Consider the following 144179-nt stretch of genomic DNA (forward strand, 5'->3'; position numbering starts at 1 on the left):
AAGTAACATGCTCAAAGTCACACACTTAGTAAGTGGCAGAATGGGGATACAAATTCTAGCTCCAGAACTTTACACTACCCTGTATAACCACTCAGAATCTAATTCACTACACTAGATATGGAGTTGATGCATCAAAGGAACATTTACTTTGTATATTTTAATGTGTTAGTGTAAGCAATATGAATGATTTTTTCAGCATGAGCTGCATATACAATCATATTGTCTTATTTTTCCAATTAATTGCATGAGATAGACCAACTCTTATTAGTGGTGCTATCTTCTTGAGGCCTTCCCTCCCCACTGTCCCCAATGGTACAAGAACCTAAAGGATCTACTCAGTCCCATAGGGTTGGTTCATCTTCCAAACACCAGGTTGACAGTTGGGTTATCTGCTCAGTGCCCTCCTGCTTGCTGTTCCATTCCATGGAAGAGCTACATGCTGTTCTTGACAACTAATCCCCCAGCATGCAACAGAGCTCGTCTTCTGCTGTAATTATGTCTTACTGATTCATTCATTCAGCAACTGTCTTTAGTGACCATATAGTATGTGCCAGGCCCTGTGCTGTGCTACCAGCAGGACTACAAAGACAATTAAGAGAGACAAACTGTCTTTTTATAGAGTTTACATTCTAGTGAGAAGGGTTGACAGTAAACAGGAAAGCCAATAACTAAATAAAATAACTACAGATCATTATTAGTGCTTGAAGGAAAGACGCAGGAAATAAAGAGAGTGGATCTATTAAGGATAATCAGGGAGGACCTCTATAAGGAGGGGCTGTTTAAACTGAGACCCACAATTATGAAAATGTTCTCAAATTAGATTATGGTGATGGTTGCACACCTCTGGGAATATACTAAAAAACCGTTGAATTGTACACTTTAGTCAGGTGAACCTTGTGGTATATGGCATATATCAATAAAACTTTTTTGAAAAAAACAGGTGCTGACCACCAGCAGGGAGATGACCAGAAGTAGATGGCTCTATATTTTCTGCTTTTGTACCTTTTAAGGATTCTGTTGTATAAATTGAGTAAATTCTCCGTTTTCCCATTGATTTGAGATTTGGCTTTCTTGAGTTGGTTATCGTTTGTCCCTCTGCACTATAGCTTTCCACTTCTACTGGTGTTTTTACTCCCTGTTGTTCCCCATTCCTGTGAGTTTACACCCTGAAAAAAATTAGTTTTGCTAAAGTTCAGGAGAAAGCAAAATTAGTTGTGTTTATTCAATCTGTAATCTTAGCTAAGAACTCCTACCATATTTTCTTCATACTTACTGCTTATATATATGAATGTTATTGTTCTGTATACCCACCACTGTACTTAATTTTCTTATCACTTCTAATAGGTTTTCAATTTTCTTGGGTTTTCTGAGTCTATAATTATATCAAGTATATGTCATAATCATGCCTACATCTTGCCAATATTTATATTTTATTTCTCTTGGAAATTGCATTGGCTAGTACTTTTAGAAAAAGTGAAGTCATAATGGTGATAGTGGGCATCTTTGATTTCTTCTTCTTGAAGGTTAACAGGAATGCTTCAAAGCCATAAAGCATGATGGTTTGGTTTGAAATATATCTTTACAAAAAACAAAACAACAACAAACTGAGACCTGAATGATGGGAGAAGCCAGCTGTACAAAGAGGTAGGAGAAGAGCATTTCATTCAGTGATGAGTCAAGAAAAGGAAGAGAAATCAGTGTGGTGGAGCTTGGTGAGCATGGGACAGAGCAGATGGGATGGAGTTGCAGAGGTGGGTATGCCCAACCATGTAGTGATTTCTAGAACTCAGGAGCAGGGTAAACAGAGCTGACAGTTCCTTGTCATATCTGGTTAACAGCTTGGCTTTCGTGATGTATTTGAATCTGCACTGGTCATCTCTGCTTCTAGCTCTCAGTTCTGCCACCTACATTGCCAATTGCTCCTGACTCTGATGGAATGGATTAGCTCACAATGTAGGGTGGGGTGGGGGTTGGGGAAGAGAGCACTGCTGTTTCTCTGAGGCCTGACTGTAGTTCCCATTTTATTATTGGCTTGGACCACCTGCCCTCTGGTCTTCTGCTACAGGGTCACTTTGTCCTTCACTGAGTGACTACTCTTCCTACCCTGCCCAACCCCCCACCTCTAGACCCCCGGTGAGCTCACAACCTCACCCTCGGCTATCCTCTGCATCATCCTTGGAATGTACAGGAATATCTGGATCTCAATGTTCAATACATAATATCATTTTTCAGTGCCTCTCTCTGCCTAGTTATGTCACACTGCAATATCTACCTCACTGTTATTATTCTATTTTGTTGTAAACCTTTCCTAAGGCACTTGATATTTTTCTAAGTTATTCTTTAGGAAGTAAGATACAAGCACCGAGCTTGGAGATTTTTCCGGAATTTAATGATCGTTTTTGACATCACTACCCTTGATTTTCAACCTGAGATGTGGGGGTGGATGTGAGAAACCAGGCAAACCATTTGACCTTTACCTCCTCTCTTTCTCTGTATCCTACAAGGACTTTTTACTCATCCAGGAAGATATTTCCCATTTTTTCTACCATCTGCCTCTCTACGCTATGCTCAGACCTCCTTGCTTTTGATGGGTGGAGTGAAACTTTGGGGACTTAGAGGACTCTTTCCTTTCTCAACAAATGCTGGCTGTGTTATCAACAATAATCTAAGTGGAAACACAAAACTGAAGTGATGACTTTAAGTTCTAGACTGAGTTCAGCCCTTCCTACAGAGGATTCATGCCCTTGATTCAATGGGTGAGTAGCTGTAGGGAGTAGGGCAAAGTGATTTACATGGAATGAAACATTTATCAGTTTAATGTCTTGAAAGTATTATTCCTGTTATACTGTGGGGAGGTTTTGAGGCTGCGCCAGGCTAACTGGTTGAATGCTGGGCGTGATCAGCACAGTCATTCGCACAGCACAAGTGCAGTGGGCTCTTGGTGCTTACCTAACTCACATTCTAGTCTAGTAGAACCCACAGGTGTAGAAGTGTCTGTCCTTTCTCAGCTGGCTCTTGTAACTCAAGAGGAAATTGAGGATCCCCCCCCCCAATCTCCCACTCCAAGAATAGATATTAGTTTTATCTAATCATGCTAATTCCATTCTGGTTGTGGTGTCTTTTCAATAATCCAACCTTAAGCCATCCATGCATTTCCCCAGGTGACTTTCATTAGTAAAGGGTGTCCACGTGACCTAAAAGCCTAATCACACGCAACTGAAGTTCTTTTATTTCATTACTGGGAAAGAGTCTCTCTCCCGTTTTGGATGTGCCAAGGAAGCCTGCCACCCTAGTTGCTTCTGAGAGCCTTGTGACTAAAGCAAAACAGCCTTGGGATGAAGCAGATCCTGTAAATGCAGAAAAGGGAGAGAGAATGAGTCTGGGTGAACCAAACACCTCTGAAGTCTCCTCTACCTTTGAACTTATTTTTATGTGAGATGGTTGTTTCCCAATTATTTAAGCCAATTTGAGACAGGATTTCTGTTTTTGTTTTTTTTTTGTTTTTTTTCAGTCCAAACCCTTTATCTGGCATAAATGGGTTGGAGAGAGTAGTAGATTAGGGTGAGGTAATTGACATCCCTCCTGGAGACACAGAGACAATGAATTAGAAAGCCAGAGGTAACAGAGGAGAGTCTGGGGAAGGGGGTAAAGTGGGAGTGAGTACAAAAAGCCCCTTGTATCTCAAGTACTTTAGCAACAGTTGACCAGTACTGTTACACAGTTGCGATGGGGTGGGGAAAGTGTAGGCGTATGTAGTGTTTGGGTTAGAGGAGGAGAAGGAACGAGAGTAACCAAAATTTACTGAGGACACAGGTTCTTGGCACTGATTTTCATTTTGGATACATTACCACATTTCTGCCTGTCAACAAAGAGAGAGATGGTTCGAGATAGAAACCTGAGACTCAGATATTAAGTAACATTCCCATGATTACACAGCTAGTATAATGATTGATTTCAGTTCAAGTTGATTTCAGTTCAAGCTCATCTATCATCTGTAGTGCTTTCTAAGTCCCTCACCATCTACAGTGTGGTTTAATAATTTAAGAAAGCAAGAAAGTGCAGAATACATTTTCAAAAGGGGTCCATCAAAAGTGCTAACGTGAAGAAGAGAAATATTTCCCAGCTCTAAGGAGCATTTGCTAATTCAGAATAACTCATTTCTTGAGGTTTTAGATTATTTGTGTTGTTTCAATGTTATAAGAACAGACCTCTCTGAGCTTTTAAATACCTATCACGAGACTGACCAACGATTCAGTCATCTGAAAGATATCAGCATGAAGATCCATAAATCCTAATGCTTGGAAATTTGGGGAAGTCCTCTTACCTCTGTTATGCTGCCCAACGCCACAAAGCCAGGCAGAAGAGGCCCCATAGAGCTCTGGTGCTTGACGTGTTTCTCCAAATTTTGCTGGAATTATTGAGAAGATAGATGAAGCAGGAAAATTTAGGGGATATTAATTGTGTAATGTTATAATCTTTCCTCCTTTCCAATATCCTTCGCTCCTTCAAATTTTTGCTTTAAAAAATTTGAGTGAGAAGAGACTGATCCTATAAGGTTCTGGGGAAGGAGGTCAGGATAGTTTGGTTTGCACTTTCTATACATTTTTTTTTTTCTTCCCAGAATCATTTTCTTTTCTCCTAGGAAGCTTTTTCTTTTTACCAAAATGATATCCAATGAGCTTACTTTTTTCTCCTTTCCTAGTTTAGCCCAAGAGACCAGAGCCACATGCTTCACAGGAATCCAACATTAGGATTTGGAGGAATTCTGACATCTTTTCCTAAGGAAAATGTTGAATTCCCTAAAATATGTGATTACACAGAAGTTATCTTTTTTATTCATATCTTAAATATTCAGTTTCTTTTCTCTAGTAGCATATGTTAAAGACTAATGGTTCTGGGGGGAAGACTTCATATGAAACTACTTTTCTTATTCATTAGGACTGCCTTGATAATTCAAGAGGAAACACTTTAGGTAAGTGTTATTATTAGGGACATTGGAAAAATGGAATTTATTTTTCATTAAATGGTTTTTTTTTTTGACCTTTGTGTTTCAGAAGGTAATTATTAGGTGAGTTATATGAAGTTTCCATTTGTGTAAGTCAAAAATTGTCAAATAGGGGCAATTTTGTGTGGTTCAACCTAATCCTATTACCTTGGCATCCCAAGAAGTCACAGATTTTGTGTGAAGTTGTTCTCTCATAAATATTTCCTCTTCTCTCTCTCATAAATTTTCTGACTGAAAAAAAAAACCTGAAAATGAATTTCTTTTTTTTTTAAGTTTCTGGGAACAATCATCCACATTGAATATTTCCTTTCAAATGAATCAGCTCCTGTGTTTTTACTCTTATATTCTATTTTGAAGAGCATCTTAATATGTTCTTTTCTTCCAGAGAATTCGTGGTGCAGTTGCATGATGAACTCATGGAACAAAAGTAAAATATCTGTCTTTAATGTTATTTATAGGGAACATTAGTAAAATTCAACTTTGAGTGCACTGCAAAATAGCCCTCATTAAAACAGAGTAGATATCTTATTGCCTGCTTATGGCAATACCTATTACTTTATTTAAAAGTATGTTCATAAACTCATTAAAAGTAAATCATATGGCCTGTAAGAGGGAAAAAGGGTATGATTTAAAAATAACTATAAACCAGATTTTAATTCTGATGTAAGTATACTTGTTTTATATTATACTTACTGAGAGTAGGTACTTAATAAAAATTTTTAGCCCTCTGGGAAAAAAGAACAATTCATTTAATTTCACACTGGTTTTTATTGAGGGCTAGCAAATGTAAAGCACTTGAAATCAATGAATTTTACTTTTAATTTGGGTTCTTTTTAAGTACTCAAGGTTTAAAACGTTACATTTTCAACAACAAAAGCAGGCCTCACAATCCTGCAGGTATTGTTTTGGTGAGAATGGGTAGAGTGTTTCCTAGGTCACTGAAAAAGAGGCAGTAATGAGGAACACCTGCCCCCAAAGGTGACAGACCCTTGGAGAATCGCCCAGGGCTGCCCTCTACATGTTGGTCTGTTAGAACTCTGTGTTTCCATCCCTACCTCCCTCAGGTCCTGAGGGACCCAACAGTTGTGATGCTTCTGTGTGAGGATTCGCTTCCATCTTGCTCTCTGCTGACTCTTTCCTTTCTCTTACTTCACATGGAGGTGCAGTGCATTGCTAAACTGGGCATGCTCACTGACTGGGGCAGCACAAGTCAACAGGCGCATAGAAAATTTGGACAAAATTTTGAGAATCATTGTCATTATTGCTAGTCACATTCAGGTGGCAAGGATCTTCTTTTTCTTTTTTTTCCTTTTTATTCCTCCTCTTTTTTTTCCTCCTCCTTTCTTTCACTTCCTCCTCTCCCCTTCCACCCCAATTCCATTTTCCTCTTCAATTTCCTCAAAATTACTTGGTAAGCTGATTTGGCACATGGAGTATATTTTCCAATAAAGTGATATTGTAAATGATGGTTAGATTCCATGCTACTTCATAAGATTTAATTATTAGTGTTGTTAAAATATTATATTGAGATTATAAAACAGCATTGTTGCAATATGGGTAATTAAACTCAACAGAAAACATTTAATTAAAAGTAGACATTTAGTTGGCAAGGGTAATTTTTAATCATATTTTATATTTCATTTCATTTGCTCTCATTTTAATTTTAGGATTCACTGTAACTTCTAATTTGATTCTGAGATTTTAATTTATTAAATCATTTAATTCACTTTTTTCATTTAACTTGATTTAGAGAAAATGCCCCTAAGAAAATCTAATCAATAGTCTTTCATTGAAGAAACAAAGAAGTTAAGAAGAGTAATTTCTTAAGTAAATGATTCTCATCATTAATTAAATGAGGCAGAATTTAAAAAAATTGTGTTGGGCTGGTAATTGTCTCCTTCTTTACCTGTGTTAACTGTCATAGTTGGTAGTAGCATCTTTTCAAGTCTCCTGGGCTGGAGATTTCAGAGACATTATATGGTGACCTGATATTGCCTTTAATTCCTAAAACACAGGTGAGCAGAAATTCTGTAACTTTTTCTGCAACTGAACTTAATTTCTTTTTTTTTGTAATGAGAAAGATTGGCCCTGAGCTAACAACTGTTGCCAATCTTCCTCCATTTTGTATATGGGATGCCGCCACAGCATGGCTTGATGAGTGGTGTGTATGTACATGCCCGGGATCTGAACCTACGAACCCTGGGCTGCCACAGTGGAGCACGTGAACTTAACCACTATGCCACCAGGCTGACCCTGTGAACTTAACTTCTATTATTATTATTATTATTTTTATTTTTATTTTTTTTGTTTTGAGGAAGATTAGCCCTGAGCTAACATCTGTTGCCAATCCTCCTCTTTTTGCTGAGGAAGATTGGCCCTGGACTAACATCCATGCCCGTCTTCCTCTACTTTATATGGGATGCCGCCACAGCATGTCTTGATAAGCAGTGCGTAGGTCCGCATCTGGGATCTGGACCTGCGAACCCTGGGCCGCCAAAGCACAGTGTGAGGACTTAACCACTACACCATGGGGCTGGCCCCATAATTTCTATTTTGAGCAACTGTTTCTCTGGAGTGCCAGAAAATTGTTCTGATTAGGGTTTCCCTCACCTTTTCTGCTGAGTTGAACCTAAGTTCTAGAAGGCTTCCATAGTGCCACAGTGTAGGTGTTGATGTGGTGCATCTACCTGACCCACTTTGACATCTGGCAATCCTGGTATCTGTGGCCATACAATCCTCCGTCTGGTCCTTTGACACTGGAACAAGCAAGTTACCCAATAAAATTCCAAGTTCTTTTTTGAAAGGCCCTTCCCAGGCTACCACTTCTCTCTGCTACTTCTCTGCATTTGGGAGCATATGGGAGCCATTCAGTTCTCCTGCCCGGGCTAAGTCATGATGAACTCTTACGGTTGACCAAGATCTTATTAGTTCTGCAACGCCATACTGCTATTGCTCATCTGAGGATTTCCTGCATTCTTCTGCTTAGGAAAGGAGCACTTGTTCTTCTACTCCCAGCTCCCACAAAATTTCCTAGGAGTTCTGGGGACAGTCACAGTGCAGGGCTCGTTTCTCAGGGACCAATCAATGCCTTGGTTCTGATGAATAATATTCTAACTTTCTCTTCTCCCAGGCCTAGGGAAATCTTGGTGTGTTTACAATGTGGTATGGGAAGGCAGTATGTTTTTTCTCTTCCAGATTTCTTCCAACTCTATTTATTTTTCTTCACTAAGGCTTGAGTTTCCCCAAGGCCCTGGCTTTTGAAACTTAGAAGGAAAGAATGATCTAGAAGGAAAGAATGATCTAGCTGACTGAAAGAGTGGGGTGGGGATAAGAAAGGGCCTAGAGATAACAGAAGATGGGGATGGAGACCAGTATTAGTTATTTAGAAAATATCCCACCATGTATCATTAATTCTTTCCCCTCATTAACCATATCTAATCAGACATATGTCATATGGATATGAACACTGTGATATCTCTTGAATTCATTCTGTCCTCTCCAGGGAAGTTTCAGTGGCTTCACACTTCCTGCAGAATAAACTCCAAGCTTCTCAGAATAGCATTCAAATTTCTCCAAAATTGGATCCCAGTTACACTTGTTTCAGCTTTTCCCACGTTCCACCCACCTGATACTCTACTATTTCATTTCTTGAAAATGTCACTCACGTCGCCACCTGCTCATGTTAATCTCTTTACCTATGATCTTTTTACTGCATTTTGAAAGACTATTATATTTATTATGCAAGGCACAGGTTAAATGCTACCTCATCCAAGAAGGCTTCTTGGGTTTCCTGAGACAAAAACTACTGGCTTTTTTTTTTACTACCTCCACCCACTGGTTTTCTTTTTTTTAAGTTTCTAAGCATTTAAAAAAATCCTGCCTTGATTAAAATGATTTGTTTAAATGTTCAATATCTTACTAGATGTTAGATGCCTTGAAGGAAATAATTGTCTTAGTATGAAATTTAACAAGGATTTCAGATTTTTTTCTGTTGATTTTATATTGTCTGCTCTTTCAGCTGCTCTAACGAAGGCCAAAACAGTAGTAGCTTCTGTTCTGTAACCTGGCCACCCTCAATATGCTTTCTATCTAATGGTCTCAGATTAGATGACCACAAGACCCTGGAGCAACAGAAGCAAATGTGAGTGTTCTGGGTAAACCAGGGCATGTGATTGCCCTGAGTTGGCTGCTCTTTTTAAAGGGCTGAAAAATAGGGACAGGTGAAGGGAAGAAGGCAAGCTCTTGGAAGTTGTAATCATCACTTTCATCACATCCCAAAAGACAGAATGTGGTCACAAGGGCACACTTAACTGTAAGGGAAGCTAGGAACGTATGGCTGGGTGCCATGTTCCCAGTTAAACTCAGGAGTTATTAGTAAGAGGAAGGAAGGAAGACTGGGTACTGAAGGACAGCAAGTAGCATCTGCTACACAGACTGAATTTGAACATTTCCTTCTAAGTCAGTAGATAACGAAAATTTCGACAAACTTTTAGAAAGGAATGTATTGTTTTTCACTCTTCCATTTAATGAGTAGACCATCTCTTTTTCAAGACAAGTTACACAATAAAAATTTTGGAGAAAAATGTTTTGAGAAAGAAGCCCAGAAAAAGTAATATGTTTGTCTTTTGTAGTTTTTAGAGTAGTTTTTATTATGGAATTATCTGAAAGATGATATTTAATAGGCTGTCCCAGTAAATATAGTTTAGAGAAAATTGGTGAAGAAAACTTACGATTAAATTGAGGGTTTTACATAAAGGTATTACCAACTTGCTCTTCCCACTCTTCTGGTGGATGTGAGGTTTCGTACTGGCATAACATCCAGTAGGACTGTGTCTTCATGCACCGCTTGTCAGGCCGTGCTGTGGCGGCATCCCATAGAAAGTGGAGGAAGATGGGCATGGATGTTAGCCCAGGGGCAGCCTTCCTCAGCAAAAAAAGGAGGATTGGCATGGATGTTAGCTCAGGGATGATCTTCCTCACAAAAAAAAAAAAAAAAGGACTGTGTCTTCAGCTTCATTCACTAATTAGCTGCGCCATCCAGTGGGTTACCCCAGTTTAGAGGAATTTAGCCGTAGGCACCCATGGCGTGCCCACAGCAGGAAGGGGTATGCGAGCGCATCTCCAAGTGGTTTCTCTGAAGATTTCAGAGGAGGTGAAAGACTCCCTTGTAGATGTATCTTTTTAATCAATGGTGACCTCAATATGTCATCCCACATTTTTGAAAGGAATCTGAAATACAACAGCTATTCCTTAAATTTGAATGTATACTTTTTCCTCTCTCTGCAACCCCCAATTTTGCTATCAGTCATGGTTGCTGATATCCCTGCTGTCTTCAGCCTGGCTGCCAACTCTGTCAGTTACTGAAATATTGTTTATGCAGGAGCAATTTATTTTTTAGAGAGATGAAAAGCAGATTGCAAAAGCACACTATTGCCAACTTGTTGGAATATGCTCCAGTTTGAAACACTTCAATCTAATTTTTGAATTATTATTTATTATTTTATGTTGATTGGTAAAGTGCTTCTTGAATAATTGATTCATAAAATCATTCTATGCTTGAAATAATTGCCAATGTTCCTTTATTTGTAAGATATCTAATTACATATTTCTGAAAATATTGGACATATGAAGGATGAATTAGGACAATGCTTCAGTGTGACATGTTTTTGTCATGTAACACATATGTGCTATGAGTAATTTACATGGAGAAGCATATTTTAATGTATTTTTTATCTTATTTATAATTTATCTCTAAACAACTTCTTATTTTTTTGTTATTTTTAAAAAACTTACGAGAATGCAGGTAAGACAAAATGGTTTTTGTTTTATTCAGTGGTCTCTTTCTTCCGTCTTAGAAAAGACAAACAACAACGAACATTTCTACTTAGAACACGTGGGGCTTTGTAGGTAAGAAAATGATATTGAAAACTGGAATTTCTGGCTTTCATTTATTTTTCTTCCTTTTTTCATTGCATAATATGCTGTTTTCTTTCTAGTCTCTCTCCCTTTCATCCTCTTCCTCTCCCTCAGCATTTTTCTCTTTATATTTTCCAATTTTTTTTTACCCCCCCCGCCTTTTTTTTTAACTTCATGTAGAACTTAGGGAAGTTCTAAATTACTTCCCTCTTTGGTATTGATTATCCCAGACAAGGATCACTTTACTCTATAACTACTTTTCTATACTTAGGAAATCTGAAGTATTTATGATTTTTAACTCAGGTAGCCTACTGGAAAGAGTCAGCCACTTTCCAGCTCTTTCTCATTGTCTGTTGCTCTCTTTTCTCTATTATACATTTTACAATCACAATAATATCCAAGATCATTATAAACTTCCTTAAGAGAGAATAAAAACAATAGCCAGGACCTATTTCAAAACAGCAGTTATTATTTCTGCTTTCAGGCATAGAGGCCATTGTTCAGCGTGGCCTCCATTAACTTGTTGAATAAGTCTATTGAAAAGTTATGTTTTTTATTTCTTGACTGAGAATGAAACTAAACCACATCCTATTTGAGAATAAACATCCGTTTTTTTGTAGCGATTATACCAAACGGCAAAATGTAAGCTCTTCTTTTTTCTCTCTGGACAAAATGAAAAAGAAACACTTTTTAAAAAAGCAAAATTGTTTTAAGAAATAATAGTAAAAAGAATAAAATAACTGCCTAAATAAAAGGCATAACACAAACATTTCAGAAGCCAGTTTTCAATTTTGGTTTTGTCACAGGTTTTCTCGGGATTGTATAGAGATCATCAGAGTGGTTATGAAGAACCAGGTTATGTAATTCTTACTGGTTGTTTAATATAATTACAGTATTTTATTTTATGAATACTGAGAAATTTGTATACTAAATAAAACTAGTATCTTATAATGTTCACTATTTGGCTTTTTATTTTATTTGACATGTAAAACTCTTCCTGTATAGCAAGCAAGACCTCTAGCAATGGTATGCATATCACCTTATCATATAGCCTGTGGTATAATTTAGTGTCTGGATATATTCCAGAATCAAGTAAATGATTCAATAGTTATTACAGAAAAATTTATTCTTATTTTTCTAACCATATATAAATTGAATTATTTTATTTCAAATGCTCATTTTGGGCAATTATAAAATCAGTAATATGTACTACTGCTAGATAGAGCTAAATAAACTTACCATTTCATATTTTCACATCAAACAGTACACATGCTCTCTAATTATGCATTGTGTCTGCCCTGGAATAAAGTTTGGGGTGGGTGATAATGAGACTGTTGCAAAAAATGAATATCAGAGTGTTGGGCATGCCTTTTTTGAGGTTGACTTGTTTATTTAGACTTGAAAATTGATTCTGTGCTTATATATACCAGTTACTGGCTAGCTAGTATTTTTAGGTGTGTGGATGTCCCAGAAAGTGGGAGTCCCATGGTGTAGTAAATATTTTGGGTCAAATATCTGAGTGAATCCTCCTAAGCAAAGGGGAGAAGAAATAGAGGGAAACACTGCAAATGAAAGGAGATAAGGTTTTTAGGATTAACTATATGTTAACAATGGACATTTGTTAAGGTCCTCAGAATTTATTGCCTGTATAATTGTAATAACTTCCTAAACTAGTTTCTTTGCCCACAGTCTGGCCATCGCCAATCCATTCTTCACGTAATTTTGGTCCTCAGATGCAAATTGATCATAACGTGCTCTAATTTAGAATCCCTCATTGATCCATTTTCACCTATACGATAGTCCATGCTCATTGGTGTGGTGTTCAAGGACCTCCATGTCTGGTACTGGTCAAAAGCATCATCAGTTTCACCCTCTCTTGTCCAGTCTACTGGGGAACTCATAACTGCCAGGAGGCACCAGGCTTTCCCTTGCCTCTGAGCTTTTAATGTGTCCTCTTCCACCTCAAACGCTGCCCCTGACTTTCACCTTGCTCTTGTGCTTCTGAGCCCAGCTCAGTATCAACATTTCTAGGAACACTTCCCTAATCCTAAACCTCAAAACTTCTGAGCTAGGGGCTCCTCCACCCTTCTAAATACTCTGTGCATAATGTTACTGTATCATTCATTTACCTGCCTGTCTCACCATTAGTCTGAGTGACTAAATATATATCATGGTTATCAGCCAACATGGCTTTGAGACTCCAGTGAAGCTGTTTTTTTCCACCGGATATATTAGGAGCTTTCTATTCCTCCTAGTCTCTGAGACATTCTGGCAGATAGGGGCTAACTTTCCCCTTACTGCTCCTCTCTGGTATTGAGGTGGGTTACCAACCTTTTTTGGATTCACTCTTTCAGTAACTGCAAAAGGAAAATATAGAGATTATTTTCCTATGGATATAAATTATTCTTTGCTCTGTAGAAGGCAAGTGACAACCACAGTCTTGTTGAAAACATTCTCTTTATGACAAAGGAATGAATGAATGCATTAGAGATTCACAAAATATTGCATTGACTCAAATACCCATATCCTATCAGAAACCTATTTCTTTCTTTTATTTATTTATTTTTAAATTTTCTGTTTATTGCAGTAACATTGGTTTATAACATTGTAAAAATTTCAGGTGTACATCATTGTACTTCTATTTCTGCATAGATTACATCATGTTCACCACCAAAATACTAATTACAACCCATCACCACACACATGTACCGAATTATCCCTTTCACCTTCTTCCCTCCCCCATTCCCCTCTGGTAACCACCAATCCAATGTCCGTCCCTATGTGTTTGTTTATTGTTGTTATTATCTACTACTTAATGAAGGAAATCATACGGTATTTGACCTTCTCCCTCTGACTTATTTCACTTTGCATTATACCCTCAATGTCCATCCATGATGTCACAAATGGCTGGATTTCATCGTTTCTTATGGCTGAGTAGTATTCCATTGTGTATATATACCACAGCTTCTTTATGCATTCGTCCCTTGATGGGCACTTATGTTGCTTCCAAGTCTTGGCTATTGTGAATAACGCTGCAATGAACACATGGGTGCATGTACCTTTACAAATTGGTGTTTTCAAGTTCTTTGGATAAATACCCAGCAGTGGGATGGCTGGATCATATGGTAGTTGTATGCTTGATTTTTTGAGGAATCTCCATACTGTTTTCCATAGTGGCTGCACCAGTTTGCACTCCCACCAGCAGTGTATGAGAGTTCCCTTCTCTCCACATCCTCTCCAACACATGTGGTTTCCTGTCTTGTTAATTATAGCCATTCTGACGGGCATCAGGTGATATCTCATTGTAGTTTTGATTTGCATTTCCCTGATAGTTAGTGATTTTGAACATCTTTTCATGTGTCTGTTGGCCGTCTGTATATCTTCTTTGGAGAAATGTCTGTTCAGGTCCTTTGCCCATTTTTTAATTGGGTTGGTAGTTTTTTTGTTGGTAAGATGCATGAGTTCTTTATATATTTTGGAGATTAAGCCCTTATCAGAAGTATGGTTTGCCAATATCTTCTCCCAATTGTTAGGTTGTCTTTTCGTTTTGTTGATGGTTTCCTTTGCTGTGCAGAAGCTTTTTAGTTTGATGTAGTCCCATTTGTTTATTTTTTCTATTGTTTCTCTTGCCCGGTCAGACGTGGTGTTTGAGAAGATGTTGCTAAGACTGATGTTGAAGAGCATACTGCCTATGTTTTCTTCTAGAAGTTTCACAGTTTCAGGTCTTACATTCAAGTCTTTAATCCATTTGGAGTTAATTTTTGTGTATGGTGTAAGATAAGGGTCTACTTTCATTTTTTTGCATATGGCTATCCAGTTTTCCCAACACCATTTGTTGAAGAGACTTTCTTTTCCCCATTGTATATTCTTGGCTCCTTTGTCAAAGATTAGCTGTCCATAGATGTGTGGGTTTATTTCTGGGCTTTTGATTGATTCTATTCCATTGATCTGTGTGTCTGTTTTTGTGCCAGTACCATGCTGTTTTGGTGACTATAGCTTTGTAGTATATTTTGAAATCAGGGAGTGTGATACCTCCAGCTTTGTTCTTTTTTCTCAGGATTCCTTTAGCTATTCGGGGTCTTTTGTTGTTCCATATGAATTTTAGGATTCTTTGTTCTATTTCTGTGAAAAATGTTGTTGGAACTTTGATAGGGATTGCATTGAATCTATAGATGGCTTTAGGAAGTATGGACATCTTAACTATGTTAATTCTTCCAATCCAAGAGCACGGAATATCTTTCCATTTCTTTGTGTCTTCTTCAATTTCTTTCAGAAATGTTTTATAGTTTTTGGTGTACAGATCTTTCACCTCTTTCATTAAGTTTATTCCTAGGTATTTTATTCTTTTTGTTGCAATTGTAAATGGAATGGTATTCTTAATTTCTCTTTCTGCTACTTCGTTGTTAGTGTACAGAAATGCAACTGATTTTTGTATGTTGATTTTGTATCCTGCAACTTTCCCATATTCGTTTATTACTTCTAAAAGTTTTCTGGTGGATTCTTTAGGGTTTTCTATATATACAATCATGTCATCTGCAAATAGTGACAGTTTCACTTCTTCCTTTCCAATTTGGATCCCTTTTATTTCTATCTCTTGCCTGATTGCTCTGGCTAGGACTTCCAGTACTATGTTAAATAGGAGTGGTGACAGTGGGCATCCTTGTCTGGTTCCTGTTCTTAGAGGGATGGCTTTCAGTTTTTCACCATTGAGGATGATATTAGCTGTGGGTTTCTCATATATGGTCTTTATTATGTTGAGGTACTTTCCTTCTATCCCCATTTTATTCAGAGTTTTTATCATAAATGGATGCTGTATCTTGTCAAATGCTTTCTCTGCATCTATTGAGATGATCATGTGATTTTTATTCTTCATTTTATTAATGTGGTGTATTACGTTGATTGATTTGCAAATGTTAAACCATCCCTGCATCCCTGGAATAAATCCCACTTGATCATGGTGTATAATCTTTTTAACGTATTGTTGTATGCGATTTGCTAGTATTTTATTGAGGATTTTTGCATCAATGTTCATCAGTGATATTGGCCTGTAATTTTCTTTTTTGTGTTGTCCTTGTCTGGTTTTGGTATCAGGGTAATGTCAGCTTCGTAGAATGAGTTAGGAGCTTCCCCCTCCTCAATTTTTGGAAGAGTTTGAGAAGGATAGGTATTAAGTCTTCTTTGAATGTTTGGTAGAATTCACCAGGGAAGCCGTCTGGTCCTGGACTTTTATTTTTGGGGAGGTTTGTGATTACTGTTTCGATCTCCTTACTGGTGATTGGTCTATTCAAATTCTCTACTTCTTCTTGATCCAGTTTTGGAAGGTTGTATGATTCTAAGAATTTATCCATTTCTTCCAGATTGTCCAATTGGTTGGCATATAGCCTTTCATAGTATTCTCTTATAATCTTTTGTATTTCTGAGGTGTCTGTTGTAACCTCTCCTCTTTCATTTCTGATTTTACTTATTTGTGCCTTCTCTCTTTTTTTCTTGGTGAGTCTAGCTAAAGGTTTGTCAATTTTCTTGATCTTTTCAAAGAACCAGCTCTTGGTTTTATTAATTTTTTCTATTGTTTTTTTGGTCTCTATTTCATTAATTTCTGCTCTGATTTTTATTATTTCCCTTCTTCTACTGATTTTGGGCTTTGTTTGTTCTTCTTTTTCCAGTTCCTTCAGGTGCATTGTTAGATTGTTTATTTGAGATTTTTCTTTTTTGTTGAGATAGGCCTGTATCGCTATAAACCTCCCTCTTAGAACTGCTTTTGTTGTATCCCATAAATTCTGGCATGTCGTATTTTCATTTTCATTTGTCTCCAGGTGTTTTTTGATCTCTTCTTTGATTTCTTCGTTAACCCAGTCGTTGTTCAGTAGCATTTTGTTTAATCTCCACGTATTTGTGGCTTTTCTGATTTTCTTCCTATAGTTGAATTCTAGTTTCATACTGTTGTGGTCAGAAAAGATGCTTGGTATTATTTCAATCTTCTTAAATTTACGGAGACTTGTTTTGTGGCCTAATATGTGATCAATCCTGGAGAATGTTCCATGTGCCTTTGAAAAGAACGTGTATTCTTCGGTTTTTGGATGGAATGCTCTGTATATATCTACTAGGTCCATCTGTTGTAGTGTGTCGTTTAAGGCCAATGTTTCCTTATTGATTTTCTGTTTGGATGATCTATCCGTTGGTGTAAGTGGAGTGTTAAAGTCACCTACTATTATTGTGTTACTGTCTATTTCTATGTCTGTTAATAATTGCTTTATATATTTAGGTGCACCTACATTGGGTGCGTAGATATTTACAAGTGTTATATCCTCTTGTTGGATTGTTCCCTTGATCATTATGTAATGCCCTTCTTTGTCTCTTTTTACAGTTTTTGTTTTAAAGTCTATTTTGTCTGATATGAGTACTGCTACCCCAGCTTTCTTTTCATTGCCATTTGCGTGGAGTATCTTTTTCCATCCCTTCACTTTCAGTTTGTGAGTGTCTTTAGGTCTGAAGTGTGTCTCTTGTATGCAGCATATATATGGGTCTTGTTTTTTAATCCAGTCAGCCACCCTATGCCTTTTAATTGGAGCATTTAGTCCATTGACATTTAAAGTAGCTATTGATAAGTATGTACTTACTGCCATTTTTTAACTTTTTTTTTTTTCCTCAGTGTTTTAGTAGTCCTTCTCTGTTCCTTTCTTCTTCTATACAGAATTGATGGTCACTTTAGTTTGACCTCTGTCTGAAAGCTGTACTCTTTAACTCCCCTCCTCCCTCATGTTTTTGATATCATATCTAACCTCTTTGTTGTGCATTTGTATCCATTACGTTCTCATCATGGAAATAGATAATTTTTCCTATTTGTGGTCTTGTCTTTTCCCCTTAAATCAGTCCCTTTAACATTTCTTGTAGCACTGGTTTCTTGGTGACAAACTCCTTTAATTTTTGCTTATCTGGGAAAATTTTGATCTCTCCTTCCATTTTGAATGATAACCTTGCTGGGTAGAGTATTCTTGGCTGTAAGTTTTTTCCTTTTAGCACTTTAAATATATCGTGCCATTCTCTTCTAGCCTGTAAGGTTTCTGCTGAGAAGTCAGCTGATAGCCTTATGGGGTTTCCTTTGTAAGTAACTTGACATTCTCTTGCGGCTTTTAGGATTCTCTCTTTATCTTTAATTCTGGACATTTTGATTATGATGTGTCTTGGTGTGGGCCTCTTTGGGTTTATCTTGTTTGGGGCTCTCTGTGCTTCCTGTACCTGGATGTCTGTTTCCTTCCTTAGGTTAGGGAAGTTTTCATCTATTATTTCTTGAAATAGATTCTCTGCCCCCTTGTCTCGCTCTTCTCCTTCCGGGACACGTATAACACGGATGTTAGTGCGCTTGATGTTGTCCCAGAGGTCCCTTAGACTGTCCTCACTCTTTTTAATTCTTTTCTCTTTTACCTGTTCACCTCGGGTAATTTCTTCTAGTCTTTCGTCCAGCTCACAGATCCGTTCTTCTGTATCCTCTACTCTGCTTTTGAGTCCCTCTAATGAATTTTTCATTTCCAGTATTGTATTCTTCATTTCTGATTGGTTCTTTTTTATATCTTCCATTTCTTTGTTGACATTCTCACTGAGTTCATCTATTCTTCTCCCCAGATCAGTGAGCATCCTTAACACTCTTAGTTTGAACTCTCTGTCGGGTAGGTTGCTCATTTCTGTTTCACTTAGTTCCTTTTCTGGGGTTTTGTCCTGTTCCCTTACTTGGAATGTATTCTTTTGCCTCTTCATTTTGCCTCTTTCCCTGTGCTTGTGTCTATGTATTAGGTAGGTCAGCTACGTCTCCTGCTCTTGGATAGGTGACCTTATGTAAGTGATGGCTTAGGAGGCTTCCAGTGTGCTTCCCTCAGTTGTCAATGTTCCAGGGGTGACCCCTATGTGGGCTACGTGTATCCTTCTGCTGTGGCCTGTTTGCTCTCCCTGTAGGCGCCCAGGGAGGCTGAGTTATGCTCCTGGCCAGCTGTTGTAATGCTCAGCTGCTTGTAGTTGTTGTGGGCCCTTCAGTCTCTTTATCAGGTGTGGGGATCCCCAGCACAGTTGGCTGTAAGTTCTAATACCACATTTGTGTTGCAGTATTTCTTTTAAGTGAGTAGGCCCCCAGTGTGGCAGGTTGTTAGGCTCAGGGCCTTACAATTGCTGTAAGCCTCTAGCCTATTAGGTCTCTTGTCAGCTCTCTGAGGATTGCAGCTGGGTGGGGCTGGCCTCAGGCACAGGAGCACCCAATTGTTTCAGGTTTTGGAAGGCGGAGCAAACCTCCTATGTGGGTCTTTGAGAAGTACAAGTCTTCTGCGGCTGAGAAGCCCTGCTGCCCACAGGTCCACACACACAGTCAACACAGTCCTGCCCCGTGTGAGCACCCTAACCTCCCCAAGCGGACCCAGTCTCTCCAAGGCGGGAGCCCCACACACTCTGCCACCGCCCCACACTCTCCACCCGCTCCTTGTGCACACCCTGCCCTGCTCAAGTCGGCTCAGTTGCCAGGCTGCAGAGAATCCAGTCACCAATCTATGCAGGCCCACAAGTTGCCTGAGGGCTTGTTGTTGGGTGGGGCCAGTCTCTAGGGTGGGCTGCCTGCCCTGGCTGAGCTGGATTAAATCGGTACTCTAGCGGGTGGGGCAGACCCTGGGCCAGCAGGCCTCAGGGAGAACTCCAATGGTGTCTGTGTCAGCACGCCCACACCAGGCCACAACAATGGCCGCTGCCAATGTCCCAGTCCCTGGAGAGGTCTCACCCCTCACCGAGATGCACTCAGGGCCTATTAGGTGAGTCTCTTGTCACCAAAGCACTGTGCACCTTTCTTTCTGGTGATTTTAGGGTGCTTCCTGAAACGGGTGAGTTTGTGCGTGGGCCCTTTAAGAGCCAGTTTTAGTTTCTTTGTGAACCGGGTTTTCTGGGGGTGCTCCCCAGTGTTTTAGTAGCAGGCACAGTCAGATATTATGCCGCTGGTCTCGATTGTGCTGGGTCCACAAAATGCCCACAGCGGGGGCGCTCCCGGCTCAGGGCCCCGCGCCTCCAGGGAGGCTGCGTACCTGTGAGCTGCTCCCGGCGGCCGTGAAGCTGGCGGCTTGTGAAGGCGGCGTTTTTCCTCTCCGGAAGGGAGTCTCTGCCTCTTCCACCTCAGTTAGGATTGTCCGTTGTTGCAGGAGTTCCTCTCATCCAGTTTTCAGTTCTGTCTCAGGGGTAATTTTTCCACGAGTAGTTGTAAATTGGCTGTGTCCACGGGAGGAGGTGAGTTCCGAGTCTGCTTACGCCGCCATCTTGACTCTATTTATTTCTGACTTGAGTATACAAAGGTTATATTGTTAGTTCTAGTGATATCCTTAATGTTAATTCATTCCTTTATTTAACTTTATTCATTTATTTCACAATTATTAGCTGCTGCTTACTATGTGCCAAGAACTGTGCTAGGTTAGGTACTGGTAGTAACTAAAACGTGATTCCTGTTCTCAGAGAGCTAGTAGTTGTAGAAGAGAGAAGCTTCTTTTATCTCCCTTCAGAGGACTGGAATGTAATTCAAACAGATCTGATAAAAATAGTTCTGAGAAGTGTCTTATGCTTTTTTCTACAGAAGACCTATTTTGGAGGTATTTATTGAATAAATGAAATGGAAACTTAAAATTTCCAATTTGAAAACGACATTAAGGATAGCCAACCACCAATAAACAATATAGCATATTCACTTTCATTGCACGATGGCAAAGCTGTGTTCTATTGATCAATGGAACTAACACCCTGAAATAGAGGATCTTCTACAGAAAAGAAAGAAATTTAAACTCCTTTCTCACTTGATTATTTGTTAATAGCTTCATACTTCACACAGTGCCAGAGGATATTACTGAGGTGACATTCAATAGATCTAAGGCAGCAATAGAAATAATTAATAATCTATTCATAGAAATCATGATAAAATACTAGGAAAACACAATCCGATTATAGTAGTAATAGAACATAAAATAGCACAGTACGAAAACAGTGACAAATGAATAAAGAATGATATGTCTTTGTATTTCCAATTTTTATTTTACGAGTCAATTTCTTTAAAATGGTTAATTGCATTTAGTTTTAGAAAATATAAAATTTTATGTTCTTGGTTAAAAACATTAAGTTTTCATTTACCAAGTTCCAGAGTAGGGATGCTTTGTGACTAATTCTGCTCACCATACCAAGTTTCCAAACATTGAATGAGTTAGGAGTTAGGAAGTAACCTTAAAAAATTTGGCCCTCACCCACATCAGCTTGTGGTATTTTCTTTCCACTTGATCTATAAAGGGAAGATATGTGTATGAATTTATTCAGATCACTGTGTGTGTGATCCTGATTGATGTTTGGGAATCTTAGATCCAGCTTAATTCTCTTGTCGTTTGGGAAGATTTTTAGGTTTAACTGTTTTCGATTCCCCACTTCTTGTAAGCTACTAACCCCTTTTATTAAACTACAGGAAGGATGGGGGGAGGAGGAGGTGGTGGGAACAAGAGAGGGCATGGGGTGTGAAGAGGTTTGAACTGGGGTTATGGACATGATTCTGGGCTTCAAGTGTTTTCTCAGTCCCTGTTTAACAAGCACTCAAGGAGGATATTGTGCTGCTTTGGCAAAAAGTGCAGATTGATGTCTTCTTGTGAATGCTGTGCTTTGTAACAAGCCCTGATGGTCAGTTCAAGGTATTTGGGTCTCTGAAGAGACTGTTTGATTTGAAGCCAGCCTAGGCATGGGAGTCAATGGGAGTCGCCACCTCTTCTGTATAGGCTGGGAAGAAACTTGGTTCCCAGGGTTCTGGAGTCTGAGTTGGTTTAAGGGGGTTGCCTGTAAGATTTCCAGGAAGAGTTCAAATGGTCTCTGTCAAAGGAATTGGGCCCTGTGGATCTGTTAATAGAAAACTGCACAGTTTAGTGATTTGGGTAGATGGATACATAAAGGAAAGTGAAAGAATCACGGGCACTTCTAAGAACAAGATTATTACACAGTCCCTTTGTTTCTGCAGTCGTGTCAGCTGACATCAAGTTTCTTATTATGTCTAATGCTAAGAAGCCTCCAGAGAGACTATGTGGAACAATCTGTACTGCAAGTAGTTTCTCTTCTTTGAAAGGGAACATTTCACAGAGAAATGTGTGGAAGGGTATATACCAAACTATTATCACTAATTACCTTGTGCGTGAGGTAGTAGTGGGATAAAGTAATAGTAGTGGGGATGGTGACAGGGAGATCTTAAACTCTTTTGTTTATGCATTTCTTATTGTTTGAATACCAAAAAAATTACTTAAAAATCATTAAATAAAATATAGTAGCAGATTTTTATTTTCTTCCAAGAAGATTAATTATTGTGTTTATTTAGGGGATTATATAACTTAAACACTTTTAACCAAAAAAACCCCCCAAAAAAACCCAAAATAGTGAAATACTGAAATGTATGGACATAAAATCACAATTAAAAAAAATTAATACTAACGATCATCTCTCTCAGTGAATGGAACTGAGCTATCTTCAGAGGGCTTATTTTCTAGTGAGTTCTCAGTGCTTTATAGTCTTATCTTTTTGGTAGTTACTGCATTTCTGAGCAGAGGAAAAGGGACAGATATACTTGTTTCCATTTCAGGAGGAGAAAAACTTCAAGATGGAAAGTTGCCTACTGAGAATAGTTGAATAAGTTATGAAACATTTATATAATGCATTAAAAGAGACCGATATATTTTGACTTGACAAGATGTCTGCAATATGTTGTTAAATGAAAAAATAAGAAAATAAAACCAAAACAATTGAAAATGTCACATAAAACACACACAAACACACATAGAAACATTGTTGTGATAAAAGGGATTATATCTGTGTGATTGGCCTATGAATTATTTTCACTTGTTTTAATTTCTTACTGTGAAATTTAAACATAAAAGTATAATACATATACATTATACATGTACGTACCATATGCATATATGCACAATTTTATGTATATACATAAAATTACAAAAAGACTGTTTACCCACCCAGGCTACTGGTGTGTCCCTCTCCAAATGCATCTGCTCTCATCCTGACTCCTCTTTTCCAGGTAACGGCTATCTGTCTTTTGCCTGACTCATTCTCTTGCTTTAAAAGACGATTTACTTTGTGTATTTTATCTAAACAATATATTGCTTGGTTTGGAAAAACTGAGTAGCATGCACAAACCTTTAGATGAAGACTCCCAAGAGAAGCTAAAACGAACAGTCTCTGATTCATTGGCTTCAGGCATCTTTATAGTTTCCAAGAGTCCTTTCTTAGAAAAGTCAGTCTACAAGGTTCTGATTGAGTCCTGGGAAAATGGGGCTCGCACACTAATCAAAGTATCTAGCAGGCCTCATACTGAATACCCAACAGAAATGTAGTCAAATGGAGTAGACTGCTTTCTCTTTTCTTATTTTAAGTTCACCAGGGCCTACTTTGCAAGTCTCAGGTTTATCCAAAGAGAACAGTTCTGTGAGATAAAATGAGTGAAATGCCTGCTGCTAGGTGCAGGGCATTTAAAGGAGAGCAGGAGCTTCATCAGCATTTAATGAAGACAAACAAGGCATACAGATAATCTGTGCTAGCCTCATCCAGGCATTCTGTCGTCAGGTAAATAGAGCTATATGATTAGAACTCTTGCATATCTGTCTCTTGAGTGACACTACTCCAGCCTGGACTGGTTGCCGTATATCCCTCTGCACAGCTGCCACCCTGGGATCTCTCTTCCCTGTCTTGAGAATTCGTTTTGCCTTTTTGCTTCTCTCCTGGGTTGGATCCCCTGTTTCCTGATACTGTTAATATCCTTTTGTTGATCTGCTTGTTTACTCTTTCTTGTTTTGTTAGCACACATTCCATAGTAGATTTTTGAGAACGAGTGGGAGGGACAGACATTTTTAAAAGACAGTTCAAGTCTGAAAATGTCTTTATCTTATCTCCGTACTGATTGATAATTTAGCTGGATATAGAATGCTATTTTGGAAATCACTATCCTTCTGAATTTTGAGGCATTTCATCCTGGTCTTCTTCTTTTCAGGGTTGCTATTGAGAAGTCCAAAGCCATGTGATTCCTCATACTGTCTATGTGATGCAACCTTCCCCATCTCCCTCACTCTGCCAGAAACATGGAGAATCACCAGTGTTCTGAAAAAAACCAAGTTATGCCTTGTTACAAGTGGTTTTTGATCCACTGTGCTGGGCACTCAGTGGGCCATTTCAATCTGGAAGTTCAGGTTGAATGATTTTATTGGTAATTTCTTCCCATCCTCATTCTCTGTTTTTGGAAAATGTATTTTATGGATGCTGCATCTGAGGAACTATTCCTCCTAATTCTCTTATTTTTCCATAGCTATTTTCCATCTTTTGTTCTTTTGTTCTAATTTCTGGAAAAGTTTCCTCTTCTTGACCTATTAATGCTTCTGTTGGGTATTTCATTTCTGCCGTCATGTCTTTAATTTTCATGAGCTCTTTTTTGTACTCTAGAAGCTCTTTTTTTTTTTTTTTTAAATAAATGGCCAGTTTGTATTACAGTGTCTTCTTTCATCTCTTTGAGAATGCTAATGAAAATCATTATTTAAAATTTTCTTCTCCTGTTGTAGTGTTTGTTTTCTTGGTCATTCTTTATATAAGTTTGTTTGGACTCGACCCTCTAGGTTAGACCTTTTTCTGGTCATCCTTGACAATCTGCTGATGATGAAGATACTGCTCCCCCCTCCCCCTATGTGTTGGGCTTGTTGATATTATGCTTTATTGTAGGGTGATTTGGGTTGGCTGTTTGTGGGGGCAACTTCTAATAACAATACCTCTAGGTGTCTCTTATTGGGCTGGACAGATTCTCTAGGGAAAAGCCTTCTAGTCTCCTACTTGGAAGATAAAAATCTGGTTGTTGGAATTCTGGAAGTAAAGTTGTATGTTTTTCTTTTAGAATTGGGAATGACTATAGACAAACAGTTTAAAATTCAATATAGGTACCCATGCTCTCAACTGTGCAGGTATCCCTCCAGAAAGAGAGCCTCAAAGATTAAATCCACAAGTTCCTGCTGAGATGAAGGAAGGAAAGTTGCCCAACAACATAGATTAGAGGATCTAATTACTGATCTACTGCTTCTCAGTTTTCCTACTGTCCTTCAAATTATAGTCCCCCATCCCCAATTCTTCCTCAGTTCCAGAGGTATCAAATGCTGCCAAATCCTGAGTTTGTAAGGATTCTGTGGTATAAATAAGGTTATTTCACAATTTTCTCCTCTATTGACAGGGAATTTAGCTTTCTTCTATCTACTAAATCATTACTACACACCCATCTCCTTTGCAGCATGCAGGGTTTTATTGCTGTCCTCTCTTCTTCACTCTCTCCTTATGGGTTTATGTCTTAAAAAAATCACTCTTACTCTGGTTTCAGTGGAGTTTTGCGAGAAAACAAATTTCAGTGAATGAATTTGGCCATCTTAAACTAGAATGTCCTACTTTTTAAAGTGTTTTGTTCTCTGTGTTTTATAATTAACATATATTACTTTAATAATCCTAAAAATACTAAGGTCATGTTCATTTTGACCAAAAAAAAAAAAAAGACAAAATAAGTGTTGTGATAATAAGCAAAAAGGAACTGAATACTTTTGTATGTCTTTCCAATATCTGCATAAGTAGTTGAGAAAATAAGAAATTTCTCTAAATTCCTTGAGGACTAGTTAAGTTAGTCCCTTAGAAGATTCACATAGTTTTGAGTGACGTGGATGGTAAAAGTTATAGGAACTGACATAAGATATATTTGTTTAGAATATGCATATAATTAAGTATTTATGTATATATTTTCATACACATATTTAAGAGAATATGTGGTATCATGAAAATTTATTTTGGGTAAAGAATGGATATGTTGAACAAGTTTATAGGGAACTAAATGAAACCCAGGAGCAGAGACTTCATTTGCAGCTTTTGCATCCTGCAGGCCTCCAGAGTGCACACTCCATATCTGTGGGTTAGGGTCACTCTCTCCAGCACATGGTTTGGACAGCTGCCTCCCGCCATGTCCAGAACTTTCTCCACTTGCTCATAGAATCCCATATCTCATTGCTTCAGAATCTTTTCTGCTTGGTATTTGGAAACAAATATTGCTAAATTCTCCAAGGTTGTCAGTGATTTAATATATTACTACTCATGGTTTACAGATTTATAAGCTACCAAAGATTTCCTGGAAATGATACATTAACCCTAAGATTATCTGCAGTGGAATTTGTTTCAGAAGGCAGTATGGGATGGGCTTGGAATGGGCTAACTTGGTATGCTCTGAGGGTTAATTCCAGCAGGCCTAGAATTAGCTTTCTGTCCTAATGGATTAAAAAGTGTACCTCAACAACACTAAGTTCCTGGTAAAGGCATGAAACCTTAAGGGTATTGCTTTGTAATCATGAGTCAGAATTTGGGGAGATTTGTACCAGCTTGTCAGCATCGTTTACTGAAAATAGTGAGATTGATAACGGTTAGATTAATGATTTACACCTAGAGGGTTGTACTCTTGAGGCTGTATGAATATTCCACAAGTTATTTATCTATTTTACTGATTATGGCCATTTGGGTAGTGTCCAGCTCAGGGCTATCATGAAAATGCTACTATGAACATTCTAGTACATGTGTTTTGGTGAATAAATGTATTCATTTCTGTTGGGTATATTCTTAGAAGTAGAGTTGCTTGGTAATTAAGACATCTGTGTTTTCAGCTTTAGTAGATGTTGCCAAAGAGTTTTCTGAAGTAGTTGTACCAATTTACACTTCCATGCAGATGATTAGAAAATATTGCAGACTTTCTTGGTAAATGAGGAAATTTCTTTCTTGATAATTCTTTGTATATATAATTAAGTATTTCAAATGATCCTTAACTATAGATCTTACCTAATGGAAGACACAGGCTTGGTCGGTTCTTGTTAAATAATTCCTACCACTAATTTACTTTTCTTAACTTAATTGTTATGATTTCTGTGTCCAAATCATTTTTCTGTTCTATTCTTTTTAGAAAAGATTACTAGAAGAAGGCAAAGCATCATCCTGCAACTATCCCTTGTAGATTTCTGAGATCAAAATTAGTCAAATTCTAGTCCATTAACTATTTTGAAATCTTCTGGTTATTGCAGGTTTATGATGTTTTAAAGAACAACATCTAATATCCCCCCACCCACAACCACTACCATTAGCTATTCTGTAAATTCCTATGAGACAGAGAAAAAAATCTTCCACAGAGCCATGAAATTTTATTTTTCAAAGAGAAGCATGATTAAGACAAAATTTGAAGTATATCTAATTCACTTTGGAAGCCCGAGGAAATTTGGATAAGTATGAGAAAGTTTAGAAAATTAGACTTGTAATACATTTAAATTAAATTTAAAGAAGGAGAAGATGACTCATTTGGAATTTTTTAAAAAGATAAATAAAAGTCATGTCCAAATTGAGAGCCAGTCTTGCTGTTGGGGTGTAAGAGAAGGGCACATGGGGTAAAGCAGCTCAGAGCAGTAAGATTTAAATGCTCATTAGAAAAACTCTTCTTTTCTTCCCCATCAATGGTATTTTTTTGTAATATTTCAGAAATGTCCAACTCTCAAATGTAAATTAGTGTAGTTGATTAAAATGAATCAGTAACAACCCTGTGTGCAGGGCAGGAAGGTAAAGTAATGAGGAGAGTGGGTTCGCTTGTGCACACTTTTACCTTTGCTGACCCACTGTGATTTATAAGTCAAGGGCTTGGCATGGCAAGAAATTAATTCATAAGCCTTGGTTGGCTTGTTTATTTTGATCTTTTTTTATCTTTATTATGGAAATTTTCAAACATTCACAGAAGTAGAGAGCATGGTGTAATGAATCTGATATACCCATCACCTAGCCTCGGCAATGATCGTAATTGGCCAATCTTGTTTTATCTATATCAACACTTACTTCACCCCACCTCGACCCAGATTATGATGAAGCAAAGCTAGACTCCACAACTATTTCATTTTGAAATGTTTCAACATTCTTTAACAGACAAGATCTTTTCTTTAAAAATATAATTGCAGTATCAGTATCACACCTGAAACAAATTTCCTTGATTTGTGTTTAATATTTTTCTGTTGCATAGATCAGGGAAAATTTGAACACGAGATTGGATCAAATAATCATGTCCTTTGCCTTGAAGTTCCCATTATATTTCATCACAAATTGGCATGATACATTTTGTGTTTAAACCTACTCAAGATCATGACAGAGTTTTGTTCAATAACTACTTCTTTTATCTTTTTCTTATATCAGTGTTTCTCTTAGTTGTATCAACATTTCTCTGTCAAATGGCATTGTCTAATGGAGCAAATATCTGATGGGTCCTTTTCTATCACTGCATAGGTGTCCTCATTGGGGTATGGTGTCCTCTAGCTACAAATAATTAGAAATGAATGCAAACATAGCATTTTGTTCAGCATTTTAAAATTTCTCCCACATAATGTCAGTAGACCTTTGGCAGGGGTACCTAGGATAGTGGCTATGCTTAACACTAAGGATTCTCTGGATTAGATAAAGTTCTCGGAGCCAAGAGAGATTCCGGTGACACGATTGGAGACATTTCAGTGTCATTAACCACGGTTCAGTGCCATTTAATGCTTTGAAAAATGAAGGTAAGCTGTAGGTCCACTGTTGTCTCTGCTAAAAGTCAATGAGTGGTGGATAAAGAGTAATCAATGAAACAAGCATAGCTGTACTCTTGTGATCCAGGCATATCCATGTTCTAAAGGAAAGGAATCATCTCCAATGTCATCCTTGCTACATACAAAACTTGTAAATGCTTTTAAGCACCTCAGAAACAGATGGGTAAAGCTTGCAATGAATACAAAGCAACATATTTGGATAATTTTAGGAAAAAGAGGAGGTTCCGAATTATATTAGAGTCTCTTCATTCTCCTCTAAACCAAGAAAGGACTATTGTCCTACTTCCACAGGCTGTAACTCAAGATATTACATTGCATTATGCAGCTGTGCTGTGCCAAATTTGAAAGTTGTAGGGCATTTCCCAGTTACACTAGATATTACGGTGACATGGATGCCTTTGAGCGGAGGCTGGACTCTACCGCTAGGCTCTTAGCCTTCCATTGCCCAATAGGCAATGATTACTTTTCTCTACCTCATTTCATTTATACATTGCCAGTTGTATCAGTTAGGAGAGATGAGGTTATGCTGCAGTAATGAAACCCCAAACATCTCAGAGGCTTATTTTTTACTCACTTAAAATCTGCTGAAAGTCAAGGCATCTCTCTGGGGCAGCTGTCCTCCAGGTGCTGGTGGAGTTATGTTCTGACTTATTTCTTTGAATATTGCTAAAATTCTATACTTTATGTTCACCATTTTTGTGAGGAGACAAAAGAAGGACACCATTTTTTCCCCTTCTGTTTCTTTCTTGTGTTCTTTTATCTTATAACACCTCCACATCAACATGTGCTTCCATGAACACTTTGACAGTGGAAAAGAAAGCATGGAGAATGGAGAATGGCACACTAGTTCCCCAATGCTTCCAACGTGGAAGTGGCATGCATCCTTTTCCTCTCACATTTCATTGGGCAAAACAAGTCAACCGGCCATGCCCAAGTTTAAGAGGGCAAGGAAATGAAATCCTTCCGTGTACTCAGAATGGGAGGAGAATTGGAAGTCCTGATGGACCCACTGATGTCTATCACACCAGTTATATTCTGACTTATTTCCTTGAATATTGCTAAAACTCTACACCTTATATTCACCATTTTGGTGAAGAGACAAAACAGGGGCACCATTTTTTCTCTTTCTTTTTATCTTTATTTCTCTTCTTAACCACAAGCAGTTTTTTCCTAAACATTGTGTATTACCATAGATATTTTGATGGCTTTAGATCAATGTTTCTCAAGCTTTACTGTGCATACAAATCACCCAGCACCTTGTTAAAGTGCATATTTGCTTCAGTAGGTCTGAAGTGTGGCCCCAGATTCTGCATTTTTAAAGAGCTCCCAGGTGATGATGCTGATGGCCTGTGGAGCACACTTTGAATAGCAAGCCTTTGTTCTATCTCTCTGTTTAGAGAGGAAGAGACATCATGATTTTAGTTGGATTCAAACAGAAATTTAGACCATTGCTTTTTTTTTTCTCCCCTACGTCTGAATTAAAGGCAGTGTCTCGTGGCGATAGTTGTCAAACATGCAGGAATACTGTCAATGTGACACAAAAGCATACTTCTAAAAGATAATTGGCTTTGTGTTCATTCATATTAAAACAGGACTGCTAGGAAGAACGGAGACCTAATTGAACACTCAAAGCATCCCACTAAAAGCCAGCATCTAATTATGGTGGGACCCACACAGCAGGGGCACTGAAGGGAAGAGGAGATACTGAAAACATCTTTATACTCTTTTGCTCTGAAGAGCCCTTCCTGAGATCAAATGCAATTTGTGCTAAGGAGGCAGCAACTGACAAGCTTTACGCCCAGCAAGCATCTCAGAGACAGGCAGTCAGAGCATTTGTCATCATGCTTAGATTTTGCCTAATTATTAATAGAACACTTATTTTTTCCCTGATCCTTTACTAATTAAGATTCTTGCATGTTTTAAGCATTTCACTTAGCACTCAGGATTCCAGATGAGTTGCCATTTGGCTCCAAGCTGCAGATTGGCTTCAGAGGGCCGTATTAGAATCTGTGTGGATGTGCACTTGGGTCGAAATGCGGCTGGCCTGGGTAAGAGCACTCACAGGCACTTCTCATTTTACCCAGAGGCTGTTTTTTCCCTTTGCTCATTTGTAATGCCAGCCCATGATGGTGGAATGGGTGTATTGCTATAAATTAACAGCCATGTCTCATACTTCTTATTCTGGAGGTGTAATTCAAAGAACTGTCACAAGGAATAGCAAAGCTATATATTCTTCTTTATAGCAACCGTCGTAAAAAAAAATCCCAATTACTTTAAATTACCACAAAATGACTTCAAAATCAACCCTAGACCTGCTGCCCTTGACTTTCTCGCAATTAGTTCAAAGGGCAGGAGATAGAGCAGTAAGTTTGGGGGTATATTATATAGCAGTTACATTTTTCATGATCAAGGAACTTTAGTTTACAGCTTCTTTCCTTTGAACTAATTCATTGAAGGAGACAATAATTCTAGGTCCGTTTCCTTATTCTGCTGACACTCAATTTCTGGGACTTGGGCATATTTCACTTCCCATTTATCATTAAAATATTTAAAACTCTAATTTAAAATCTTAGCAAATGCTTGGTTTTTATGTGACAAACTGAAAGTCATTGGTATTAGCCCAAGGGATTCAGCAATGTCCGAATCCTGCCTTGGCAAAGCCATTTCTCTTCAGGAGGCCTTGATGAGGGTAGACACACGATGGACAATTACAAAGACGAATACCCCTTGAGTCCACATGTCCAATCTCCCAAAGCAGGATTCTTTGTTAAACCAGGCTGTAACAGAAGGCTTCCGCTGGAGGGAGAACGTTTCTCCTTATCCCTAAAATTAAACCCTAGTTTTATGATCAACAAATTGGTGCAGGAGGAGCAACCAAAGAAATCAGAGCATTCAACCATGTGTAAGTAAATCATGTGAGTGATGTGTCAATGACTTCCCCAATGGGGAAGGCTCTGGTACACCTTACGCCTTACACAGTGTAGGGTAGGTGGCTCCCATGGGTTTAGGCACGTTAGGAGTCTGAATTACTCTCTGTACAATGAATGCTCCTTACCATTTGCTAATTGCAAGTAAAGACATATCAAGTTCTAATACAAATGTAGAAACTCTGTCCATGGATCCATCTGTTCTTCCACTGATCCATCCATCCATCCATCCATCCATCCAGTCTATCAAGAGAAAAAAGGTGGGAAGTGATAGTGTCGGTTTTTCCTCCTTTCACTAGACTATCTGTTCCGGTGTCTTCTCCACTGTTCCCACAAGGAACAGTCATATGTACAGCAATTGCTTTAGTAATTACAAATACATTTTAAAAAATATATTTCAACAGGAGGCAAGATGGTTGGCGTGGTGCAAAGAGCACTGGATTTAATAAAGTTGTCTAAAGCCCTGTGTCTCCCAGCTCCAAATCCCTTGATTTCCCCCTATATTTGGAGTATTGGGCATATCCATGGATGCAGTTTTTAATAGTTATTCTCATTCTGTTTTTGCTCTCCACCCATATGAAAAGCATATGGAAATGGTCTATAAGTTTAAGGTATTTTTTCCCCTTAATGAAACAATTTTAGAGAACTTCAAATGATGTTTCTTCTTAGATGTTATGAAATATCTAATCTGATACAAGTTAAGGTTGCTTTTGGCCATTTTCTAGATCCATTCTTGGACATCCTGTCTACCACCATATTTTGGTATCCCAAATCTGCTAAAAACTCCTGCCGAGAGCATTTCTAACACTGACATTACTCAGAGTTGGCTTTTCTCAGGAAACTTTCACAGTTGAATATCTCTTCTCTCTGTTGTATAGTCAGCCTCTTCTTCTTTTTTATTTTATTGAGGTCACATTGGTTTATAACATTATGTAAATTTCAGGTGTACTTCATTATATTTTGGCTTCTGTATAGACAACATCGTGTTCACCACCAAAAGTCCAGTTTCCATCCAACACCATACATGTGTGCCCCTTTACCCCTTTCTCTAACCCCTACCTGCTTCCTCCTTGGTAACCACCAATCTGTTCTCCATATCTGTGTGTTTGTTTTTTTATCTTTCACACTGAGTGAAATCATACAGTATTTTTCTTTCTCTGTCTGACTTATTTCACTTAGCATAATACCCTCAAGGTCCATCCATGTTGTCACAAACATAGTCAGCCTCTTTTTGTCAACTGAATGCTTCTCTTTGGTTTATATCCTGGTCATTTGACCCCTCTCTCATTCCTGTTCAGCCACCATGCGATTTTCCTTTTCTTCTTGCTTATATACGGTGCCTCCATTTTCTCACTTAATGCTCACCAATTATCCAATTTAATCTGGCTTCTGGTCCCATCACTCCACTGAAATAGCTCTTTATAAACTCACGAAGGTTTTTCATATTGCTAAACTCAAAGGTTGTTTTTTGGTTTTATCATACGTAACTTTTGAATTGCATTCAACGTTGTTGGTCACTGTCGTCTTCTTAAAACAGTCTCTTAGCTTGCTTTCCACAATCTGTATCTTTCTTTTTTTTTGCAGAGAAAGATTCACCGTGAGCTGACATACGTTGCCAATCTTCTTCTTCTTTTTTTTTTCCTCCCCAAAGCCCCAGTACATAGTCCTTCTAGTTCTTCTATGGTCCTTCTTGTTCTTCTGTGTCAGCTGCTACCATAGCATGGCCACTGACAGATGAGTGGTATAATACCAAACCCAGGCCGCTGAAGCAGAGTACACCAAACTTTAACCACTGGGCCATCAGGGCTGGCTCAAGTATCTTTCTTATCTGCATCTATACTTCTCTGTGTGCTTCTTCTCTGTAGGCTCTTTCCCCACAACTGTTTTCTGTGGATACAGAGCTCCTCTAAGCTTCGTCCTGGATCTGATCATCTTTTCACTCTCTAGTTTCCCCTAGTCAATAGCCTTTATACTTATGGCTTCAATCATTTCCTTTAATAAGCTACTCACAAATTTATATCTGTAGATAAGACCTCTCCTCCAGGCTCTAGGTTATCCACTCTCCTTGCTTTCTTGACCTCTCTCTTAGATGAGTTACTCGTCTCAAAATCACTGAGATTAGAACTAAACTCTTACCCAAAGCCTGGCCTTCTTCATAGGTGTTCTGTCTCTGTATGGCATCACCATTCATCTAAGATATGCCACCTGGAATCTCAGGAATCAACCTTGATAACCATTTTCCTCATCCTTGTTTATGCTCGTTCAACATTTATTCCACAAATATTTATTAGGTGCTATGTATCAGGCATTGTTTTTAGTGCCAGATATACATCATCAAATAAGTGCATATCCAATCCATCACTCAGTCCTGTCAATTTTACCTCCTATATATAACCTACTCCCACCATTTCATCCATTCTACTCCAAGCTATCATCATCTCTCACTTACTCTACTGCAATAACCTTCTATCTAGTCTATCTATACAGTTGCTGGAACAAACTTTCCAAAGGCTGATAATGCACCCTAGGACACCCCTACCCCCTGCTCTTGCTTTAAACCCCCCAGTGCTCTTGGAATTAAAAAAAAGTAGTCATTAGTGTGACTTGATGGGCCGTGACTGTTCTTATCCCTGGTATCTCTCCAGCCTCATCTGTCACTGTGTTTCTACTTGCTCCTTCTCTTCCAGCTACTTTCCATCCCTTTTGCCACAAGTTCTTTGAATATCGCTCCTTCCATATTTTGCATGGTTAATCTCATTTCATAGCTCAGCACAACCCTCACTTGTATAGAAACACACTCCCTGCCTCCCTAGACTAGATCTACTGCCATTACTATACCCTGTTGTGGAGCAGGGCCAGGTCTTTATTTTCTCCCCACAGACTCTACAATGCTTAGTATAGTGCCTGGCACATATTAGGGATTCATTAATATGTATAAATGAACAAATAATAGCTTCTTACCTCATTTTTATGAAAATTTGTTGCCCAAGCCCTTTGCTCATTTGCTCATCATAATGGAATTCTTTGGATTGCTTGGACCTTTGCTGACACTTTCTTAGGCTCTACCTAGACTATTTGTCTCTGTCCTGAAGTGACCTTTTAACCAGTTTCATGTAGGCACTGTCATCTCTGATTGTTTAAGATGCAGCAAAGAATCTCAGACTATTTACCCTAAACCAAAGATAATCATTGGGGAATATGTAAATTAACATTGATTACTTACATTGATCAAAATTTTCATTTAAGCTCATAGTTGAGCTATACACAGTTGCATAAATTATTTTAAAAACTGATATTCATAGGAGAAAATCTTGTAATTATGCTGGAATGGAAAGATGACTGACAGAGAGGAAGATGGTACTATTTATGTTGCTTAAAGTAATTTAGAAAAGTGCCGAAACAGTTCAGTTATGGTCTTGTGACTCTGCCAAAGTCAGATGCTAAAACTTGGCATGTCTGAATTTATATTTTGTCTCTTTTTCTGTATCCTGCGCATTTCCTGTGGTGCTTTTGAGAAGTAAAGAAGAGAAAAAAGTGGGTCAATCAAGAGAGTGAAACCTTGATAGGCCATCATATTAAAAGTGCATTAAAAAATTAATAGAAGTTAAAAAAAAAAAAAAACCCAGCTGCTACTGCCTGTTACTCACAGGTGACATGCATTGGTCACATCATCTTGGGAAGACCTCTTTACTTCTTAATAAAATGGGATCAATAAAATGTGGTGAGAAGGATTAAATGGGAAGTCAGAAGGATTAACTGAGGTAATATATGTGTATGCTCTGTAGAATGCTATACCACACGGTTAGCTCAATGATGATTATTTATTTTTATTGTTAATAACCAGGACTCCTGACTTCTTGCTGTTCCTTATACCCAAGACTTCTTGAAATGGCAAACACTTTTTAATGTGTTCTATGTGCCAGACTCTATTCTAAGCATCTTACAAATATTAATTCATTTAATCTTCATAACAACTTTGTTGTGAAATAAATGATTATCTTTACTTATAGACTAAGAAACTGAGGCAAAGGGAATTTAAATAGCTTGCCAGAGGTTAAAATTACATGACTAGGAAGCAGTGTCTTATATTTGAAAAATAATGGCTTCATTCTAGAAAATTCCACTTCTTGGCTAAAACCACCTCTCTAATTTACCTTTCATCTATAGGATGTGAACTTCATGTCTAAGACTTAGCTGCTGTGAAGGAAAATTCTATTCTCCATTTTCTGTTTGAGTGTCCCACTGGCTTCACTTTGTATCTCAGGTCGGTACTGTGATACAGGCTCTTACTTCAAGGTAGGATTTACTGTTTTATTTTATTTTCCTTTCAGGGTACCATGCCAGAGTGCTTTTGAAATTTTGTTATTCTCTGCATCAATGATTTGTCCTTTGAAATAGAGAAATAACATTTGTCATCCTGACATTTGTAGATCTAGACTGTGCCATTTGTCCTGTCTTAGCCTTGTTTGGGGTAGTAAATCAGGCAAGGTGTGGGGGTACCCTGCTTGGAGAAGAGATGTTATCCATAATAAGAGTTGCTTGGTGTCGGCATCCTGTGGATACAAGATTTGGGATCTTTTTTTTTCTTTTCTATTTTTTTTAGAACGTTTTTACCTCATAACAGAATTTTGTTTTTTCTTAACCTTTTCCCTTCTTGGCAAAAGGTTCAGTTTGGCTCTTGGGGCCTTAGCTCTTCTGACATACTATCAAGAGTATCTATATTTATTAGTCTCCATTATTTCCCTAAGGTGACTTTGGGGGTACAAAGCTCAGAACTAATGATTTGATCTGGCTTTTAGGATGATGAGATTAAATTACCTATTGAATAATCTTTGCGATATAGATCAGAGTTATTTGTTTTATGTATGTGTATGTGTCTATTTCAAATTTAGTAAACAATTTTAAGAATCTCTCAACTTAAATTTAAGCAGATTTTGAATCTCAAAGCAAAATTCTACTGCTGTGATTAAGAGAATGGTAAGCAATTTTTTTGTCAATGTTGATTTTGAACGGTTGCAAGGATCATATTTTTAGATATGTAGGAAACAATGTTTAAGAATGGAAAATGTTTAACTTTGTCTAATTTTCTAGTTCTCTTTGCTGCTTCAGATGCTCTTGGATTATGCTATGTTTGACATAATTAGGTTGGTGAAGATAATAGAAGGCAATTCTTTCGTGTTTTATATATAAATTCAGTGAGAAACAATGAGAGGTAAATAATGTGTTGCTGTGTTAGATTTTCTGAAGCCCTGATCTCAGCTTGCCAAATAAGTACAGGATACTCAGTTACATTTGAATTTCAGATAAATAATGAATAATTTTTTTAATACAAGTGTGCACCAAATGTTGCATGCAACATATTTATACTAAAAAAAAAAAAATCATTGTTTATTGTGTAACAGGGTGTCCTGTATTTATATTTGCTAAATTTGGCAACTATATCCTAGTTGTGGTTAGTACTACCATTGCCTTGCCCCTTATTGGACTCTGGTTTTCCTCTTGGGCCTTCCATTTATAGCTAAGAATTTTGTCATTTCTGAGTCAAATCAGCCCCAAAATGGGATTTAAAGCCGTTATGAAAATGATCAGATAAATAAATAAATACATAAAAGAGAGCCATGCAAGGATTATGATTAATCTATGTCTGTCCATCTAGGGCCCACAAGAGAGAACAATAAAATTGTCCCCATGCCAAATCTGTCCTGGATACAGGCTAGCAGGCCAGCAGGGGAGCCCATTAAGCTTTATCCCAGCAGCATGGCTGCCCCACCCAGTCAATTCTGCAGCTCTCAGATTGGATTGGGCTTCTTTAAGATTGACAGCAGTGCTGCACAGGGTGTGAAAGCAGCTCAAAACCACCATATTGCTACTGGCAAATTCTGTATTCAGTGCACTGCCTTCCCCTTGTTCCCCTGCTTTCTTCTTGTCCTGCCTTGTGGCTTTCTTTGCCCTATACAAATAGATTTTGCCACAGCCATCAAATACTGCTGAGGGACAACAACTTATTTATAATCCACTCCCCAAACTCACCCCCAATACTTAGCACAATGTTTTGGACTTTGTAGATATTAAAAAATTGTTACACAGATCAAAATGCTATAATCTTATCACAGCAAAGGCCAAAACAAAAGTGTTCAGATTCCATTTAAGATATTAGAGTAAAAAAAAAATTATTTGAGGGGCTGGCCCCGTGGCCTAGTGGTAAAGTTCCACATGCTTCACTTTGGTAGCCCGGGTTTGTGGGTTCAGATCCCAGGTACAGACCTAACCATTTGTCAGCCATGCTATGGTGGTGACCCACATACAAAACAGAGGAAGAATGACACAGATATTAGCTCAGGGCTAATCTTTCTCAAACAACAAAAAGAGGAAGATTGGGAGCAGATGTTAGCTCAGCACAAATATTCCTCGGCAAAAAAATAAATAAAAAAGTTATTTGAGAAAATCCTGTTTGAAAAATGTTGTTGCCTGGGCTTGTGGTGGTATCTGCCGTGACAGTATTGACCTCTATCATGGGAATGGTTCTTTTCCATGAACCTTAAGTTACCAGGCCCATCTCATGCTAATTTATGTAAACAGCAGTATTATTAGAAGCATGATAAATGCATACTTCCCTTCTTAAACACAAAATATGAGTGAAAGTGCCTTCATCAGGAGCAAGAAATAAGATGAAGCCTATTTAATTTGATTCACTATCTCTATCTCATTTTTGTTTACATGGGATACTTTTCTTATAAGTTTTCTAAGCTTGGTCTTTCAATTTCTCTAATTGTTGACCTAATCTGTTGAAAAAATAAAGTAAAATTAGTCTTGATATAAACAAAAGTATAATTTCATTTGTTGGATTTCATTTCACTCACGTCTTTTTGTATTTCATAAAGTGTCCATCTTTCTGTGGCTAAAACAAAGTGTTGTTTATCTGAACTTTGATCCAGACAAGCACATTCTAACCTCAGTGTTCTTAATTACATCTAGAGACTCGGTTACCAGGAGGGCTTTTTCTCCTGCCTTAAACACTTATCCTCTTCAAGAATATCATTGACCCAGATATTTGAATCATCTGTAACTCTTTGTTGAAAAAGAAAAGGTTGTTGGTGGACGAAGAAACTTCTTAGAATACCGGGTCTCTTTTTTTTAGCCCCAGAAATGACTAACCACTTATTGAAAAACCTTGAACTAAGGAAAATATATTCAGAATACTGACAGTTCAGTCAGGATTGTTATTCTAACAGAAAAATATTTGAACTCTAGGCAAGGGCTTTGACCCAGTGCTCTTCCCCCCAAATGGGCTGCCTGGCTGTCAGACACTCAGATAACCTTTTTCATCCTATGACAGCTTCTGCGGTGGAAGTGACAGTCTGTCTACAGTGGGACAACATGTGGCTGCTTGATGCAGTGTAACAGAGGGGGATGTCACTGTTTTTCTAACGCTCTCATATGTGACTGGTTAAGTTAATAGTGAGAGTGAAGTCTATCCAGTCACTCCCCAGGGATGAGACAGTTCAAGATAACACACTTTGGCTCAAATCAGTTGAGGTAATGGCAAGCATAGTATTCTTTGATTTTAGTTCTCAATTCCTTCTTCTCGCAAGGTTACTTTGTGCTGGACAGCTGGGTGAGTAGTGTTTCCATCTCATTTCCTCACATATCAAAGCTCTAGGAGGTCTTTTTAATCAAGCAAGGAAGAGGGAGGTAGGTGTGAACAGCTGAGAGTAAGATCCATTACCATGACCAGTGTTCTATCTATTTCATCTTTGTATAGAAATGTACCACTACTCAAATGTGTACATCCAAATGTTTTTGGATCCTTTCCTTCTTTAGGACAGCGTGTGAGCCTTATTGCCTGGAATCATCATCCTTATCAGCATACTTATTTGAGGGATTATTTTGTACAAAACACAGTGCTAGATCCATAGTGAATTTTCCAGTTTTTACTCGCACCATCCTTAGGAAGCCCAAATTAAAGCTCACAAGCTGAACTGCCTTGTGATTCTGAGTTTCAGACAGCACAGTAAAGGACAGAACCTTCACAACTGGATACTGGTCTCCCAACTGGAGACTGGGGTTCTTATTGTGGTTCTACCACACATTTCATATTTAATCCTGAAGAAACTTAACTCTGACTCTGAATTTCCTCATCATTAACAAACAAAAGGGATCAACTGGATGTTCCTTAAAAGATTCTCCAAATCTACAATTTAGTGATATTAGGTGACCTTTTGGTCAAAGAGCTTCTCATGATCCTGAGAGTTAAGTGACCTTCACTTCAGTCCCTTGTGTTGTGTGATTCTTTATATTTGATTTTTTTATTTTTTGCCTTGTTCTATAGGGATTGTGCTGTGTCTGCACAGCATTCTCTTTCAAAAGTTATACTCATAAAGGCCATTTTCCAGTTTGAGTCTAGAGACACTATCTTCCAACCATGATATTTGTGGCTCTCTCTCAAGCTCCAAAGTGTAGTATTACTCAGAATGATCTACTCATAAATAGTCAGGACTATAGACTCAAAACACATAGACTTTTTTTTAATAAGCTGTGCCTCTGTGTGGTTTCAGACTGCTCTCAAGTGTTTGGATATTGACTCTATTTTTTCCCCAGAAAATAGCCTTATTCTCCTTGTCCCTACTTTGAATAAAAACAACAACAAATTGATTAGAATGCCTCACTCATGGAGGAAAGGCAGGGGGCAGAGAGAAGGATAAGGATGTGTGTGGGTGTGTTTATGTGTATTTGGGGAGATTCAGGGAGGAATATCATTTGTGAAATGTTTTCCTGGAGGAGCAGTTTAGGATTTGTTTTGTGTAAATTGAGCCAGAAGTTTGAAAATAAGAAAAGACTTCATAAACACTTGCTCGCTGTATAACCACCTTCTTAAACAAATGCAGCATTTGGACCAGTTCCGTTTTTCTAATTCCATTGTACACTTGGGAAAGCAGAAGGCGTTTTGCATCATGCAGAATGTGGTGTTTGGTTATTCGGAGAAGGCTGCTTTACCCAGTAGGTCACAGTAAATGGCTACAGATGCTAAGAAGATGTTGACAGTGTCAGCAGTGAAATCTTTGCCACACAGATTGTGAAAAATTACAGCAGGGCAGGAAATAATTTATTTTGCTAACGATCTATTTCCCATCTGCAATTTGTACCTGTGGAAGCTGAAAGTGCACTCCCTGTGTTGAGCCTGTCCTGGTTTCCCCTCCTCGAAGCCTGTCTCCTTTCTTTGACAGACATGCAACACGTAAAGCCTCAAGTTCAGATGAGCATTATTAACAGCAACCTTTACAGTCCACTGGGGATTAATTTAATTTTTTTGCTGCGTGTTTTCACTATGGTTTCAAGATTCTGGAATGTAGATATAGTTCTTATAAAAAATAGTTCAGACAGATTGATTCATTTAGCTACCCAGCAGGATCTGATTGCTTTTCGTAAAATTAAATTCCAAAGAGGAAAATATAACATACAACCCCATCCACCTATACAAGCTCACACCACACAACACACAAATACTTATACACAGTGTGGTAGCAATGTGTAGACCTGGCAAGAAGTGCTTTCCTACGTGGAAATAGATTGAGTTTTAATTAATTTTTTTAAAGTATTTTTACTTTGGCCAATTTTCCCCTTGGATGAGCTATGACATATTAAATAGATATTTATATGATTTTGTTCTTACTGAATCCTTATTTTTCAATAATTGAACCCTCCAGATTCTAGTGGAAATTAAGAGGTTGTTTTCTTTATGTTGGGGGTAGGTGGGTGTATTTTATTTTACTTGTTTGATTGTAGCTGACACAGTTAGAAAATTCTTTTGTCCTGTTTTGTCAAGCTGCATGGGAATTCCATTTCAGTGCTGAATAGGTAGGGAGAGCTGTAAATTATATGTGTTGTAGATGTGCTAATAATAAGCTGTTCTTTTCAGGTGGCCTTTCTGCGAAATTATTCTGGAGGAGAGGCAGCGGGAAGTATGTCTTGCTGTTTTTGGTGCACACAGAGAGTGACTGATACTGAGACAAAAATGAAAATGTTTAATTTTTATACTTCCACCTCAGTTTGAAATGCAGATGAAAGTTGCATTTTTATTTATGGCTTGAAGCATAGCAGGGCCTGATAACAAATCATGAAGAAAGATGGAAGCCTGAATAGCAAATTTCATCATTTTTCACATGACTTGTTTTTTAAAAAAAGGAGAAAAACCTTGAATTTGTGCAATATTCCAAACTCTGAACATAGCTGAAATTGTGATGTGTGTTAGGACATTTGAAGAGCATATGCCAAGATCCGGCTCTTCTCTTTTTTAAAGCACAAGGTAGAAAAGTTGAGTGCCCTGGGCACTTTCTTTTATCAAAGATACATTGACTTATTACAAAGATTTTCCCTAATACCCAATGCCTTTGGCCATGTGAGGACCCCTGCTTTTCACAGAAAGACAGGGGTCAAAGAGAGAGCTAGGGATATTGAATTAGTGCCTTTGGTAGTGTGGAGGTTAGAGGGCAAGCAGCCTCAAGATTTCTCACGGTCACCTAATAGCATTAATGCTCTGTAAAATTAACTCAATTTAGAGCAGATGGACTCCAGGCAAATCATGAAGTAGAGACTGTTGTACTGAGCATTCCATTTTAGTACCTCACAGCTATCTTTTTTCCTTTCTCCAACCTCCAGATAATACTCTACACTCTTGCCTGCCATCCACAAACACACAAAAACAAAATAAGACAGACCTAACCTCTGTTTCTGTTTGGACTTGATCTCACCAGGTTTGCTAGCTGATGTCCATTACTTTCCTTCTCTAAAATATTCCCTGATCCTAGTTAGATGTGTGACCCATTTCTTAGGGTGGCTGCGTTATACAAGATTGTAGGTTCCATAAAGAAATAATTGGCAGAAGATGGAGAAGGTATTCTGGGATGGGAGTCTTTTCAAACACTATCATACATGTAATTACTTTCTCTGTTTGAAAGAATGACAATACTTAGATAATCAAACATTGATGGAAATAAAAATGATACAGAAGAAGTAAAACACAGCTTCTCATTTCTTAAAAAATAGGATTATATTTCTTTAAGTCCTTTTTTGGGTCATATTTCTTTTAGAACTTTTAAAAAATATTTGGACAATGTAGGGAGACCTGAATGATTAGAAATAAATTGAAAATATTTTAAATGTTAATTTTTATGGCTGTGATGTAATGAATTGAGAGACAGTGTCTAAATGTAGATATTGGAATCATGTGACCTGGGCTTTTTATCTCACTTCTACATTTTATTAGCTGGACGGTCTTAGGGAAGTTGTGTAGTCTCTCTGAACATTACCTCCTTTGATTGTAAAATAGAAATGGTTATCAGAGGATCCTAAGGAGACTGTGCAAGTGAAAGTCTACATAAACATGGAGGGTGTGTAAAAATGTTAGATATCATTAATAATAAGTAGTTTCCAACCCCTTTTAGAAACATTGTCTGCTTGCAAGTTAATTAAAAACCTATTAACTATGATATGTGTAGTGGAAAAAAGAGTGAACAGGGAGTGGCAAAGCAGACTTCTAAAAGATTGGGATAATTATGTAAATAGCTTGAATTTATTGATTTAGTGCTAATTATTTTTAGCTTGAGTGGTTTGTCAGATATATAATGTTACATTACTATATCTTAGCTAGTTGGATTGGTTTAATTTTCCATGTAATTTTCAAGGCTGTATTGAGCGGCCAATAGCTATCATATGGGATATTAGAGAACATTGCAGTTACTTTACGCTAACGAGTTATCATTTTGGGCAATGGTTTTAGAGAAAAGTATAGTAATAAATGCACTCTTAGATTTATATTTATCCATTCTATTAGAAGAGGTTTGAAAGAAAAGAAAATAAGTGTCAACAACCCTAGTGAAGTCAGTTTTATTTCAATGATTTACAGTTACAACTTTCATTCTTAATACTATAATGAAAAGAGAATAGTAGAGACTATCATTCCACTAAAAACGACTGTTAAAGTGGTGTAAAACTTCCCTAGTTGGAAACAGAAGAGCCAGTCTTCATAAATAAGGCTGGTGCCCAAAACATCCTTGACCAGTAGTCATGGAAACTGGTGACCGAAATTCGTTCCCGGAATATGTGAATTCTTAGTAAAACTTCTGGAAATCCCTGGACCTCAGGGAAGTATATATGGCCTAGGAGAAATACAAGTAAACTATTTCTGTGGCTGTTTATAAGAGGAGTTTTTAGAGAAGCCCTCAAAAGGCTATAATTCATCATGAGACACCAAGTAGGGGCACCCAGGAAATGGCTCCAGTGTCCTCCAAGGTGCATGCTATGTTTACCTTTCTGTAGCTCCCACTTATGTGTGATGGCATGTGGCTGGATTTCTGTAAGAGAAGGTGAAAGGAACATTCTTTAAGCTCACCAACAATCACAGAGTGCTAGAAATTCAAGGGCCTTTAACATCTTCTGGTTTAACCTTCTTGCTTGGTAAATGAGGTAAATGAGATAAAAGTAGTTTGTCTGAGTTCCACAAATACTTATTGCCCTGAGAAAACAGGATGAAGATAATCAAGAGTTATTATATACTTGTTATTTTCAGTATATTATATACCCCAAGCTATATTTGGGTATTATTATATTTCACAGATAAGAAAATTGAGGTTCAACAAGGAGAAGAAACTTTCATAAAATTCACTTGTTGGTAATTTTCAGACATTGAACCCAGAATGATCTCATCCTTCTACTGTCACAGTATCTCTTCAGAACTAGAATTAACTATAACAAAGAAATCCACCTTGATTTTAAAGCAGTAGTTTCTGTTTCTTTTGTATTATGATTTGCTGTTAAAGGGTTGAATGTGTTTAGACAAGGTGAAAGAAATAATCCAAGAAGGGAGCAAGGAAGGAAAACATTCTATGAAGATGAAGGAATATCAGTGCCAAGATGAAGAAAATGGTAAGTGGAAGAATGTGGCAAAGCAGAGTAAGAGAATGAAAGTAAATTCACTATTTTGAGAGCTAAGTAAAGATCTGAGATCCTAGAAAATTAAGCTGTACTTTTTCCAGAGGATACAAATACTAGACTGTATGAAATCCCAATGATGCAAAAAATGCATGGACATTGGTTAAGTAGATAAATACAACCATAACTCTTAAGAATTAATGATGGTAAATATCTTTCAACTGAAGACTCCAGAAAAAGTAAATTGACAGGCCTATCCAGGAGCTGAGCTATTTTCTGAGGTCATAAATCTAAGCCATAAATGAGACCTGCTTAGACTCATTAAACCCACTAATCAATTAAGTCCTACTGGGATTGAAGGAACAAACAAGAAATTTGTTTCTAAACCATGTTCCAAGGGAAACTTCCATAAGAAGGAAAGAAACGCTCTGTGCTGAAATAAGCTCAGGCGATATCACATGCTAAATCTTTGCTCTTGGAGAGTCTCAGGAAAGAAAGCTGGTAGACTTCATTTAGCCCAGAATTTCCCAAAGATATTTGACCATGGAATACTTTTTCAGTAAACATCTATATTAACGTGTGGAACAAAGTTTTTCATCCTGTGGTTCTTGAATACGTGGTGATACTCATTGGCCTATCAAGTGATTTGCTATTTACAAAGAAAAAAGTAATGATATAGCTTTATTTACATATATTTCACAGCTTTGAAATAGAAGGTTAATTATTAGATTTTCAGAAATTCCAGAAATTTTTTACAGTCTTATATGGGCTACATGTACTAAATTGGTCAGTTCATCTTGGCTCAAATTCAATTATTAGGGAATAGTTTGTTTTGGCCAAAGTATTTGCACATCATTTGCTTATTGGTTAAACTAAGTTCACGTTTTATTTTTACAGTTGTTTTGAATTTTAGCCCCAATTCATGGAAAATTGATTAAAATGTTTTATAAAAACATAAAAGCAGTGATAAAAATTGTAAAGTAAATGTATCATCTCAAAATAATTATATGAATATAAAACATAAATCTATATGTTCTCAGAAAAAAATTAATCGAGTGTAATAAGTTCACACAAGCAGCCAAAAAGAAAAACATAGATAAGACATGCAATGAACATTTAGATGAATATATGAAAATGTAGTTTTATAAGATCTGCAATCTATTTATTTCTAAAATTTTGTCAAACATAGACAAAAAGCCATATTTATTATGATGCCATTTTCAAAGTACTGGTAAATCAAACAATCAAATTAATCCAGATTTTTCTAGAACAAGAATGAGAATTAAATTATGTTTATTTAGAGAATTACTGGGATCTCCAAGTTGTTGGAGCACAGCAATCACAAGCTTTGGTGACAAGAAAGGAAAAAAAAGTTAATTGATGAAACTGGAAGGCTGGAGAAACTCCAAATCTTTGAGAGCTAAAAAAAATTTTACTCTACATAGGAAATTGTTGAGTCTTATCATTAAATCAAAGAGGACACAAAAATTACTGTGGGATTTTTTTGATATTACATTCCTCAAAAAAAAGTACAAGTCCTGATATTGCCAAAAAGGTTATAAACTAGTATAGTTAATGTTGAGAAAGAAACAAAAACTTTTATTTGTAAGTTACAATTTTTAAATCAACCCTTTTGGATGTTGCCTATATCAAGGATTTATGATTTAGAAAAGCAGTTCTCATGCACTTACTAAATAATAAGCAATTTCAGTTGGACACAACCAGTGATGTGTAAATATGCAGTGAGTGTATGAGACAAAGGGCTCAATGACTCTATGTTTTGGTCATCGTTAGATATAATGCCACAGAAGAGATTTTTAAAAAACTGTTAATGACTATACTTGAGCTGTGTTGCAGAGTAGAAAGGGTGTTCTGAGACTGCTATGGCAGAATATAAGCCATCTGTACAGGAAGGAATAGCATTACTGGGTGGATAAGAGATTGCCTTGAACACCAAGGAAGACACAGCTTCATTCACAGTAAATATTTGATGGGAAACAATTTCTCTTCATTCAATGAAATGAAATAGTGAAAATTGTGAATACAATGAAATTATTGTCAGTGTTTGTACTCCTTTTCTGAGAGTTTGAGAAAAAATGGACAGAATTTATAAGACTGATTTTCCATTGGGGTATTCTGGCTATCGATGGGAAGCAAGTACTCTCACCGATTTTTGAAATGAAGATGATATGAAACATTTCTTCTTGATACTTATTATGCCAATAATTTCAATGGCTTATTCAAATGCTGAATCTTAGTGATATGTTTGAATCATGAAAAGGCTAACTTTATTGCTTAAAAACAGAAATATCATGACTTTATTTTTTGATTAAAATATACCGGGATTTAAAATAAGACTAAATCATGGAGCAAATGGCTCAAACCATGAGTCGGAAAAACATGGGTGATATATCATAGTTATACTTTACATCGACCTCTAAATGCCACCACAAAATTACTTTCCAGGGCCAAATACAATGTAGCAACTGGAAATAAATCTATTTGCTGCAATATTCCAAATTAAAACATTTTCATGTGGTGTGGTTGCCAATTTATGTTCTGAAGGAGCTTTAAAAATAGCGTTTCATGTGAAATTTCTTCATAATTTTTGGATCACTGTTTAACTTTTTAGCCATAACTATCTACATTTGCTGCCATTCTGGTTGACTTGTAATACTAAGAAAATAAAACCAACCCAGATAGGCACCTAACCTATAGCTAATTTTACTATTTATCACTGACATTATACAGAGATCTAAAGATTAGAAATAATATCTTCCCTATCATTGATAGAAAATTAATGAAAGTACTAATTTCAACATGTTTTATTTTTGAACTTAAAATCATAACACTTAAAGCTTACCTGGGGGCTGGCCTGCTGTTGTAGAGGTTAAGCGCGCCCGCTCCGCTTTGGCGGCCCGGGCTTCGCAGGTTCGGATCCTGGGTGCGCACCGACGCACCACTTTTCAAGCCATGCTGTGGCGGCCTCCCATATAAAGTAGAGGAAGATGGGCACGGATGTTAGCCCAGGGCCAATCTTCCTCAGCAAAAAGAGGAGGATTGGCATCAGATGTTAGCTCAGGGCTGAGCTTCCTCAGAAAAAAAAAAAAAGCTTACCTAAACTAGTGATACCAATGTGTGTTGAATAACTAGTACATATTTTGTAGATAAAATGTTTGAGAAACACTGATGTAGAGGAGTATTCTGGAAAATGTTAGATGAGGAACTCAAGGGTTTAGAGGCATGGAACATAAAGACCATTAGCAAGGAAAATATCATGGTTTCTAATACCAAAACTGAAATAAGAGGAGAGGGATCAGATGCTCAGGTAAGTCTATAAAACGGAATTCATGAGACAGATGTGACTGAGAAAAAATATACTGGAGAAATGCCAGTGGGAATTGGGAATCAGAAAGAATGGAGGGAACAACACTCTTGGGTGCTGATTCTCTACTCATTCATCCAATTAATAATATACAAGTATTTTCTGAACGTAGAGAGGTTAAGAGCTAGTTAATATGGAACTGAGTTAGGTGTCTGAGGTAAGACTAGAGCCTATGTCTGTTTGAATCTTAACCAGTGGTCTGGACCTTTGGTGACTGCCATTGACTGAATAGTATAACCAGAACAAAGACCATTTGTTGAAGAAATATCATAAGTTGGATTTTGCTTGTGTAAAATCAAGGGCCTGTGATATATCTGCCTGGGATATCAATTATGCAGTTGGGTATAAAGGTGTGATGTTCAGAGGAGCTGTCTGAGCTAGAGGTATCAAAGTAGGTATCATTGTGTTACATACAACCCTGGAATTGATATAAATTTACCTAAGGAAAAAGTGGAAGGTACAAAGAGAAAAGAGCCTGGAAGAAAATAGTCAATATTTAAAAGTTAGAATCTCAATATTTAAAAGTTAGGTAGAAGAAGAGAAGCAGTTAGAGAAGACCAAGAAAGAACAACTAGTAAGATAAGAGGAAAATCAGTGGAGGGTGATGTCAAGACTTCAAAGGAAGAGAGTGTATGAGAATAGTCAACTGTGTGGAAGTCTGAGAAGTCAAGAAAAATACGGAGGGGAAATTTCACATTGGTTTTAATGCATAGAGGTATTGATGAGGTTTGCAAATCAGTGGAGTATTTATAGCAAAGCAGTGAACATGGGTCCTAGAGAGGATGTATGGGTAATAAATGCAAATTTAGACTCAGGATTCTAGCAGAAGTTGTCCATGGAATCTGGGTATGGTTAGGTTTAAATGAATTTGGATTGTCACTTGGACCCTTTGGGGTCCTTCATTTAAGAGTGATTAGGGGAGTGAAGACCAGCATAGCCTTCAACATGTAGGATACCCAACATTTACATTCTGGGCCCGCAAACACAAAGTTCAAATAGGATTGATTTACTGTTTATTCCTCTTCCCTTTGGTTTCTTTTCACACATCAATCTCCTCTGGAATGTCACTTTTCTCTTATAGAGAGATGTTTGTGTGTGTGTGTATGTGTGTGTGTGTGTATGTGTTTGAGTGGGCATAGTTCAGGGGATCATGGGATAGTTTTACTGTTGGAATATGGAATTAGGAAAAGAAATGTATCCAAGTTATTCTGTGGGAGAGTGTAATGACATAACTGAATTTAAAAGCAAATTTTGAAAGTCATTTTCATAGATGAATAATAAATTTTATGATTTGATGAGGAAAAATATTTAATTTTATTCTAAAATTATAAACAACTATAACAAGATCTGATTTCATGAAGATATTTCTTTTTAGATAAGCAATTGCTAACAGCTCATTTCTGCAAATATGTTACATGGAAAATACCAGTCAAAGAAAAACCTTCTCTTTTTGACCATTTTACAATATATGTGAATAAGGATTTATTTAATATTATATTTTATAAAATAAAATTATTATTACAAAAGAAAGAAATGATGGGAGAAAAGGATCATTCTAATCTATTAGAAAGTTTTTCTCTTTTTATAAAAGATCTTGGCTTCCTCATCAACTCTTTTTGAAACAAATCTTACACCACAGAAGCAGTGTCATCTAGGTATTAGCGGTACAAACTGGAAGATTGTCTGTCTGGATTCTTAATTACTGAGTCTGCTATATATGGTACCAAAATTTATGGACTTTGCCAGAGTCATTTTGTTGTTTTACCCAAGGTTTGTATAATTTATTTTTGATGTGGTAGACATGATACTGCTTTAAATTATCTGTGTATTTATTTCCCCCCAAAATTGAATGTACAAAACAAGTATTTTGGTTTCAAAGCAGAAATAAATTCAGGTTAAATTTAAGTGGAAAAGGTATTTGTTTGAAAGAATTCATTCATTCCTTCCATTTATCCAACAAATATGCACCTATCAAGGGCATAGCCTCACTCTAGGCTTAGGGGAGAGCAGAGAACAAAGCAAAGTCTTACTCTCAGGAAGCTTATATGTCTACTAGTGAAGATGGATACTAAACAAACAAACACGTAATATGTTGAATGGTGAAAATTGACATAAAGAAAAAAAAAAAAGCAGGTCTTGGAAGTTGGGATTGATGAGAAGTACATGAATTAGGTTCAAAAAAACAGGAATCATAGGAGGCTAAGCAGTTATGGCCACAGCCAAAATAGTCTGGGAAGGACGCTGCTAGCTATACCTTGGAAGCTGTGAGCACTGGGACTCTAGACTTTGGCTTCTGGCACCGTGATTCTACTTGTGTACCTCACTCCAGAGTCAGAGACTGGCAGGGATCTCTGATGGCTGAGTATAAGTCTTACACACATACTTGAGCTTTGCAGAGAGATCATCTGCTCCCCTACGCGATTTCTAGTGGAAGTGAGAGTCTGATACTCCCCAGTCTTAGGTTTTCCCCAAATTGGGGATGCCAGATAAAATACAGGATAACCAGTTAAATTTGAATTTTAGATAAATTGCAGTTAATTTTTAGTATAAGTATGTTCAAAAATTTAACTGAGTGTCCTGTTTTTGTTTTTGCTAATTCTGACAACCCTATCCCAAATAGGAAAGGTGTTTGATGCTGAGCGGCCCCAAAATGACAAATGTCCATTGAAATTAGTTGAGTGTGAAGATTCAAGAAAGACTAATCCATAAAACCAGTATCATAATACAGTGTACTCAGTGCTGTAATAGAAGTATATATAAAGATCTGTGGGAGAACATCTGAGAAAGTGATTTTTTTTTGACTAGAAGTTGGATGGAGATTTTGGCAAAGCTGCAGATTGAGGGTGATTTTGAGCTGGGTCTCAAGATGGGCAGGAGTTTGCCAAGTAAGAAAAAAAGAGACAGAAGGACTTCCCCAGCAGAGAGAGCAACATGGACCAAGGCACAGAGTCATAAAGTGACTGTCATGAGTTTGGTGGGGTTTGCATGAAGGTTTGGTGCGTAAGAAGCGATTGGAGACAAGTCTGGAGAAGGAGCTTGGGATGAGGTTGAGACGAGTTTTATGTAGCAGAAGAAACAGAGCTTAGTTTTGAAACCTGGCTTTAGCTGCAGAGCTGCTATTCATGAACTCGCTTTTGGTTTTATATGTTATTAAAGCATCTTGAGTCCCCAAGAAAAAAAAAAATTACCTTAAGTCACTCAGTTATTCTTAAAAGTGTGCTTCTTGGGTGGGAAGAGACTCTCAGTGTCTGGTTTGTGGGCGCTCTGAAAGGGTGGCATAAAGTCAGGACAGATGGTAAGCCACGGAGTGAATTACAGTGTTGGGTGACAATACATGGTGAAAACCAGTCAGGCAACAACAGTGCTTTTAGTGCGGTGCACTGGATGGCAATTAGGCTGGCTGAAAATGAATGTAAGACAAGCAAGGAACCTCTGAGGTGACAAGTGAGTGAAGGTGCGTTGGATGTATTACAAGTTAATGAGGTTATGAGTGAATAAGTATAATGCCTTTCCAGGACTTTTCCGTCAACAGCACATTTATCCACTCTCCCTAGGCAACTCAAAGAAGAAAAGCTGAACCCTTGAAATTAAATCATAGGTTTTACTCTTTTACTCAAGGAGAAAGTATGTTGTAGTAGGATGCATAGTAACTGTTTTATTACTTCAAGATTTTTTTATTCTGAGAACAGAATCCTGTGGACTTTGGTAAATATTTGTCTGTGGTTTTTCCGGGGAAATTGGTAGGAGGTTTTTGAATAGCTATGCATGCCAAGACAAATTCACTTGTCACTGAATTGGCTTGCAGTTTGAAGTCTTGAATCAAATAGAAGTGTGATCTGAATTCTTTTTTCCCTGGCTTAAAATAATTTTCACTGCATCAGTTTTTGCTTCATTCAATTGTCATTTCATTGGTTTTTAGACATATTTCAGGCACTTTGAGTCACATCAAGCCTGAAGACTTTTTGATATATCAAATTAAGCACTTTCCTAATTTCATCTTTTAAAAAAATTTTTGCATGTTCTACATCCCCAAAGATGTATATATTTTAATGTTCCTCTTTCTCAGTATATACACTATTAGAGAAAGAGAAGTCAGAGACAAAACAATTAACAGCATAATGCTTTAAATGGCTTTTTAAGAGTTATTAAGAAACTGTATTTGATTACTTGTAAATTTCATTATTTTTAAATCTGCCTCTACCTCCCCCTCCCACACTAATATGAATAATGGGAAGTCTGTGTATAAAGATTCTGAATAGGCTTGATAGTTACGCATGTAACAGATTTTTAACCATCATGTTGTAGGAGATATATACATACACATATATACACATTTATACACATGCAATGCAAATGTGCATTTTGGGAATTCATGTTTTGTAAAGAGCCGATAATTGGTGTTGATCACAAATAACAGAAAAATATACAAGCTAGGATCAACTTTGCTGAAGAGTAGGAAATGTACATTGAGATAAGGGAGGACTAAATAGAGGTAAGGGAAAAACTGAACATAGGGAGAGAAAATGTTGAGAGAAATGTTTAGTCTAATTTGGCTTGGCTGGGTTTCTGAGAACACAGACTTCTCCCAAAGGGATAACCTGTGAAACCAGTGGATGACTAGCGGAAATAGAGCGCCATTTTGAGGGTGCTAAGGGAGTGCCAGAAAGGCAATTTTGGCCTGATGCAAAGGACTGTAGCCCTTATATGGTCAGAAAGGACTCTATTTCCTTTGAAAACCTGAGTTATAGAACCCCACTGACCACGGAACAGAATATTTTGGAGATTAGAAAAGAGCCTATGTCAGATAAAACTGTGTTCATTTCAATATAGTTCCACAGTTTCCCTGTGGAGATACTGAATATCTTTTGGTATATTTATCCTTTGGTGCTTTGTATTTGATGCTATTGTAAAATGTCTTTTCCTTTCAACTAAGTTTTCTAGTTGTTTGCTCCTCTTATATAGACATGCAACTGACTTTGTATAGCCAGCCACCTGGTCAAGAGATCCAATAATTCTGAGTTTTTAAAATGCAATTGATTATATCATTTGCAAATAATAACAGCTTTATTTCCTCATTTCTAATCTTTATGTTTCTGATCTCTTTCTACTGTGCTAGTTAAGGCCTCTAAATCAGTACTGAATAGAAATACTGATAATGGGCATCCTTGTACCATTCCTGACTTTATTATTATTTTTAACATTTTATTTTATTGTGGTAAGAACACTTAATGTGAGATCTACCCTCTTAACAATTTTTAAGTGTACAATACAGTATTGTTAACTATAGGCACAATGTTGTATAGCAGATCTCTACAACTTATTCATGTTGCACAACTGAAACTTTATGCCCACTGATGAACAACTCCCTGTTTTCCCCTCCCCCTGGTCCCAGGCAACCACCTTGCCCCTCTCTGATTCTATGAGTTTGACTGTTTTAGATTCTTCATATAAATGGAATCATGCAGTATTTGTCCTTCTGTGACTGGCTTGTTTCACTTAGCATAATGTCCTCAAGATTCAACCATATTGTTGCATATTGCATAATTTCCTTCTTTTTGAAGGCTAAATAATATTCCATTACATGTAGGGTACCACATTTTCTTTATCCATTCTTCCATCCGTGGACATTTAGTTTTTTTCTCATGTTGGCTATTGTGTGTAGTGCTACAATGAACATACAATGAACAGCTGTTATTTCTTCAAGATTGTTATTCCAATACTTTTGGATACATACTCAGAAGTGGGATTGCTGAATCATATGGTAGTCCTATTTTTAATTTTTTGAGGAACCACCATGCTGTTTTCCTTAGTGGCCACACAATTTTGCATTCCCACCAACAATGTACAAGAGTTCCAATTTTTCTGCATCCCCCCATCACTTGTCTTTTCATAATAGCCATCCTGATAGGTGTGAAGTGAAATCTCATTGTAGTTTTGATTTGCATTTCACAAGGATTAGTGACATTGAGCATCTTTTCATGTACCTGTTGCCCATTTGTATATCTTCTTTGGAGAAATGTCTTTTTAAATCTTTAGCCTATTCTTAAATTGGTTATTAGTTTTTCTGTTAATGAATTATCAGAGTTTCCTACGTGTTTTGGAAATGAACCGCTTATCAGATACATGGTTTGCACACATTTTCTCCCATTCTGTAGATTGATTTTTCAGTCTACTTTTTGTTTCCTTTGCTGTGCAGAAGCTTTTTAGTTTGACGTAGTTCCACTTTTCTACTTTTGCTTTTGTTGCATGTACTTTTAGTATCATAGCCGTGAACCCATTACCAAGACCAATATCCTGAAGATTTCTGCCTCTGTTTTCTTCTGTGAGTTTTATAGTTTTAGGTCTTAAGTTTAAGTCTTTAATCCACTTTGAGTTGATTTTTGTGTATGGTATCAGATAGGGGTCTAGTTTCATCCCTTGTATACTGCTATCAAGTTTTCTCGGCATCATTTGTTGAATGAAGAGACTATCTTTTCCCCATTGTATATTCTTGGCTCCTTTGTGGAAAAGTAATTGAGCATACATGCATGGGTTTACACCTTCTGGGCTTTCCATTCTGTTTCATTACCTATGTGTCTGTTTTTATGCCAGTACCATACTGTTTTGATTACTATAGCTTTGTAATATATTCTGAAATCAGGAAGTGTGATGCCTACAGCTTTGTTTTTCTTGCTCAAGATTGATTTGCCTGTTCAGAGTCCCTTGTGGTTTCATATGAATTTTAGAATTGATTTTCCTATTCCTGTAAAAAATTCCATTGGAATTTTGATAGAGATTATATTGAATCTGTAGATCACTTTGGGTAGTATGGACATTTTACCAATGTATGTCTTCTAAGCCATAAATATCAGATGTTTTTCCATGTGTTTATATCTTTAATTACTTTCATCAATGTTTTGTAGTTTTCGGTGTGTTTTTCACATCCTTAATTAAATTTATTCACTATTTTATTCTTTTTGGTCCTATTGTAAATGGGATTGTTTCTCTAATTTCCCTTTAGGGTAGTTCATTGTTAATGTATAGAAATGCAACTGATTTTTGTCTATTGATTTTGTATCCTGAAACTTTACTAAATTTGTTTATTATTTATAGCAGTTTTTTTATGGAGTCTTTATGGTTTTCTATATATAAGATCATGTCATCTGTAAACAGGGACAATATTACTTTTCCTTTCTGATTTGCATGCCTTTTATTTCTTTTTCTTGCCTAAACATTCTGGCTAGGACCTCCACTACTATATTGAATAGAAGTGGTGAGAGTGAGTATCCTTCCTTTATTTCTTATCTTAGAGAAAAAGCTTTCAGTTTTTCACTATTGAGTATGATGTTGGCTGTGGGCTTTTCATATTTGGCCTTTATTATGTTGAGGTAATTTTCTTCTATTCCTAGTTTGTTGAGAGCTTTTATCATGAAACAGTGTTGAATTTGCCAAGTGCTTTTTCTGCCTCTATTGAAATGATCATGTGATTTTTATCCTTTATTCAGTTATTGTGTGTCATAATAACTGATTTTTGTGTATTGAACCATCCTTGCATCTCAGTAATAATCCCATGTGGTCATGGTGTAAGGTCCTTTTAATGTGCTGTTGAGTTTGGTTTCCTACTATTTCTTGGAGATTTTTGCATCTATATTCATTATGGAATTTGGCCTGTAGTGTAGTTTTCTTTTCTTGTGGTATCTTTGTTGGGCTTTGGTATCAGGGTAATTCTGTTCTCATAGAATGAGTTTGGAAGTGTTCCCTCCTTTCCAATTTTTGGAGGAGTTGGAGAAGCATTGGTAGAATTCACCAGTAAAGGCATCTGGTCCTGGGCTTTTCTTTTGGGAGGTTTTTGGTTACTGATTTAATCTCGTTACTAGTAACTGATTTGTTCAGATTTTTTATTTCTTCATGATTGAAGAAATAAAGTCTTGGTAGGCTGTATATATTATAGTCTAGTAATGTATTAAGTTCTTCTAGGTTGTCCAATTTGTTGGCATATAATTGTTTGTGGTAGTCTGTTATGATCCTTTTTATTTCTGTGGTATTAGTTCTAAAGTCTCCTCTTTTATTTATAATTTTATTTATTTGAATCCTTTCTCTTTTTTTCTTGGTAGGTCTAGCTAAAGATTAGGCTGTTTTAGTTATCTTTTCAAAAATCCAGCTCTTAGTTTCATTGATCTTTTCTGTTGTCTTTTTAGTGTCTATTTGATTTATTTCTGCTCTGATCTTTGTCATTTCCTTCCTTCTACTAACTTTAGGCTTCATTTGTTCTTCTTTTTCTAGTTCCTTGAGGTATAGAGTTAGGTTATTTATTTGAATTCTTTCTTTTTTCTTAATGTGTAGGCATTTATCATTATAAACCTTACTCTTAGAACTGCTTTTGCTGTATCCCATAAGTTTTGGTATGTTGTGTTTCTATTTTAATTTGTCTCAAGATTTTCTTGTTCTCTTTTGATTTATTCTTTAGCCCATTGATTGTTCGGTTGCATGTTATCCAACCTCCACATATTTGCAAATTTTCCAGTTTTCTTCTTGTAATTGACTTCTAGTTACATACCATTGTGGCATAACTGGGAGATGGGCATTTTCCCATTTCCTCTGAGCTGAGCCCTGAGTGGATAGCAGTGGTGAGTGCTTGCATGCTGGTTAACAACTGTTTCTTTGTGTGCTGTATAGTCTTAGGATTCTGTGGACACAAGCCTCATTGGCTTTCAGAGCTAGGTGTTTTAGAGGCCCATCCCTCGGACAGGAGTCTTAAAAGTTAGAGTGCTAAATGTGGGACCAAACCCTTTGCTCCTCAGGGAGAAGCTGGGAGTTAGGAGTTGCCTCCGATTGTATGGGCTGTGCCAGTAGTGGGATTTATAACGAGAGTGTGTTTCAGCCTTTCCTACATGTTTCCATGTGGATATTTTCTCATTTGCCTGATGTGTAAGAATCTTTCAGCTAGTTTCTGGATTTCTTTCAGAGGAAATTGCTTTGTGTGTAGCTGTACATTCAGTGTTTCTGTGGGGGGAGTGGAGTTCAGGAGCCTCTTATGTCACCATCTTGGTTGACTCATACACATGTGTTTTAAATTATTATATCCTTTGGTAAATTAAGGCCCTTATCATTACGTAATGATCCTTTCCATTCTTAATAATGTTGTTTCTTTTAAAGTGTATTTTATCTGATATTAAATAGCTATTCCAGTTTTATTTTGGTTAGTATTTCCCTGATAGGTCATTTTCTACCATTTCCCCCCAATATTTGCATGTTCTTATGTTTTTGGTGTATTACTTATAAGCAGCACCTATCTGTCAGTCTTTAACCTCCCTTCTACCGCTTCTTGTTACTCAAATCTGGCCATAATAGGTTTCTGTTCTATGCACTTTCCCTCTGACGTGGGACATGACACCCAGGAAATGTCCTACCTGGCACCAAGGGACAAAAGGCTGCTGAAACCAGAAAAACCTGACTCTTGATCAACAATGCTTTTAGAGAAAGATCTTGACCCAAAGGGGAAATGTGAAAATTAATAAACAGAAACTTCATTAAAAAGAAGTCAGGAGGCCAAAAGGGGGAGGTCTCATACCCTAGGTGGATAGCCAACTCAATAGGAAGAAGAAAGACTTCCTCTTCATGACTGGCAAGAAGCTCAGCCAATGACAGACTGTCACAACTCAACCAATGAAAAGTCACTATACTTCAAACTCCCAGTCTTCTCCAATGGACTCTTTGTTTGTAATAGCCCTCCCAAATTTCTCTTCCCCTCTATAAAAGAATTTCTCCTCTCTTTGGGTACTTGCCTGTGCCTCGCCATGGTTGCAGACCCCAAATTGCAATTCTTTGCTCATCCTGAACAAACTCATTTTTGCTGAAGAAATAACTGGTTTTCTATTTGTTTAAGATCACCATTTTCCAATTTAGTATATTTATGCTTATATTAGTTATTGATATACTTAGGCCTATTTTTATTGACTTTACCAATTTATTATTTAAGTTTGCTCCTTATTCTCTGTTCCTTTTTAATTCTCTATTACTTTTATGATTTGAGTTGATTGAATTTATTACTTTTATTTATACGTCTCTCCAAATAAGACAGGAACTTAGCACTTTCTCTATCAATGGATTTCCCACCTCTAAACCAAGATCAATGCCACTCGCTCCATCTCCCCCTCAAGCCTTCTACACAACACATACATAAACACTAGTTCAAAATAGCTCCTCATTATTCTGGGGATTTCACAGTTTTCTGCATTTTCATTCTCTAGTTTTTTCAGAGTCTATCTTGGCCAAGGGATCCAACAGTTTTACTAGATTTACATCTTATCAGAACTGAAACCCTAGTTTTTAGAGTCAGTATTTATTCTATAGCTATTTTCAGCTGTAACTTGTGTACTTTTCTATAGCTGGTTCCCTGAGAATACTTATGCCACAGTTAAGCAGATTTGGTATTGTAACCAGTATGTTTTGTATTTTGCTTTACATGAGACACTTTGAATGAAGGGTACAAGTGGTCCGATTTCTTTTGTTTTGGAGGTGGTGTTAAAGATTAATGTAAACGTTTTTAAGGTTAAAGTTTAAAATTTGTTTCCTCATAATTTTTTTTATAATTGATTTTTATTTCAAATTTGGAGAGATAGGAATTACTATCTCCAAATTGGCCTATCTACTCTCACCTCATTTGGAGAAATATTTATGGTTGCTTAGAACCATTGATGTAGTTAAGATTTACAAACTCTTCTCACGTCAGGGTTGTCCACAAGTTCTGGAACACATTTAGTAGATACTAATGTGGACTTTTTCAATATCATGGCAATATTTAGGTGTTGACATCCATTACCTTGTTGAATTTTCCATTTTTCATCATCTGGCACTCAACCCTATGGATATTGAAATATGATTTGTCCACCCTCTAAGACACTTTTCTTAGGAGTAAACTCATTTTAACACCTTATCTCAAAACTGATATTTTAAACCAGATTTTCTACTAAGTCTACTTATGAAGCAAATATTACTGCTATGGAGACTAGATTACTCTAAAGGTGGTTGGAATGCACATTCTTAAAATTCTTCCAGTGAGAAAATATTTATTGAAAATATGATCTATGTCAGACTTTGCCCTGGTAATGGAGGATTTAAGGATAAATAAGGCTAATTATTTCTACCTTGTTAAATGACATAAACTTAAGGAACAGAGTTAATACCATATAAGATTCAGTCAATTTTTAAATTTACTATGAAAATGTGCTACACAAGAATCAGAATTTTAAAGTCTGTAAGATCCTCATATTCTCCCTTTCCATGGGCACATCAGCAAAATCAGCAGGTATCTGGTGTGCATGGACTCAGAAAAAGAATTTTTCCTGTGTATTAACTTTAGGATAATGCATATGGATTACAATAGGGATTATCTTATAATTTGCTATTTTTTTCTTTTTTATGAACAAGGATATGACAATTGTCATTGTCAACATATACCTTGGTCAATCCTCGCAAATGGAGAAACTCTTTCTTTAGATATCAAATCAGGTGATAATCCAGTCTTACTGGCTTTGAGACCATTCTGCTTCATTAGATAAATTTGTATCTAAATTTGTTTTGATCTTTTTGTTATGAGTTGGTCTTAAACAGTAGGATTAATTCTCAAGAAGGCATTCTCATTTCTATTTTTCAGGGTTTTCTTGCCGGGGGGGTGGGGGGCACCTTAATATAGAGACCAAGTACAGATGATAGATTTTAACATTTTCTTTATTATTTCAAAAGTGCTAGTAATTTTACATTTAATTCACAATAAATCTCTTTCAAATAGAATTGTAATTTTAATTTATTTTGAATTACTTTGGTATTTGTAATTAATTTTTATCTTTGAATTTTAGATAAACTGATGAGTGCTCAGTGTAGTGAGTTCTGGGTGTGCCAGTCTTTTGGTAAAGTATTTGCAAATGTGACACTTTTTTATATAGAGTATAATTTACAGTTTATTCTTTTCCATACATTCATTCCAGAAAACAAATATATAGTATATTTGGTATGGCCAGACTCTTGTTTGTAGGCCAGTTGTAGTCTAACTTGCTATATGAAGATCCTGGCTAGTATTAGGATATTATTATTTATTATATTATTTAAAATATTATTTATTTAGAATTATAATAATTCAATAATTAGAAAATTCACAGTAAGGCTTGAAGAACTGTAGTGAAAATTAGTCTTAGGAACATTCTGTCATTTTTTCAATTTTTTATTGCTAATAAAAAATAATTTTTTATTTCAATGTTCTTTACCTCAACAGTGTCATATTTGTGTTCCTTAAGTTTATGTCACTTAGAAAAATAGATGTACCAAAACACAAGGATGCACTGTGATTGGTCTGTGATCGTAACATGATATTTCTGTCATACTATCTGTTTTTAGTTGGGTTAAGAATATATATGAACACCTTTGGTTTAGAACAAATGGTGTTTTATTTTATTCTGCTGAAGTCAGTCAAGGGCTGAACTCTTAAGGAAGACACTTTGACAGAGCATCAAATCTGGTGGTACTGTCAGAGGCTGCCCTATGACTGGGTGAAAAGCCTGATTTATTAACTGAAATGAGGTCCTAAAGAACTCATGAAAACAGATATAGTGGAACCAAAATCTGTCAAGATTTGATGGCTAAGCTCATGAGGTTCCAAAGTAACCTGTGGATAAAAGTTTAATTTGCCTTCAAAAAATGACTTATTGTGTGCATCTAACTTTAGTAGTGGATCAAAAGGAAAATTTTTTTTTCTCTGTACAAGTGGAATGGAAAAAAGCAAGTTATGGAATTTTGTATAATGGCAAATTTTATGAAAGGAATGAAATTGAGACTGATGTCTCTCATTTGCACAGTTTCCAAAGAGTTTGTAGCGAAGATAAACAAAACTGAACAAAAGAAACCAGTGGAGCTCCACTCAGACAAGTCAGAATTCTGAAGAAGCAAAACAGTCTGGACAAGGCTAGAAAGCTGCAGAACCTCTGCAGCTTTGTCGGTAAACCACGTTCTTTAAATTCAGTTTAAATGTAATCTCTTGGTCAAAATCTCTAGCCATAACATAGATTGACGCCATGAAATGCAGAGATGGGCTGGTAGTAACCCTGTCATGAATTGCAGAGCTGTTTTTTCAATCCAGACAGTGTAAAGGGAAGAGTGAATTCTAAAGCTGTCAGTGCAAGATCAAGAGATGTGATGCTTGGGCCGGCCCCGTGGCTTAGTGGTTAAGTGCGTGTGCTCCGCTGCTGGCGGCCTGAGTTCGGATCCCGGGCGTGCACCGACGCACCGCTTCCCCGGCCATGCTGAGGCCACGTCCCACATACAGCAACTAGAAGGCTGTGCAACTATGACATACAACTATCTACTGGGACTTTGGGGGGAAAAATAAATAAATAAAAGTAGTTAAATTTGTGTTTCTTGAAGAAAAAAAAAAGAGATGTGATGCTTGATGTAGTGAACATCCTCTCTATTTGAATTCATTTGCTTTATGTGATAACACTGATATTGACACTAAAATGACTATCTGGAGAAACATGCTGTGTGTGTGTGTGTGTGTGTGTGTAGCAGTAGATTAGTGAAAATAAAATTGAGAAAAAGGGAAAGAGCTTAAATGTTTACCTTTTTATAAATATCTGCCTGTTTTCAGGAAGAATGTAATGTATGTCCTGTTCAAATGCTAGAGAGATTGAGGTTGTCTGATTAGGATTTACAAAAAGAGATTTGTATGTGGAAGCTTTGCACTGTGAAAAGAATCTGTAAGGATTCTTCTATCAAAATAGCCCCTCTGTCACTTTGAACCTAGTTTTCTTGCCTTCAGCCAATTAATTTCCTAGATTAAGTCTCCAAGAAGATCTGAGGCATTCTGAATGCATGGCTTCTGTCTGTAGGCCCATCTTTTGTCAATGTCTTCTGTGAATCTGGGATGAAGCCCCTCCCCTCCCCTTGCACATACACAGTTCTCTTGACACCTTCTAATTCAGAGACTTCAAGCACAATTGTCAGACGGAGAAGCTTAGCTGACTCCATTTACCATGAGAAATTAGAGGACAGAATACCCATGAGAAACATCTGATAGCAAAGATGAACACCACCTGCTTAAATGTTTCCAATTTCAGGAGATGCTGAGATTGGAAGTTGATGATGAGAACCGTAGAGACAAGCCTCAGAAGTTAGTGAATATATTGGAAAATAATAGAGGTGTCCAAGAGTATATTGATTCTTGAGGTGGGAAGAACTGTGATAAATAAAGTAAGGGGGGCAGGATCTCTGAGATAATTGAGCCAATGAGTGTGAAAGTGCATCACATTGGAAAGAAACTTGGCTCTCCCAAGGCTTACAGGAGCAGAGGATGGGGTTTGGGATAGTGGAGAATGTGGACAGACAGAGAGCCAGGCAAGTTCCTCCCCACAACAGAAGCCTCCCAACACTCCCTACAGAACCAGTGGTGTGATGAAAATGCTCTTTGTGATCACCTTAGGATGTGACTGCTGAGTCACCGCTGCTTCCTAGTGAGAGTGCAGATATCACAGGCCAACAGGTACCACGCGACAGGGATTAGAGAGATGCTGAAGAGTTCAGAGGGATATCATTCTAAGATGTGGAATAGATGTGAAACTCTCTAGTAGCTTGGTTCTCTTATTCTTATATGGAATAGGCCTTTTGGACCTACACTGAAACTTAATGAGCAAAGTTGTTAGGTTTCATTTGGACATAGCGTTTTAATTTCGATCATAAGATGTTCCCATTTATTTTTAAAGACTTTATTGTAGTTCTGTGGGGTTTTTTTTTTGTTTTTGTGAGGAAGATCAGCCCTGAGCTAACATCCATGCCAATCCTCTTTTTGCTGGGGGAGACCGGCCCTGAGCTAACGTCTATTGCCAATCCTCCTCATTTTTTTTTTTCCCTTTTTCTCCCCAAAGCCCCAGTAGATAGTTGTATGTCACAGTTGCACATACTTCTAGTTGCTGTATGTGGGACGCGGCCTCAGCATGGCCGGAGAAGCAGTGCGTTGGTGCGTGCCTGGGCTCTGAACCCGGGCCGCCAGTAGCGGAGTGCATGCACTCAACTGCTAAGCCATGGGGCCGGCCCCTGTAGTTCTGTGTTTTTAATACTGAATTTAAGGCAAATTCCTCCACAAAAGCTTGCTGACATATTTGTTGAATCAATTTTTTTTTGTATTCACATGAATTCTCAATCAGTGTTCTATAACCACATATCTCAACATTTTGTCTAATTTTTACCTATCTCCTATTCTATTAAGTGAGCCAAGATGATGTGATAAATTTTTTTTTCCTATAAATAATCAGTTGGAGCTCCTGATGTGAAATAAATCAATTTTTCTAAAAATAATCTCTTTTTGTGGCAAAAGGATGGCATATGCTGTGGGGTGAAAGGAAGTGGATTTTTATCTTTTGACCAGGGGTTTTCCTCCACTCATTGCTCATCACCAGCTCCCTGGGATGCTGCTCCGCCTTTCAAATGCAAGTCCCTCAATCACTCTTCTAATCTAGTGTCTTGAGGGTGGAGTGCATAAGTGGAGAGCCACATGAATCTAACCAATCCGCCTAGTGGATGCCGTAGGCTTCGCTTGCTCCCTGTATATCCCACTGCAAGCATATGTGACCCCCCTCAGGACATTCCCATCTTTTTCAGCTGAAATGACTTGCACACCCTTTGAATTGTGGTTTTCCATTTCATTTGTTATGTATCTTCTTGTTTTCCAGGATTCCTCAACATTTCTAGGTCCCTCTGGCACTTCTACGTGATTTTGGGGGCTGTTATGGATTTAATGTAAGTATAATTTAATATCATTTCTAGAGAATTTGATGCGAAGAAAAGAAATGTGGGTGTACTCAGTCTATTACTTTACTCCTATCTTGCAGATAAGATGGATTTTGTTTCTCTGGATGGAAATCGCTTTTGAATGAAATGGGTTTATATTTCCAGTAATGTCCAAGTGCTCTCAGACACACACTTGCTGTTGTTGTCTTATTTTATTTTGAATGTATTTGGCATCTTTCTCCAGTCTGATTGGAAGAAGAATTGTCCACACTATTTTCACTTCTCTAAGTGGAAGTCCAGTAAAGAAATAGAACTGAAAGAAAGACCAGATGGCCGTTTCTCTTCTGAGTCATTTGCATTCTGTTCATTTCTCCATTTGCTAAATTTCTTTGAGTACACACAGGGGTGAATTGGCATGTCATCAGGTAAACAGCCACAGAAAGATAGATGCCATTTCCATTCTGAGTAGGTAGAAATACACATTCTAGATCAGCAATCAGTCTGGAGTCATATAGTATGGTGTTTTGTTAGGATTGATTTAGTAGTTCTTCAGATCAAAATAACCCTTTGCATATTGAGCCTAGATTATTACAGAAGTCATCCTATTTAATAATCTACTTAGGCCTTTTTCTTTTTGTCCTTATCAATAGATCCCTTTTGCCCAGGACTGAATATTCTGTGTCGTGGCAAACCCCTCAGTGTATCCAGTGATAACTGGCATTTTTAATTTTCCTGAGACTTAGCTACCGTTTTCAGTCTTTCACTAGATCTATGAAAATGTGTTCTCTGTTATCTAATTCCTTAATACATATCAGGTAGCAATAGAGAAATAGAGTTATAGAAACACAAGGCTGAATTATCCATTGGTTTGGAATATTCAGATTCTCTTTTTTTTGGTTATATATCAGATTGTAGGAGGTGAAATATATGAACAATGAAATTTTTATTTCTGTATTTCTGAAAAAATAATAGTATAAGATTGGCAGTAAAGTTACTGCAAGCTATCACTTTAGAATTTGTTTTTTTTTCTTATAATTTGAAAGCTTTTAATTTTAGCTTGTTGTTTCCTTTTCTTTGTTTTTCAGGGTTAGAAATATTTCACCAGGAGGAGTGTATACTTTTCAGATATGTGCTTTTCTGTATGATCATCTTTTATTGCTTATTATCTTTCAATGTATATTTGAAAAGTTAAAAGAAATTCTGCTGAAGAATTAATATGTGAAAGGAGTTCATAATCAATGACATTTCTAGAAAACGAAATCTAGTAGTATTGGGAAAAAATTGGTAATATTCTTATATAAACAAATATTTATTGGGTGTGTCCTTTGGGCAAGACCCTGTTGTAGGAGTTAAAAACAAAAGTATAAGGAAATGTATCTGTGCCTTAATGGGCTAACATTTTACTGAGAAAAGGTGAAATATAAACACAGACAAAATGAGATAACAATAATGAAGTTGCTAAGAACATAAAGAAATAAATCTATTGAAAGGTAAAATCTCTAACTTCACTAAGCTGAGGACAATTTTTACTTTATTTCAGTTTCTAGGAAATCTCTTCCTCTATATCAGAATTCTGATAGCTGTCTAAAAGAGTTCGCACATTATTGACCTCTTTTTTGGGGGGAAAAAACATGTTTCTGAGTAAGCATATCAAGAAAAGCTTTATAAATTTTTAAACTATATTGAAATAGTATTATGCTTTTTGATTTATCAGTCTCCCAAATTTTTTTATCTTGATATCTTACTTTTTAACCCTCTTCTAACCATCCAGCCTTTTAAAAGTATCTCTCCCATCCTTGTATAATAATTAATATTTGTTTAGTGCTTACTATAAGCCACACACTGTGTTACAAGCTTTATGTACTTAATCTCCTTTAATCTTTGTGCACGATCACACAAAAAGGATGGGTGCAGTTGGGAATTGAATCAATGAAGTTTACTATGCTGTTGATTCGGCAGTATAATGGGTCACCCTAACAATGAATTCAATCACATTTTGGTTGAATATATTGCTGTATAAATGTGGACGTTCAATACACACTCGATGATTGACAAACTGGTGACTGTTGATGACATAGAGAGTCCAATGCAACTTTCACGTTATCTCTGTTCCATTTATTTATTTATTTGTGAGGAAGATCAGCCCTGAGCTAACATCTGCCAATCTTCCTCTTTTTGCTGAGGAAGACTGGCCCTGGGCTAACATCCATGCCCATCTTCCTCCACTTTTATATGGGACGCTGCCACAGCATGGCTTGCCAAGTGGTGTGTTGGTGCACGCCTGGATTCCGAACTGGTGAACCCCGGGCCGCCACAGCAGAGCGCGCGCACTTAACCGCTTGCGCCACTGGGCCAGCCTCTCTCTGTTCCATTTTTTAACACTTCATCTTTGTTCATTTTAGCACAAGAAATCTAATAAATCTTAGTGACTAGTCTTGACAGGCCCTGAAAATCAAATTGGAGAGCAGAACTGGGAGATATCTAGTTTCAGAGTTTTGGGGCTATATAAAAAAGTGATGCCTTTCCCCATTTCCAGTATTCTAGTTCCCTCTTGAAGTTTCCCTAATTCTCATTTCAGAATATGTGGCCTCTTAACTGATAAGCGATTGGTTCTTCTGTATTAATCAATCTGTCTTGACAGTTCAGTTAATAGTCCAGACAATCAGCTAGTAACAAATTTTTGATTGAAAATCTGTGGGTTCAGTCAGAATAGTAAAGCTGGCTATACAATTGACTTAGTAAATGTTATATCATTTTGAATACACATTCACGTGATCATTCATGTGAGCATGGGTTTTTCATTAAACTCTAACGCTGATCTTAACACACCTTGTCCATAGTGTACTTAAAAGGGAAAAATCACTAGATTCTTCAAGTAGATTGGATTCACCATGTACATGTCTTTTTTTTTTTCTCAGATGTTCAGAGACACAGCAGTAGAGATGGCATGTGCATAATAGCTTGCAAGTGCAGATCCTGGCTAAACATTATCAACATAGAGTATTTCTTCCAGGCCACATTTTACCATTTGCCTTGAATTGCTAAACATACAAGACAGCATGTGAAGTATATGTATGCAGCTGTAATTGTGATTATTATTTTTTTTCCCTCAAATCCTGCTGGGCAATCAATCTTTCTAGAAGAAATACAATCACCTCCTGTTTTTTGATCAGCATACTGCATAATCTGATTTCAAGTTAACGAAGAAGATATACTGACTCAGTTTAATCATATGGGAATATGGTCTTCTGGATTTAATGAAGATGCTTTCAGAAGTTAAAAATAATCTGAAAATAAAGATGGAAGCCATGATATGTTTTAGAATTAAAGAGATCTCTTCGTGAAGGCTGGCCAGTGATAGTTCAATTTATGTCAAGTCTAGCCATATGTTATGATATTGAATCAAAAACAATAAGCATAGTTCAATGACACAGATAATGGAAAGAAAATGATAGGGTTCAGATGCACTTTTGCTTATGTGTTGTGTTATCTGGATAATTTCTAAATTTTTCCAAATAGACGTCATGATAGCGAAGGAGTCTGTGGGTTGGTTTTAAAAACTCTATTTAGTAGATCTAAGGCAATTTGAAGACAAATGGAATCTTTGAATTCCTGGCGGGCAATTTCTACCACAGCCTTCACATTTTCAATACAGATTGATGTGAATGAAAAGTAACTCAACAAGCCACAGAAATAAAATATTAAACATACACAGACATACACACAGAGTCCTCCCTCTCCTCCCCCATCACCAGAAATAGAGTTGTTTGAATTGAAATGGTGTTATTTTTGAACATTTTGTGGTGTTGAGGAGTTTCTTCCCATGGAAACTAAAACTGTTTCTTTTACTTTTAGCAAAATTGATTTTATTAGGTTCTGGAGTTCAACAAATTTGGGGTCTACTTAGAAGCAAGTAACCCCTGTTATACTTCAACTACTATCATATAGTGGTATATATGGTAGTCATCCTATATTACGATGACTGCTACCTAGAGCAGATCATTCATTTGATCTACATTTCTGTTTCCTTATCTGGAAAACGGGGATAATAATAGCACTTAGCTTGTAGGGTTGTTGAGAGGATTTAAAAAGTTAAATGCAGTGAAGTGTTCAGCAGAATGTAAGTTTGGTTGGTCTTGTTTCTGTGGTCTCAACCATATGTTCATGGAAGCCCTTTCTATCATTTTCAGGCCCTGAAGTGACTACTTTGTTGAACTCATACTGAAGAGTGCATTAAAGGAGATCTCAGAGCTGTTTAGATTCACTATCTCATTTAGTCCCAGATCCTGTTACTGAGATCACAGGCAATGTTAACACTGGGTCATGAATTTATTTGGGGGAAAGTACCAAAGAAACAAGGTTAACGATTTAATTTCTCTTTGGACTGGTCACCCACAAGGGCACAATTAAAATTTATCAATCAGTCATCTATTATGTGCCAGCCATTGCCTAAGGTATTTTATTTTTGTACCTCATCTCAGGTGAGCCTCATGACTACTTTGCAAAGTAAGAAAGTGAGCCTCAAAAGGTGAAGTAACCTCTACTAAGTCAAACAGATAATAAGCAGTGAAGCCTAACTTTAAGCCTGGATCTTACTCATTTCTTCGAGTAAAGCGCATATTCTTTTCAGTATGGTCCCCTGACACCATGACATCAGATTGAAATTACAAACCCTATACGCTGTCTTAGAAATGCAAGTTATTTAGCACAAAGGCAACTATGTGACTATGTGAAAGGATCTGAATGTGTATTTAGATATTTAAATCTAAAATAGAGCCAATTGCAAATCCTAGACAAGAAAGTTCTATCAATTTGTTCTCATTTTCTTCCCTTCTCTGTTAGAGAAGAATTCATTGTCATGTTTGCTGGTAGTAGCCCATACTATAAGTCTCAAAAGAAATCTGAAATAACTCTAAATTGAATCATTTAAACAAGCCATTTAAATTGCAAATTCCTAGTTATGTTTTGAAAGAGATTTGTTCAAATTTGGGGCAATTTCTTCCTATACTACAAATGTTTTTAATTCTTTAGTGAAAATGGTATTCCTTTAAATTAGATATAAAAGAAGAATGACCTTTAGTGCAAATAAGTAAGAAATCTAAATATCCACATATATGCAATATGAACTAATTTGTTTCCTTACTTTTGTTCCTCGTTTAAAAGTTAAAGGTCAATTGTACTTTTCAATGAGCTCCCAAATTTTATAGATTGAATTGTCCTCTGTCTTTAGACTCTGTGTCTCTCATTAGGAATCACAAACCATATGCGAGTGTTTCAAACCATTGAAAGAGTCATCACTGGTCTGAAGAGGATGCAGCCCAGATTCAGAGCTTTGTTTCAGTAATGAGCACCCATCCTTTTCCTTCACTGTAGTTTCATTCTGAAAGGCTGTCTAGTATTGCATCAGACAAATTCATGCAATTTCCCTTTGCTTAGTGGGTTCCAAGTGAGATGTGTGAAATAAATACATTGTCTTGAGCTGATAATGCCATTCTTGTCATTTGGTCTACCATCTGACTTTCTTATTCTGCCTTATTTCTTATGAAGAAATCGCTCTAAATTTTATGAGAGCGCTGCACATTCAGGGGTATATGTAGATGTGGGTAGTATGTGAGTAATTGCTCAAAAGCCAAGTGATGCAGCAGCAGGATGCCTATTATAAGGAAAAGTTTGAAATCTTGAAAGAAGTAAAAGATGAAAATTATATTTAAATGAGGTTTTCCAGTTTTGTCTTTGATATTAAACTGATGAGGTAAATTGCTTTCAGAAGTTAAAATAGAGATCTAAAGGTTATAATAATATCAATGCAAAAATAGCCCAGAGAGAGGAAGAGATGGAGAGTTCATTTAAATATGCGAATGATTTGTGGAGATGTAATGGCTCTATTAATATTAATTATTCTATTATCATTCACTGCTCTCCAAATGGAAAATTACCAGTCTATATCTTACTGGCAGAGATACTGAAATGTAAATAGAAGTTGACAACCTGGCTTTGCGTACAGGCTGTCCATGATTCCTAGTTTAAAAAATTCTAACCAATCTAATGTTGAGTAAAAACAACATTTTTTAGAAAAAATGTTAGTCCTAGAGCCTAGAAAACCTGGAGAAAGAAAAGTTTAGAATTGGCAGTAAAACTCTGGAAGTGAAGAATTTGTTACTTCCAACTGTTGCTTTTCATGGTCTCCTGAGCTTGGACTTCATCTAGTTTTTGAAGTGCTGAAGCTGCCTGGTCTCAAGTTCTGGTTTATCCCTCATGGGTCTTCATAACCTCTTGGGAAGAGGTGAGGGAAGAAACAGAGCGCTGTCAAGCCTTCTGGAGGGGCTCTTATCATCAAGGAGATAGTTAAAGGGACTAGCATTCTGTTTCTGACTAGCTGGGATAGAGGGGATAGCTTGTTTCAAAAGCCGTTACTTAGACTAAAAGTTTTTCTTCATTTAGGGATGGGTATGAATAGAGATAAAGAATTCTATGCCTGAAAAACTATCCCATCAGGGATAGGATAGTCTTTTACCTCTGCACGTTGGTGTTTTTTTCTTGCAGCAATTGACATTTAATGAGAAAGAAAACATTTTGAAGGTTGTATTTATTTTTTTAATAGTGTGACTACCCTAGTGTTTGGAAGATAATGTTTTTATGTGTGGTTTAAAATATTTGACATCAATTTAGGTCCTAAACAGATACATTTCATTAAAATCTTTGGTTTTCACCCCATTAAGTTCCATTATCAAAATTACCAGGCGATATCTTAAGGGCTTAAAAGTTGTATATTTAATTTTGTTGTATGCACAGGTCTCTTCCTTCTTTTTAAATGTAAAATGCTATTTTAAATGAATCATAGTGTGTATTTAGCTGCCAATATGAATCCCCACATCTGGGAATCGTCCCAAGATTATACACTTCCTGTCTGGAGGAGGTGGCATTCTCAGTATGAGCAACACCAGCAATGATTTGAGGCAGCAATAAAAAGAGGCACCCCTAGTGAGTCCATGTGATAAAATATGGGAAAGAGGGATGTGGATGTCTTGGGTCCTCAACATATGAAGATAATTAAACCTCCAAACTCTAATTTCTCCTCTTCTTTTTATAACTATGCCTGGCCTAAAGAAAAAAAAGATTTGAAATACGGGCAGAGGGGTGTGGTGCCATATGGCAGCATAAACAAAATTACCCAAACACTTCAAAAACAAGCAGGGTACGTTTCTCCCTCTGTTCAGTAACCATATGTGAACTCAACACGTGAGAAGCTCCCTTCAAGTTGATTCAAACAGACTCTTTGTCTTTTGGCCTCCAGTGTGTTTCCGTGAAACAAAGACCAGGGGACCTTGGAGAGGAGTTACAATAAGGTCCCTGCAGGGTCTGAATCCAAAGGTATAGAACTCTTTTTGAAGTGAAAGAATTTCCTGAAGAGGGAGGAAGATATATAATAAAAGAATCATTGCCATCAACAAGAGACAAACCTGCCTTTGGCATTGGACTGTTCTGGGAGTTGTTTACAGAAAATTAAAAAGACGTATTCCTGCCCTAATGGGATTTATCATTGGAGAAGGATGGTTTTGGTTATGACAAACAATGGGCGCACAGACATCTTTATAAAATCATGAGAAGAATAAATGGATTAGCTAAATGAAGAAGCAATGAACTATACAGGAAATATTAGTGAAATGTGGTTAGAGGTGAATCCTTGACTCCTAACCTTTTGAACCCAACCTTTCCTTTTCTTCTTGCACAGCCTGTAATTGCGCATGTTTCCTCGCTGACTTCCATCACAACACCTCCTTTGACCTTTTACTTTGAAGTTACCATTTGGCTTATTTAAAACATACGTATTGCTTCAGGACCAGGAAACCTTGTGCCATCTGTGGGATTATATGCACAATATATAAACCAAATACATAAAATTTAATTGAGAATATGATATAAATCATAGGAAAGAAAATCTCAAGCAGTATTTACCAGAAGAAATTAGAACAAAAGAGAATTTCTAAAGGTCTGGAAATCTACCTAACAAAGCTGAGAAAGAGACAAAATTTAGACATTTAAAAGGATCCTGTATTAGTTCTAGATTCTAGTTTGAGTGCTCAATAGAAGACCACTGATTTTCAGTTAAAGTGACAGTTGAATGGAGTAGTTGATGAAAGCTTTAAAAGGGCAAGTTAATGAATGACTCATTAATTCAATAAACATTTTTGAATACCTAATGCATGTTAGGAAACCAGTTTGGTAAATAAATTAAGTGGCCTCACTACAGGGCAATTTAAACAGAATAAAAGCACTAGTTACTTCATTTTTGTTAGCTACACAGTTACCAAGGTATTTAATCATTTTTGGAGTTTTTATTATACCAGTTTTAATGTTCAGAAGTTTTTGAACTTTTAAGATCACTGATTAATCTCTGGTTCTTTATTTAGTGTATGTAGCATTATGCTAGTTACCAAAATAATAATTGAGTTGCTGTAACACATTGTTATTGAAAGATCAGATTCTTGGCAACCTCAACTCTATTTAAGTTTGTAATTTTAATATATACCCTCACACTCAAACATAATACAGCACACACACTTAGAGGTAAATATCCATCCAATAAGACAATAATATTGTCTTGTTAACTGCATGAAGATGACTTTAAAAATTAAGAGCAGAAGGACTTTGAAATATCTGCTGGTCTAGAATATTAATCACTAATTTCCCATTTTCTTTCCCAAATTTCTTCCGTCATCCCTGAGAAGCTCGTGAACATTCTGGCTTCTGTAGCATAATCTAACTCTAAACTTGCTGGGAACACAGAGTTGAACCATCTGTGATGCCAAAGAAGCAAGTGTGACTCTGGGTCACTGAAGTGCAGCCTCAGAGTTCAGAAGCAGGCCTTTCTTCCCTTGCCTGTTTATTTATAAACTCCGTTCTGAAAATCAAAATTTGCCACTGCCAAAGTAGTTCAACAGCTAACTAATCCATAGTTCGTTTCAATTGATCTTCGTGAAGTTCACAAAGATACACTTTTCTAAGTGGCTGGCCCCCATTTACATGTCAACACAAATCAGTGTAGATCACACAAAGTGATCCAGAGCTCTGAAGGAGCAGCTCTGTATTGGCTGTCTAAAAAGTTATTGGAACAGACTTGCCCTTTGGTAGAAAGGCACTGGGATGGAATAATGTCTCTTTTCCCTGAAGACAAGCACTCAAGTGATGTCAGCCATGCCTGAAGAGGGCATTAAGGCATCTTCTATTTAAACAAATGGAGCGACAGATGCTAATCGCAAGACAAAGTTACTTTCCATGACTCCAATGTGCTTTATAGATGGATGTTCTATAGTTTGCTTCTCTTAGTTTATTTACTAATAGGACTTTCAGTATGACTTGAAAATGTTCCATACTTATTAATTGATTTTTTAGATTATGCATTTTTCATATTAGTTTTATTTTGGAAAAACAATACAAAACATAAAAACTCATCACATTGTCCAATTATGAATAGCCTGTAGTGATAAACTAATATACTAAATGCTATTTCCAAGTCATAGACTTAAGGGACAACACACTGGGGAGTAATAATGATGATGAGTTCTAGATGATAAGATGTAAGGATTACCTAAATTGATAAAGAAGTGCAGTACAGGTGACATGCAGCTTAACTACAAGTTTAGTGCATGACAATGTCGTCTGTATCACTTGATCTTAAAATTGCTTATTTGAAAATAAATATTATTGCGAAGGCAGTCAAAAGAAATATTTGCATTTCTCAGGCCTTAGCCATGTATTGCGTACTTTGATCGTAGGACACAAATTAACTGTTGGAGGCCTGTTCTTTCTAAAGTTATGCTTAATTTTGCGAATCTTATCTAGGCTATTATCACCTTGGTTAGAATTTAAGGAAAATATATTTTACTGCTTATTTTAGTTACCCCATAAATGCATGAAAGTTAAATAAAAAAAGGATAAAAATGAAGGTGTTAGAAATGACACATGATGAAAGACTTAAAACTACATCAAGATCCCTTTATTTATTATCAGCCCTTGTTCCTTTATGGCTTATTGCTCTATGCTGGGTTTTAAACCTACAGGTCTTTGTGACTGCTTTCTTGAAAGCAGTTTATTGTGTACTTAATTGGCCTGACCTCAGAGTTGTACTTGTATATTTATACAGGTGGTGGACCACAACCCAGAAGTCTCTATGCATCAAGAATTTTAGACTCACTGTGAATTGACTGTGAATTCTTAAAATAAATGAGTTTTCCGCTTTCCCTTTTTTCAAATAGTCAACCTTTCTTAATGGAGGGGGAAAGAAAGCATAACCAGGGCAAGGATGCTAGTTTTCCCTATTGACATAGTCATAAAAGTGGTTAGTGACTTCCCTCTACCAAGATTGCTGAATGAGGAATCTGAATGGGAAAAAAATCATACTGTTTAATAAGTAGTTAACGAAGCAGTGATTGTCTTAGATGAAATTACTATCTTTCATTCTGATCCTTTCGCTTTTTGTGGGGGGATGTATCGCAGAATTGTTCAGTGTATATTAAACTTTTGATCTTTCCCCTATGAATCTAACTGCCTCCAGGCTTCCTAGCTAGAGTAAATATAACTCCCATTGACCCAGTTGCCCAAGCCAGAAACATGGGAGTGATCCTGGACTCCGCCAGCCCCCAACTACATATTGAATCTATCTACTTCTCTTCATCCTCACTAAACTGCTAGTCCAAGCCACAGTCACTTTTATCAGGATTATTTCAGTAGCCTTGTAACTGGTCTCTCCATCTTGCTCTTAATTCCTTCCAATTCGCTTGTTATGAAGCAGCCAGGATAGTTGTTTTTTTTTTTAAAGTGATAAAAAACTTAAAACGCCTCAATGATTTTCTGTTGTATTTGAGATAAACATAAAGTAGAATATCCTTATCACTGCTTTTTAGGCTTTGTGCAATCTGGTCCCTCTCTGCTTTTCTGTGTTTATCTTGAGTCCTCCCCTTAGATTAATGGCTCTGTTTCAAATATACTGGCCTTAATTTAGTTCTGAAAGGGGCAAAGTTCTTTCCCATCTAAGAACATTCACACTTGCTGCTCCCTCTGGTTGAAACACTCTTTCCCCTAATTTTTGCCTATTCATCCTTCAAGTCTCAGATTAAATGCTACTTCCTCATTGAAGGGATCCCTGAAGGACCTAATTTAAACTAGGTATACCCTGTTATTCCCCTTTATAGTGTGCTGTAAAGAGTTAATTCATCAAGCCAGGGTGCTAAAACCCTGCACATTCCAAAGGCAGTCCTGTCTTTAGAACTATCTCCTAGAAGATGAATACTGAGCCTTTTGGAATATTCTGCCTGATACGAGATTTTTGTATGCCTGAGGCTGTGTAAATACACAGTGCCATTTTGATCACATAGCTTATCCTAACAATGTGATTGATGAATGACTGCTTTTGCTATGGGGGGCTAGAATCTGAGTAGTGGAGGTCAGTCATGTAGGAGCTACGTACCTATGTGACTGGCTCCCAGTTAAAACCCTGGACATCAAAGCTTGGGTGAACTTCCCTGGTTGGCAACACTTCAAATGTGTTGTCTCACATCATTGCTGGGAGAATTAAGGCATCTCCATGCGACTCCACTGGGAGGGGACTCCTGAAGCTTGCACCCGGTTTCTCCTGGACTTTGCCCCATCTGCCTTCTCCTTTTGTTGATTTTTTAAAAAAATTTTTATTTATTTTTATTTTTTTCCCCCAAAGGCACAGTAGATAGTTGTATGTCATAGTTGCACATCCTTCCAGTTGCTGTATGTGGGACATGGCCGCAGCATGGCCGGAGAAGCTGTGCGTCGGTGCGCAAGCCCGGGATCCAAACCCGGGCCACCAGCAGCGGAGCACACACACTTAACCGCTAAGCCACGGGGCCAGCCCTCCTTTTGTTGATTTTAATCTCTGTTCTTTCTCTGTAATACACTGTAACTGTGAGTATAACTGCTTTTCTGAGTCCTGGGATTTCTTCTAGTAAATCATCAAGACTGAGAATGATATTAAACAAACAATATCTTGTTTGTTTCCTTCAAAACAATGATCTCCATTTGTCACTACATATAATTGTTTACTTTCCTTTTTGTTTGGTTTCGACATATTCTAGTGGAAATTAGACAGTGCATTATTTTCTTTCTCTCTGTATATCCAGTCCCTGGCATAGCACAATAGGTACCCATTGGGGGAATTAAAAGTTAAATGTGCAGTATTTAGTGAAAATAAAATTTTAAATAGCTTCAAAGAACTTTAAATAATATTTGATAACATCATCTTCCAATTTGATTCCAGCCCTTAAACATTATGATTTAGCTTTACTACCTGAATAATTAGTATAGAATTGGAAATAGAAAGTCACCAAGATTTCAATTGGCTTTACAGATTTGCAGTAATTCTAATAACTGTTTTTCACTCATTTCTCTGAGCTAATATTTCCTTGTCACATTTGTTTAGAATTCCTACAATAATCTTCAAATTTGATATACAGGATTTTGGAGTGACTAATGGGATGTAAGGGAGAGACAAAACAATGCAAACGGAATTGCTCAGGTTGGCTTAAGAAACAAAGTGACAGCGTCGTACATTAGATCCCAGAACTTTTTCATCTTGCATAACTGAGACTTTGTACCCCTTGACCAGTATCTCCCATTTCGCTCTTTCCTCAGCCCCTGGCAACTACCATTCTATTCTCTGCTTCTATGCATTTGATATTTTAGATTCCATATATAAGTGAGATCATGCAGTATTTATCTTTCTGTGTCTGGCTTATTTCACTTAGCAGAATGTCCTCCAGGTTCATCTGTGTTGTTGCTATGGTAATTTCTTTCTTTTTTAAGGCTGAATAATATTTCATTATACATCTATATCTTTATCTGTATCTATCTATCGATCTCATATTTTCTTTATTCATCCATGGACATTTAGGTTGTTTGCTCATCTCAGCTATTGTGAATAGTGCTGCAATGAACATGGGAGTGTTACTATCTCTTTGAGATCTTGATTTCAATACTTTTGGATAAATACCCAGAAGTGGGATTGCTGGATCATATGGTAGTTCTATTTTAATTTTTTGAGGAACCTCCATACTTTTTTCCATAATGGCTATATAAATTACATCTCCACCAACAGTGTACAAAGGTTTCCTTTTCTCCACATCCTCACCAACAAATGTTATCTTTTGTCTTTTTGATAATAACTGTTCTAACAAATAGGAGGTGATATCTCATTGTGGTTTTGTTTTGCATTTCCATAATGATTAGTGATGTTGAGCATCTTTTCATATACTTGCTGGCCATTTTTATGTCTTCTTTTGAGAAATGTTGATTTAGGTTCTTTGCCCATTTTTTTTTTTTTCAGTGAGGAAGATTGGCCCTGAGCTAATATCTGTTGCCAATCCCCCTCTTTTTGCTTGAGGAAGATTGTTGCTGAGCTAGCATCTGTGCCAGTCTTTCTCTTATTTGTATGTGGGATGCCACCACAGCATGGCTTGATGAGCAGTGTGTAGGTCTGCGCCGGGATCCTAACCTGCAAACCCTAGGCCACCCCTGAAGCAGAGTGTGCGAAATTAACTACTACACCACCAGGCAGGCCCCTCTTTGCCCACTTTTAAAAATTGGGTTATTTGTTTTTTTTGCTATCAAGGTGTATGAATTGCCTATATATTTTGGAAACTAACCCATTATCAGATATATAGTTTGCAAATATTTTCTCCCATTCTTTAGGTTGCCTTTTCACTCTGATAATTGTTTTCTTTGCTGTGCAGAAGCTTTTTAGTTTGATGTAGTCCCATTTCTCTATTTTTGCTTTAGTTGCCTATGCTTTTGGTGTCATATCCAAAAAATCATTGTCTAGACCAAAGTCAAGAAGGTTTTTCCCTATGTTTTTTATGAGTATTTACAGTTTTAACTCTTATGTTTAAGTCTTTGATCCATTTTGAGTTGATTTATTGTATATGATATGAGATAATGGTTCGATTTCATTCTTCTGGATGTGGATATCCAGTTTTCCAAGCACCATTTATTGAAGACACTATCTTTCCTCCGTTGTGTGATCTTGGTGGTCTTGTCGAAGATCAGTTGACCGTAGATGTGTGTAAGTTTGTTTCTGGGCTCTTTAGTCTGTTCCATTGGTCTATATAGCTGGTTTTATGCCCATATCATGCTCTTTTGATTACTGTAGCTTTGTAATATACTTTGAAATCAGGTAGTGTGATGCCTCCAGCTTTGTTCTTGCTCAAGATTGCTTTGTCTATTTGGGTTCTTTTGTGGTTCCCTATGAATTTTAGGATTTTCTCCTATTTCTGTAAAAAATGCCATTGGGATTTTGATAGAGATTGCATTGAAGATGAGTAAGTTCTGGAGATCCACTATACAACATTGTGACTATAGTTAACAATATTGTATTGTGTACTTGACATTTGCTAAAAGGGAAGATATTAAGTGTTCTCATTACCATCACCACAACAACCGAAGGATGGTAACTATGTGAGGTGATGAATATGTTAGTTAGCTTGAGTGTGGTGATTATTTCACAAGGTAGATGTATGTTAAATCATCAAGTTGTACACCTTCAATATATGAAATTTCAAATTATCAATTATACCTCAGTAAAACTGGGAACAAAAAAGAAAAGAAAATGGGGCAGTAAGTGATGAGCTGTCACTGGAAGGAAAATTCTAAAGCTGTGAGGAGCATAATTAATTAAAGGACTTTGTAACTTGCTCTTGACCCACATTTTCAATTGCAGAGAGTTAGTAAACCAGAACTAGAAATCTCCAAAGAATGAAGTGGAATAGACAGAAGCTTAGCTTATAAATAGAACAGAGGTAATGAAAAATTAATTTAGAAGTTTAAAAATATCTGTTGTAGTGGCTGATAAGAAGAGGTCCACTATTTTCTACATGTCCTTGAATTTATCTCTCTGTTCTGAGCACCTTGAAGTTATTCTTCCCTTGTCCTGCAACACTTTCCGCCATTGACGGAAACTGGTGAGAGAAAGTAGAGGAAAGAAATTAGGGAGCTCTCAGAAACCAGCCGTCATATGAGTCTGATAACTGAAAGTGAGCACTCAAAGTAGAGGATACTGAAATGGTCCTGTTTCTTTTTTGTCTCCTGGCATACATTCTCCTTCTTCTCATAAAACATTCTGGTTTCCCATTGAGGATTTGTCCTTCCCTGGCCATGGCCTGGCCATGTGACATTTGCTGGCTCAATCAGATTTGCACCTGGGAATTTAAATCTGGAGTAGAAATATCAGCCAGGAACTAGTTTTCCCAGCTGCTGAGCCGTGAAGAGATAATCATTACATTTTCCTATGTATATTCTCAGAAATGCCCTAATTCTTCATCTTTTCTGAGGCAAAATAATTTCTTTGAGTCTATGAGCTACCAAATGCAGACAGAGCTGGAGTCTCAAGGTTGAGGAGTGTTAATCTCTCACTGCCAGGAGGATCCACCTAGTGAAGTGAGGCATACCTGGGAAACGTCTGTGGGCTGATGGAGACGTGTTCAAGCAGATGTATTTTCAGGGCCTTGTAATGTCCTTTATGGCAATAGCACTTTTATTCTAATTAATATGTGATCTATCACTGAAGAAAAAGTTTCTTAGTATACTTTTCACTGAAAAATTGGATCTGGTTACTATTGTTCCACAATAGAGCAAATTCAGTGAAATAAGCTTCTGGATTTTGGCTACTGAACTACTCTTTTTTCTATTCACTCATTGTCATTCAATAAACATTTACAGAGTATATACTGTGTATAACACACTGTGCTCTGGGCTAATCGTGCTTCTTTCTGGCACATTTGTATATGACTAAAATGATCAGTTTTTGCTAAGAGACTTGACTATCTGTCATTTCAGAAAGATAAGGATCCATGAAGTTTTTAAAGACTTTTAAGAGATTGTGGTTCTGTAAAACAACTGCCCTTGTTAACAGTTCCTAAATACAGTCTAGTATTGAACCTCATAAGATTTCAAAAGATTCTCCTATTAACTAGCCTTAATTCTTCTCCTAAAATCCACTTATGCCTCCTCCCCCATCATTGCATCCATGGAATAGCCGATTCCTTACAATAATCCTTCATTTAGTTAATAGTGTTAATGAAAAATCCTTTATATAGTTAAGGCAGTTACTAAGTCACTTTTCAGCCTTTTTCTTCTTCAGGCTTAATAATCTAATTATGTCAACCTTTACACCGTAATTAAACTAAAGATTGCTCTAGAAGAGTTTAATCACATTTCTGAAATATCCCCCAATCAAACCAGGTGCCTGGCAAGGAGAACTGTGGTTAGTGGCCTTGTAAAGCTTAAGAGGTTTCATATTGTGTGCTATTCTGTGCTATAAACTTCCGTCTGGCAGAGACCTGAGGAAACAAGCAAAGAAAACGGTTACAACCACTGGCTCTCAGTGGGGCTCGACACTTGAGTGAACTACCCAAAAAAGTATGAATCATACCCCATTGATTAAAAAAATCCTAAGCACAAGATACTCAGTGTTTTTGCAATAATGTGCTAGAAAATCAACTTGCAAATCAAACAAGGTTGAATCTGATGCCTGCCCAGTGAATCTGAAACTGCCTAGAACAACCTTAGAATTACTAGGCTAAGTGATCTAATGTATACTTCCCTATCTCATGTCTTCTGCCCTCTGCTGGGGATGGGGTGGTGGTCGTGGTCCAATTGCTGCATTACCTTACTACCTTGCCAAGAGTCAAGGTATATGCTTGCCATTAGTATCTCTTTGGCTATAATTGTTCTACACTTTTTAAAACAACTCATATCTTACCTTTAAAACAGCGGACATATTTTAACACATTCTGTAGTTATTTTAGACAAAATATATGTTCCAAATAACTTCACGTCCATCAGCCCTCTTTCACTATTTTTTTTAATTTCTTCTTCTGACTGCTATCTAAACCTTCAAATAGAGAAGAAGGAAAGTATTCTGGTGGTCCCATGCTTCCTTACCTTCCGACAGGAACCTGAAATTTCAATCAGAAACTATGTGATTTCTCTGTTTCAGGTCTTTCTAGTGCTACTGTCCTAATAATTGGATGTCCTGAGGGCCGAGATGAGGATGAACCAAGAGAAATGCCCAGGGTTCAACATTTAAGGAGGCACTCATTATCAAAGTGCAAGTGCCAACTCTGAATGCCTCCTAGCCTGGGCCCTCCTGATTTTTCCCAATGAGGTATGCAGTAGGCATTCAGACACATTAGAATGTGGTTGGAGGAGGAGATCACACTTTTGCTGCAGTCCTGGAGCGGTTTGACCCATATATCAGTGGAATAAGAATTCTGTGGATCTAGGAGAGGGATCCTGTGTATCAGCTTTCTGTGGCTAAATCAAGTTCTCTATTCTGGTCCTGATTTTTTCTCCTCTTTCCACTTGTGCTGATGTTGTAGACTGAATTGCATTCCCTCAAAATTCAGGTTGAAGCACTAACCCCCAATACATCAGAATGTGACTCTTTTTGGACGTAGAGCCTTTAAAGATCTAAGATTAAGTGAGGTCATATGGGTGGGCCCTAATCGAATATGACTGGTGTCCTTATTAGAACAGGGAGAGACACCAGGAATGTGTGTACACAGAGGAAAGGCCATGTGAGGAAGCAGCAAGACAGTGACCATCTGGAGCCAAGGAGAGGTCTCAGGAGAAACCAAACCTATCGACACTTTGATCTCAGACTTCCAGCTTCCAGAACTGTGAGAAAATAAATTTCTGTTATTTAAGCCACCCAGTCTGTGGTATTTTGTTATGGTAGCCCTTGCAAATACAGGTGATCATATGGCCAATGCTATGCCAGGAAAGTCCTAGTATATGAAAAGTTTCCCTTCCTAGCCTGACTATGACCTTCTAGGGTACTCATACATGAACACTTAGTTTTTATCATTTTATTCTTTACTCTTTAACTTCAGAGAAGCTATTCTTGGGTTAAGAAATCCCTTTATGGGTTATAATTAGAATTTGAGGCCAAGCCAAGAAAGACCCCTAGAGGCTTCTCTTTGCTCTAGGAATAGAATTGTAAATTTTAATGGACCAGCTCAATGTTCTTTAAGTTTCCCTGCTGTCATTGCCTAGAGTAGAAAAAAAAATTCTTGAATGGTGGACTGTGACTTTCTTTCTTTTTTTTTTTTTTGTGAGGAAGATTAGCCCTGAGCTAACATTCATGCCAATCCTCCTCTTTTTGCTGAGGAAGAACAGCCCTGAGCTAACATCTATTGCCAATCCTCCTCCTTTTTTCCCCCTTCTTCTCCCCAAAGCCCCAGTAGATAGTTGTATGTCGTAGTTGCACATCCTGCTAGTTGCTGTATGTGGGATGCGGCCTCAGCATGGCCGGACAAGTGGTGCGTTGGTGCATGCACCTGGGCCACCAGTAGCGGAGCACACACTTAACCGCTAAGCCACGGGGCTGGCCCCCGGACTGTGCCTTTCTTAAAAACAAAAAGCTGGCTAATTTCCATAATGTACATTTAATGATTTGGAACCATTTATTTGTCTTCCCAATTCTTTCACTTAGTTTAAGGTTAGACCACATCTGTTCTCGTCCTGCTTACACACACACACGAGCACACACAATATATATAAACTCCAATATCAATAAATCAAAATGTTTAAGAGTGGACCAAAAGAATGTTTTTTTCCAGGTGACAAAGAAAACCCTTAATAATTTGTCAGGATTTTGGTGGTGTTGAGAACCAGTAATGTATGAAGAAACCCTATGACTGGAGTCCTACGATTGATTCCACCACCAACTGGCTCAAGTATCCACATCTACAGAAGGAGAGGGTGTTGAACTAGATCATCTCTAAAATTCTATCATGGAAGGTTTCTATAACAAAAGGTAAAGAAAAATAATTGGAAAACTAAGATTGTATGTTCAAATACTACCTTGTTGGCCACATTCTGTGAACCTCCACTTTCTCCTAGCTGAGTGAAAAAAGTCAAAGTGAATCTCTTTCTGATCTAGCAACTATATCCCAACCATATCTCCAGGTAATCTATATTCAGCATTTGGAATTTACACCTTAAGCCAAGGTTTTCAAAGCCGATACCTATAGGTCAGGAAGGAGGCTGGGTGGGGGCAGTGGTGAGCTGAAGAGCAGAGCACATACACTGTCTAAAGGGTGCACCCACGATTCTGCCCTATATGATATGGCTGCCATGTAAGGTGATGGGATCCATGGTTGCCAGATCTTTGGATTTTCTAAGAGAAGCCAGACATCCGAATTTTAATATCACGTCTCCTAATTTAAAAATGTTGGCAACCAATAAAATTTTTTTTGAAACTGTGTGTAGGGCAAGTAGACATGTCTGCCATCATTCTTTAATATTCCCATAATTCTCACAGTAGGAGCTATGCAAACATTCCCTGGCACTGGGTTGGTGGTGTCCACCTCTGTGGGAAGTCTGCAACAGTGGTTTAAGAACTGTTCCCTCAGAGCCCGGCAGATCCTCAGGCCTCCTTATATATATGTCTTATTATTTTTGACTTGGTCTAAAATTTCATTTGAACAAATGGTTGTTTCCATAAATATATGTAAAGTATTTAAAACAGTACTGGCCACATAGCAAGCACTATTTAAGTGTTAGCTACTATTATTAGTAAAGAGTTTGTAAGGAATTCTGTAGGAATCATGAGTTAATGCCCTAATTATTCTACCATGTTGTTCTGAAGAAAGACAATCCTTCAATTTCATGAAATTCAAATGCATTTTAAAGCATCTTTAAAGTTTTTATGATATTCAGAAATAGCTATACTTTATGTAAGGCTTTAATGTGCAAAAATCCGAAGAGAGCCTTTGCTAGTTTGCAACCTCTCTTTTGCTATTTTTGCTTTTAGTTAAAAAAAAACTTTACAGTTTCATTTTTTGTCTAGGTTACCCACAGCTGGGCTAACTGGGGAGATTTTACCTCTGGATCTGCGAGTACAAATACTTCCATCAATATTCTGTTTCCCAAAGGTGTGCTAATTCTCGTGAATAATCACAACTATGATGGCAAAGTTTTAGAGATTACAACTGGATCATTTCTCTGCAATTGCTGTAAAGAAAGTCTGTGTTAGAAGCTTCTTAACTTGATGATCCGCTTGCCTTCTGGCTGCCGAACTACCTTTCCAGTGTTGCACTCCAGCAATGAGGAGTATTTCACTTTCTTCCTTTGCTTACATCATTACCTGTTCCCAGAATGCCTCTCGTCTCCCTTGATTGTCAAAAGCTTTTCCATCTTACAATGCTGGTTTCAAATTCCGCCTCCTCCAGGAAGCTTTTCTTGCTCCTTCAAGATTATAATTACCCTACACCAGCTCTGACATTTTCTTCCTTTGAGAACTCTTAGCTCTTTATTCTTTTATCTTTGAAGGTACTCATCAAATTCTTATTATGCACATTTGCGTACTTTTTATAGCTCCCTACTAGATTTTCCTCTTCATGAGGGTGTGTAGACATTTTGTGATGCAGTATTGTATATATAATTAAATCAGGAATGTCCCTGTGTCTTGGCTTAGAGGTAAGGACTCTTGGTCTCTTTTTTACTCTCGGATGTTAAGCTCTTCTGTAACCAGTGGTTGCAGTAGCACCTCCTAAATTTTCCTTCAATCACATTTAAGCTGAACAATCAAATGGTGTTAGGGTGAGCCATTTTCTCTTAATTTTTTTCCATAGATAGTACCTTTTCTTGGCTCTATAACATTCCATATTCTCAGTGATATCTTGAGTTCTTGGTTATCTTAGAAGTTTTATAGATTCCTTTTGGGATGGGGGTAAATTTAGATTATGAAGTCTACCACTTTTTAACATTGCCATAATTTCCCACAAAATGCTATGTAACCTTGATATTCACTTTGCTTAGGCATTTGGGAGAACCTGTATATTGTTACCTGATCATCAAGTGACTTTCCAATGCTGTCTCCGGTGGCCACTGAAGGCTCACAGATGACACATGGGGACAAGCATCTCCAAAGCCAGCATTAATGTCATGGTGACCTGGGTCTTCTCTTTTCCACGACTCAGGTGCTCATACATTCTTGTTTCTCTGGAATAGAACCTAGATGTGCCTGTTGTCACTGCGTAACTATTAATAGTGACCCCTTGCACCCTCAAAAGTATCTTGGTTTAGATAATAAATTATATAGTACCTCTACTCATAATAGCCCTCTATTTATTATGGGATGTCAGTTAATACAGTATTGAAGACCTATAAATTGAGAGGGGATCAGGAACTAAATTGGAATAAAGAGAAGATTTCCTCCTTAGAGATGAGACCTCTTTCTTCTTGAGTTCAGCATATTTAATAAGTTTCTGCAAGCAGAGTGAGTCCTTATCTTCACAAGGTAACACTGATGACTCCACAGGGCTATGACAATGTGCGTGTGTATGCTGGGTGTGTGGTGGCTATAGAGGTGGGTCCTGTTACTGGTAATATACAGAGTCTTTGATCCTCTTTCATAATGGGGTTGGCACAATTAATAACTGCGGTAGCCAGGGAACCCAAAGGCTTTGGTAGCCTGCTTTGGTGACAGTGGGGAATGCCTGAATTGATCATTGGGGCAGAAGGGACATCTTCACAAACTTTTTGCCTTCTGGTAGATCCCTGAATTCAACCAGGGGATCTGGGTGTTCCCTTTCAGGTGAATCCTCTAGTTGGCCTTGCTCAGATTACCTTATAAACAACAAGATTCACATGCCCATGTTTTTTTCGAGCTTTATTATATAATATTTTAAATGCACTTATCCTTCCAATCCCCTTGTGAGCTACAGCCTCATCTTTGAGATTTGGAGATTACGCTGTTTCTCTGGGCCATGCGTTGACAGTGCTATGCAGCCAGAGTTGGAGACAAAATTCAGTAAGTTTGAAAAGAGACAGAGAATTTATAATAAAAGAAAAAACCACATGTCAGAAGACTTACATTGGAGTTTGACTACAAAAGCTCGTAAGTCAAGAGACTTTTCTCAGATTTCTGTTTTATTCTTAACTCCCATTTCCACTTCCACTCACGCAGCAGATTCTCAACCATGTTACCTGCACACAAACTGATCTAACTCATCAGCTTAGGAACATGATAACCCTGGATACGATTTAGGGGCTAATGGAAACATTATGGAAAAATTAAAGTCATCAATGAAATTTCCTGAATAGATTCTGCAGCTCAGTGGTTAAAAGCGTGAGCCCTGTAACTAGGCTGCACGGGGTCAAGTCCCTGTCCCCCTGCTTACTAGCTGTGTGGTCCATGCCAAGTTCCTGTTGTCTCTAAACCTCAGGCCACCCATCTGAAAAATAGAGATGATGATGATGATAGTGTCTACTTTACAGGGTTGTCGGGAAGTGTGTGTAAGATGATGCATGCTGAGAACTCAGCATTGTGTCTGGCACTTATGAATGACCAGGTATTTGTGTTAACCTTGTGTTTCTGATGCTTTGACATCTGGGGTACTGCTGACCCTGGAGAGACTGCTCCTCCCAGGGCTAGCCAAATCCTAGAGATAGTAAATGACTCACCTGCGAGGGCACCTTTCATATGTGCGGACTAACCAATCCAGAACGCACATCCCCACCACCTCCTCTATTTGTTCTCACTCTCAGGGCCACTATTCCCCTGCCTTAATCATCCCAGGGTCAGGTATCAGACAATTAGAGACAACCCTTATGCCCCAGAGCCCACTGAAATTATTCAAACTAGCTAATCCTAAGCCTGCTTTCCCTGCCTCACCAATGCCATCCCATGGGCACTGCACTCAAGGCTCTTGCCCACATTTTCTCCTTGCTCCCTCTGCCTCCTGACGTACTCTGATGCTTCCCTCTGTGGCCCCTGTGTGTCAGCGGCGTGCCTCCTCCTCTTGGGAACTATGAGTAACAAGCTGTCGTTTCAATAGCAATTGTTTCCTGATCTGTTGGCCTCTCCATACCTGAAATAATAATAAAATACACATTTTAAGACAGTATTTTTAGACAACAATTATTGCTATTATTATGTTAAGTTAGGAAAGGACTTAAAACTGATGCATTAACCCTGTAGTAAACCCATAGAAATGCTTAATCACTAATGTTTTCGTATAGATATTTTCTCAAGACAGAAAAAAAACCAAATTTTGGAGTTTTGCTTAGAAAATCAGAGGACTTAGAAGCCAGGAGATTTGAACTGTAGATTTAAACCTATCACTACATTTTACTTGAATAAGTTTCTCAGTCTCTTGGTATCACAGATTTCTTGCTTTTAAAACAAATAAATAACACAATCAGGTTGATAAAAACATGATTGTTAGAATGGTAAAATGAGAATGTATAGGAAAGTGTTTTGAAAATACAAGATGGGAAATATTATGTTACAAAGGGAAATCAGTGACCTAATTTGACAAAGAATAAAGAGCCATCCTATTTCCAGCAATACAGAAATGTTGTATATCTCAATCATTTTATGCAAGAAAAATAATGAGGCAAAGCTAATGTAGAGACTACATCTGGGGAAATACATGCTAAACTATAAATGAACAATGCATATGATGAATTATGCATAGTTTTAAATTAGTTAATGAAATAGATTCATATTAAATGCTAATGAAGGATTTCTGGTCTTAGTTTTTGCATTTGATGCTGAAGTAAATCACTGTGCTGGAATTCCTACTGACAGTCATGGCAGTGTAAATCTCTCCATGTGGCCTGTTCAACGTGTACTCCCTAATGAGGAAGGAGGAAGGAGAGCGTTGGAAGTGTTGCAATACTGGAATACGGAAGTGAGGCTATGAGTGGATAAAACTAAAATGTGGAGAAAGAGCATAGCATGTAGGCATTTGCTTACGAATGAACATTTTTAGTGAAGTCATTTACAGTTCAGTGTCCACATGGCCTTAGAGTTGGGGCTCTGTTTCCTCTTTGACTGAGCTGATCTCTTCTAGCCAATTTCCCCATTTGTTCTAACTTTTTTGTTGTTTCTTTAGTCATCTAGCATTTTGCCTTGAATTGTTTCCTATTTTCCTTGCTCTGTGGCCAGTTAGCTCAGCTGGTGGTAATGAGGTCAACAGTCAATCCTGGAGGCAGCAGGGAGGGTCATTTGTCATTTGGCAATGTGTTTTCCATGGCTGGAGTGAGCTTTCATACTTATCTGCAAGAATAGTGGCCATTTTTTGTGTGTGTGAGTACCTACTACATATCAGGTGCTTCACATGCATTCTCTGATTGAATCCTCACCATTCCTCTTTGAGCTGAGTGTTTATCAGGAGACCTGGGCTCCGGGAGGACGGAGGATTTGGCCAAGGTTTCATACCTCGTAAGTGACCAAGCTAGAAAGTGAGATCAGAGCTCTCTCATTCTGAAATTTGTACTCTTAACCAGTGATTACTTCTCAGATGTTTACCTGGCCGTGGGGAGACATGGGCAAGAATAGAAATATATGCCTCAGAAACACTTATGACCACTGGGAAAAACTCCAAGCATCTTGACTATTTGTGGCTTCATCTTTAGATGTGAAAGACGGCATGTTCACATTTGGCTGCATGTATTTGTGCCTGGATCTCTTTCTTGACCTTTCTAGAGGTTAAAAACAACCAAATGACTAAACAAACAACTGCTAATCCTAGTAAATCCTGTGACGGGATTGAATACCTCAAACACACCAGACTTTTTCTTGCTACTGTTGGAGTATTATTTACCTCTTCAGGGATGCATACTTTTCTCATCCCCAAACCTGGACACAGGTCATAGACTGGGAAACAATGTGGTTGTGTCTTTGGATCCTCTGCTACCTGCTTCAAGATTAGGTTACATTTCTTTACCTAATCTTCTGACTGAAGTGGTGACCCGCAAGTGGGAATTCCTATGCACCGACTTTCTGACCCACTCATTTGGCAGTTAACATTTAAGGGAGGGTGTTGCTGGCTAACCATTCCTGTCAGTACACTGGGTCTTGTGAACCCTTTGAGGACAGAGCCATGCCATGTTCCTTTTATATCATGTTTGGTGCTCAGTAAATACTGTTACTCAGGTCCACCTGACATCCAATGGGCAGATCTGGGGAGTTTTGCAAATTCACCAATCGAAGTGTGTCTAAGTGCTAATTTGATGTAGATAACAAATTTCAGTTTATGGTAAACTTAAACCTATTCCATAGCAACATTGCATGAGTAACTGAAACTGAAGAAGCTGTCTATACTTGTAGCTCAGTGAACTACAAAATCCTTCATTCTAGTCAAGGAAGCCTATCACAATTGAATGGAAGCATAAAGAAGAATTCAAGCTCTGATGATTACAAAATCTCAAACTGCTTAGCTCCTTCTGTCTTCTTTGTCCTAATGTGCATTCCTTCCCTCATGTGTCCTGCGGTGTTAAGCTTCTTAGGGATTAAGCAAAGTATGTTTCTTTGCAAGTACTTGGGAGTATGATAGTCTCAAAATCCATGTTTAACATGTACCTAATCCTCTCAGTTCTTTGATGTTTGTATGTACACAAGCAGAAGGAAAACATAGCTTATCGAAGGAGTAAATGATTTGATTTTCCACTTTCCCTCCTTCAGTGTGAAGAAATCAGGCACAGGATTTTTGAAGATTATGCTAGAAGCCAAATGAAAGCCAAAAGACTATCATTAAAAATTACAATAATCCAAATTATAATAATCAAGTAGTTCCCCATTAGATCAATGAATTCAGGGACAGGTCTACCTCAAATTGTTATCCTGTTGTTAAATTTCCCTTGAATTCAGCATATGGAAGTAGATTATTTTTCATAGAGTTTTCTGAATGAGCCTTGGTACGATAGAAGCTAGTTTTTCCTCCTTGTTTATTACTTATGATGTCTGTGTATTTTTCTGTCTCAATCTTTCATAAATACCTACTAACTGATTCCCCACTGTACTCTGGCAAAAGTATATAATTAAAGTGATTTAAAAAAATTAGTGGACAGAGCACTGACTATACCCCAGTTTTTTGTTACCTTCTCATGTCCTTCAGTTATAAATCTACTTCCCATGCACTATTACTGGAATTATACATCGAGAAAGTTTATGAGTTCATTTTAGAGTGATTTCCTTAAGATATTCTAGTAGAAACTTCTGAAAACATGCCTCTGAACATAATGTTTTTACACAGCATGTGTATTATTAATTTTTGAAAATGCAACCTCCGAAACCTATTACGTTTGTCACACTGTGACGGAAACATTTACTGCTGGAAATGGTGTTTAGGCCATAAAGGCAAGCAGCCTCAGAAGCCTTGCCATTATCATTACCTTATCTGTACATACATTCTCTCCTGCCAGCCACCAGCTTTCATCAGGTTAGGAAGTACACGACAAGGCAATGACAACATTAACTTGGCAAACGTTCATTTTGGGAGTTGGCATTTTGTTTGATCCCTTCCCTACTGCCTTAGCCAGCTCGGGCTGCCATAACAAAATGCCATAGACTGGGAGGATTAAACAACTGAAATTTATTTCTCATAGTTCTGGACGCTGGGAAGTCCAAGATCAAGGTGCCATCTGATTTGGGTCCCCAGTGAGGGCTCTATCCCTGGCTTGCAGATGGCCAACTTCTTGCTGTGTCCTCACGTTGGGGAAAGAGAGAGAGAGAGAGCAAGTTCTCTTGTGCCTTTTCTTATTAGGGCACTAATCCCTCATCTAAACCTAATTTCCTCCCAAAGCCCCATCACGTTACCGTCACATTAGGGGTTAGGGCTTCAACATACGAATTTGGAAGGGACACAATTCAGTTCATAGCATGTACTCTATTAAAGCCATCATGGAGGCCTAATCTTTCAAGGAAACGTGAATGTGAACTCAGCTTTGACCTTCCTTCCAGGCCTGGCCTCCTCAAGTCTTTTCAGTTAATCAGGCCTCCATCCTACTATACACCTCGCTCGTCTCTACCTATGCTCAGGCTTCCCTCCGCTGGCCTTTTCCCCTGCCCCATCATGCGGCATATGTCCAAATTCTGTCATTCAACATAGGTCTCAAATGCCACTCTTTCTGAGAAGCATTGTCTTCTTCTCACCATCAGAAATCATTTACTCACACTCTGATGTCCCTGGCTCCTTTAGTCTGTACCCTTGAGGCACCTGCCACTCTAAAGTGTGTGTTACCTACCTGAGGTTTGCCTTCCGTTTTAACAGTACCTGGATTTGTTTTAATGAGGTATGGTAAGACACACAGACACAGAAATGATCATCATGAAGGAAGAAGTTTCTATTATATTCACAGTCCCCTGGAAGCAGGAGGCATGGCATACCAAGCAGGGCCACGTGGGGAAGCACGGAGGAGAGATGAGCAGGTGGAGAGAGAGAGGACTAGTGGGCTAAGTCCTGATCGTGGTTTCCACAGGAAGAAAGAAGTGAGGCAGGGCAAGCAGGTGTAGGATTGGGTAATTTGAATAATTTTTGTGGGTTCTGGGCTATAGGGTCTATATAGTTGTCTGGTCTCTGGTCCTGGAGTGATTAGGGCAGGGGGATAGTGGCCCTTTTATGAAAGCACCCCCCCCCCAAAAAAAAGAGGTGGTTGGAGGTATGAGGTCTGGATTGGTTGGTTTGCATTACAAAGGTGCTCTGGAAGGCAAGCCCTTTTATTATCTCTAGGAATTAGCTAGCCCAGGGAGGCCGGTCCCTCCTGGGTCAGCAGGGGCCCAGACATCAGAGCATCAGAAATACAGAAAGTAAGAAAACATAGTTAATATACCTTTGTTTGTTAGAAATCTTTCTTAAATAACTCAATTAACAGAGGTGCTTACTGGGAAATCAGGAATGAGCCTCTGAAACCTTAAGTAAAATGAAAACGTCAGGCTTCAGTTAGAGGAGGGCTGAGGAGGCTGGGATTGGAAGGTTGTTGAAAGATATTCTCAGATCTGTGTTCTTTTGCTCTCTGCGCCCCCTTCTCTCTCACTCTGTCACTTCTCTTCCCACTTCTCATGGACGGCCGTGCCCTCTACTCTAGATTTTTCTCTTCCTTGTAGCTCTTCCCTACTTGTCTCTCTTTCTTCTCATAGTTTCCATATAAATTCCCCCTCTGATCCCTCATGGCCCTATTCTAGTTGTATCTTCTCTTGATACAACCTTTCAGCTTTCTTCAGCTGCTGCCAACCCACTGATTTTCTCTGTATCAGGTGATTTGTGTTCCTAGGAGAGGACTGTGTTTGGCTTCACAACCCCGTAGAGCAAAATTTATGGTACTCGGTGGACCAGGCAGGTTCCCTCAGAAGAGGTGATGGGTATGGCAGGACCATGATTAATTAATGTGTGTGATGGGTGTTGAGTTTAAGAAGGGGAAAAGACATGGACCTTCACCCTCAAGAAGCTCCCAATCAGAAAGAGGGGAGATGGTCCATATGAACAATGTAATTCAAGTGAAAAAGCTCTGTGCAAAACAGCAAATTGATATATGGATAACCTTCCTTTACTTGTAATGATAATAATAAAAATAACAATAATATCTAACAGGTACATATTATTTATTAAATGCCAGGAAATTGTTCCAAGTACTTTGCATCTGTATTCTCATTTAATCCTCAAAATGACCCTGTCAGGGAGGTTTTATTAATGTAATCATTTTACAGATGATAAACCTAAGGCACAGAGAAGTTAAGTAATTTGCCCAAAGACACACAGATAGTGTCAGAGCTGAGATTCAAACCAAGGAATTCTGAGACAACTCTCTATGCTGATAACCACTATACTATAATTCCGCTGTAAATGGACAATATGTTCCATATGTTTCTGGTGTGACATATCAGACTTTATATGAGAATAACTAAATGCCTGTACATTAAGCAATTCAGTAGTACCTGCAAATCATTTTACTTGATATGTAACTTATCTGAATATTAGTAAAGTTATTACTGCTGACAAATGACTTTAGTCTAAGGAAAGAATACACATGTATAAGGATGCAGAGATGATGTGGTTCATATGCTTGGTTGACATTTTTAGACACATTCATAGCTTTCAGGGAATGAACGTTTGGGAAAATACACAAAGTTTTCCTGGTGACTCAAGCTTACTCTTCCCCAGGAAGGCTGAGAGCTACCATATAAACAAGATTCACTTGCTTCTTGTTGGGAAACAACATAGCCTTCCATGGGGAAAATGTTACATTGACATGTAATAGAAAAATTTCATTTAGTGAGATTTTGCTGAACCAGTCACAATCTCAACCCTATCTAGTTCAAACAAAAGAACTCCCTCCAGCATTCAACCCAAACAACCAGATGGTGGACTAGTATGTTCTATACACGTTGCTACTCAAGTATGTTTTCCAACATCTTGGCTGCCAGGGGATGCTGTTGAAAGCGTAAAATATGTCATTGATAATTTGTCACTCTGCCCTACTAATGACAGAAACTGTAATTATCAAAATGATTAAAAAATTGTCTAAGCAATAGCTGTCAACCCAGAAATTTTGAAGTGCATCTTTGCAATGGAACAAGCATAAGGATGGCAAGTGGAGTGTGAACTCTTCTAGATCTTAGTAGGTACCCCTTTAGCTACACAGAGGCCATACAATTTCCACTGACGGCTTGTAAGAAGAGCTCTGTGAGTTCAGTGCCTTTCCTACATGGGCATATATGGGAAAAAAAGACAAGGCTTCCATCAACGTTTTACAGTATTTTAGAAGTATACATTTTCATTGCTGTATTTTCTTTTTTTATTATTATTTGTATGCATGTCCCAAATCTAATATACAGAGAGAAATTATTCATTGAAAACAGAATTATATTCATTTTGTTGAACTAAGATGTAATATGACCTTTTAGAAGAAAACAGACCCCATCCCATGTGTCCTTTGATTCATGTATAAAATGAATTCAATTGTGTACCCTGAACAAAGCAATAGACACATAGTCAGCTTAAGAAATACACTGAGTTGAAAGATTTACAAACAGAAAGCAACCCAAGAAAAGATAAAATGTTGACTATGCAGTTCAGAAGCTGGGTCAAGAAAGAGGAAATAAAAGAAAAATGATATACATTTATGATAGAAAACAAAGAACTAAAAATCCCCATCTTGAAAGTCAACTCCATAATATAGCGAAATTGATAACAGTCTACTTGCTGTAATCCACAATTCTTTAGTGATATTTTAGTATATTCCAGAGAAATCATTGAGAGCTGCTGTGCATGCAATTCTACTTCAGCTCCTTCCCAACTGGCAAAATTTCTCTCTGTTATTTATGACTTTGATGATAATCTTAACAAAAACCACAACTAAACCCAAATAACATACTCGCCTGGGTATAAGGCATACAAACTGCAAATAAACATATTTGGTAAGATATTACTATCTTGCATCAGAAGTACATGTTAAAATATTACGGCACTGCCCCTTTGAAAAGGAAGTTGGTTTTGTTACTTTATTTACCTATTAGGTTTTATTGCAGGCCATATATTTTGACAGTTCTGTATAGTGGAAGTGTATTCTGATGCCACTTAGGACTGCAGAGTGGTGTTAAATTCTCAGATAATGGAATAAAACTGCTTGGAAAACATGTGTTTAAGTCAAGTATGGTTTGTCCAGTTTGGTCTAGAAGTGACTTTGCCTCAAAAGGAAATAGTGCAATTCCATGAAAGAGTAATGATTTTTAAAAATGAGAAGTGCAGTTAAAAACATGGCTTTTACCTTTTAGAGAGAAAGTGTGGCAGGCCGTGAGAGAACTCAAAGGCTGGACAGTAGTCATTCTTTTGCAAAAAACGCAGGAGGTGAGCAGAGAGTGGGCTGCAGGGAAGGGCTTCCTTGTTTTCCTCAGGCCTCCTCCTGGGCAGTCTACCAAAGTTCTTTGAAGTTTCTTCCTCTCAGATCTCAGACCACCAGGTGGTAGCATCCAATACAAACCTCAAGAGCTTCCAAGGAGGGGATTCCTGTCTAACTTCTCTGTGGACTCTACCATTCCAGCAGGCTGCTCAGGGGAGAGAAAGTAGGCCCTGGGTACTTGTATCACTGCCTCCCTTATCAACTCCTGTTCTTTTTCTCATCGAGTCCTCATGAGCTTTATATTTGGACTCTTTGTCCTGGTTTTTTGATCTTTCAAATCATGCAACAATGAAGTTATCGCCCTTGGTCCTTTAGTCAGCTCTCTCTTCTCAAACCTGATCTACAGAGTGTGACTACAGAGTCCTAGTCTTAGTCATATTATGAAATGAAAGGTCATTTTTAGCATACCAAGTTCTTGTCCCTTGCTCTAAAAAATTTTCCTCTCCAGTATTAAACTCTTGCTCTAAAATTTAACAGTTGTGCAATTTTCATGAACTTGTGAAAGCCATATATGTTATCACTTACTGACAAGCAGTGATGACTATATTAGAACAAGTTGAAATTAATTTAAAAATAAATTTATTTGGCAATGAATATATTAATGTGATACAAGTGACTGAGTTTGCTAATAATTATTCTTGATTTACAGGCATGGAAATTCTTTTCAAAGACTCTTGAGAAGGGAGTGATACAGTGATGAAGAGATGAACTCCTGAAGTTTACTCTGGAAAGCTTCTATTTTTGAAACCATATCCAGATTATCAGCACTTTGAAAAATATCATATGAGTTAAAGTAAATTGGCATGGTTAAAACAGAAAAAAGATCATCAATAGATAAAATTTTGAATACAATTTGAAAATATGACTAATAGTTTATGTTCCAGACATATTTGACTTACTCTGGTTACTGTCTTGGCCATTGGAGTACTGATGTAGGAAGGAGTGATGTAAGTATTTCCAGCTCAGAAAATATTTATGGTATGGTTGTGTTATAATTATATTGGCAAAAACTTGTCTTTAGATATATAGTTCACCTGACTGAAGCCTTAGTAATCTCTACTGTAGGTTGATGATCTTGAGAGGCATTTGGCAGTTGAACGTGGCATGGTTAGGTAAAGGCTAGGCTGTGTCTTACTTGAATGTTGTGTGTACAGTGTAGACCTTAATGGCAAGCAGAGATCTCCCATGGGGTGTTCATGACAGGGTAACACATTGGTAAAAATTGGAGAGATGCTCCCTTAGCATAGTCTGCTGAGGAGACTCCTTGTGCTCTCAGCAGCTCAGGAGAAAATAAACTAGTGGGCAAAGCAAAAAAGAAATCAAGAAAATGATATTAAAAATATAAAATTTCCATGCTACACTGCTTCAGCTAAGCCTCCAGAATGACTCATATCAGGTGGCACAGATGAAGCACATCATGGTGTTCTACAAAAAGAAGCTATCCAAGTGTATAGTGTCACACACTGGGAAAACTTGACCACCTTAAATTGTGACGTAGAGCATGGGATATTCCTTCCTTTACCAAAATTTGATTGCCTGTTGTTGGGGGAGTCCAACCTATAAGGTCTCTCTCCTCTCTCACACAGAGTTGGAGGATGGGCTTAACTTTTGCCTCTGGCTTCCTCTGTAGACCAAGAAGGTTAGTAAAAGTCCAATGGTGATGTAAAAGTGGTTCTGGAATTTTCAGAGTACATAGGTCAAGGAAGACCACTGTGAAAAGACAATATTTGAATGAGAGATAAATGTAGTGTATTCCCAGACAAGTCATGGGAATATCTGAGGGCAAAGCATGCCATGCAGTAGGACCAGTAGGACAATGGTTTTGAGGCAGGCATATGTCTGGTATATTTGAGCAATTGTGAGGACAGCATAGCAGGTGGGGAGTGAGGGACATGGATAATGGTTGGAAATTACTTGAGGAGTAGCTGGGTGCAAGATGGTGTAGACCATGATAAGGACAAAGAGTTTTATTGAAAAGCCTACTCTTTTACACTGATCTGCGGTGCTTCTTGTGTTCTATGTTGAGTCCATATGTGTAAGTCTGTTTCTGGGCTTAATCTGTTCTACTTCGCTGTTTGTCTATTCTTGTGTTAATACCACATTGTTTTAACTATTTTGGCTTTAAAATAAATCTTGATATTTGATATTACAAATATTCCTATCATGTTATCTTTCTTCAAGGGTGTCTTGAAAATACTGCACTTTCGTGCAGTAGTTTTAAAACTAACTCATCAAGATCAGCAACTATGACAATAACAATAAAAATTGACTGGGACTTGGTTGGGAATAAATTGAAACTATAAATTGATTTGAGAAGAATTGAAATCCTTAAAATAGTGAGTCTTTCAATCCATAAATATTGTACCTCTCACAATTTATTAAGGTCTTCTTTAATGTCTCTGAGTAAAGTTTTGTAAGTTTCCTTGCAGAGGTCTTACATGTTGTTTTGCTGTCTTTATTATTAGACATAATGTATTTTATACTATTATAAATGGTATCTCTTTATATTTCTTGTTAATAAATAGAAACAAAATTTATTTTTGTAAACTCATTTTATATCTATAATCTCAATAAATTCATTAAATCAAAAAATTTATTTGTAGAATTTGGAAATTCTACATATACAAAACATCACCCAAAATTAATGAGGCTATTGTTCCTTCTTATCTAATCTCTATGCCTTTCATTTCCTTTTATTCCATTACTGACCTGGATAGAAACTCCAGTGTGATATCCTCATCTTGAACATACAAGAGAAATATTTTAAATATTTAATCATAAAGTATGATATATAGTTTTTCTATAAATAGATATCCTTTATCAGAATAAGCAACTGGCTCTATTCTTAGTTTGAGCGGAGGTTTTTTTTTTCTTTTACTAGCATATTCATTATAATTTTGAATTTTACCACTTTTTTGTCACATCTATTGAGATGATAACATAATTTTCTCTTTAATCAAATAATTATTATTTGACTTTCTAATGTTTAAACACCTTGTCTTCTTGTCATACAATTTGGTTATGATGTATGATCCTTTTTCTATATTGTCAAATTTCATTTCCTATTTTTTGTTTTTAAGATTTTTTTCATGTGTGTTCATAGATGAAAATGGCAAGTAATTTTACTTTCTCACTTTTTCCTTGTTGGATTTTAATTTCAAGGTTATGATGGTCTTGTAAAATGAGTTTGGGAATATTATCTCATTTTTTGTTTTCTGATAGATTATGGAAGACAGGAAATGTTTTTATCCATTAAATTTTGGAAGAATTTTCAGTGAAGCCTTGTGAAACTACAGATTTCTTTGTAAAAAGAGTTTATTAAAAAAACCAAAAAACTTCTTTAATCGTTACAGGATAATTAAGGATTTTGCTTTCTCTCTCTCCACCTTCTCTCTCTTTTGAGTTTTCGTAAGCTTTTTAAAGAAAATCGTCTATTTCATTTAAAGTCCAAATTTATTATCATAAAGTTAGAAAATATCCCATATCATTTTTTTTTTTTGTGAGGAAGATCAGCCCTGAGCTAACATCCATGCTAATCCTCCTCTTTTTGCTGAGGAAGACCAGCTCTGAGCTAACATCTATTGCCAATCCTCCTCCTTTTTTTTTCCCCCAAAGCCCCAGTAGATAGTTGTATGTCATAGTTGCACATACTTCTAGTTGCTGTATGTGGGTCGCGGCCTCAGCATGGCCGGAGAAGCGGTGTGTAGGTGTGTGCCCGGATCTGAACCTGGGCCACCAGTAGTGGAGCCTAAGCCACGGGGCCGGCCCCTCATTTTAATGCCTGTAGTATCAAGAGTGATAATCCCTTTTTCATTCCTGATATTGGTTTATTTGTGTCTTTTCTCTTTTTTCATGATCACTCCTCCCAAATTTTATGTTATAATTATTTTTAATTAACCACTTTTTTCTTTACTATTCTCTTCTATTGTATATTTGTTTTCTATTGTTTATTCTCTTTTTTATAATCAACATTTCCTTTATTCTATATTTTTTGAAGTTATTTTGCTGTTCTTTTATTCACCTTCTTGAGATAAATACTTAACTCTTTTAATTTCCAGACTTCCTTTATTTCTCATATATTCATTTAAGACTGTAAATTTTTTTCTAAGTATTGCTTCAACTTCATCTCAAAATTAGGTTCAAATTATTTTCTGTTTACTGTTATGATTTATTTTTGACTTATGATTTACTTGTGAATAGTTTTCTTAATGTCCAAATATGTAGAGATTTTCTAGCTGTCTGTATGATTTTAGTCCTTTGAAATTTGCTGAATTTTGCTTTATAACAATATTGTTGGTTGTTAATTTAAAAAACTGTTTCACACATGCTTATAACCAATATTTATTCCACAAGGGTCTCTATGTATCCTTATGACCCATAATTATGACCCATAATTAGGTCAATTATGTTTTTTATTTTTGTTTCTCTTATATCCTTACTTTTTTTCTTTCTTTCTTTCCTATGGGTTGTTGAGAATTTTGTGTTAAAATCCTGATTGTGATTGTGGATTTGTCTATTTCTCTTTGTAGGTCTGTCAGTTTAACTTTATATATTTTGAGGATATATATTCCTCTATCATTAGGAATAAGCAGATTTATAATTGTTATATCTTCCTGGTGAACTGAACGTTTTATAATTATTGATACAGGTACACACATTTTTTTTATCCAACTTATTAATCTTTGTTATTTAACTGCAACATTTATATTGACTATAATTACTGAATATATTTGAAATTAAATCAAGCATCCTATTTTGTGTTCTCCAATTGTACATATATATATATACATATTGTACACACATATATATTTCATTGGTTCCCTGTTGGTAGATTGATTATTTATCATTTCACTTTTTTTTGCTGCAGTAGTTCGTGTCATACACTCAATTTTTATTATTTTAGCAGTTATACTAAATTTACAACATGCATTCTTAACTTATCAAAGTCAAGGTTAATCTATATCTTTATCCTCCTCCTGGAGAATACAAGCACATTTTTATCCAGTGTCCAGGCCTTTAGGGGGTTCCAGCTTAAGGCAGAGTGGATATCCTGACATTCCCCACCTTGAGCAGACTCTAGGTCATTATTTTTGCCCTTGTAACTTGATGATGCTGCCTAACTGCAGCCCAAATTGGCAGATTTATGCAAATGCCCTCAAGGCAAAAGCAGCTTAAATCCTTTTAGAATTCTGCTTCCCTCTCTGGGTTTATGCTTCCTTCCAGAATTTGTCCCGACAGTTCTTTACTATCTGGGCAGCTTTTCAAAGCTTTTAAGGCATATTTAAAAATGCATTATTTAGTGATTTTAGTTGACTTCTTTAGGAGAAAAGTTGGTACAAATAATGTATTTCATTAGAATGAAAAAGGAAGACTTTTTTTATATGTACATATTAAAGGTAGTAACCTTTTGTTAGTAACCTTTATTTGTGGTTTCTTTTTGAATTTTTATTTAACTTTTTCTTTGAGGATTCTGCCTTTCCACATGTGCTTACAAAGGTTATTCCACTCTGTGATCAGATATTTATTTACATTTTCTTCTAACTTGTTACATTTTATTTTTTTATACTAAATCTTTAATTCACCTCTATTCTTTGGTATAAGGTGTGTCCTGTGCAACAAAATGGATTCCTTTTCCCAAATAGCCCTAAAAATCTTACCAGAATATTTTGTTGAAATTATCTTCTGATATTCTATTAACTTGGAATACCTCCTTAATTTTATGTATTATTTTATTCCATTGATATAAAGGTCTATACTTGTATTAGTAGTGCTTTAAACTAAATATGTTATAGCTCTAAATATATTATAGCATATTTTAATCTCTTTAAGGCCAGTCTCCATTTATTCTTCTTTTTGTAAAAATCAGTATGAGTACTTTAAAATCTGCAACTTCAAAATACTAATTTAATAAGAAATGATAATAGCATGTTTATTTCATAATTAGGATACAAAATAATGCCCTTGGCTCATTTGTACTTACAGGAAGTGAAAACATTAATAACACTTTTCAGTGCCTGTAATTTAGGGTATATTATTAGCTGATTGCTCTAAATATTGTTGGCCTAAGGCAGACTGGAGGCACATATCGAAGCATACACGTTTATGAAATGCATACACTTCACTCATTTGTTCTAAGTATCCTAAAACAAAAGCATAAAGAAATAAGATCCATAACTTTCTCACTGTTTGGATGTGTAAAAAGAGAAAAAACATGGGTTAGATAAACAATTTTAGACAAATTTCTTATACAATTACAAGAACAAGTAAAGAAGACTTCTGTCATCTATTTTTAAGTTCAACAATAGAATACATTTCCTGGATTCTTGGTTATTTTCAGAAAATCTGATGTACCACTCAAAGAACATGTTTATTTTGTAATGGTCAATAAAAGAATATTAGAAGAAAAAAGTCTAATATACATATTTTAAAAAATCCATTGACTGATTTTTGACAAGAGGTTAATTAATAAATCTATCAATGTTTAGATGATTAAAAAAGATGCATTCTTTTTATTCAGACTGACAATTCTGACAATATAATATATACTCTTTTTCGGATATACTAAAGCATAGCATAGAACCTATTGTTTATAATAATCTTTAATTCAAGAGCAATGTGTTTCCAGTTGCTTTAGATGTTCTTTGATCAAAAAAGGGTTCTAGTGGGGGCCAGCCCGGTGGCGCAAGCGGTTAAGTGCTTGGGGTTTGCCGGTTCGGATCCCAGGCGCGTACCAATGCATCGCTTGGCAAGCCGTGCTGTGGCGGCGTCCCATATAAAGTGGAGGAAGATGGGCATGGATGTCAGCCCACAGCCAGTCTTCCTCAGCAAAAAGAGGAGGATTGACAGATGTTAGCTCAGGGCCGATCTTCCTCACAAAAAATAAAAAGGATTCTAGGAAATATTATGATGGATGTGTAGCTAAGCTTACACATCATTGTTTAAAAAACCCTCCATTAGGTTGTCTACGTTTAGTCTCATATTTTCAATAAATATAAGAGCTCTATTAGGAAAGTCAGAAATCCTCCCCCTTGTTGTTAAATTTATATGCCAAGTTTTTAGGAGAGTTATTTAAAGAAAATCTTCTGCACTGACCCGGCAGTGAATGCACTGGTTTCTGTGGAGAAATGAGACAGTGATCTGAGGAAGAATTTTTCATCAAGGATCAGCATATTCATTATTTGTGACAACCAGAACTTCTAAGAAAATGTGTTTCAACAGTGAGGTAAAGATTACGTATAAAAGAATAAGAAAACCTAAATTGTTGTCTTGTAGATCAGAAGGCATCTTTATTATTATTATTGTGAAGCTTAACACTATTTGTGCCACTTGAAAAAATTCACAAATACATGTCACTGGTTATATCTTATGAAGTGTGGAACAAAATAATAGTTTTAAAGTGCGAGTTAAAAACATTCTATGAAAATTTGTAAAAAAAAAAAATTTCTTGAGAGATCAATGTCTTAATTTTTATATCTAGGATAAGAACTCATTTTGAGGAAATATATGCTGCACCACACATTTGTATATATTTGAAGTAATCAAAAGTGAGGCAAATACAGGACAGAAGAAACTCTGATGTCAAGTAAAATAATAAGAAAATATATAACCACAATTTAAACTGTTCACTTTTTTTTTTTTTTTTTTTGGTGAGGAAGATTGGCCCTGAGCTAACATCCATGCCAATCCTCCTCCATTTTGTATGTGGGTTGCCTTCACAGCATGGCTTGGTGAGTGGTGTATGTCCGTGTCTGGGATCCGAACCCGTGAACCCAGGCCACCGAAGCAGAGCACGCCGAACCCAACCACTACACCATTGGGCTGGTCCCTGAGCTATTCACTTTTTAATCACACAGAATCTTCTTGACATCAAATTTTTTCTTTTGAACAATATTGTCTTTGCTTTTCTGATGTACCTTTGTCAGAAAACTTGTTCTTAATTAATTTTTAAGAGATCTCAATGACCTAATGCAGCTTACAAAGGACCAATGTGGAGACCTATCCAGGAAGCATCCTCAGGTTCCCAGAGCTTCAGGGAAGTAGTTTATAAGCTGGAGAAGATCATTTTATCATCCACCCTTCCTGGTGCTGTATTCCTTTATTCTTTCCCTGTGGGCTGGCATTACGGACATTCACTACCTCTCTATGGAGGGTGTCACACTCTCACATAGCCACAATGTGAGTGTGAGTCATCTCACACTCTAAAAGATCTAAAAAGGCAATTTTGAAGTAACGAAACCTAGTTGATGTTGAAGGAAATGGTACAAGGACTCATAAAATAATGAACGAAGAGAGAGAACTGAGGTTTGGGCCATAGCACCTGTATCTTTGAACTTATCAAGTATGGCCTATGGGAATTTATTAAAAAAGAAAAGAGATGGCATCAAGAGGCATGGTCTGAGTTGACTTGATATGGAATTATAGAAAACATGCATTCATATTATAAATGAGAAAGGAACTGTACATGATAGTAATTCATAAAAAAAGTGTCGGAAAAAAGTCGAAAATCCAACACCTTGATGTTAAAAGAGATATAGTCAGTACATGAAAACCATTAGTTAGAAGCTTACACTGTTCTATACCTGATTTCAAAATATCAGGATAAATAGTAAAAAACTGTGCCCATGTGTGTGGCAAGACCTGAAATTCCGTGCACTGCCTCGATATCTTTGAGCTCATCGGCTCCAAGAGACTAGCTGTAAGTTCCCTGCTCTTGTCAGGTCCCCCCCACCCAGTGAGAAAGGCTCCCATCTGGCTAGTTTCCCTATCAGCTGGATGAGCTGCACCCCACCTGGACCTCAACCTAATGGATTCCACTCCCATGCCAGCCAGCAAAATTATTCAACAAACCCATCCCATCTTCTCGTGGGAACCAAGGGTCATCTCTTGTCACTACAAAGCCTGCCTCCCACAGCCCCTGCTGGTCTGCTCTGCTCACGAGTGCTACCCCTGTGTGGCCCTGCATGGTGTGCGGTATCTTCCTCCCCCAGGCTGTGAGTGTCTGTGACTAATAAACTGCTGTTCATGTCACTGTCCAGTATTGGGTGTTGTGCGTTTGGCCATCTCAAACATTTTAGGGCCTGGGATCCCTCTTTCACCAACAGGGTGAATGGGAGGTGATCAGATGAGCACATAGACATAAACCTCAGTGTTTCTCTTATCCTTCCCCAAACGCATGCTGGCAGCTCTTTCAGCTCTAACCAAGGTCAAATCAGGAGTTAGTCTCTTAGGAAGTTTTTGTTTTGATGCCAGTTTTTGCAATGATTTGTGCTAGGTTCTCCCAATGTGCTGCAATGGACTATTCTTTCTCTGCCTATAAAAGATAGTTCATTAAGCCCTAATCCAGTAGTCCAATAAAAAAGGAACAATAGAGACATTACAGTTGGAGAAATCATAATGCTTTTTATAATTATTCCTTGAATCCAGTCCAACCTGGTCTTGTTAGAAATCAGTTTCTGAGAAGAAAGACTACTTTTTAAAAGAATTTTTATGAACCTTTGTTAGTATGCATGGAGCAGAACTTTGTGACACTATATGAAGAAAATAAATCATTCTAATATGTTTACCAAAGCTTATAGTTACCAGTGACAATGAAAATGGGAGTTAAGTCCATAGATTAGGAGTTGCAAACTCAAATAATGACAGGAACCAGGCAGGTAATTAAATGGGTGAAGAGGGGTGGATGATGATCTAATTTTAAATGTTGGAAACTAATTAAAATGTTTTAAAAATATCGTATAAGTCAAACAAAACACATCTGTGGACCACATGTCCAAGGGTGACCCTAAAGCAACTTTCGAAATCCTACTCATTCTTCAAGGCCTGCATTGTATGCCTGCTTTTCCAAGAATCCTGTTACAGCAGAGGCAGCCCAGGCTCATCCTGACCTTCTTGGAGCTTTTATTGAACTAATAATCAGAATTACACACTATAGCACCTCTGCTCTCTCACTGTTTCCTCAGTGGGGCTTTTATTCCTTATGAGACTGAAGGTCCTTGAGAACAGAGACCATATATATGTATCTCTCATTCTCCTCACATTGGTAGCACTTTGTAGGTACTCAGTCAATAATAATAATAATGATAAAAATAATAATAGCAGTAGATAACATTTATAAAGCTCTTTCTATGAGTCTGACACATTTCTATGAGCTTTGACATATATTGCTTAATCCTCACAGCATCCTTGTGAGGGAGGTCCTACTATCATCCAATTTTACTGATCAGAAAACTGAGGCACACAGAAGTTAAGTGACTGGTCAAGGTCACACAGCTGGTGAGGGATAGAACCAGTAATTTTGGCCAGTCTGATTCCATAGCATGTTGTCTTAGTCACTATGCTACAACTATTAATTAATTCAACATAATTGATTCTAGCCAAGAGTTTAAAACTTTTTCGTACCAAAATTTTTACCATAGTGTTAGTGGGTCTTAAGATGGCAGGCTGAAACATCACTCTGTTTTATTCCCATTCCTATTCCTTTTCTGTCTTTTGTCCATTTTTGAGTCCTAAAAAAAATGTAATAGTAGAGTTAACATAGCACAGACATGCCCATAAGATGTCAAAATAGCAAAGTAATTTGTTCAAACTCTCTGTTCAAAATTAAGTGCAATATCGTTTAAATTCACCAGTCTGGTAGTTTTGTGTGTGCAATTGGCAGTTTAACAGCCAAGCAGGAAATATTAAATAGTTTTTTGAGAAGAACTTAGGAGGAAAGAGGAAAGTCCTCGGTGGTGAAGAAATTGCTCTTTCTGCAATTGGCTGCTGTGAGTAAATTACTGGTGGAATGAACAGGGTTTTCTGACTGAGTATACCAGTGTTTGATCCCCTCTTCGTTAGTGTTTCTTCTCTACACGGAAAAGAAACTATTTGTGCATTGGGCCATTTCAGTGTGCGTTCAGGATTATAAAAATAATTGATAATCATTTATGAGAGCAAGTTGATCTGAGACTGTGTTACTAATTGTTACTAACTATTCTTTGCTCACATACGGAGAGCTCATGTTGTAATACACAAACAAGGATTGTATCTTCCCTCTTTGAATTTACGATGAAAACTTGCCCTTCATGCCCATTCATGTGTGTTCTGGTACATTCTGAGATCACTGGAGGATTGCTTGGCTCTATGGCTACTGAGAAGTCTTAACAGTTTGATTTTTAGTGCCAGGATATAGACGCTGTAGGAAGCTAAAGAAAAGCACAAAGGTAGTATCCTCGGTCCTCTCTTTCCCACTTCCTCTCTTGGCCAGAATAACTTCCAATATGTCTGCACAGCTGCAGGCACATGCGGCTCACGACCCTTGGACACAGCCCTTTGACATGGCCGTGGACATGATGTGGCTACTTTGATATTTATCCTTAAGGCTTCCCACTGATGACAGATTGACACTCACTGCCACCCCACCGTGTATATCTGCACCTAACATTTCATCATTGCCACCGTATATTTCAGCCCATCTTCATGCAATCCCAGCTTGTCTACCTTAAGTCTCATTCCCTCAGGCCCGTGCATTTTTTTAAATGATAATGGGTGCTAATCGAATAATTCGATAGACTAATCTCTGATAATGTTACTCTTCTTGAGTAAAAGTCAATTTTAGCCTAGTTAAAATGCACAGCACCTTTAGAAGGTCTTTAAAGAGTGACAGGAAAATTAGAAATTTCTGACAGACCAATCAAGAGGAGATATTTTGGTGAGTGAGGCCTTTTATAACTCTCCAACTTTTGCCAGCTAAGTAGAGAGCGGCTTCCTAAAACTCTTAGATGCATGCTGATTCAGGTAACAGTGAACTGGTGATACACACCCACATACGCCCCCACGCTGATCCTCTCTCACCTCTTCAGGGTGTATAAACATTAACACACGTGTGGACTGACTGAAAGCACGGCAATGAAAAGATATGAATTCAAATAGCATAACAAGAAATGTACAGAAAATTTTATCCAATGTAGTTTGTCATTTAAAAATTTAATTTGGCATAATCTGATGATGCTCAAAAACTTTCAACAACTGAAATATTTCGCTATTGAGGAATGTTGAAATATATTTTGTTATGCCCATCAATGAATGATTATGTTACGTGAGTATTTAGATAATCACAAAACAAGGTTAAGTGAAAAAAATTCAATAATGTATGTGTGTAATATGTGTGTGTGTGCGCACATGCAAAGATACATACAATATACATATTTATAAAACCCTAATACACATATTTATCACACAAATATACATATTTATAAAACCCTACGTATTCCAGTATGAGACAGGAAGTCTATAAAATGATACTGAGCAATGTTTATGTGTCTGAGGATGCTTTGAATGTTCAGTTTTACATTTCTTTGAATTTTGGACAATTGACATATATTTTTTAAAAAGTATTTGATAGACAAATGTGATGACAGCGAAAGAAGTAAGTCCATATGCGTCACGACAACATCACCCCCTGATTTGCTGCCAGATAAAGAGGGAGACAGACCTCCAGTCCTGCTTCTCCTCAACTGCAGAGTGTACTACGGCAACACGGCCCTGGCAAGCAAGACCCACTGTTTCTGTGTATTGATGGAAGAAGAAAAGGATGGCTAGTGCCTCCTGAAGCTGGAAAACCAGATTGACACTTGAGCGTCATTTAGGATATGCAAAGCTACTCTCAGAAGAAAATACACAGGAACATATCTTCATGGCTGCCCTAGCCTGCAAGACAGCATGCTTTGCTGCATCTGTATACCCAAGGCACTGCCTGCACTAACTCCAGTTTCGGGAGCCTCCTATAGCTTTATTTCCTGTAGGAAGGTAAAAGAGCACCAGGAAGCTAGCTGTACTAGTTGAATGGCCTCTAGGCCAAGTGGGCAAATGCACTTTGATAAGAATCACTCCCAAGTGGCTGCTTTAGGTCAAGGTCTTCTGCGTCAGGGCAGCTGCAGACTCTGACCTGTGTGATGACCCCAAGATCCTCTATTCTAAGTCCAAGGAGCTTTTCTAGTATCCTTCAATCTGTCCGCCAAGTGTGTAATGAGGAGCAAATAAATAACAAAGATTTTTTACATTAAAACAAAAAGTATGAGAATTCTGCTTCTGTCCCAAATGGAGGAACAGAGACTGGATTTGCCCATCCACCTTAAACAACTAAATGCAGACAAAATGATTCAAACAATGGATTGCAGAGAGAGGACACCAGGAAGCACAGGATCCCTAAGAGAGGGAAAACAAACAACATAAGTACCAGTGGTTGTCACAGCTTACTATCTGGAGAGAGTTTCCATGCCGCAGAACAGGAAGGGTGAAGACTGATGGAGTTTAGTGCTCTTCCTGAGTTGGAGAGGCCGAATTCAAAATTTCATTAAGCCAAGGTGGCTGCAATTTGCAGGACAGAATACTGGAAATGAGAGAGCTGAACAAAAAAAGAAAGACGCACAGAGAAAGAGGCCTGGATATCTGCTCAGGGCTTCCCTGGAGTCTTCAGCTGTTACTGATCAGTGCACACATCTGAGGAAACCATTTGAGACCAGGGAAAGTACTGCTAGCAAGGACAGACAGAACAATCCAGAAAGCTTGCACAGGGCCTGGAAGAGTTCATGATCTTCCAGACTGCATGGAGAAACTTCGTTATGCATGGGACATCAGATGGAGCACTCAGAAGGGCGCTTGGTAAAGGAGCCAAGTTAGTCCTAGACTGAGAGCTGCTCTGGTCCCACCTCAAAAAGCTTGAAATAGAGCCTTGAAAAGATTAAACTGTTTTTCAGTAATTTAACTGCACCTCAGTACAAAGCTCAAGAATATTTAAAGAAATATAAAGATATCTAACACTCAATAAGCCGAGTGTAAAATTCACAAAGTCTGGCATCTCATTTAAAATTACTAGTCATGCAAAGAAGCAAGAATATGTGACCTATTATGGGAAGAAAAGTTAGTCAATAGAAAAAGACAGAAATGACACAGGTGGTAGAATTAATGGACAAGGAAATTGAGTTATTATAAATCGATTCCACATATTCAAAATGGTAGAGAAAGAATGAGCATATTAAGGATACATGGAAGATATGAAAAAGATGCTACTCAAACTTTTAGAGATTAAAAAAGTACAATGTCTCAGATGAAAAATACACTAGATGAGATTATAGAAGATTAACTGCAGATTAGATATTGCAGAAGCAAAGATAAGTGAGTATGAGGACATGATAATAGAAACTATCCAAACTTAAACATAGAGGAAAAAAAAGACAGAAAAAAAATGAACCACATCAGATCTGACATGACTTCAAGTGACCTAATACATGTGTAATTGGGAGTCCCAAAAGGAGAGGAGGGAAGTACAGAGAAACTATTTGAAAAATAATGGCTCAAGAGAATAAGACAAGCCACAGACTGGGAGAAAATATTTGCAAAAGACTCATATGATAAAGGACTGTTATCCAAAATATATAAAGAACTCTTAAAACTCAACAAGAAGAAAACAAATAACCTGAAAATAAATGGGCAAAAGGTCTGAATAGACACCTCCAAAGATATACATACGGCAAGTAAGCAAATGAAAAGGTGTTCAACATCTTGTTAGTGGAGAATTATAAATTAAAACAGCAATGAGATATGACTACACATCTATGAGAATGGCCAAAATCCGAAACACTGGCAACACTAAATGCTGACAATGATGTAGAGTCACAGGAGTTCTTATTTATTGCTGGTGGGAATGAAAAATGGTACAGACACTTTAAGATGGTTGGCTGTTTCTTACAAAACTAAACATACTCTTACCATACGATCCAACAATTGCACTCCTTGGTATTTGCCTAAATGAATCAAAACTCATTTCCACACAAAAACCTGCACGTGGATGTTTATAGCAGCTTTATAATTTCCCAATATTGGAAGCAACCAAGATATCCTTCAGTAGGTGAAAGGATAAATACGCTGTGGTGCATGACTACGATAGAACAAAGGCTGGGAGAGGGGAAATATAAATGTACTGTGGTAAGGCTCTTTTATCGTATGTGAAGCAGGTTAACATTAATTGAAGATAAACTATGCTAAGTTAAAGAAGTACACCAAAATCTCCCATGCAACTACTCAAAAACAGAAACAAACGAACAAAAACTGGTCCACAAAAAGATATAGCTTGTAAATCAACAAAGGAGATAAAATGAAATCATAAAAATACTTTATCCAAAAGAAGGTTGAAAGGAGAGAAAATGGAACAAAAAGTAAGTGGGGTAAATAGAAAACAACAAGCAAGACAGCAGAGTTAAATACAGCCATATCAACAGTGTATATGGCCTAACACTCCAATTAAAAGGCAGAGTCATGTTACATTTAGAAAGCAAGTCGCCACCATAAACTGCCTATGAGCCACACATTTTAAGTTTAAAGGCACAAGTAGGTTAAAAGTAAAAGGATGAAGTAACACATGACCTGCTAACAATCATCAATAGAAAGCTAGAGTGGCTTGGGTTTGGTCAAATATGTTAAATTGAACACCAAATGCATGAACTACAGAAAAAAAGTGATCAAATAGTACTTCATTGAAATTAAAATGTTTGCTCTTTAAAAGACGCTGTTATAAAAATGAAAGGGCAAGTCATTGTGAAAAATATTTTCAAAATATATATTTTAAAAAGGACTTGTATTTAGACTATATAAAGAACTGTTACAATTCAATATTAATAAGATAACCAATTTAAAAATGGCCAAAAGATTTGAACACTATACTAAAGAAGGTATATAGATATTATATTAACACTTTACAAGTTGCTCAATATCAATAGTTCTTTCTGGAAATGTAAAACTGCAAAGAGCTACTCATGCACAGCCTCTAGAATCACTAATATTAAAACGTATTTCAAGAGTGGGCAACGACTCGGGTGAACTGGAACTCTCATACACCCTAGTAGGAATGTAAAATGGTAAAACATCTTGGAGAAGTTTACCAATTTCTTCAAAAGCAAAACACACACTTACCAAATGACCCAGACATTCCACTTCTAAACAGTTATCCAAGAGAAATGAAAACATTTGTGTACAAAATGACTTACATAAATGTTCATAGCAGCTTTATTTGTAATAGCTAAAAACTGGAAACAACTCAAATATCTACAAGAGATGAATGGATAAAAGCTCTGTGGTATATCCATATAATGGAAAACTAACCAATGATTTAAAAAAATGAACTTTTAAAGCACACAGCCACATGGATGAGTCTTAATCATGCTGTGTGAAAGAAGCCAGATGTCCCTCTATGAAAATGAGTACATACTGTATGATTACATTTCTATAAGATTTTAGAGAATGAAAATTAATCTATATGACATAAAGCAGATCAGTGGTTGCCTGGGAGGGGGGAAGTCATGGAATGGTAGGAGAGATGGATAACAAAGGGGAACAAAGAAACTGTGGGAATGATAGATATGTTTATCATCTTAATAGTGGTGATGCTTTCATGAGTGCATACATATGTCAAAACTAATTAAATTGCAGTCTTTAAACATGTACAGTTTTTATACCCCAGTGAAACTCTAAATTTTTTGAAGACGCCAGATGAGACATTTGTAGAGTGGGGAGGGCCTCCCAGAATATGGCTACCTGAATCCACACTATAACTCTCTGGAATCTGGTTAGCCTCTGCCCTGGGTTGGGGATTCCAGGTTTAGAGAAAAGGGATGCTTAGTGAGACAGCTTCCTTATAAGGAGTGCTCTGGGTCTGACTTTTTGGAGCAGTCTGTTGTACTATTCAGTTTAATATCTCTACATCCCACTGCATTGCAATATACATCAATGGAAAGGAGAAAAGGATTATTTGTAGGTCAAACAGCAAGGTAGCACAATACAGCTACCAGGCATTAGCATTGACTGTCATGACCTTAGATCCTAAACACAGATAATTAAAATGTGTGAGAAGTGGTCTGGGACCAAAAATCATGAAGAACGGTTTTATTCATGAGCCACATATAAAAATTAACCTCGTCTTTAAATATCCAAATGTGCCCATATGCAGTTACAATATTCTGTTTGACACTGGGATGGAGTAAAGTACAAATATTCTTCTGTTTGGAATAGATTAATTTTATCTCAAGTTTCAGCAAAAATTGATTTTTAAATGTCAATGTAATGATATCTGTATTGCATTGTTCTAAGAAATATTATAATGTCCCTGAAAACGATGCTGAGGGAAGAGGTAAACTTGACTTTATTAGTAGATTGAAACTTAAGGAGAGATAACCTGCATTCACAACTTCAGACATTAATATTGTTGTTTGTTGCATTATTAACTATGTTCCATATTTTCAGTCTTCCGAGTCCTACATTAACTCCTCCCAAAGGGCATTGGTTGGAGAACCGTCAAGACGATGGTGGAAAAAAATAAGAGACAAATCACATATGATTATGAAAATTACTATGGTTATTGTTGCTATTGAAACATGAGAATAGAAGTTAATAAATGTAGAACATTCTCCAAGGCTGTGGGGAATGTTTATAACTGCCCCAAACATACTATGTAAATATGGAATATGTTATGGTTCAATTTGTTCTATGACATAACAATTGAAATATTTTACTTATCAGAAAAAAAAAACTGCCACGTACAGGGGCCGGGCCCATGGCGTAGCAGTTAAGTGCACGCGCTCTGCTGCGGTGGCCCATGGGTTTGCAGGTTTGGATCCCTGGCGTGCACAAATGCACTGCCTGTCAGGCCTTGCTGTGGCAGTGTGCCATATAAAGTAGAGGAAGATGGGCACGGATGTGAGCCCAGGGCCAATCTTCCTCAGCAAAAAGAGGAGGATTGGCGACGGATGTTAGCTCAGGGCTGATCTTCCTCACAAAAAAAAGAAAAAACTGGCATGTACAAACCTTAAATATTTTGAACATATTCTACCTTTGTACCATGTATTATGCCATGGTCTGTGGGTTTATGGCAACCAAAAGCAGACATTTCCGTACAAAATGCAATTCATTTATGTGGATTTTATTAATTTTTATGTGATGAAATATTTGTTTTTAATAGAGAAAAACAGATTGGGGTTGTATGAGTAAGACTTCATTAACTGTAATTCTTTTTTTGGGAAATTCTGTCAAATTTTATGGCATAGACCAAAAATCCAGAAGTTACTTATTAGTGATCCATATCTTCTGTGAAAATCTATACTGTGTTCTTAGATAGCTGAGATCCCCACAGTGAGTGCACAAAAGATGAAATCAGGGATCGTCATTGTACAAATTTTGCCAATAAAGTAAACTATATCTAATGCCAAAATTTTATCAAGAGATTTGTAAGATCTCTTAACTGTGTTATAGAAAATTCCTAAAATGCATTAATTATGAAAATATATTAGAAAGAATAATGATGAAGTCATCAGAAAACTGAAACCATAACAAAATTACATTTTAAGTTTCAAAATATAATGTGTTCCATGGGATAAAACTCTCTTCTTACCCACCATGACAATGAGTCTAATATTGTCTCAATATGCAGGTGGGTACAGTGTAAATAGGCTTGTTTGACACACAAATTGTATTTGGTATCCTAATCATTTATCACCTCCTTGTATATCTTCAGAAATAATGGCTAATTGAACAATATAGTCACACAGAATATTGCGAAAGATTTTAATGAGGCAGGAAAATGTCAGCATTTCAATGGGTGATAGGTTTTGTTCAGAGCAGCTGGAAGTTACGAATTGCCAATTAGGAAAACTTTGGTAATCTGGGTAATCTATGTTGCTTGTCCAGGATTTATCTGAGTTTGGCAGCCATAAATTTGGAAATAGAATAATGACCTGGGGGGTTCCCTTATGTTGTGTAATATATTTGTACAAAATTTCCAATTTCATGTCTTGCAGATTGAATCAACATAAACAGCATTTAAAAGGTAAATCTTTATAATTTTAATTAGTAAAACTCACTATTTTGGTTTATTGACTTTTTTCCCCTCTCTGCACAATATAAGATGAAGAGGAGAATTAAAATTAACATTTAGCTGGTTGATTTGATCAATGTAGACAGCTTAAGTAGTTAATTCAGGTCTCAAAACAGATTGTTTTCCCCAAAAGAATTATATGATTTGTATGACAAGTAGACTGTATTATTGTAAAATAACTTGTTAAATTTGTGTTGTTTGGACCTAATTTCACCAAGTGTCTACTTAACAACTGATTTTGCAGAATCTACATGGGAAAAAAGCGCTCACTGAAGACCTCACATGCAAAAAAATGTGTAAAGAATTTCTCTACATGAATAAATAATTTTTTGATAAAAAATTTTTCTAAATGGAGAATAAGGATATCTGGAATCTTTCACGTACACTTTTGCTTCTATGATGGCTCTTTATGGGATCAGCTCTCAACGTTCTAACGTTAGAACCATGTATCTTTGATTCTTTTAGATTTGAAAGATATCTTATTTGAGTTCTATATAAAAGGCTGGTTTTCATTTATCGGAAGGTAAAGGTAGAAGGAACAGAAAACTGGAGGAAAAGTACATTATTCATAATATTTAAAAGGCAATTTATTCTGATCAGCTAAATTGCCTTAATTAAAATACACAAACTCTGACATCAAAATTTTATTCTTCACATGGAAATTATTTCTGTCCTTAGACCTTGATCCACTTGTTACAAAAGAATATTATAAAAAGATAATAATTACCTACATTGCTTTGTCAGTGTCCATTTTTCCCATTGAGGGAATGACCAGTGTCACCTGAGAACAAAAAGCTCTCTTATTTACTAATGATGCCTGTATTTTTCCTTTTTGTAGGTATTTTCCCCTTATAAATGTGTACCTTATATTTTTTGTGTTTTCATGCTGTCCTCCTGTGAGAAAGAATAGTAATTACATCTAATGAGAAAAGATTAAAATGCTATGACTCATGGAAATAATGAAAGTTGATTGTTTTATACAAGGCGTAAATCTCAAACCTACATTTTACACTTGAAATTAGCTTACAACCTGATCAACTGAGTAATAAGAGTGTTGTGAATGTTCATCATGGGGCTTGTTTTCCTAAATGCACTCCCCACACCTCCAGGTCTCAGTCTTGTCATGATGGACCCATCATCCCTTAGGCAGAAAAAGAGACCAGTTTGATTTTTTTAAACCTTAGTTTACTTTATAATGTTTTGATTTTATTTGTTTTAGGTATGTTAAGTCACAGTAACATGTGAGAACTGGGTAATATCTATGATTAAAAAGAACTAGCTAACAAACCAAAAAATCCTTAGTTTCCCCTTTTAGCAGGCTCTAGGACCAAAACATTGTTTTCGATTTTATTAAGATTTTCTAGGTTAAGAAAGATAAAATGCAATCTAGAGGTGATTGTTTCCTTTTAAATGATGAGGATTTTTTTCATCATGGACTCAGCATGAATGTTTATTTCAGTTATGAATGTTTATTTCAGTTATAGTCCAGTTCACAAAGATCCCTCCTGCACGCAGGCATATAGTCTAACATATGCAGTTTTATATTGGAGCAGAGGGAGACATTATGCACAAATAGATTTGTGCTGTAAAGACATATGGGCATAAGGGATTGTCTAGATGGAAGGAGAAAAAGAAGCCAACATAAAAACTTCAAAAGGATTGAATTGCAGTTCTTGAATGCAAGAAATTCTCATTTATCTACCTATCTGACATGAAGATCATAACTTTCTGAAATATAATGCGTTAAAATGATTTTGAGTCTAATAATAAGATAACTCTGATAACACATTGGCATAGCGTGAACATTGCCCCATTAATCTGAATCAGATATCCTTTTGGGGACATAAGCCACTTTTACTCCACAGGTGGGTGTATGTGAGCTGCAGCCATATTATGTGTAACTAAGTCTGTGGTTGCAGTAACTATGGGAATGGACAACAAGATAAGACACTGTGAGTTGTATTTATGTGATGGGACAGTTTTCCTGTGATCTCTTCTCAGTGTGCAATGAAGAAAAAAGTTTTTGAAACTTCTATTGACAACTTTGCAGGCAGAAATAAGATTGAAAGCATGGAAAAGAAATGAACTATCTGAGTTACCTTTAGGGAAAAAACATCATCAGTAAATATTACTTCATTCTGAATGAAGAGAAGGAAAATATAGTGCCGTCCAGAAATTGAGTGGCTGTTTCTAAGAGGAGCAATTCTTTTATTGTAATATTTGCATGCTTACCTCTTCTTTGATGGTGTCTTTTGCATGCAGGAGTTTCATTGGAAATAAGTGCATACCATAAGCCAAGAGTGGCATTTCAAAATGGATTCTGTGAAGGTTATAATATATGAATAATATATTAGTAGTAGTTCTATGTTGGAAACAAAACGAATAAATATTTGCTCTCGTATAAAAGTAGAGTCAGAGTTCAAGTTGTTTCTGTAGCATGTATTTATTTATTTGGACCTCTCTCAATGTCTTTCCTTTCATGTAAATTTCATGGTCAATCACTGTAACCATCGCTTAGCAAACATCCCTGATTCCCTTGAACCTCTCTTGCTTTATCATTCATTTGGTAAAACTACGATCCAGGCAAAATCCAACTCTTGCCCTGCTCTGTACCTTCACCTGTGTAGATGAAGTGACTAGAGAAAACACAAAACAAAATAAACACAACTCTGCTGCCCTTCTCAGTGACCACAAACCTCAAGTGGTCATGCCTGGGTCCAGCACTTTTCCAACTCTACTTCACCATTTTACACCTTCTCCTATCTCCTCAAACCTCCAAAGTCTACCTTCTTCCCAGATGATGTCCTTGTTTCCTATTTTCCTGAGAAAATTGAAGTAATCAGAAGAGATAGTCCACAGTCTCCCAGCACCAGGCACCGCCTTCTCACTTTTCATGAGATGAACTGTCTGACTTGCTTTGTAAAGCATGTCCCTTAAGATTGTGCACAAAATCTATCCCATCTCACCTACTCAAGAGCATATCACCAACGATTTTCCCCTCTGCTATATCATAAATTTCCCCCTCTCTACGGGATCATTCCTATAAGAATACTGTTGGGGGAAGAGGGAGAATCTCCCTCTGCCCTTTTCCTTAAGGTTCTTATGGCTGGCCAAATAATTAACAAGACAGGTTAGCAGGAGAAAATAATACCAAGTTTAATAACATGTATACATGGGAGAAAGCAGGGACACTGCGTTTCTCAACACAATAGCAGAAATTCTGGTCTTAAGTACCATGTTCAGCCAACGACAAAGGAGGATGTTGGGGGTGGGGGGAGTCAGTTACAGGAGATTACCACTAAAGCACAGTAAACAAGAGTAAGGTTATTATGCAGATTTAAGTCCTCACCTTTTACATTGATAAGTCTCTAGAAATGAGGCCACCCCCCCTTTTCCCAATACAGAGAGGGAGATACCTTTACAAATGGAGATTTCCCTTATAAATGTAAATGTTTGTCTGGCAACTCCTTGCAGGGCCATCCAGAGAATGTGGCCAGAGAGACATAAGATGGGCTTGTTGATGCCTTTTCTATTGTAACATCTATTTTACATTATATTATAGCCATCAGATAGAAGATCTGTTCCAGGAAGGAGTTACTATGTCAAATTCTTTAGGCAGTTAGTGGGGGAGGTCAAATGTCCCTCAGAGAAAACAATCAAGGTAAAGAGATATATTTCAGGGTGGTCAAATCTTGATCTCCCACCCACAATACACTAATCCTGTAATTTTACCAATATTAAAAAAAATCTCTTTTTTTCCTTCACCAGTTAACACCCCATTTCTTGGCTCCCTTTTATGGCAAAATTCCTTGAATGGGCTGCCTACACATGTCATCTACAATGCTGCTCCTCCCCTTCTCCCTAAAGTCCATTGCAGTCAGACTCTCACCCTTATCACTCCATAAAATTGCTTTTGTAAAGATCACCGGGGACCACACATGGAAAAGTCCAGTAATTAATTCTCAGTTCTCTCTTATTTGACTTAGCAGCATTTTACACAATTGGTCATTCCTCTTTGACACACTTTCTTTACTTGGCTTCCGGGGTAACGCATATTCTTGCTTTTGCTCCTATAACACTCTTCTTGTTAGCCTCCTTTGCTGGTTGCAATACGTATTTCCTTTGCTTTTTAAGGACATCTAATCCTAGCACAGAAAACTAGAGAAACAACAAACAAGGATAACTTTCTCTGCAAGTTAATGGCAAGTTACAATCACTGGCTAGGAGTAAAAGCCCCTAAACCTTTCCAACAGAGTAAATGTGTGTTTGCTCAGGCACCTTCCATCTGCCGAGTTCCCTTGCCTACTTTTAGCTTTGGTCCTCATATCCACACTGGCTGCAGGAAGGCCGATGTGGCTGGGAGACAGGAGTGTAAACATTACACAGTATAAAATTTGGGTAGTGTGGTGTTTCCAGCACACTTCCACCCTATCCTAAGTGTTAATAGACCATATGTTTCTCCCCTTGCTTCTCATTGTATGTGTTAATCGATTGAATAAAGCACTACTTTGAACATCTTTATTTGGTCTGCGAGCTTTTCTGTTTCATGACTTTTGGAAGAGCTGCCTAGGGGTGTACTTGGAGGCTACCATTACCTCAAAGTGATTTCTCTTTTGCAAAAAAAGAAAAAAATGATAACAACATCTTCTTCTTAATCTTTTATTGTTGGAATGCCTTTATTCTTTTCTCTATCTACACTTATTCCCTTGGTGATCTCATTCATTCTCATGAATTTAAGAACCATCTATATATACTCATGCCTCCAAAATAACATGGTTCTAGTCCAGACCCCTCTAATGAACTTTACACCTTCTTATTATACATCCCCATACCTAGTAAACATCTCAAACTCTGGATGTCCAAAACTGAACTAATCTTTCTCCAAATACCTTTTTGACCTACAGGCTTTTCCATTTCAGTTGATGATAACCCTCTCTTTTCAATTGCTCACGCTAAAGACCTTGGAGTCACTGTTCTCTCTAGTCCTTTTCTTATAAATCATGCAATCACCACCATACTGTTGCTGTCCACATCTAAGCCACCAGCTCTTGTCACCTGGATTACTCAAATAGTCTGTGGCTGGGCTTCCCTGCCTTTACACCCCATTCCTGCCCCTGTAGTCTATTTTCAACATAGTAACCAGAGGGATTTTTAAGAATATAAGACAGGTTATGTCCTAACTCTGCTGACAAACCTAAAGTGGAATCCTGTTTTATGGAGAGTAAAGCCAGTCCTTCCCATCAGCTGTAAGCCTCTACCTGGTGTGGCCTCTGGACCGTGATCTTTCAGATCCTGTCTCCAGTACGCTTCTCCTTTCTCACTCCACTCTTCATGATTTTCTTTATGAATCCTCAAACACACAAGAGCCTTTGCACTGGCTGTTCATCTGTCCGGAATGCTCTTCTTTCCAGATACCCTTGTGGCTGAATCCCTCATCTTTATCAAGCGATCAGCTCAAAAGCTACCTTCTAAATGACATCTGTCCTGAGCCCCCTATTTTAAATTATAAGTTGATTCCTATCCTGACACTCCCAATCTCCTTTTTCTGCTGTGCTTTTACGATTACTCTGATCAAAATATATCATTCACTCATTTTTGTCTCCTGTTTATTGACTGTCTTACCTCCCTCTCCCAGAATAAAGTTCCTCCAGGAAAGGGATATTTTATGTTTCGTTCACCTAAACCAGAGAGTCTCACACTGTAGTGTGCAACAGAATCACCTGAAGGGCTTATTAAATCACACATTGCTGGACCCCACTACCAGAGTTTCTGATTCCAAAGGTTGCTGTAGAATCCAAGACTCTGCATTTCTTTCAAGTCCCCAAAAGATACTAATGCTGCTGGTCCAGGGACCCCATTTTGAAAACCACTGACCTAAAAAATTTCTGGCACATGGTAAGTGCCTAACAAATAGCTATTAAATGAATGAATGAAGTTGTATCTCATTTTAATTTGTATTTCAGAGTACTACTAATGTGCTATTTATTTTTCTTCTTTTGTGAATTTCTTATTCATGTTCATTATCACTTTGTTAGGATATTTGTTAATATTATTTACTTACTGAAAATATTAACTCTTGTCTGCCACATATTTGGAAGATATATTTCTTGTTCTGGCTTCTGCCATTTAATATTGTTTATGCTTTTTTTATGATGGCAAATTTAAATTTATACTATCAAAATTATTAATAACCATATGTAAATTTTGACTTTACATGTTGATTTAGAAAGCCTTTCCCCATCCTAAGATACATATTCATTGACATTTTCCTTTATTTTCTTTATGCCTTCTCATTTTCTGTTTAACTCTTTAATCCATGTGATATTTTACATATAGTGTTTGAAAAGGTCCATTAAACCTAGCTTTCTATATGCAAGCCAATAACTGAAGGTTTACATTGTTGTATCTTTATGGTAGCTTTTAATATCTAGCAGGGCAATTTCTTCCTTATTTATTTTTCTAAAGGGTTTGATAATTCATTTTATTTTCTTCAGGAGAAGCTCTGTCAAGTTAAAATAAAGTACTGCTGAAAGTTTTACTGGAATTGCATTAAAGTCAGAGATTAACATCTGGAGAATTTACATTTCTATAATATAGAGAAATTAGTTTTGCTATTCAGGATCATAGAATAACGTCGAATCGTCACATTTTTTGTGTTCTTCAATATATTTTTGTAGTTTTCTTCACATTTGCCAGATTTTATAATTCTTACTTTGTTTAATCCTAAGCCTTCTATAGTTTTATGAATATGATTCACTTTTCATTATATCTTCTAACTGGTTATTATGTGCACATATGTGAAGGATTGATTTTTACATATGTAATTTTAATGACAGGTTTACTTATTGAATCATCCTATTGATTTTATTTTTTTCTATTGTCTCTTCTGTGTCCAGAAAGAGTATCATAACATCTATAAATAATATTTTGTTTTCTTGTTTTATTGCATTAGCCAGAAATTCCAATATTTGTTAACATAATACTGTTGTTAGTGGTACTTTTTGAAGATAATTATTTGCTTAAGGATATTATTCACATTTATATTATCCAATTATATATCAATTATTCCTTTACAGAGATATTTTAAAATCAGAAATAAAATTTAAATTTTGTCAATTATACTATAAATTGATAAGGCTATATATTTGGGAGATGTGAGGGAATTGCTATGCCTGAATGTTTGTGCCCCCCTAAAATTCATATATTGAAATCCTAGCCCCCAAAGGTGATGGTATTAAGAGGTGGGGCCTTTGAGAAGTAATTAGGTCAGGAGTGTGGAGCCTTCATGAATGGGATTAGTGTTCTTGTAAAAGAGGTACCACAGAGCTCCTTAGCCTTTCCACCATGTGAGGATACAATGAGAAGTCTACAACCCAGAATAAAGTCCTCACCTGACAATACTGGCACCTGCATCTCAGACTTTCAGCCCCCAGAACTGTGAGAAATAAGTTTCTGTTGTTTATAAACTACCCAGTCAGTGATATTTTGTTATAGCAGCCCGAACAGACTAAGACAGGAATGTATGTACTAAAAATCTAGCATCAGTGGTAGTACAAGAAATTATTTTCTGTATTGTTCAAAGGTGAAAATGAAAACAAATAATGGATTTATAACTTTGTAATTGAGATTGATTTCATTTACTTAAAAAATATGTGCCAGGCACAAACACACACAGACACACACACAGACACACATAGACACACACACACACATTATTATGCATCTACAGTTTAAACTCTACAACAGTTGAAAAGAAGTGCAGATAGAGATAACCTCATCACCCTCAGGCATACGCACAGCATGAGATAGTTTGCTTTGTAAATGTATTCATATTTTATCTTGAGACCAAAAATGCTTTAAGACATTTAGGGTTGTGTAAGCTTAGTTTGGGGGCAGCTAGCTGACTTTAAAAGTATAGATGTATATAAGTTTAGTTAGCCTAGCTATCAAGCTGACTCAAGGGAAGTCAGAATCTTAGACAGCTCAGTGGGCCCTCTGGGTCTTTGACTGGCGGGATGGTTTCTTTGCCTAGTAGTATTTATTCCTTCTTGTGACCAGTAGACAAACAAGGTTGACCCAGTTGTGTTTGTATGAAACTCTAGTCTGGTTCAAACATCAAAGATCAGTGGAGTACTGTGTGGAGCACTGGAACGTAGAGTTGTTGGAACGGTGGCATTTTGCCTATCCCCTTTAAGTTTGTCAGTTTCTAACCCAGGATGCAACCGCTATATTAGTCCATGGATAGGTTTTAGACATTTGAGGAACACTCTGAAAGTAATTACAGATTTTGTGTGTGTGTATGTGTGCACATGTTAAGGACAACTATTATAGACAGAGAGATCCTTGATGGGAAATTTCTTATCTCAGTGCTTTTTGCGTTCTCAGTCCCCTGGACCATGCCTGGCCCGTAGTGCTCCCTTAACCCAGGCAAACATGAATTAATGGAAGGATGAATGAATGAACAGCTCATGAGAGATATTGTTAATTTATCTCCCAGTATTACAACTGCTTCAAATCATATATATTGATATTTCACTGTATCTTGAAGAGTTTTTTAATTTATATTCTTAGCTTGAGAATATTTTTAAATCTTTGACAAGTGTATTTGTAAATATGTTTCTGAGATTCCCCTGTCTCTAGTTAGTTCTTCTCCCTATATTCTGTGGTAAATAATAAACAATATAATTATTCATGGTTGATGCCTAACCAGTTCTATTAATGTACTTTATTGGACCTTTTATCATTAAAAAAAATGAGTACATATAGAACAGCAACAACATTTTCAATATTCACATGGCTTTCTGAAGTTCTTTCAATATTAAATTTTTCTCCATTTTTGGTGAAGACTGCTTTACTTTCTATTAGGAATTCTACAATAGTTTATTCTCAATTGTAAACAATTATCTTATTACTTAAAATATTTTTTACCTTCAGGCATAAATGAGTCTCTTAAGCAGGTAAACAAATAATCTAAAATTCCTATATTAATATTCAAATAACTTTTTCTACCTTAGTCTCTTTTTGCTGTGCCATTTAGCTTCTTTCAAAAGCATCTAATTTGCTTTCCTCTGAATTAAGCAGGCAGCATATTTTTTGGTACAAATTTTGATTTGGATTTATGCATCATTTGTTTATTATCTTCTTTAGAACTCTCTGTGGCATCAGAATTATGCATTGCAGGTTTCAAATGTGACTCTTACTGTAGCCAGATCTTCATAAAACGTTGTCCTCTTCTGGAATTTTGTGAATTAAAAAAACGCTAAGTATATCCTTTCTCTGGCTAGTCAGTAGTAAGTAACAGTAAGTAGGCAAAAGAGAACACTAAACTTTAAGTAATATCACTTTCAGCCCTCATGTTATTAGTCCTCATTATTTACCATAGAATGTTAATAAGTTGATATGTCTACCCTATATAAAGGCATTAATAATAGTTAGAAGTTTGTACTCCCATTTAGCTAAAATGTTGGTAAGTTGATGACCGTTCAGAAATAAGTCATTGCTGCCAGGAGAGGGGGGATTTTTTCAAATAAATTTGATGAGAAACATTTATTAGTCAAAGCTGTTGTTAAATGGGCACAGCTGGGAAACCTCGGCAGTCCCAAGGGCTTTGCTCATTATTCCATTTCTCAGACGTCACTCATAGAGTACCCAGTTCAGAGAACCCCCTATAATGACTCTCTCCTTCTGGAAATGATTACTTTATGGAAACAGTGAAGCAGGTGTACTGAGGCCAATGAAATGACAAAATACAAGGGGGGGTCCCAAGTTCAAGGTTGGGCTGATTTCCACGTGGGGAATTGATGCCGCTTTTGAGTACAAACTGGTTGAGCTAATAAATCCAATTGTTGTTTTTCCTTGAAAAGATTCAGAAAGATTGGTGGAAAAGGATGAGGGCTTTTTGAGAGCTTTTGTGCAGAGTATCCTTACATTCAAGTAATGGGCAAAATAAGTGGGAGCTATAGCAGCATCTACTACTGCAAAGCTATGCTCTGTTTTTGTTTTGTTTTGTTTTTTGTTAATTGATACTGTAAAGAAAATGTAGTTTGTTCAGGATTAATGCTATTATGTCTTATAAACTACTGCAGTGGCCTCCTCGATGCTTCCACACTCATCTCCATGCTATCTACTCTCCACACACAGAGTAGACCTAATATTCTTTGAAAAAAATCTCAGTGTGGGGGCGAGCCTGGTGGCCTAGTGGTTAAGTGTGGCGCACTCCACTTTGGCGGCCTGGGTTTTGTTCCGGGGCACGGACCTACACCACTTGTCAGTGGCCATGCTGTGGCGGCAGCCCACATACAAAACAGAGGAAGATTGGCAACAGATATTAGCTCAGGGTGAATCTTCCTCAGCAAAAAAAAAAAAGGAAAAGAAATTCAGTCTGATCATTGTCACTTTCAACTCTGTAGAATTTCAAATTGTTATCCTAGCCTGCAAGGCCCTGAAAGGTCTGCCTCCTTCTGACTTCTCTGACTTCATCTTGTACTATTCCAACCCTTATGCATTGTCATCTAGCTATCCTGGCCTCCTATCTTTTTCTCCAAGAATTTAAATTTGTTTCCACCTCAGACATGTTTTTCCTCTCCCTGAAATAATACCCCCTCAAAAAAATTTTTTTTGCTTTAGCGGTTCTTCATAATTCAAGCCTCAGCTCAAACACGACTTTCTTAGATATGCCTTCCTGTCTACTCATTTTAAATTAGCCTCTCCTAGTCACTCTGTATCATAATATTTGTTAATATTTCATTTTATTTTCTCCATATAATTTACAAGTAAGAGGAATTATGTCTTTATTTATTAGTTTCCTTTTTCATTTTAGGTTTCCTTAACTAGAATGTACACTCCATATGAGCAGAGTACATGTATATTGTTCAAGGTGGTACCCTAGCATCAAGAACAGTTCCTGACATACAGAAGGCACTCAATGGATGTTTGCTGAATGTATGATTAACTCAATTATGAATAAATAAATATAGTGATCTTTAGTAGTCATGTTCTGTGAGTAGTGTAGAATTTTCCATGTGCCTGTCGCTGATTCTGGTATGCCCTAGATATCATTTGTTTAAAAAAGCCCAAAGTCATTTCTTGGTTTATCTTAGGAAAATCTTACAAAAAACCAAAAGGAATTGTTCATTTATTTATTTATTCAAAACAAATTCATGATTCAACACCAAAGGGATATAGAGATCCTGCCCCTTGTCTCTATAGTCAATTGCTAAGGGCTTTTAGAAATGTCTGGAGAAATAGGAATTAACACTGCAGATTGAAGGTCAATGTGGGGAGGAGTTCCAGGCAGATAATGCAGGAAGAGGAGAGACTAAGTATTTTTGGAATTAAGGGTGCATTTTGGAGATTTCGGGAATCTGAGAATCTGATCTGAGCATGGCTGTGGAGTGGTGATGAGTTTGGAAATATGGAGAGGAAGTAATGTGGAGAGACTGTTAGAACCTGTCACCAACTTGGCATCCAATTTCATAACAAATACCAAGGTTACAGGACTATGGTAGCCAGGGCAGGATCTGTACACTGCAGAGGTGGAGGTGAGGATGAGAAGTACGGAGCATGGTAGAATGTTATAGAGAAGTGGTAGAAACTTGGTCGAATGTTATAGAGAAGTGCTTTGAACAGCTGAGGGGCTTGGTGCCAAAGTGGGCAAAGTATAGCATATGGGTTTATTGGAGGAGGTCATCTAGAGGACATGACCGAGGGTTGACCTGAGAACAGTCAGAGGCCTCTCACCCACTTACCTGTCCTTGAAATGTGTATTCTGCCTACTAGTCCCATGCTAGCAGCTGTTTCAAGGACCTAGCCTTGAAAGAGTAAGGTGTTGTTGAGACCACCTGGACTGAATACATGTCTGAACCCAGTTAAGGCCTCTGTATAAACTTTTAAGATTCCAGCAGGTGGGTGCAGAGATCTATTTGTCTTGCAGCTGCCCAAGACACGGCTCACATGTAAGTTCCCTTGCTTATTAAAATGACCACCTCCCATCCTGGAGAAATCTGCCTTTCTTCAGTCTTGTCTTACCCTCTGAGTACAAAGGCTGTTTTCAGATTTTGCCCAGGAAGCTCCTGATGTTTCAAACCAACAGGGATCAGGAATCTCAGTGATGCTGCTTACTGGCTGTGTGACCTTTGTCAAATTGTTTAACTTGTGTGATCCCTACTTTTCAGGGCAAGACTGCCTAAGATTGATCTGCAAAACCACCATTTGTACAGTTTATAGTAGTTGTGTTAGAGAAACGCCTAGGATACGAGTAATATGCTGCATTGCCATTTTAAATCACTTATGATAGTTGTGTAAAGAAAATACTGACATTGCTCGCTAGAGCTGTGTTGTGAATGAGCTGTGGAAGAAATTGGCTGAGATGTTAGAGTAGGCACCTACAGAAAAGCTGAGATGAAGGTATAAAGGGGACTGCACAAGAAAGATGATGGTTGGGATCATCCACAGTAGCAGGTAACAATTTGTCCCTCTTCGCATAGCTAAGGTAATTAAAAACCCTTTTCCTGCCTGACAGCTCATGGATCTCTTGAGCCCTCGTGGATGTCTGTGGGAAGTGACCTTGCTTTGAAAGAGGGGCCGAGAGCTCACAGTGGCTACTTGACTCTGGAAGCATAACAAAGCCCTCTAGCTGTGCCTTCTTCAATGAAGTCTTGGATGAACAATTGCTATCACTTATGGGGCATTTAGGATGTGTCAGATACTCTTCTCAGAACATATGAATTCACTTGTCCTCACAAGAATCTTATCACATACATATTATAAATTACCTCCATTTTGTAGGTGAAAAAACTGATTTTTAAAGAGATTAAATAACTTGTATAAGGTTACACACCCCACGCATTCTGGAGCTGGAATTCAGTCCCAGGCATTCTGGTTGGAGAAGGCTGCTTGACCACTGTACTATACTGAGACCACCCTATTTTCGTAGATCTCAGATTTTAAGAGCCATCAGAAACACTTATGGACTTGATTAAAATACAGAGACATGGGCCGAATCTCAGGGAATCATTTTTTGGCCAACGTATCTGCATGTTTTCTTGGCTTCTTGGGGGATTCTAATGAACATTCAAGTTTAAGGATCATTGCTTTTGCCTGTGTGTCAAATTACCTTGAAATGGAACATATTATCTTCCATAAAATAGCAGTGATAATGAAGTTTAGTCAGGACTGGATTGAGAAACTAATGGGAGAACTTTCATGAAAACACTTGGCAAATCACTGACTCTCAGATTGGCCAGAAACACCTGGGTAGGTAATTATAATGAAATCCCTGGTTCTCACGTACACTTACCTGATAAATAGTATTGATTACTATAGGAGGCAGCGTGATTCGGTGGCATAAAGTATTTGAGCAAGAATGATCTTAGTTCAGATCTCATGTGTATGGTTTATACTTTGTAGTACATTGAATATCACCTAACTTCTTTGAGTCACAATTTCTCCTCAGAGAAGTATAGGCGAAAATTCCTTTACAGCCCTCCATGAAGATCAAATGAAGTGGTATCTCTTCAGCTGTGCATCCCACATTAGTTGCTTTCCTTTAGAAATGAGCAGAAATCCCACATGACTTTAAAGTCCAGAGCACTTGTTTTCAATGATAAAATATGCATTAGTTTATATTCTCCTGCTGTTATAATATTTAGTCATTATCATCTTACAGAAAGAAATTTTCTTGTATAGACTTTAATGGTTATCTCTCAAACTGCCAGATGGTTCCATCAACAACTTAAGAAATTTATGAAATTAATCCGTTCTAAACTTCACATTTAATTCTGTTTCTGTGGCTTCAAACCACAGCTTTCATTTGAATTCTGAGAAAATTAGAGAAAGATTTTCCTCATAAACTCCAAAATGCTGTTTTGCTTGCCTCTTTTGAGCAGTGCCTGATATAGCTACAAAGGGATAAACAAGCCTGGCACACAATTTTGCATTAGACTCCAAGAGATTTCATTTTTCTTCATAATCCTAATGAAACTGTAACATTGGACTAGAAGAGAGTTGGGTGGGAAGAGTGGGATTTTTTTTTTCTATTAGATATTGTGTTTTATTTCTTTTTATTTTTATTAGCATTCATCAACTGAGAAGGGGTTAGAAAAGTTCACAATTCCCCAATGCCATCCCACCATGCTCCACCACAAAAGTCATTTCAATTTCACTTCAATTAGCCCAAGGATTTTAGGTCTGCACTACAGCGGCCCAAGAGATATACTCAGGTCTAAGGCACACTCTGGCCCCATGCCATCCTACTTGCACAGATCCTCAGTGTGGAAGGATTTTTCATCCTGAATTATTATATAAATTTTCCAAAAGGGGCTCATTTCCCCTTTTATATTTTAAATAAATGGCTCATAGTCATCATCAGTTCTTGTGTTTATGTAAGAGAAATATTGCTTCTTATTCCGGACTTGAGGAATAAAGACTGAGTTCCATTTTTAGCTGTATGACTTATTACCTATGAAACCTGGATTGTCAGGCAGCCTCCCTTTATTCAACTGTAAAATACCATAATTCACAGTGTTTTCTTAAGAATTAAAATTTTCCAAATGAGCTATAAATGTTAAGTGTTAACTAGATAACCAGAGTTCCAGAATCTTCTGGAGAGTGGCAAGTTAGCTAGAAAATGACTTGGAGTTCTGAACAAATTCTAGATGATACTTCAATTTATATTTGGACCAGATCAGTCACTGGGAATGAATGAGTAGGGCACTGAGTAAACGATCATTTACTGCAACGGATAATATCACCAGTGTGAAGTACAGTTACAGAACCAGCATGCGGTGGATTGGCTATGCATTATATTGTCTTCTTCCCACCACTGATGGACTCGCCATTGCATTCCCTGAAATGGCTCTCCTAAGCTTTCTCATTCAAGCACATTCCCTCCCGCCTTTTTCTGAACAATCTGACTTCCTGCTTTAATGAGAAGATAAGATCACTTGAGTTGACCTCCCTCAAAGTCTTTCCTCTCCATCATACTTCTTTCAGTCTCTCCAACTGTCTTCTCAGGTGAACGCTGCAACCTTTTCCTTGACTTTACCTCCTTTCAGCTCTCTGGGATATTTCTCTCTTTCCTTCTTATTTTGAACCTTTAATCTCTCTCCCTCTCTTGACAATTTCTCTCCTACTTTAAAATATGCTTATACTTACCTCTATTTTATAAACACAAAAAATGAAAAATGCTTCCCTTTACCCTCAAGCTATTTTTATTGCATCCCTTTATCACAAACTCCTTGGCAGAGTAGTCTCCATGTTCTGGTCCTTCTGAATCTCCCTCTGCCCTTTATTGACTTGCTGCATGCTGACACTGTGGCTTCCATGACACATCTTTCTTGTTTATTTTAGTCTTCATCTTTCTCTACCTCCTCTGCCTGATCCCTCTCCATCAGCAGCTCTGGGATGCTTGAAACTTTTTTCTATTTGAAGCTCTCCCTTCATTTCTTTCATGATATTGGTTTTCCTATATCTTTATAAATCCTTATTTTCTCTCTTTTCTTTATTGGCTTCTCTTTCCTTCTTATTCCTCCCAAATGGTTACCTTTCCATGTATTTTTTCTTTGTTGTCTCATAACAACAAAAGTTTTTGTTTTACTCACTCTATATGCCCATCACAGATTAGCTGGAACTTCTGTTTCTCATGGTCACTCATGGACACAAGTTCATAGACAGAGGATCCACCTCAACGCACACATCTGAAAGCTCCAAAGCAAGGGCAAGAGATTGTGGTACATCACAAAATGATGCTTAAAGCTTCTACCCAGAGAGATTGCATCATTTCTGTGCACATTTCACTGGTCAAAGATAGTCATATGGTTAAGCCCAACTTCTGAATGCAATCCTATCCTAAATCTTGAGAAAGGTTACTGGAATATTCAATCAATGACCCTAAGACTGCCTCACAAAACCAAGGCCAATGTGTACTCCTGCTTCCATGGATCTTCCTTAAGGCCTCTCTCCCGTTTCCTCATCAGCTCATCTCCTTCTCCTTTATCAAATATTGCCCCCATGAAGAAGTCTTTGAAATCTAGATTTGCTATTCTCTTCAATGAAATGATTCCTTTCCTTAAATTATTACAAATCATTATTAGTACTCCTTTACAAGAATTGTCCTGTTTTGATGACATAGTAATTATCATTTTTTGCTCTTGACTTATGTCTACTATTACAGACTTTATGTATCTTTGACAGGATCTGCGTCTAAGTTATCATCTTTTTTTTGTTGCTGAGGAAGATTTGCCCTGAGCTAACATCTATGCCAATCTTCCTCTATTTTGTATGTGGGTCACCGCCACAGCATGGCTGACGTGTGGTGTAGATCTGTGCCCGGGATCCAAACCCATGAACCCAGGCCACTGAAGCAGAGTGTGCCAAACTTTAACAACTACACAATGAGGCTAGTCCTAAGTTATCTTTTTGTAGTATCCTATCTACATTAAATACTAAGTTTGTTGAAACTCCATGCTCTACGAGACACTTTAATAAATAGCATATAGTAGATATTCAATAAATTTGCTGAATTAAATTGAGGGATCTGTGAATCAGTTTTAAAAATTGAGGATATAGATCCAGAAATAAGGAAAGCAAAACTCTTTGCTATAAAATATTCGTTTCTTTGCAATATACTCTCATAATGTATAATGCATTAATGTGACCAGGAAGATGCAAAAAGATATGAATACAATGGGTCTAGTGAGCTTTCTTTATTTACTAAAATGGCTCAAAGATTGTGAAATATGCCAGTGCTGATAGGGGTCAGCTAAGCCTTTACTGCTTCTACCTTAGGTCCTATCCTCAACAATGTTCTGGTTCGCCCAACTGATCTTAACACTCTCTTGTCAACATTCTTCACTTGGAAGGAGTGAAGAAAGCAGTAGAGAAATGAAATTCAGCATTATACTTGATTCACTGTCCTCACCAGCATGTACATAGATATTTTCTCATTCTATTCTCCCTTCCAGTCTATTGCTTCTTCTTTCCTGGTCTCAGTTAACTCCCAAGAAAGTATTAGGACTCTATTGTATTATGTACTATATATACATAATCCCTGTATAGTAAAAGGCATATTTCAGGCTCAGCTGAATGTTTTTAAAATTGAGGAAATACCAGATTATAGTAAACTTTCATAACCACATCAAGTCCTTTGTGGAATGAAGTGAGAATATAAGTAAGTCCAGTAAAGATCTTAGGTCTATAAATGAATGTACTAGTGGCATGAACTCTGAGGTGTGCCTCAATGAAAGCTGGATATGTGGATTAGATGGTTCTTTTTTATACAAAAAAAAAAAGTCAAGCAGAAATATTTGGACAGAAGAATCAGAATCATGACTGGCATGAGTAGAGATGCCTCAATAAGAATAGGGAGTATGATTGAGTATCATGCGAGACAGATTTCAGTAGATAGAATGGGAACTGGTTCAGAAGACATTCTGGCTGATCTGAAGGAAGGTGGGGGAATTATCTGAAAAGAAAATGACAACTTTTATTTCACAATTTAGAGCTGTGTACTAAATGATTGGCCTGAGATTATTCTCTCTGTCTGAGTGTCTGTATCTCTCCCTCTTCCTCAACAACCTATTGGCCCTACCTATGGGTAATTTGTTGTGAAAAATATCTTACTACTCTTAATAGAGTCAATCAAATTAGTTTGTGAAGAAAATTGTTGGGTATGACTGACAACATTTGCTAAGGTACTCAATAACTTCTTTTAGCTTTGGTTCTCCATAAAAACCACTCTCTTGGGGAGGATTTCAGGAATGACTTATTCAGTCAAAGAACTAGTTATTTAGTTAATCTGGATAATTGTCATCTTATAAATATTTAGTGACTATAATCATAATCATTATTAATTAGTTCTTTTTCAGTGATTTAACAGCCCATTTCTTTTCACATCTATTTCTGTGTTACTTGAAATTTGGTTTCTCTGTTCTTTATCTTAAAGTTAGTAGTAATTTAGTCAGTACAATGTCTCTAATTTTGACATGCAAATCAGTTTGAATTTCTTTTAAAACATGACCAGGGTGATTTAGATTGAACAGAAAGGAGAAATTTTTTTTTTTCCTGGAATAACTTCTGCAACCATCATACCTCACCAACTGAATTGCTCCCTATTCAGCAGAATCTTTTATATATGCAAACATTAATTTCACTGCAAGATTACTGTAGTTCCCAGTTACAAAGTTGGGTTCATGAGTTTGCATGTTTTTCTTGCAAATACAGTTTTTTTCAGCTTGACTTATGAACAGTTGGCGATTCCTACAAAGTTCAATTCCTTGCTGAATGAAAAACTGTATACTTTAATTTCTCCTTCCCCTTAAAAGTTAAAAAAATTTAGAACAAAATAGAATTTTTTAATGGTGAATGATTGACTTTTGTTTACTAGTCAAAAATGGAAGTCTTTGAAAATATGCCTCCTTTATCTTTTGCTTATTTCCAAAAAGATGTACTTGATGTCTACCTACGCTGTTGTGGGTTGGCAAAGGTGATTTATGTGTAAGCCACACAAAAAACTGTCAGCAATTGCTGTCATAGAATGTGCTTGTTCTAAATAGTTGAAATTGACAGAGTCACAAGACCCACAACTGGACACATGGTTATTAAATCAAAAGAAGGAATTTAAGCACTAGAGTCTGTCTCTGATCATCTTGCAATGAAAATGGAAAAAAAAGAACAGATTAAAACCTGTCTCTTTTTTTGTGTGTGTGTTCATCTCAGCTTGCAGTGAGGGAGTGGGGAGAGATATTGCTGGTTAGTACATTGCGCATGGAGAGTCAATTTTTCTTTTGCAGGCAAATGGGAGGTAAATCAGTTTGTGTCACTTCACTTAGGGTGAGAAAACCGTTAAAACAACACTGTCGATAGCACACAATACTTTCCAATTCCATCAATTCTTGATGTCACTTTGGATATGTTATTGTAGGGTGGTCTAGAAATAAAGTGATGTCTGTACCTCATTTCTTTACTTTGGCCTGTGGAAGACTTAGAAATAGTAGCTTGGCAAGTTAGGCTAACCTTGATCTCAAAGACACCACATTGATAAATATGGTGTGCAATAATAAAGTTTTGTTCTATTCTAAACTCTTAGTTTAATGCTGTATTAACAAAAAATAGTTTGCTTTCAGTACTAAATTATAATTTAAATGTATTTTTGCATTTGGGTTGTAATTTTATTAGCCATCAATATTTTCCAATAAAGAAGCCAACTTATGGATGTTTTAAAGAACCTGCCTTCAGATAGATTGTCTCTAATTAGGCTTTCTCCTTACCCTGTCTGTCCTTGATGGAGCATCGTTTGAGTCCTAAATACATTACATGTGTTTAGTTTTGCAAGCAGAACCTGAACCCCACTACTACCCATCCTATGCCTTTTAAGAAATAATTGTCTTTTTCAATCGCATTCAAATAAACATTTTTGGTACTCAGTACAACCTGATTTTGATTATGTAGCATGCAAAATTCAAGGGATCAAATCACCAGCAATTTGCTTCCCCAAGTTGCTTTCTTAAATCAGCTTTTAAATAGATTTATGTTGCCTGTGGATATAAAGCAGTTGAGTAAAACTAAACCTTCCTGATTTCCAAATCAGCATTTAAAGAGCTATAATTCATATTTAATGAAGAAAAACAGCTAAATAAGCATCCACAAGCATTTAACTAGAGACTTTATGTTCATAAAGTTTTTATCCCCTGCTAAAAGCCCCTTTACCACGTCTTTTTATTATACTTTGATGCAAAACGCTAAAAGGAAGTTGGATATTGTTAGACTGCTATTAAATTATAAGAGAACAAATATTAGGAATAAATTTCAGCTCAGTTAACTAGGACAAGATTGGCAATTTTCCTAACTTGAGCTCAACATTTTAGTTTTCAAAGAGAGAAAATGTTTTATTGCCAACAGAACATGAAACAATATTGAGGCCAGATGTCTCTGACCTTTTGTGTAAGAATAAAGCATTTTGTATTTCAAGGCCGGGCAACCTGTTTATAAATAGCTACATTGTCTTGAAAAGTGACTTTGTTTTACCTGTGAAATTGGGTTTGGCCATTTCCCCTAAAATAAAGATGGGCTGTTGAGAGCTGCTTGCCTGAAGGCAAAGTATAAAATTGATAGCATAATGTATGTGTATCTGGGGCTTTGTCACCTCTCAAGTATACATGCCTTGAATCTCCATCATTGAAAAACATCCCATCTCAATGTCAAAGCCAAGATCAGGACTAGCTGAAATGAAAGAATACACTATTTGAGAACTAGCTGATTCTCTAAGACATTTTTTCCATTGGTTATAGGTCTCAATTTTGCTTCACATTTGGTCTTATTTTCTAAACCAGACTAGTATTGAAGAGGAATGATGAGACATGTTTGGAGAGTGTGAATGATCAAGAATGTTACTTTAAATAGACACTGAGATTTCAGCATGTATATATGGCCACCATTTACAACTAATGAAGGCACCAGCCCTTCTTCTAGGCACGACCAACGTTTTTCACATTCCATGATTCTAGGCAAATAAAATGACACCACTGGCCCCAAACAAATTCACTCAGTTGCCTAATCAGCTTCAAGCTCAAAAAAAAAAAAAAAAAAAAAAAAATCCTACTAATGTTAAAGACATTCGTTGAGCTTTTATTTATATCTCCAACTCTTTCTTTATTGTCCTCATGTGTGGAAATTTCTAAGTCTAATCACTTTGAAGAACAGAAGGAAAGTAGCTTAAGTATTTATTCGTATTTCAATCCTCTGAAATGTACTTGCCTTTTCAAAAAGGACAGCAGGACCCATGGAAACACTTTCCTTTTCTTTCTGTCTGTGGCAGTTTTGATCAGTGCCCAGAGACTAGATGGTCCTGAAAAAATCTCCATATACTTGGGATAAAATTTAAACTGACCACTGACTCAAAGTCTCCTGCAAAAGAACAATGACTGTGAATTTCTTCTGCCTTGAATGAAGTGCTCTATTGATCTCTGGAATGAAATATAAGTGGTACCCAATGGACTACTATTTTAATGCAGCAAAGCAAATTCAATGAATTGCCCAATTCTCTAGGGACCTTTAGAAAACTACCCAGAGCATGGTTTTAATGGAGAAATGGCACAAGGAAATTGAGTGCAGGGTCTCCCAGTACTCATCCATTAAAGCTGTGACATCTGAATCATTGCCTCAAGATTACATAGGGCCCAAAAGAAGACTTTAAGACTGGAGTGGGGTCTGGTATTCAGGCCATGGATTGCTTGTGTAGAATGACTCACTCTGTGTCTGAAGGACATTGTCATCTATTGACCTGTTGATTGGCTAATGAAGATGAAAGAATCCTATAAGTGTCAGAATCCTCAATAGAGATTATGCTCATACTCTGCCACTGTAGAAAACATACACAGTGCACTTTAGAGGATAATTAGCTTTGGGCAGTCAGCTTTGGTGTGTCAGGTTAACATTAGTGGGCTAATCTTCCATCTACATACATCATTAACTTGAGGTGAACCCTTTATATGAATGAATGGGTACAGTTCTGATAATCCAACGCAGGAGTACATTAATTTGGTTTAGCACTCTCATGAAATAACATCTTAAAAATAGCAAAGGTAGTATAAAATTGATTGAACAATGCGTGTGTATCTGGGACATTGATGCTGCTTGAGTAATAATATGCTATACATGCCTTGAATCTGATTATGAAAACTGTACATGTTTATTATAGAAATGTGGGATTTGTGGAAACAGTACAAAGTGAAAATTCTTACAGTTTAATTTCTTATATATATGAGAAATATATATATGACTTATATATTACAATATGTGTTTATGCAAAGTTCTGATTTTCCTTCCATTTTTACATGTTTTACATATTAATAATTACTCTTCTATACTACTATTTTTAATTGCTTCATCCCATTCTATATTGATAAAACATGATTTATTTAAACAATTCATTAATTATAGACCTTTAGATTGTTTCCGAATTTACAGCATAATAAATAATTTTGTAATATGAATAACCCTTTACAGAAATATTTGTTCAATCTCTGCTGCTTCCTCAGGATAATTTTTAAGAGTGGAAGTATTATAACAACTGAGTTCCTCACTATAGTGATTCTTATATATATTGCCAAGTTGCGTTCCATAAAGGTCAAACCAATTTTCATTCCCACAAACATATTATGAGAATTTCTGTTTCCTCATACTATAGCCAACACTAAGAATTCTTATTTAAAAAAAAAATTGGCCAGGGCCGGCCCAGTGGCATAGTGGTTAAGTTTGTGCGCTCTGCTTTGGCAGCCTGTGGTTCACAGGTTCAGATCCTGGGCGCAGACTGATGCACCGCTTGTCGAGCCATGCTGTGGCAGTGTCCCACATAAAAAATAGAGGAAGATGGGCACAGATGTTAGCTCAGGGCTAATCTTCCTCACACACACACAAAAATTGGCCAATTAATGGACAGGAAATGCTATTTTATTTTTAAGTTTGCACATTTATTACTTAAAATGTTGAATAGTTTTCACATGTTTATCAGTAATCTACACATCTTATTTGGTTCACTGTCTGCTTCTGTCATCTGCCCAAGTCTTTCCTACAGGGTGTTTGCTTTATTCTTATTGATTTTAAGACCTCTTTATATATTAATAATATCAACATGTCTTCTTGTGATATGTGTTAAAATATTTTATCAGTTTGTGGTTTGGAAATGGACATTTTCCAACAGGTTTTGGTTTCTATATTTTACTTATGATAGTCTTAAAATGGGTAGGCACAGTGACTCAGCATTTGGGAAAGGAAGCCAAGGAATGTGCTAGACATGGAAGAATAGTGGAATGAAGAGAGGTGGACCAGAGTTCACATCTGTATATTGTGAACTCATATATGGAGGCAAAGAATTTACTGTATGTTCTTGCATAATTGTTTGAGAACCATTAAGAATTTTTTCCCACAAACAGTAATTTGTGGTAAGACAGATTAACAGGCAAGTGACAGGTCAGGTTAAGGTGAATAAGCTATTCTTTGTGATTAAGGTGACGGTTAGAGAGGTACATTAACTCTTAAGGTCATTAAGCTTCCACATGGTAAGCTGCAGTTGTAATTTACTAGCGATGTTTAAAAGTTGGTGAACTTTCAAATATAGTTTTTTTAAAGAGATTTACTTAAAAAGCCCACCCAGTGGAGCTTGGGGTGAGTGTGTGGCCTGTACACTAGCTTCTTGGATCCCATATCCTGAGCTGACAGGATTAATAATGATCAGATTACTGAAGATGGTGCTTTTGGCCACCAACATCGTCTGTCTGTCTGTCTGGTTTGTGTTTAGGAGTTGTTTTCCTCCAGAGCTATCCTGATTCCAGCTGAAAAAATCTTGTCCCCTCTTGGGAGCCTTGTTATTTACTTTCACTGCCTTATCCATTATTCCAAGGACTTTAGAACCATTAGGGAGATGGATATTGCATGTTCTTCCGTGGCAAAGAAATTAATTCTAATCAAGAGAATGTCACTTTTTATTCTGTTCGTTGAGGTCTGGAATGTTGAACTGACTTCACTGACAGCTTTCACGAGCTCATCATTTAAGATAATGGATAAAATGGAACATTTTATTGAAACAGGGTTCTTGTCTTAGGACGGCATGAATACACTTACATCACTAATGTTAGCAATAGAAATTTGTGGTCAAGGGGGGATATATTAACAGATATATTGTGGTATTTTTATGGTAACTCTTTAGTAAATTTTTATCTTTTCTCTCATCCTCCATATTAGTACAAATATGGCAGATATTTTTTTTTTTGGTTAATTGCATGTAACCCTGAAAAAACACCCTGGGTAGCTTAAGTTTATACCATGCGGGGGTATTGTGAGGATTAAAAATGATAAAGCTTGGGAAAGTGCTTTGAAAAAATTATAAAGCACTTCATAAACGCTAGGTACAGAGATGCTTATTTGCAGGCAAAGTACAACATTTTGGCCTTTGCTCCAACTTTTGAAGAGGTCACTACCACTGACAGAGATAGAATGAATGATAACATTGATGACGGTGAAGATGAAGGATAAAAACCCCAGGACAGCGGAAGCATATCTGCTAAAATCATTAAGCATGGAGGAGGAAGAATTTTTTTAGGGGGGTGGGTGTGGGCAGTGGGATTGCTTTGTTTTTGCTTAGACACCTGTATAGACTCTTAATCACCATATGGAGCCAAGAACTGCAATAAGTTTTCAAAGTTGCCCCATTCATCATGCCTTTCCTTCATGCTGTTGAGTCAGCATGATGTAAAGGAAGCAGCCTGCACTTCAAGACAAAGGAATTGAGTATGAGCCCCAGCCATGCCATGAACTACATCAATGGCACTGGGAAATCTACCAATTTCATCAGTTTCTCCATTTAAGAAGGGGTATTTGGGGAGATCAGTATTTACAAAGGTGAGCTATGTATACGGTGATAGCGATTATGATGATTTTAGGTGGTATGTGCAACATATTATTTATTATGCATTTATTTCAATGTGTATTAGAGTAAATATAATTACTATATAAAGCACATAATTTTCTGGATGTTAATGCTAAGGAAAAAAAGTGAAAAATAAAATGTTTAGTAAATAATAGTACTGATGGGATGCAGATATGGCAAAAATCATGAAGAAAGGACATTTGTGAAATGCTGGGCTAGATTATCTCTAATTTCATGTTGAGCTCTAATATTTAAAGGACATAATTTCTTAAAGGAGACAAGAAGGTCAGTGGCAACCTTTACAGTGGTATCTCTATGTTCATTTCTACAGGTTTCTGAACCAGATTAGGCCATAGATGTTCCTCTGTGTGGCATTAATCACCCCAGAAATTGCAATATGACTTTAGATCACAACGAGTATAGCAGGCATGAGTCTCAATACACATTAGAGACAGGACAAGCAAAAAGGAGAACTGGATCCAGTGATAGGCCAGAGCAAGTGACCAACTTGAAATGCACATGGTGATTCAGGGGCTGCTGACCCCCTCTGGTCACTTTTGTCACATCTTCACCATTGCATTATCTCTAAAGTCAAGGCTGCCTTGTACACTGTGTGATTTCACTCATCTAGTGGGTTCTCAAAAGTCAAACCATCCCATTCTGGAAAACAGAATATAAAAGCCACCCAATGACTCCTCCTTTGTCTTCTTGCACCATTTTATTAGCCAAATATTTTAGAGAATCTCTATTCAAAGAAGAGAATTCTTAAACCTTTTTGGGTACCACTTTTAGGAGATTTTCAACCAACAGTGAGACTGCTTCAAAATATCCTGAGCATCTGATTGTATTGCTTTATTATTCAGTGGTGAGTAAACAATGACCGCATTGTCTCCTGTTAAATTTGTGTAAGAAAGGAGAAGTGACACCCACTGGGCTGTAGTCTAATCATCAATAGTATCAAGTATTTTATAGAACTCTTACCAAGAGTAACAAAGTTACTTGTATCCAACACTTTTTGGGAAATAGAATTGTAATTGAACAATTTCTTGTTCGTTTTGCTCTTTCTATAGGATCTATCAGGCCCATTAGCAGCAATTAGTGCTGCAGGTTCTAGTTCAAAATGCCCTTTTAATGTTCCTCAAATGAAACACAGGCAAAACAAAAAGTGAGAGGAAATGTATGAGGTTTCTCAGAATTAGAGCAGCTTTTGCAGAAGCTCTGCCAGTGACCTCTGGTTGGGCTAGTGGCAAGAGGATGATTGCAGTACGCAGCAGTTCAGCTACTCTGTTTATGAGTAGTCAGATAACCTACTAAGAATACGGTGGGATTAGTCATTTCTTCTGATTTGGGGAAAGGATAGCAAATGTTTCTGCAGTCAAGGAAAGCTCTTTCATAAACTGACATGTTAAGTTCACTGCCTTTATCTATTTGGAACCTAATTATTCTGGAAAGACAGTATAGTAGGGTGGTTAAGAGGCCATGCAGTCAAACTGACCTGGCTTCAAATCTTGGCTCTACTAGTTAGCTGTCACGTAGCCCGGGTTAAGTGTATGCCTTTGATGCCCTTGTAAGATGGAGATAATAGGAGTATCTAACTCATAGGTTTGCTCTGAGCATCAAATGAAGCATCAGATGCCTCTTAGGTACCACTTTGAATCTTCTTAATCCCATTTCTTATTGCACCTGCTGGGCAGGTTCTGTGCTGATAACTTTCACTCCCTGCTTTGAGGGTTTTCTGATGCCTCAGACATGGAGAGCCGTGGAATTTACTTGGTACCCCTCTGTACAAGCTGGGAGTGATATACATCAGAATATGGTTGACATGTAGTTTTATGCTCCATTTTAGGCTAATATGTTGTATATGATATGAGACAAGGGTCTGTGTTCCCTTTTTTTCTCTTTTGGTTATTGAGTTGATTCAGCATTGTTTGTTAAAAGACTTTCTCTTTCCTATTGATATGCTTGGTCACCTTTGTAAAAAATCCATTGACCATATATGTGAGAGCCTATTTCTGGACTCCATTCTGTTCCAATGATCTAAAAGTTTATCTTTTTGCCAATACCAAATTGTCTTGATTGCTGTAGCTTATACTAAATTGTGAAATCGGGTAGGTAGGATAAGGCCTCCAACTTTGTTCTTCTTCTTAAAAATTGCTTTGGTTATTCCAGGACTTTTACATTCCTATATAAATTTTAGAATTAACTTGCTAATTTGTATAAAAAGTCTTCTGGAATTTTGATCAGATTTGCTACATTTGAAAGAAAAGTTTTTTGTAGTCAACTTTATTCTTTTTTTCTAACTACACTATAGGTTGTATTCCCTTCTAGAAACCTTTTTCGAAAACTACAAGTACATTTACTAATGTTTTCTTCTAGAAATTTAATTTCACTTTTTACAGATATATATGTATATATATGTGTGTATATCTATATAGATATATTTCATAAATGGTTACCTACTTGTCTCAATATCATGAATAGAAAACTCCTCTCTTCTCTTTTTGTGTTGAAATGTACCATCAATTGAGTTCTCATACGTATTGACTTTCCTCCATTTCTTAAGCACAGCCTGGTCTCCAAATCTTTTAATGTTTGGAAATAATATATAATTTATAATGTCCATTTTTATATGATGATGTACTTAAAATTGATTATTGATTTGGTTCATCGCCATTCTACTTGACAGATGTTACATTCCTAGTTTAGGTATTAAGACCTCATTGCTATTCAGCTAATAGTTTTCATTTCTTCTTAGATGTGGATATACCTTGAGATTTATGCATCGATGTGGTACAAACTTTGTTACTTCAAAAGCACGGATAATAGCTAGTCATCGTATACCATGGCCTGATCATAAATGAATCACACATACTGTTTCCAGTTAATTAGTGTTTGCTGAATGGTTTACGTAAGCAGTTTCACGTAGAATATTGGGATGATATTGCTGAGAGGGAGAAGGAAAACTATAATTTCTAACCCCTTATAGTGGTAGGTGCTGTGCCAGGTACTTTAGTGGCTTATTTCATTTAATCCTTACAAGAAATCTGTAAAGTGGCAATATTAGCACCATTTTACAGATAACATTACAGGCCAAGAGATGCACATTAAGAAACATGCCTAAGGTCTAAACAAGACCTTAGCTTGGAATGAAATCTAAAATCCATAGTCTTTATAGTATTCTAGCTGCCTTAAAGAACCTCTAGAACAACTTTAAAAAAATTATTTTTATAAAAGAATGAGCATGGAAGAGTTAAGTTTTTTGCTCAATTTTGTGAAGTGAATTTATGACAGATCCAGGACAGAAATCCAATTTTCTGGTTCTTAGTCCTTTATAATTTTTATATTGTCTATTTTACCCAGGAAATACAGCATACACTCACTGCCTGATTTTGCATGCAGCTTCATCATTTACTGGATATGTGATCTCAGAAGTCTATAAAATGGAAATATAAACAGAATCTATCTCTTAAGAGTATTGCAAGTAAATATATATAAACAGCTTGTGCACATAGTAACTGCTCAGTAATGAGTAAATTCTGTCATGGATGGTAACCTTAGGATCACATTCTATCCCCTCTCATCAATGTCAGATCACAAGAACAAATCAGCTGTCATTCTTTAACATACCGTATGAATTTAATTCTATCTTTTAGCTTTTCTGTATAGTATTTTGTATATTTTCTACATTATTTCTCATTTTATCAAGATTTGCAAGCTACAGCGAGAAGATGGAAAGAATCTTTAGAACCTGTATTGATACAAAGGGAGAGTGAATAAGCATTTTAGAGAATTCCTGAAATCATGTTACTTGACACAAAGCCACCTATGAAGTTTACGCCTGAGGCTTACCGTGGGATAAAGAAAGTCATTGTTTCAAGATCACGTCCTGTATGGTCAGGAGCAGACATACTTAGAGCTGCATACTTTAGTGACTGCATAGAAAATATCAGAATAGTAAGCTGCTTTGGGATGCTAGTGCAGAGCTCTAGGAGAGCTCATGTATGAAGCAGTAGTCACAGAGGAAAACAGATGTGACTATTTGTACATGTATTAGGACCAGAACCAATTTGACCAATATTTTTAAGGAGCTTTGCAAATACTCTGAACTGAGATTTAGGGGAACTACTTTTGAATCCTGACCTTGATACTAACTACTCTTATTCCTTTAAAAAACCACTTAAACTTGTGTGGCCCCAAACAGTAGCCACTAGTCACATATGGATATTTAAATTTATATTAATTAAAATGAAATAAAATAAAAAATTCAGTTTCTCTCTTGCATTAGCCACAAGTGCTTGTTAGTCACATGTAACTCATGGCTACTGCATTTAACAGTGCAGAATAATATTTCCATCATTGTAGAAAGTTCTATTTGACAACATTGAATACCTGGCTTTACTTTCTATCTCTGTAAAATAACAGAATAGACTCCGTGGTTTCTCCTAGTCTAATATTCTAAGACTTGCATGATGACTTACGCTGGGATGGGTAAGCTTAGATTGTGTTATATTATAATCTCCATGAAGATTTCAGTAACATTTAGAAATAAAATTTGGATGAATTCTGTGGTAAGCAGACTGCAATGTCACCAATAGCCACTGCCTTTTGTCTTCTACCCCCTCTCTTCTCCCCTCCTCCTCCTCTTCTTCTTTTTCCTTTTCCTCTTTCTCTTCTTCTTCTTCTTCATCTTCCTCTTCTGTTTCCTCTTTCAAGATAAAGGCCATTTGTCCTGAACCGTAAAGGTGAGCCAACAAATTCCATAGGCAGCAAGTGACTAGCTTTGGAAAGGTGGCAATATCTGCCACTCTTACCGTGGTGATAATAATCAAGACAGGACAGATTATACGTGGTAACAAACAGCTTCCAAATCTCAATAGTTTAAAACAATAGATTTATTTCTCTCTCGTGTTAAATATTCACTGAGGCCTTCTCTGGTCTCTGTTTTGCATCATCCTTACTCCCGAATCCAGGCTTACAGAACAAGAAGTTCTTCACTGTAGCAAAGGGAAAGAAGGAGTGGTGAGTCACATCCTGGCACTTAAAGTTTCTTCCCAAGAGTGCCACATATCATTTATGCTCACATTTCCTTGGCCAAGGTGAATACATGGCCACGTATAACCTCAAGGATGTAGAGAAGGACAATGCTACAACGTCCTTGGGAAGTAAACTGGAAATGTTTAATGGAGAGTATGAATGACCACCACAATATTCATAGGTTAACACCCAACAGGAATGCTACCTGTGGGACTAACGAGGGAAGATCAAATACTTCAGGTGCAGTAGCTGATTGACACCAGCTACTGTGAATTACAGACTTCATGCCCATTGTCCTGCAAATTGTTGCTACACAGAAATGTTTGACCAGGTCTGCCAGATCTCTTCCACCTCCTCCTCTTCTTCCTTTTCAAGAGAAGGTGGAAATATATATTGTTGTGCAAAGTATCTGTATTTAAAATATATTGGCTCGTTGTCTATAAACATTGTATTGATCAAAGAACATACAGTACAGGCAAATGGAGCACCAATTTGTGACTACCAAACTTTGGAATGGAAGGCAGGTAACAGTAGATGGTAGAGAGACAATGGCCTGGGAGGTAGGAGACCTGAGCACTAGTCCTAGTTACTTGATGAACTACCTGTGTGACACTGAGTGAGTCACTTAGCCCCTCTTTCCTTGTCTATAAAAAGGTAGATTGTGCAAGATCTGTAACAAGGCTAAGTATTTTAGAATGGTTGCAGCAGTTTTAGGAGCTACCTGGGGTAACAAAGTTGTTTCTCCATCTCCTTGCACCTGGCAGTGTAAATGTGATGGAAATTACAACATAATTCTTTTCTCCATTCTGCTAGGCACTGGGGCAGGGGACTAGCGATCTTAGAGAGGGAGATTCAAGTTTCATAGAAATGTCAATACTCTAGACAAAGACTTTAGGACAACATGATCTCTAAAGTCCTTTTTTACAGAAAAACAGGGGCACAGTGTAGAATATCTTGAAAAGTGGGGTAGTTAATAAGTTAAGAGTTTTGATTTTGGTATTAGAGAGATTTGGGTTTAAATTGTGTTTGGCTAGTTACTAACTATATGACCTGATCTCATCACTTGTCCTTCTCTGCCTCAGTTTCTTCATCTATAAAATTGGAATGATAAATAATTATACTTACTTCATAAAGATGTTGTGAAGGTTAAATAAGATAATACATATAAAGTGCCAAATATTTCAATTTTATGAGCTATTATTGCTACTGTTGTGCCCCAACATCTTCCCCTACCCGCCTTCTGCCACACATGATACTTCTGGAAAACTTGTGGTACCATAGCTTTCCCTGAGATTGCGCTCAATGTGCGAAAGAAGAAACTGCTGGGTTTATGACTTCCTAATTTTTTCTAATCAGATCTTATGTAAATGTAGCTTTGTGGCTCTGGAATTAGGAACCCAGAAAGAGATGGCTTTAGGGGGATTCTCATCTTGGACTTATTTTCCATGAACATTTCAGTTTTAAAATTATTTCTGTACTAACCAGAGGGGATTTTCATTGTATTACAAGTCTGGTAAGAACCTGAAATAACTGCTTCAATAGCAT

General features: G+C 37.1%; 1 long non-coding RNA gene across 3 annotated transcripts; it reads left to right on the forward strand.

Annotated features, from left to right (window-relative positions):
• The first annotated feature begins 19577 nt into the window (after positions 1-19577).
• On the forward strand, positions 19578-113900 carry LOC147917295 (uncharacterized). 3 transcript variants are annotated; one of them, XR_015551979.1, is made up of 7 exons: positions 19578-19704; positions 35670-35798; positions 60645-60784; positions 63510-63576; positions 80585-80752; positions 82209-82405; positions 83441-84063. It is a non-coding gene; the product is annotated as an uncharacterized LOC147917295 (long non-coding RNA). The 3 variants fall into 3 exon arrangements; XR_015551977.1 differs by lacking the exons at positions 80585-80752; positions 82209-82405; positions 83441-84063 and adding exons at positions 113103-113131; positions 113424-113900; XR_015551978.1 differs by lacking the exons at positions 60645-60784; positions 80585-80752; positions 82209-82405; positions 83441-84063 and adding exons at positions 113103-113131; positions 113424-113900.
• The last annotated feature ends 30279 nt before the right edge of the window (positions 113901-144179 follow it).

Source organism: Ceratotherium simum, chromosome 4, assembly GCF_057802395.1.
Source record: "Ceratotherium simum simum isolate JZ-2026a chromosome 4, ASM5780239v1, whole genome shotgun sequence".
Classification (NCBI taxonomy): Eukaryota; Metazoa; Chordata; class Mammalia; order Perissodactyla; family Rhinocerotidae; genus Ceratotherium; species Ceratotherium simum.